This window comes from Tauraco erythrolophus, chromosome Z (assembly GCF_009769465.1).
Source record: "Tauraco erythrolophus isolate bTauEry1 chromosome Z, bTauEry1.pri, whole genome shotgun sequence".
Taxonomy (NCBI): Eukaryota; Metazoa; Chordata; class Aves; order Musophagiformes; family Musophagidae; genus Tauraco; species Tauraco erythrolophus.
The window spans coordinates 92088460-92208057 of NC_141496.1; the positions used below are offsets into that span (position 1 = coordinate 92088460).

General features: G+C 40.6%; 2 protein-coding genes across 3 annotated transcripts; one reads left to right on the forward strand and one right to left on the reverse strand.

Annotated features, from left to right (window-relative positions):
* Positions 1-17955: 17955 nt before the first annotated feature.
* Positions 17956-41556, reverse strand: LOC147526489 (uncharacterized). The gene is made up of 7 exons (XM_086629338.1): positions 41351-41556; positions 37819-37983; positions 35796-35918; positions 30443-30490; positions 28010-28098; positions 26417-26509; positions 17956-18352 (listed from the first exon to the last, which is right to left on the reverse strand). Exons 2-7 carry the CDS (start codon positions 37928-37930, stop codon positions 18173-18175), a joined length of 645 nt encoding a protein of 214 aa, XP_086485464.1. The 5' UTR covers positions 37931-37983; positions 41351-41556; the 3' UTR covers positions 17956-18172.
* Positions 41557-60719: 19163 nt separating this feature from the next.
* BRD10 (bromodomain containing 10) lies at positions 60720-112245 on the forward strand. Of its 2 annotated transcripts, XM_086629482.1 has the most exons (9): positions 60720-61246; positions 64412-64612; positions 71670-73105; positions 84599-84675; positions 89294-89399; positions 97923-97930; positions 101990-102105; positions 105136-105323; positions 107513-112245. In XM_086629482.1, the coding sequence occupies exons 1-9, from the start codon at positions 60732-60734 to the stop codon at positions 111139-111141; spliced, it is 6276 nt and encodes a 2091-aa protein (XP_086485608.1). In that variant the 5' UTR covers positions 60720-60731; the 3' UTR covers positions 111142-112245. The 2 variants fall into 2 exon arrangements, with proteins under 2 accessions (XP_086485608.1, XP_086485607.1); XM_086629481.1 differs by lacking the exon at positions 97923-97930 and having other exon boundaries at positions 60732-61246; positions 89294-89383.
* The last annotated feature ends 7353 nt before the right edge of the window (positions 112246-119598 follow it).

The following is a 119598-nucleotide window of genomic DNA, read 5'->3' on the forward strand; positions in this document are numbered from 1 at the left end:
CAGATCAGTAGTTCCCAGGGTTGTCCTTTCTACCCTTTTTGAAAATGTATATTGGGTTTGTGTGGTGAGGTAGTGGTAGTGAGGGAGGGGGTACAGGGCTGGCTCTTGTGAGAAGGTGCTAGAAGGTTCCTTAGCTCCAAGTTGGACCCACCTCTGGCTAAGGCAGAGCCAACCAGTGCCTCTGTGAATGACATATTTAAGCAGGACAAAGAAACCTGTGCCATGTAGGACCTTCAGCAGAGAGAAAAGGAAGGCATAGGCCCCCACCTCCTCTGGTGGGGGGGAAGGGCAGCAGCTGCACTCTGATACTTCCCATTCTTGGAGCACCTGCTGGGAAGAACTTGTCCTGCTGGGACTGCCGAGGTTTGTTGGGCCAGTGAGGCCCAGTGCAGCTGCAGCGGAGCAAGGAAGGGATGTGAGAGAAACAGCTCTGCAGACACCAAGGTCAGGAAAGATGGAGCAGGAGGAGGTGTGCCAGAACTGAGATTCCCCTGCAGCCCATGGAGGTTAATGGTGGAGCAGAGACCCACCTGCAGCCCGTGGAGGACCCCACACCAGAGCAGGTGGCTGTGCCTGCAGACAGTCATGACTCTGCAGGAAGCTCGCACTGGAGCAGTCTGTTGGTGAAGGACTGCGCCCCATGAGAGGGACCCAGGCTGGAGCAGTTCATGAAGAGCTGCAGCCCATGAGAAGGACTCACATCAGAGAAGTTTGTGGAGAACTGTTTCTTATGCGAAGGAACCCCACGCTGGAGCAGGGGAAGAGTGTAAAGAGTCCTCCCTGTAAGGAGGAAGGAGTGGCAGAAACAGTGTGTGATGAACCCTTGTGGCCTATTGCATGTAGGAAAGTAAAGGATTTTTCCTGTAAGAATCGAGTCTCACCGCTGTTGCTCCAGCTGTTCTGTACATGTGTAGATAAAGACATTGTCTGAATTTGTATTCGATATGCATTGACACAACTGTAGGCAAATAGACAAGGTTTTGCTTCTGTTTGTGTTACAACAACATCGTTTCTCTGTTTCCATCTTTAGTTATCCCATTTCACTCTATAAGCAATCTGCTCTGCTAAAGGTGGTATAAACTGGGCTCAGCCTAACTCGGTAGCTGAGCTGGCTATTCAGGGAGCTCTTCTCGGCTTTTGTGGAATCTGGCAGCTTGCAATGAATAGGTTAAAGTTTTCTTTAAATAAAATACCTGTCTAGGTACAATAAAGTATCACTTCCCAAAGGCAATGTTAAGACAGTTCTTCCAGCTGGTTAATGGACCTGGTATAAGTGATTGTGATTTTGGCTTGCAGTGATGACATTCTGAGCGTTTATATGTCCGGTGTGGTATAAAACTACCAACCTTCTGTACACCATGGCTGCCATCCTTAATTTATTAAAAAAAAAAGAAAAAAAAGCCTTTAAGTCCCCATGGTGCACACACTCACCTGTTCAGGACGTTCAGTGCGCACAGACTGACACATTCAGCACGTCAGATAGTACCTATAATGTACTAAAACAACTAAGGCTGAAAAAAACACAGTAAAGGTGGAATGCTATAGTGACATTACAAAAGTCAATAAAATAGTTCTTGGACATCATCAGTGGAGTTTTATACCAGCAAGGGATGCAAGACGGTTTCCCAAGAGAACGAATCTGTGACTGATGACAGAATCAGCCCATTATCTCCTTTAGTTTTATGATGCCTTTATTTTAAAATGTTGTTTAGTTGTCTGATGTTTGACAGAATTAGCTGAGACGAAAAGGGAGAATTAAGTCAGTTCATGCTGCTCTACGGGACATAGACTAGAAATCTAAGCCATTTTAGGCATTTTTTTTTTGAGACATTCAGGAATTTTGTAGCTCATGTAGATCATGGACTTGGTGATAAAATCTCTTTAAAAATACTGCTAAAAATGCAACGAAATGGAAAAACAGAAATAAAAGAGGCTTTAGCTTTTCAACACAGGATGTGGATTTGGTTTACACTTTACTCCCGATAACTTAAGACCCCACCTTGTGTTAGATTGTGGAGATCACACAATTACAGATTTTACCATCTGATCTACGACTAATACATCAGAAAAAAAACAGGTAATCAGCTCTTTGATCGGATACACTATTGCTAGATCCAACTGAGAAAAGCCTCAGCAGGGCTGCCTGGCTTAGGCTTCAACATACAGATAAAAGCCACGTGAATCCACAGCTGCAGATTCCAACTGCTGCCAGAACCAAAGCGTGCACTGCCCGACACCTCTTGTTTTTGTCATCCTCAGCTCCCACGACAGGCCTCTGTCGCTGGTTTTCCCCCGCCGTGCTGCCTGCACAAGGTTTCTAGGAGGGTGGGTTGCTTCGTGTTACGGTGACTGTCGCCTGCCGTAGGGCATTATAAGGGGGTGGAAGTGCCAGAATCGAACCCAATTCATTTGCCAGTATACTCCGTGGGTGTTGGTTGGTTGGTTGGTTGGTTTTTGTTGTTGTTGTGGTGGTGGTGGTTGTTGGACATAGAGCTCCTCCATTGTCTTTTACGCTCCCAGATGATCAGCCACACTTTTGTCCAAGTTCGTTCTTTTGGGAGGACACCTCGCGCTGGCAAACCCGCAGACCACAAACTGAGGCGCTTTTTCGTTTGTCCTGGGCAGCTTCCTGAGGCTGTGGGGCTCACCTCGTGCCGTTGCGGCATGGAAATTCGGAATGCAAAACCCGGGAGCGGCGAGGGAGCCATCCGGTGGGCTACTGCGGAACGCACAGCCACGGCAAGTCGGAATTAAATAACCTCGAGAGTTTTTTCTGCCTTTTGGGTTGCAAGATACTGGATGCTGTGCTTTTGTCCAACGCCTGCTTGTGCTATGAAATGCTAAATTCCTTTACTTTTTGTGTTGGGGGTAAAAAACTAATTTTCCCAAAACAGTGAAAGTTTTTGAAAGCCAGGATAGGGAGCGGCATTTTCATGAATACTCATTCAATTATGCTGTGAACACCGAGCTCCATTTTTTTTTAATTAGATCGAAATTCTGATATTCATTCATCCCTTTGATTTCTATTCTGAAATATAAATCCTAATGTTTTAAGTGTGTGATATTTTAACAGAATTTAAAGGATTTCCAAATTCTCGTTAGAGATTTATTTAAACACTTTTCCAAGATCCTTACAGATGATTTATGGATGATTTATATGTGATTTGTTCACTTGCCCAAGTAAACAGAAAAGCAATGGAAAGTATCACTTTTAATGCTCATAGCAGCAAACAATCTGCAGAAAATTTTAGATTATAGCTCAAGGAGTAAGGAGGAATTGCCTATCTTTCCTAAGCTTGAAGAAAATGTTAATTGAAAGGAAAATTAAGATTTATCTTTATTCTCAACAACCTAGCATGTAGTAGATTTTTCCTGTCATTTTTGCTAATCAAAACTTTATCCGAGATTGGTCTTCAGTAAAAACACTTGATTTTGTTTCTTGACAAAGAATAGCTTAAATAGTTGTTAGATATAATCACAAAGTCAATGAAACATGCAACTGAGCAACTGTTAGTACAAAAGGTAAGAAGAATTCACCACAGGACCAGAGATGGCTTTCAAATCTTTGTTCCTTCCTGTGCAGTATGCTCTTCTGAGACATGTTTCTCTTCTATCACCATTAAAAACTGTCAGTGTAAGATCTGAATCTTTTGCTGAAACTCACCTGGCTTGACAGCAAGTGTAGTGTATGAAGTAAGCCTGTGCTTAACTTTCTTACCTCAGCCAACTTCAAGTGCTTTGTCTTTTATTACTCACTTTTTACTAAAAGGAAGGCAAAGCAAATTTTGGATAATCTTCAAAAGTAGTATAGCTAAGTATATGAAAAAACTCTGAATTTAGCCAGGTTACAATATCAAATAATTGATGTAGTTCCACAATGAAAAAAAAAATCAAATATATCTAGATCATGCTCATAAAACTTAATTTTCTCTTATTATGAATACAATAAGAAATGTAGGTAGTATTATTTCTTACTTCACCATCTTTTTGATGTAAAAAGTTGAGAGCTTTAAGGACGTTTTAATCACTCTTTTAAACTTGACTGTTTATTTTACTACAGAATCTGGAAGCCCGGAAGTCTCTTGTGGGTCTAAAACAAATGCACATGCAAAGTTGAAAACTATATACGCAGTAGTTCAGGGTATCATTTCTGAATGCTGTGGTGGGTGAACTGTAGGTCTGGCTGACGTGGCGTGGCAAAGCCTTGCATCAGTTGGGTCAGCAATTTCCTCCTACAAATATTGCCGTACATGCCGACGCAAATTTGCCTGTTAGACAAATAGAAGTCTGGCTACAACTCATCTTCCTCTGTGTTGGCTGAAAGCTGTCCTCAGAATTCTATTGCATTGTTATAGTCACGTTTTTCTGCTGTTCCAGTTGATTCTTGGACTATTTTGGGAGCACTGCTTCAGTTCACGGAAATGTGTTTGCTGCTGTTGCATTCAAAATACTATTTTTTATTTCAGAGTGGAAGAAAGACTGGATTGGATAATACCTTTTATATTGATGCTAATAATAATAGTTGATTTTCATCAGGAATTTAAAGCACGTGAAAATCATGTATTCCAAGAGAAACACTCTTCTTTTTTCAGCTTTTTACTGCCCTGTGGTTTGGGCATGGCTGGCTGGTAACAGAGAACTGAGCAGCTGCTGTTCTTCAGCGCGGTTTGATCCCTATTCTCTACACGACCACCAAATGGTTTCCATGTCCAGCTGAGGTGGTTTGCTGGTATGCCACAAGTCTAAACTGGAAACCAAGTAACCATATTTCACATACTTATCTCACAGGAAGTCCAGTTCTCTATGCTGAATAAAACAGTGACGTTTTATTTTGTCCTCTCTTTCTGTCAGTCCGATAAAATCCAGTTCAGGCCATTTTAAAATCTGCAAAATAACAACTTTTAAAAGCAAACATTAAGGAACTGTAAATAACATACACTTTTGGCTTTGATAGCTTAATTTGTGCTGGCCAAACAATTTATGCTGCAATGAGATAACAAGGCTTTCAGACCTGATATAGTATGTAGTGCATGGCACGTTTTCTGCTGACTCAAAACAGATAGAAAATGGTGCTTTCTCTTTCTCATGGTAATTTTGTTCCGTAGTCTCCTTGCTTCTTGTTTTTCTATTTCTGTTCTTTTTTTTCTTTTTTTTTTTTTTTTCCCCCTAGTGTTGGCTAGAAGAACAGAGTTACTTGCCAATGCTAGCCCTTTTTTTACTTTGGGGGAGGAAAGATCAACAAATAGACCTTCTGTAGTGATTTCCAGCAGAACTGAGAGGAAGTAATCCAAAACATATCCTTCTTGCATCTGTTTGTAAAGGTCTGGGGGTCGTGAAGAAGTCTGACTTTAGAATATAGTAAGATTTTTTAAAAACGGTGATTTAAAAACATGATCATTTTCCTTGGTGAAGCTGATAAATAAAATACTCAAACTAAAATGACTGCTCTGGTATAGAATATATTTCATTGGCTTATTTTTACCATTAGAAATATATCAGAATGTTATAGGATTCATAGCTACTATAGGAGCAACAGCTTTATAGAAACTAAACTGCTAGACGAGAATGTGAAACAGTCCTTCTTATAATCTTACAGCACGTAAAGCAAAAAGAGACCTATCTTTCCATCTCTTCAGTTTTTATATCCTCTTCCCATACAGTTGTTAACAATGAAGCAGAATGGCTGATCTTTTCCTGGACTTTGATTATGGAGCAGCACCAAGCTATATTTGATTCATCCGTTTCCTGAACTTACCAGTTACTGGACAATACGAAGCATTTTCATAGTGCACCTTGAGAAAGGGGCACTGTATTTCTGAGATTAAATTTTGAGCCCATGAAATCGTATTCCAGTTAGGGACCTATTTTCAAAGCAAATTGATTTCAAAACATGGACTAAAATAATTTTCCTGTTTCACATCTGCCTCTGACCTTCTTCTGCCAAATACAAGGCTTTAGCACTGTATTTTCATGTTTTAAGCAAAGTTATTCTCTTGTTTCTGTGCTAAAGACCCAATTCAAACAGAAGAGGATTGAAATACAGCCTTCATTGTGCAGCTGAACCGGCAAGCGTTCAAGAAACAGAACAGTTACTAGGAGATCTGAGAAAACGTAATTCACAGTAGCCCTAAAGCCTTTGTAGAGTCTGCCTCTGCCAAAAATAACAGGTTCCAAACGAAAAACCTCAGAGCCACTGTTTTCTTCATGCCAACTCCTCAGTCCTGCCACCCCACCCCCACATCTAGCCCAGAAACTGATAGGCTTCTTTTTAAATTATCTCAGGCACTTGTGCATTACCAGTGTGCACCACTTTTTTAATAGTGTGGTTGGTGATTTGGCCTATTTTAGGCCAAAGTCAAAGTAGTGTGAAAAACATTTATTACAACATTTTTTATGTGTTCTAATGCAAGCTGAAGCATAACGTTCAAAGCCAAGGAAACGGATGGTGGTAGTACCACTGCATTCAGCACTATAGTTGTACTTCGTGTCTTTAAATGTTACTGAACTTGACAGTTCAGCAGCAGAACGTAGAAGACTCAGGGGCAGCTCTCCCGTTAGGGAAAATGGAGTTCATTACCACCACATCTTTACCACAAATCACCTTGGTAATATCTACATTTCCCTTGTGCTGAACGCAAGCAGAAGCAGTCCAAACACCAGCAACCAGGTGAGCATCATAACCACAGAAAAGGATGGTGCTGTAGCCCCCAGGGAGGTGGGGTCTGGCTAAAAAGTATCCCAAGTGCCACTGCTACATCTCAGATTATAGCTCACATTGCAGTCTCTCTGTCTTCACCCCCAAAAATACCTTCATCAGAATGCCTTCTGCCTTCATCTGCAGTTAAGTAATGCACAGAATAAACCTAATAAAATTATTTTAATATTAGCCATTTATAAATTAGCATTTATAAATTAGTTCAGCCAATAGTCTTTGTTTGCCAAATGCATATCCTGCTGTGATAAGGTGTATAATTCAGCTTAACAAAGGAATTACACTAGTATGTCTGTGGATTTTCTCATCAGCAATTTATTAGATAAACAATAGCTGCTCTGTTCGTTGCCACTAATAAAGTAGCTCCATGCTGGGAGTGGGAGAATCGCTTGTCAGCAGCCTACTTCATTGTCACGGTTTAGCCCAGCTGGCAACTAAACGCCGTGCAGCCACTTGCTCACTCCTCCCACCCCACTGGGATGGAGAGGAGAAAATATAACAAAAGGCTGGAGGATCAAGACAAGGACAGGGAGGGGTCACCCATCAGTTATGGTCACTGGCAAAAAAAACTCGACTTGGGGAAAAAATTAATTTAATTTGTTACCAATCACATCAGAGGTGATAATGAAAATCAAAGCCAGATCTTAAAAACACCTCCTCTGCACCCCTTCCCTTCTTCCAGGCTCTACCTCCTCCTCCCAGGGGTGCAGGGGCACGGGGAATGGGGGCTGCGGTCAGTTCAGCACATGCTGTTTCTGCTGCTCCTTCCTCCTTACAGGGAGGACTCTTTACACTCTTCCCCTGCTCCGGCATGGGGTTCCTTGCCCTAGGAAAGAGTTCTCCACAAACTTCTCCGACATGAGTCCTTCTCACAGGCTGCAGCTCTTCATGAACTGCTCCAGCCTGGGTCCTTCTCATGGGGCGCAGCCCTTCACCAACAGACTGCTCCAGTGCGAGCTTCCTGCAGAGTCATGACCGTCTGCAGGCACAGCCACCTGCTCCGGTGTGGGGTCCTCCACGGGCTGCAGGTGGGTCTCTGCTCCACTGTTAATCTCCACGGGCTGCAAGGGAACCTCAGCTCTGGCACACCTCGTTCTGCTCCATCTTCCCTGACCTTGGTGTCTGCAGAGCTGTTTCTCTCACATCACCTCCTCTCTCTGCTGCAGCCGTGCCAGGCTCAACCAGCCCGACGAACTCTGGCGGTCTTGGCAGGACGAGTTCTGCCCAGTGGGTGCCCTGGGAGCAGGGAGCTTCGGAGCGCTCCAAGCCAATCCAAGCCACAGCCACCACCCCCTGCCAGGTGAGGGATGGGGGGTGGCCCAGCGCAGACAGCCGCCTGCGCCTTCCCCTGCTCTGCAGCGCAGGTCCCACGTGGCGGAGGCTTTTTGTCCCTTCTTAAACATGTCATTCACGGAGGTGCTGCTGGACCCGGCCCTGGCCGGAGGTGGGTCTGACTTGGAGCCGAGGAAGCCTCCAGCAGCTTCTCACAGCAGCCACCCCTGCAGCCCCTCCCCTGCTACCAAAACCCTGGCACACAAACCCAACACATTCATCTTTACCGTTAAAAAAAGTTATTATTGAAGTTGTTAATATTTAAAACGTGTGGATTGTGTTTATTTAGTGGTTAAGGGTTTGTAGTCAGAACTGGGACCTCACTGAGATGTTATTCAAACACCGTTTGGATTTTTATTTAAATTAACGTGTGACAGGGGAATATAACGAATGGTAAAGAGAATAGGGTTACAGGCAAAAAGGATAAGAGTTCGGGTACATTTCTGTGCCTGGCCTGCTCTCTTCTGTTGAGGGTTATACTTCTTGTGGATTTTGATGCATTTTGTGATTTATGGGGAGCAGAGGGAGTGAAAGTCCTTCTGGGCTAAATAACTAGAAACTAAATGTCTGTTATGCCTCTAATTTCACCATCAGACTTGAAGACTCAGCTGATCCCTCCCATTTCCATTTTCTGTGTTCTGTATTTACACAGATAGTTCATAACTTTCAGCAATTGGTGGTAAATTCCTGACCCTGTGAAATCCAATTTGAGAGTCAACTTCAAGCCATGTTACTAGGTTTAGAGTATGACCAGATGGAAGCTGAAAAACTCTGACAAATATATTGAGATTAATCTTATGTTGTAACTTGGAAGATTAGTTCATCATCACGAGTTAAAATAGTGCTTTCAGGAACGGAACAGATGACTAACAGACGTTGTCATAACATCTGTTTGCCCATAAAAATACTGGATCCTGTTCTGCCGTAAAGGCTGCCGGACTGAAGCCCGAGGTGTGCTCGTTTCGTTGTGAAGCTACACGTACTGGCACTTAGGTTTGCAGATGGATTTCGGTGAAGATACGGCATGTCTGCATTCCTAAATTGTCAGTTCAAACCCATCAAAGCCTTAAACGTGTTTTGAGTGTTCAAGGGGAAAGCTGCACAAAGTTAGCTCATTTTTCCCGATCTTTGTCACCTATTAAAAAGTACACTGTCACAGACTTCAGACAGGTATATGAAGGTTAGATTTTATGGCTAAAACTAAAGCAAAAAAAAAAGATTAAAGAAAGAGAAATATGTGTAAAAAGGCAAAGCGCATTAAACATGCTTTGACTTAATGAGCTGTTTTATAATAAACCAAATATTTTTATATCTGTGTAAGGAAGATAGGGGCAGGGCCTTGAAGACATCACCAGGCTCTGTGACCGTCTTTCTCTGCCATCTCTTCCCCTCACTGAATGCATCACTGCTTTTATTTAAGGTCAGCTCTCTTTCCATTGCAGAGAGGCCAACTCTTGCTGCTCCCTGGCGGGTTATCTGCCATATCTTCCTCCAAATGTCTGTTATTAGTGCCTCAATATTGTATCTCCACTTTTTGATAAAAACGAATGCAAATTCCAGAAAGTTCTTCTGTAGGTCTCACAATTTAACCTAAATAAATTGATCAAAATCTTTTTGAGTGTAAGAGCTTAATAAAGACCCACAATACAGGTTTGCAATAAATTATTCTGCTCTGTCTCTCTGAAAAAAAAACAAACCTGCAGTTGGAAGGAGAGATCAGGTTTACTTCAAGTGGGTTTGCCAAAATACATTATAATTAGAACGCTGACAACTACTAATTTGATTGCAAATTTCAGTTGCCTTCTGAAAAGCATTTATAAGCTTTCTGTTAACCTTGCCAGTTCTCTGGTGTCTGAATTTATATATATATATTAATGCCTGCATTACAGTAAAGGCAAACAATTTCTCTGTTTTTAAACAGTTTCTAACAATTAGAATCATATATGAAACCTGGTAACACAATGCTGGCAAGTCTGTGTCCCCAGTTAAAACCTGTTAGATTTATTGAGGTTTATATAGTAGACATGCACTGTTGCAGACTGGGTTTGGTTAACTGAATTCTTTTAACTGTGTTCTTTTGCCTGAGTAGTATTGCTTAGGACTGTTAAGAACTGCTTGGATCAATAGCCTTGTTTAGCATGAGTAGCTAAATTTGCTGAAGCCTTGGGCTGCCAGTTGTGAACTATTGCCTAGGAAAGTCTTTAGTGGCATCTTTAACCGGTGCCTGGTTACATGAAAGGAGCCCCTGAGACCTGTGCAAGCTGGAAGACAAGGGGGCTACGGCTGTCAGCAGAAGCTGCAACTCGTTCAGATGAGAAACAGCCAACGGCCCACCCGGAGACAAGGAGAATACAATAAGGAACAAAGAAGACCCCAGACCAAAAACTACCGCTGGACCAAGAGGCGCGTGCAAGGCGCGTGAACAGTGCATGAGGAATGGGTGCATGGACTGTAAGGGTATAAAAGCCCAGGGGTTTCTTTGTTCAGGGTCCCTCTCCAGAGGCACTCAGCTTAAGCTGCTCCGATTGCGGTGCCACTCAATTAAATTATTTATTTTTTGAGCCTGGAATCTGATGTCTGAGACTCTGCTGCAGGAAACTGAGGACAAAGAATTTCTTTGACTATACCTAAACACTGTAGATCATCTCCTGTGTTCCAAAAGTTCCAAAAGATACTCAGGTTGAAGTCCTTCCTAGTTTCTGGTCAGTAACTTGTTACAGTTTATCAGGAGTAACGAAAGCTATATGAAATTACTTTCATTTCAGTTTTGAACAAAGCAATTCAACAGTAAAAGATCAAAATCGATTCTGATTGATATATTTGCAAGACACTTTGCTTTGCTTTGAAGTTCATACTCTGATAGTTATGGAAAATCTGTTAGAATCTTATTATTTAGCTGAGAGAATGTGTGTGGATGTCAGACATACCGCAAAGCTGCAATTCTGCGCTAGGACAATACCAGAGGAATGTATGTAGGACTGGGAATCACGAGTTAAAATTCTGGCTTTGCCATTTGCTATTGCCTGGTCTTGGCTAAGCAATTTTTCTGTCTTGTTTCCTCTACGTAAAACGTACACAATAAAATTTGTATTCACCTTTATTGCGTGTTCACATTTTAAAAATTTTTGCTCATAAAGTACTATAGGATTGTGAAGTGTTATTGCAGGCTGTACCAATACAGACTATGTCACTGTTTGCAATACCACAACTTCAACCGTTTTGCTTATTGACAGTTCTCAGATGTGGAATTAGTGGAAATAACACGGTGGGTTTCCACCCAATCAGTACATTTGGAGCATGATGCATATCCAGTAATACCTCAGGAAGGTACATGAATACAATGAGAGTCAGGGAGCTAAATTTATAGTTTTAGTACAATGGTACAACTATATTGTCAGGACGAATTTTTCATTTACCTCTAAAAAAATGTAGATAATGCAATACTGAAAACTCTGGACACAGTGTTAAGAAGACATTGTAGAACTCTTACAGTAATATAACCTACCAACAAAGAGATTACTTAGGGTTTATATCTGAGGATTTAGCTCAATGTCCTTCTGAACTGAAAATTTCATACAAACAAATGTTTTATTCTCACGCCGAGTATTTTTATCCTGTTTCCGTCTTCCTGATGCTCCTCCCAGAAGCAATTTTTCCTGGCATAAATTCCTCTTACAGAATAGAATCACCAGCAGCTATCACAGAGTAAGTGAGGTTGGAGGGGACCTCTAGAAATTGTGTAGTCAGCTCTGCTGCTCAAAGCAGGGTGAACTCAGACCTGTTACTCATGACTTGTGATGCACATCCTCACTTTTTGTCTAATTCATGGCTTATCTTGAGATCCATCTGATCATCAGGAAAAAGTCTTAGAGTTCTTGTTCTCATCTGCTGCAGAAACTAGGTTTTGCACGGCATCCAGATTACACCTTGCAAACTCCAGTTTTAAAAAACATTGAGCAATTACCTCTGTTAATTATTAGACTTATTTAAGTCATAGATAATTGAGAAGAATAAGTACTGTTCGGATGTTGAAATGCCTCTAGATGCTTTGTCTGATGGTCTTTAAAAGCACAGTTAGTTGTTACCATCTCAATAACATGGTTTTGGAAAAAAAGAGTTATAGCAAAAGTACCTCAGTGTGACATGGTGAAATATTAATTCTCTGCTCTTGAGTTAAACCCATAAAATAGTTATAAAATAGTTCTAAGGCTTATCTTAAGAGTGAAGGTTAATGGCCAGCAAAGGTTGCCTAGCTTTGTAAATATAGAACATATTTGTTTACAATGTTAGCTGTCAACATAAGGTAGTGGTTAATACTAGTTTTAATATGAAGGTATTATTATTGGTAATAGTTTAGTATTTAGCATTACATTATTCAAGAGAAATACATAATTGTGAAGAGAATATTAAATTAATTTCGGACAGAAAATGTGGAACTGGCAGTAAAGGAAGCAGCAAAGGTCAGAATGTACAAGTCTTCTAAAACTGTACTTTGAATAATATATCCCCGATTTCTAAATATCAGCTTTATATATAGAAGCTCGGACTGAAAACAAAGCAAACTCATAATTAATTACTAATTAACTACTTTCCATCTTTCTAAGCGATCAAAAAAAAGTAATCAAAGCTGAATTGAGAGATCCTGCAAATTCTGTAGTAAAGCTGCAGCAAATGATGAAGAGCATAACTTCCTAAATAGTCAAAATGTAAGCACCCCACAGCTGTGGACAGCTATATTTAACTCTGTATTATTTTTTTCCACGTTTCTTCTCATACAGGAAAAAAAGGTAATTTGATATGCCACCTAGACAGTTAGCATGGTGTCTGCTGAGGAGCTAAAGCTTCAAACAACAGGCAATATATGTAATTTCTGTTGTGTTTGAGTACATACATACCTGTTATCTTACAGATACACACCAGGGCACCATTTCAGTTAATCTATCTTATTCGCAGCTCCCTGCACAACTGTAGAATAACCCGGGACCAGAGGAGAGCATAGGTGTAGAAGAATTTGTTTAAACATACCTTTATGCTTCTTTTTCTACCTTATGCTTCTTCAACCGTGATTTGCACGCTTTTGGGAAATTACTGGTACTATGATAAAAGGGGTTTGGGACTGATAGAGAGATTTCAGTACATTGCCCTCTACCATGTGAGAACTTTATGCAGGGTTAGCATAGTTAACTCTTCTATTTGCTAGTTTTCTAAAGGGGGAATATTGGAAATCTAATTGCTTCCTCTTTGCAAATATTTTTATGAGAAAACAGTGTAAATGTCAGTTTTGCTGGTGTAATGCCTAACAGCACTGTCTTGATGTTACGGAAAATATCATGCCTGTCAGCCACCACTTCAATGTCTATGAAAGAAAAATCTATTTATTACAGGAATTAATTATTCTGGTAGTAATTAGTATAACTTGTGGAATTTAGATAACACTTTCATCTAGGTCTATTAGATCTTTTAGTTTTTAACATTATTAGAATACTTAACATATACTCTGATTTCTTTAACAAAATCTTCATTTATTCGTTATTTTTAATAGCTGAGGTGGAAGGTGGAGGGGATCCTTGCAGAACTGACCAGGCTTCAATACCAGATGTGCGTACACTATTCCTGAGATCGTTCAAATATTGTGCAGACTATTATTGCAAGAAAAATGATACCAGGAACAATTGGGTAAAGTGACAGCAGCTTTTAAATGCACCTGATAATCATATTGCAATTACTTATTATTTTCCAGATGAACCCCTGTCCTCTCTGTACAGTTTTCTGTTTTGAAACAGCCCATCTGTTTCAATTTGAGTTTTCTGGAGATCAATAGGAAAACTTTCACTTGTTATGGTATTTTTTTCTGACATTGAATGCGTTTTCCCTTGGGCTCAAGCCTGCACGTAGCCACGAAAACATTGTGCTTCAGGATGAAATCAATAGCATTTATTTTGTCTCCTTTTGTGTGGTTCTTCTGTGTGTCTGTGTCGGTTGTGTTGAATACTTTCGCTCTTTGGATTAAATATTCTGCAAGTTCTTAAGACACTGAAGCTGCTTTTGAATCGCAGAATCACAGCATGATTTGCGTTGGAAGGTACCCCTGGAAGTCATTTTGTCAAACCACCTGCTGAAAGCAGGCTTGCCTTCGTGAGGTGCTTAGATGAGGTTGCACAGGCCCTTGTCCATTAATTTTGAAAAACACCAAAAATGGACACTTTATAATCACAAAATTTGTTCCAATTCACACATATCCTTAGCAATTTTTTTTTTCTTCTTTATAGGCAGTCAGAATTTCCCTTGCTTTCCTTGACCTGCTTGGCTGCCCCCCCTTCAGTCATTCCAGACACAGGACACCTAGGCCCTATATCAGTTGGAAATAAATATCAGGATTTGGAAAAAAAGAAGGGTTTTTTTTGTTTCTTTTCGGCTGCCGAGAACATTTTTGTAGCTTTCTGGTGTGATGGAGGGTGGATACAAGTTCGCTACCGTTCAGCTGAAGCCCACGAGGTGGTGCCAGAGAAGGGCAGCATCAATGACACGAGTGTTGACGTCGGAGCTGTACGTTTGCAGCTGCTCTTTCCTCCTCCGTACCAGTTGTCCCATGTAATTTGCCAGAAGCAGCGAAGAGAGGAGCTGGTAGGGAACCTGCTCCTCTCCAGCTCTTCAAACACACCGGGGCTACGAGGAGTCGCGTTTAAAACGCACAAACGTCGGAGGAATTCAGCCCACCCGTGATCTGTCTGGTTAGACAAATTATGGATAAATACAAACGAAAACAAGATGACACTAAAAATACATACCTTCTACTTCAAAATTCATGCCATGTTTATCTAAAAGAGGAAAACTCAAGACAGAATACTGTTCTGTCCTAACCAGTGGGGAACTGCGACATACCTACATATACATTAGTATATCTGTTGTAATTGCAACATCATCACATCATCCTGTCTCAGAAAAAAAAAGGCCCTTGACTTCAGGCTGTGAGTGACTGGGTGGTGAGAACTTGACACCAGGGAAGAGGCAGAAACAAGTCTTTGCCCAGTGACGTGTTGGGTTACTAAAGGCTCTTAATAGAAACGGCGTGATCCGCATTACTTACAAGTGGTAGTGCTGTTGGCATTGCACTCGTGCGAGATCGTGATATTTTGTTTAGACTGTAAAAGCTTTCCTTAGACTAACAATTTCTAATTCTAACTTCTAGCTCTTCTGGCTACCCACAGTGAAGGTGGTATGTAACACAGTGTACACTAGGCGTGTATTCCAGGGCCAGCAGTGTCTTGCTTCAACATACGACAATTGCTCCTAAACTCACCCTTAAATGCAGATTCTTTTAACAGTCTTCAGTGTTTTTTACTGTATTTTTTTTTTTTTTTCAAGTGTAAACGACCATTCCATTTTCCATGATTGAAAGAATTCTGGTTTCCTGAAAAATCAGCGCATAGATCCTAAGAAGACATGGTCCCCTCTTTTACATACATTATTTTGTTTAGCTTTTGTCAGATTAACTGGCATAAGGATGACATTCTTTATAGTTATTGATGTTCTTCTCACAAGTTTTATTATAAAAGTCACAAATATGGTCAAAGCACTAGGAGTTACATATGAAGAATACTTGCACTAAATTGTTCTGCAGGAAAGAGAATGTGGTATTTTCTTTAAGGCACAGCATTTGAAGAGGAAAAAAATAAGAGCAAAATAGTATTTTAATGATTATCACACCTGCTAAGTAAAAGTAAAGGAATATCAGTACTGTTTGGAAAATAAACTGCAAAATAGCAATTATATTTAATATTCAACTGTTAGACACATTGGATAAATGTTTTTTGTACTGTAAAGTGTTAGAGACTATATTTTTCTAAAACACTCACTGCCTTGCATTTCCTATTTTTAAATAAAATTTCTACATGTTTTCCACCTCACAAAATAAAACCTTATCTGCCACTCATGAGACACTCAGATTAGTGGGAATTTTAAAATGTCAGTTTGAAGAGTTTGTATGAGCAAAATAAGAATCCAGGAATGACTAGCATGCAGAAATTGTTAACCTGTTTTTCTACATATATTTATAGTTATAAAGCTGGCTGAATTTATTGTGATTTCTGAGAAAAGTTGTCAAATGACATTTTTATCTTACAACTCAAATCTGAAACTTCACAAAATTAACACTGCTGTTTTCCATAAGGGCTTTCATCCCCTAAATTGTTAAAAAATATATTTATTTTATTTTTAGGTAGATCATAAAAGTACAAAATTCTGCATATAGCCATAACTTAAGTTTCAACTAAAGATAGGTTCAAAATGCACTGAAGTCAATGTTACCCTTTTGCTGACATCAGCAATGCTGATGTCATTAGTATGCTTTGCACAAGCTTTACGAGTTGTCACCGTTTCATCAACTTACCATCTAGAGAGCACATTCTGTAATTTAGAAGCTGATCACATCACCGATAATAAATGTATGACTATTAAGTGTTAGTGTATCAGTTAGTGAAATTATTGTACCAGATACACAATTGAATTTATTTCTTGTGCAATATAACAGATAGTTATGAAAGAATTTAATTGTAGTGTAATGTATGCCAAAGTCAATACCTAGGGTTTGGGTTTTTTTTCTTCCCACTGGCTTCACCGAACTCTTAACAAATCCAGGAGTTGCTAAGTATTATTTGGGGAATATTCAAAACCTCTATTCTATTTGATCAGCATTGGAAGCAACGGAATGATTTTCCCTATTTGAAGAATACAACGAGCCCAGGAGTGAAACTCCACACTGATAGTCGAGGGGATAAAATAATAAATTATTTTAAGGTCTCACAGATCTTTGGAGTTTGGTCTGCTACTGAGAATTGCTTTACTGCAACATGTGCTGGTGTGATTGGCGTTAGGATTGCAATTTCAGGTAGGCATTGTTTATTATATTTTCACAGAACAAGTCCTGCAACTGCTGTGCAGCTTGTAGGTTGTTCCACTCAACTAAGTGATAATTTCTTGGCATAGATGCATGATGTCTATCATTTATACACACGCACTCCCAACGACTCGTGTCAAAGAAAATTGCCACTAAATCACAGTGGGACTCTGTGCACAGCAGTGGAGAACCAAGATCTTTTAACTCCTAGTGATCCTGTGTACACTTTTGGTTTGTCTCCTCTTGTATTTCAAATGTTTTGTGCCATGCAGGTTATAGTCTATGGACTTTTGAGCGTCAGCATCTTCCATTTCACACTGACAGACCCTGTTGCTAAGGCAGGTACTCTTACTGCTCCTCTAGTGTATTCGACATAAGCACCTTGTGTTTACTTTATCCAGTTATTTTGAACATTGAATTATTTTTCAGATGTTGTTCTGCACTCTGCTTTGCAGCTGAACACGTGATTGCATTTCCCTCTATGATTCCGAAACGTCAGAGCAATTTTCTGCCAGTGTTCACAGGCACTTGTTATGCCCCGTCAGCTCAAGGTGCCTCCCTCCCTCTGCCTGCACGTCGTGAGTCTGGTGCTCCATGTACATTTTCATAGAGAGTTGCTGTGCTGGATAGATGCTGACGTTGCATGATGGACTATATGGGCTGACTGGGAGCTACAGGGGCAGAGATACCTTCAGCCTCTTCCTTTGCTCTCAGTTAGACCTGAGACACCTTTTCCACTCCTCTCCCAAAGTCAGTCAGTCAGTCAGGACATATTCATTTAATAACTTCTAAATGGTTTCTTCGCAAGCTCAGGTAAGCTCATAAGAGATATTTTTTAAAAAGTAAAATGTTTATCACATGGAGAACTAACTATGCTTTGTATTTCATATCCACGTATGCTTCCTTCTTCTTCCCCTGTCTTCGAAATATCCCCTTTGTGTTTTTCTCCTTCCAGAAGAATTCAGCACCTTAAAACCATAATGGTGCAGGTAAGACACAGAGACTGATCAGTTAGTATGTTTTTCAAACTTAGCCTTTCTCTTTTCCTATTGGAAGTGCAGGAATAAAGGATGTTACTTATGCAAAATGGTGACTCAAGAAATTACAAAAAAAAAAGTAAAAATTAAGCCAAAATGGAAATCAGTTGATCTCAATCTTTCTTCTCTTCTGTTAGCTTACTATAGGAGTTGTAGGGACGCTTAGGCCACTGAAAGGTAGACAAGTTACTTTTCCTATAAATATGACACCCTGAAGTAAAAATTTTTGTCCTCGTTGGGTTCTTTGTTTTCTGGCTTGCGAATATCGAGTGAGTCGTCATTCACATACAAGTAGTAACGTCTGTCTTCGTAGCATTGGAACTGCACGGAATCTCCTTGGTAATGCATGATGAAAAAGTGATTATCTTCACTCAGCTATGAAATACACAAAGTAAAGAACATATGTTATATTTTTAAAGTCTTTCTATAGGGTTTAATGGGACAAAAATTCGTGTATGTTGCTGGCTTGTTATTTTTTGAATGCTTTTCTCCAGTGACACATATTTATCAATTTTTATGATGATAGATCTTTGGCAACAAGTAATCACTTTGGGACAGATTCTGTGATAACTATACATAAAATAGTACCTGTGCCCCTCAAAAAACAGTATTTCCAGACCCATAGCTGCATTCTTTTGCTTCACAAAAGAACAGCCAAGTTTTCCTCTGCAGTACATCTGTTATTGGGATAATTTAGGATTTTCATCTGATATTTTCTTACCACAGACCTACCCTGTCAATTGCCACTAGCAATAAAATGTCAATCTACAGTTTTTCTTGCCTCTTTTGAAGTAAAATCAGAGTGTTACAGTACCAATTACTCTTAAAAACTGTTCTATCACCTATGATTTTTCCATACATGTCCAGTTTCCAAAACACTTTTTAAAAAATTCATCTTTGGAGGAATAACTATTGCCAAAAGAGCCACTCTGTGTGTGGATGTGTTAGAGCTCTCCAGACACCTCAGGATGAGGATGGAGAAACTGTTACCAAAAAACACCAGGCCAGAGAGAGGAGGAGTATGTGCTGAGAGGTAGCCTCTGAAACCATAAGCTTTGAAGACTAGTAGCCCTGTTAAATCTGGAAAAACTAACACACTCCAGAGTACCAAGGAGCTGCTGAACCCACCCAAGGCCTCCAGCACACACTGGCACCCATGACGAGTCACGTAACCCACACCACATGCAAGAAGGCAGGGGCTGCTATGGGTGGACGAAGACTACAGGGCAGTAGATGTAAGCACATCTGCTAAAATGAGGGAGCCCATGAGCGACTTTGTGCACAGCTGCATGGAAACCCCTGGGATGTGGCCACGAGCCCCCGCTCCTGAGTATATGCACTGAGTGAGGGAGTAACTGAGAAGACTGTGAATAGTTATCTGCTCCCAATAATAACAGCTTAAGTAACAAAAGGTTGAGATCTGTGTTTCCCCTAACTCAGCCTCTTGTCAGGGAGCAGGGAATTTATAATATCTTTTGGAGAAGACTGAAATGGTAAATGAATGCATCACAATCAAATTATTTCATCTTTCCTTTTGAATGATCTGTTTGAACGTTCTCGTCCTACCCACGAGACAGTTCTATACATCTAAGCAATATCTGGTGTATTATTATTGTGCACAACGCTTAAGAGGACCTTGAAAATGAAACTGAATGCTTGGAGAAAACCAGGAGGATATTAAAGGGTCCCGGCTACGCTGGAGATTACAGCATTGGCAATAACCACCTTTCCATGGAAGGAGGAACGTGTGCTTTTAGCCCATATGACAAGAGGAGATGGAAAGAAAATGCCCTGCAGTTATGGCAGAGTACCTGTAAGAAACTCGAGAATACACCTCCTGTATTGGCACAGCTATAATGGGAGGCAACTAAAACATTCTGTCCTCATCAAGCCAGCGTAACAGCAGAGTATCTGCAGCTTCAGTCCAAAAATTCTGCTTTAATAACACTATTAAGAAAGTTGAAGATAATTTGCCTTCAGGAAAGAAATACCTTCTAAGGACTCAAAAAGACAGTAAGGAAATACAGAAGGAATAAGAGAATCTGGTGACTTCAGGGGGGGAAAAAAAAAAAAAAGAAGCAAGGAGAAGGATTAATATGTTCAATGCAGAAATTCACCCTACAGCAAGGGAGACTCCAATGGGATCTGGTAAATACGAAGCCAAAATTAGGTGCTTGCAAAAGCAGATTGAGATGCAAAAATTAAAAATAGCTGCTGTATCTGCAAGAAGTGATGGAAAATCAGACGGAGAGCCATCACGGGAAGATGATTCGGGGAATGATATTGTGTGAATGGGAGAAGAAAGAGGAGCTGGGAGCAGAAGCATATCCAAACACTTCTAGGGCTGGGAGCTGCAGCAGGTCATTGAAGATCAAAGTGTTTTGCAAGAAATCATGACACACATAATGTTCTATTATGGGTTGTTAACAGGCTGATGAGAAAACTTGGAGAATATAGTGGACTACTGCCAGGTAAAGCTCATCTGAGGACAGCTCCTATGGCAGCAGGCCTACCTGTGAGATCATTTGCGAGCTACGAGAAAATAACACCTGGTTTTCAGCTATAGATCTGACTCTTTCTTTGCCATTGCATTAAATGAAGAACCAATGTGCAGGTCAGCTTTCACAGTTAGTGACAAAAAAAATAGACTTTTGCTCATGTCCCACAGGTAATTCACAGCGCATTTGTGGTAGTGTATGTATGCTCATGTCAGAAAAATGCTACAAATGTTGTCTCCACAGGTTAGAGAAGAAAACATTCTCTTATGGAATAATATGTCGGTGATGGGAGCTACAGAGAAAGATGTAAGAGAGTAGTATCCAAGTTTTGAAGTATTTAAAAATTATTTAAAGTCTGTTTGAATAAGGCACAATAAGTGTAACACCAGGCTAAGTTCAACTGCTGCACTATAAACCAGAAGGCAGCTAAAAGATAAGAAGGAATGGGTATGAAGGCCAGCTTCATGAACCTTGTCATAATATGTTACACAAAGGAGTATAGGGCACATTACAATCTACATTTTGCCCCAGATGAAAAAAGAAAATGAGTACATGATGAAAAAACTGCATGAATTTTACAATGATGATAAACAAACTGGTAAAACTGAGCTGCCACCTCAATTGCATCAAAGAAGCTGTGGACCTTGGAAAGTACTACAAATTATTTACATGATGCTTTGGATTTGTGACTACAACAGGGCTGATGACATGCCAGTGTTTTGGCTATTGCTGACCAGTGCATGCACAGCATCAACACCTTCTCTTTTGCCCACTCTGCCTCAGTGAGTAGGCTGGAGGTGGGCAAGGGGCTGTGAGGCGACACAGCTGGGACAGCTGTCCCAGACTGGCCAAAGGGATGCTCCGTGCCTTATGCTGCCATGGTCAGCCATAAAGGCTGGTGTGGAGGAAGAGGGTGAGGTTTTTTGGCTTCCAAGATGCCTGTTGCTCAGTGACTGGTTGGGTATTCATCTTCTTATGGGAGGAGAAGAGTAACTACTTTTGCATCGCTTGATTTTTTTTCTGACCTTCACATATTAGGCTGCCTTTATCTTAACTCACAAGTTTTCTCACTTTTGCTCTTGCTGTTCTCTCCCCTGTTCCACTGGTGGAGAGTGGGACTGAGAGAGTGGCTATGTGGGGGTTTGGCTGCTGGCTGGGGCCAGCAAACCTCAGTGATTTTTTTCTCGCAGCTGGTCCTGTCCTGACAAATGGTAGGGCTGTGCTCCCAGCCTGGGCACAGTCACTTCCAGTTGTATCTGACACCCACCATAGGAAACCAGACTGGGGCCTGCACTCTGCTGCCAAAGCGACCAAGAAAAGTGCTTCTGCAGTGTCAGTTGTAGCACACATTCTGACACATTTGGCTCCCATTCAGATTGGAGCTCTAGGACGTCTGACACAGCAGCACTCAGTGGTGAAATGACTTTGTTCAGGCCAGAATAGTCCACTGTTAACTTCTACCCTCCATCTGACTTTTACACTGGCCATATGGGACTGCTGAAGGGTGAGTGAGCCTTGCTGACCACTCCTTGGCTTTCCAATGGATGAATCAATTTATGGAGCCAAAAAAACCTCCTCAAGCTGCTTGTCAGGCACCAAAAAGGACTGCAGTGAGTTGACCCCAGCCAGCAGCCAAGCACAGTAAATACAGCATTGCTATTACTGGCAAGGTCAAAAGTTCTGAACCAAGGTAATTCTGTGGACCTCATTTGCCAGATTTTGCCTGTTTGAAGCTTCGTTTTCTTTGTTTTGGCCTATTTAACTGGAGTAAATAGTAAGTCTTACCATAAGACCTTTCATGACTGCATAGCTAACCTCTGACTTAATCTATCTCTGTCCTGATTAACTTCGTTTAACTTCCCAGCAAACCAAAGAGGACCTTAGAGTAAAAACTGACTTCAGTAATCTTTTAAGCAAACGTGTTAATTCATAAATTCATAGATTCATAGATTTCTAGGTTGGAAAAGACCTTAGAGATCATCGAGTCCAACCGTCCCTAATCCCCATTAAACCATATTCTCAAGTAGATCATCCACCCTTTTCTTAAACACATCCAGGGATGGGAACTCAACCACCTCCCTGGGCAGCCTATTCCAGTGGCTGACAACCCTTTCAGAGAAGAAATACTTCCTAACATCCAACCTGAACCTCCCCTGACTAAGCTTATGCTCGTTTCCCCTTGTTCTATCACCCATCACTAATGTAAAGAGCCCTTCCCCCACCTCCCCACCATCCCTTCTCAAGTATTTGAAGGCTGTAATCAGGTCTCCCCTCAGCCTCCTCTTCTCCAGGCTAAACAGCCCCAACTCCCTCAGCCGCTCCCCATAAGTTTTATTTTCCAGCCCCTTGACCAGTTTAGTCGCCCTTCTCTGGACCCGCTCCAGGAGCTCAATATCTCTCTTAAAGCGAGGGGCCCAAAACTGGGCACAATATTCCAGGTGCGGCCTCACCAGTGCCGAGTACAGGGGCAGGATCACTTCCCTGCTCCTGCTGGTCACACTATTCTTGATACACGCCAGTATCCCATTGGCCTTTTTGGCCACCTGGGCACACTGCTGGCTCATATCAAGCCGGTAGTCAACCAACACCCCCAGGTCCTTCTCCACCAGGCAGCTCTCCAGCCACTCTTCCCCGAGCCTATAGCGATGCTTGGGGTTTTTATACCCCAAGTGAAGGACTCTGCACTTGGCCTTATTAAAGCTCATGCCATTGGCCTCAGCCCAACGATCCCGTCTGTTCCAATCCCTCTGAAGGGCCTCCCTACCCTCCAGCAGATGGACACAGCCTCCCAGCTTGGTGTCGTCCGCAAACTTACTGAGGGTACATTCAATCCCCTCATCCAGGTCATTGATAAAGATGTTAAACAGAACTGGACCCAGCACTGAGCCCTGGGGAACCCCACTGGTGACCGGCCTCCAGCCGGATTTAGCCCCATTTCCCACCACTCTTTGGGCCCGGCCGTCCAGCCAGTTTTTAACCCAAAGGAGGGTGAGCCTATCCAGGCCAGCAGTTACCAGTTTCTCCACCAGAACATTATGAGAGACTGTATCAAAGGCTTTACTGAGGTCACTCCTACTCTCTGTTGAGCTGCCTGTGTCCCACGGACACACACCCAGCTCTCAGGCTACCTGGCTGTGTAACTTCGGTCCAGACTTCTAAGCAAACTTCTAGTTTGTGAGACAGCCTGCAAGAAGATAAGAAAGAGACAAAATGATAGCAGTCCAGTTGAGAATTCTGGGTTGAATCAAGCCATTAATGTCAACAGAGAATGCTAAATGAAACTCAGTTTGATGTCACAACCATGGGCTGTTTTTTCCAGAAATGACTGGTATTAACATTTTCCTGTGCATGGGCTACATCACGTGACAAAGTTTGTAAATGTAAACTTACTATTGCTAAAAGAGACCATATTGGCTAGTAGGATAATTATATATAAGGAGTGGGAAGCATCCAATCATTGTCGACATGTTGGGGGGGATAGTTGGGAAACCCTCTTCTGTGGTGGAGCTCAAGGGAAACACTACTCAGTACCTCTTAATTCATCCTGTTGTGTGGTTAACTGCATTTGCTTGTACGAAATGATGAACCACGATAAGCACACCCTAGTACAAAGCTAAAATAATTAGTCACAAGTAAATGCAAGCCTGCTCCTGAGTGAAGAGCTGGGCTTGGCCTCTCCGCTGCCGCTCCAGCTGCATGACCGCGAGCGCGTGCGTCGTGGGAGGCGGTAGCTGCGTGTTCCATGCAAACAGTTTTCCATTCTTACCAGCACAGCATTGCAATAAATATTGGTTGTGATCTCTGCTACCTTCCTGACTCAATCCCCTGTCAGAATAAGGTGTTACTATAAACTATCATTTGGTGTTGCAAGCTGTTGCTATTTTATTGTGATAATAACAGCCCAATTAATAAAAGATGTTTTGATAAATATTGACTGTGAACTGTGTCTCTAGAAGCCTTGGTTACAGAAATGGAAATTTACAACACTGTGTGCAACTCTTCCTGCTGGTATAACAGCAGGCTCCACAGATTCTCCTGTTTCTGGTAATTCTGCTGGCAGTCTTCCAATAAAAAAAAAGCAAAATGCCTGTCTTTAAGACTTACTCTTGAAAGCTAGCAGACTAAATATCACATTGCAGCACCACATAGGTTTGCTATTGGCTGTGAGAAGTGTTTTTCCATCTCAATCATCTACTCCTACACTCTTTCATCCTAAGGACGATGGGGGCTTCATTCATCACACCATGAAGTATTTCCTGACCAGTGCGCTCATTGCAGAAGGTGTACTGAGAATCTCGTGATTTGGACCTGACTATAATTTTGCCTCTTGGATGTTGTTCAAGTGCAAGTTGCTGATTTCTCCTCATACAAATGAGTAACTTTTTTTTTTTCTACTTGAAGGTATCAGCAAGAAACAATGATGAGTAGAGCACTATCTGTCTTGTTAGGTAATGAATGGGCTCCGAAATGGATTTTTCATTTTAATTATCTGTTTAGAAACTTGGAGTGATGAATAGGTCTCTACAGGCAGCTGTTACAGCCCTTCTTTCCAGCTGTCCCCCAAAACTTGCAGCCATCAAGATTCTAATTCTTTCCCTACAAACAGCTCCACAGAAAAAGGCCTATCTTTCTCTGTAAAAAAGCATATAAAATACATTTGAGAAGAATGCAATGTGACTGTCATAGTTTACAGCGCACAAGGAGGGGACCAGAAGTTGCCCTGTAAATTTCCTAAGCTTTGTTGCTTTCTGCTTTGTAGAGCCAGGGAATATTTGTGACAAGTAAGTACCTCAGCAGGAACTTAAACTGAAGGACTCAGATTTTCCAGGCCCAGTATGCAGGAGATTTGTTTCTTAATTATTTTTTAAAAAAAATAATTAATAGTACTGTAGCTCATACCTTTGAAAGACCATTTCGGAATTACTTCAACAAAAAAATTCTTACAATTTCAAATTACCAGAATTCTTTTCTGATTTAGGAGGAATGTTAGCAATGTTATAAATAACACAATTTAAGTTTTCAGTGTTTCACATTCCCTGTTACAAAGTTCTGAAAGCTATCTGATCCCAGATAGCTTTAATTTTGCTCACTGACATTGGAAATATTGTCTTTTCAGTCCTCCTGAATAGTAAATCCACTGGACCACCCTAACAAAAATTTTTATTAGCTACATTTCCTTAGGTTTTCTTTTTTTTTCCTCGGTTAGAATGTCTGTCTAAGATATCTTACAGAACAACTAAAGCAGTTTCTTTCCTGTGTTCACAATGTTTTTTCATTTTTATCTGGAGAAGAGCCAACAAAATCAAGCTTTGGTCACAAAAGCATGTTAAGAAACCCCCTGTCTACCTGTATTTCTATACACATTACTCCTGATTTATAATTAACTGCTGATACAGAGTTCAATCTGAAAGTACTTCAGGGACTAATTATTTTAATTTCTTACTCGTAGTTAATGATATATAAATCTTTCATGGTTTTGTTACTCCTCAGAAGTTTTTGGCTGATGGATTCACTATTTCTTAGAAACACCATTATTTCTGTAATCTGACCTTTCTGCATCTGCTAATACACTCATCCAGTTTTTCTAGATCTTGTCTAAGGATTTGTACCAGGTGAAAGCTACTTCCTATCTCCCTGCATTTTATGTAAGCATAATAAGACAGGAAACATCTCCATCTTTAATGTTTAAATGAAAGTCAGATATTTTGTCTGTAGATTGAAGGATGTACTCATACATACAAGTCAAGGCAAAAGCATGGAAAAGTGCTTATTTCCCTTTTTCCGAGGAAAATACTAAAAATCAGCTGAAACAGAAAACAGTCACTTGATGAGTAAGAGCAGGATGCGTTTAGCTGCACTTTTTTTATAGAATCATAGAATCATATGTTTGCATACGCACTCTCTCACACATGAGTTTTTGTTGGATCAGGATTACAGATACCTGTTTGAAGTCCGGATCTCCGTGCTTGCACATTTTCATGTCGCATCTGTCCACTGAAGGATAATCTGGCTCTGAACAGGGTGCTTTTATGACCTGCGTTTACAACCACCCAGATTGGTAATTTTGTCATTATATTTTGCTCTTTTAATCCATCAGATGTAGTATCACTTCTAAAGAAAATTCTCTTTTTTTTTTTTTTTTTTTTATAAAGTCCATTAATGATTACATTCAACTTATCCAAGATAAATAAACTGATAAGTTCTCGAAACACTTCCAGGAATATATTCCTCTTTTACCATTTGCAATGCAAAATGAATTGAGTTGAAAGCAGATACTGAAGACAGTCCCTCAAACTGTTTAATGCCCAGATTCTACTTTGTAATGCAGCCAAGACTGAACCATATTGTAACAGAATACCAAAACTTTGTCACAGATAAGAAGCTTTGTCATCTTCTACACAAGAATTCCTGTTGAGAATAAGAAAATCATTTGTATTCTGCTGGGAAAAAAAAAAAAAGGTCTACGGTCTTTCCAATGTCTTTACATATTTGGGAGACACTAAATATGTCTTACCTCATTTTCAAACAAGAACTGGTTTTAATCATGTCAAGAATATAATGTGGTATAACCTGGTAGTTTAAAATAGGTGATTGGGAAGTAGAATCTATTAGGGCTCAACACTCAGTTCTTTCTCCAATTTGGTGGAATACCTTTCAAACAATTAATTTATGAAAAAGTAATCTCTGACCCAGAGAAATCCTTTTAAAATAGTTGCTCTTTCAAGGACCCAGTGGGATAATAGGCTATAAGTATAACTAAGGTATCTTGCAACATACATTTCCTCAGATAATTTCAGGAAATAGACTTCCTAGAAAGTCATCTGTGAATTAAAAACAAATGAAAAACATCAAAGACTTCGTCTGAGGAAACATTTGGCAATTTAAACCATCATGCATGGCCAGTGTTTGATCGAGGGTCATTCTCTGTCTCAACATAATCTGTGTAAACATTGCTTCTTAGACTTTTGACCTGTTTTAAAGGGTAAATTGCAACATCATGTTCTTCCTTGGATTTTAGTAAAGGTTGTAGCCCTCCAACATGGAAAACGATCCTTGGCTGCTCTTCCTACCACAAGCAAGCCTTCACAATGCTGGAAAAGATGAAAGTTGCCCTGACAACAGATGGTAAATGTTTAAAACAGGATAATGTAGTTCAGCTGTATTTTCTTCTTATCACATTCTTTATCTTGTAATTCAGGTTGATTAGGAGAAAATAATTCTTCTCTTAAATTCCTGCTGCTTCCTCCTCTTTTATTTATGGTTAAGAAGCCCCCTCTCCCTCCATGGAGCCTGGAAACCAACATCCTCAACTGCCTTCTAGTGACAGTAGTCAACTACCTAACCCAATGATTTTTGCAATAATCCACTTTAAATATTTCCCCAGACAGAGGAGAGGGAAATAGTCAAAAGCTGTGAAATATGGAGTTAGTAAGTAAAGGAAAATGAATTTGAAAAGATCTGTGGGACAAACTGTCCTATAGTAAGAACGAGCACCCATAAGTTACAAAGGAAATAAAAATAAACAACAACTTACCTTCAGAGAGAGCTGCTGCTTCCCCTTGCACAATAGGACAAATTCATTAAGCTTTGATCTCTGCGTGAGGATCACCAAATTTTTAGAATCTGTTTTACATAGGGGACAATATTGTAATAAAATGTCTATCGCTTTGTAAAATAAAGCATAGGTAAAAATATTTTGTAAAAAGACAACATTCAGGTTCACTTTACACTGATAGGCATAGGAATAGAAACAAAAATAAAGACTCCTGATACTGTTCTCTTCTGTGAAGTACATAAAGTCTATGACTTTATCATGCTTTAAATTTGCCATATATATACTTTATTTCTCTATATTTATGTTAATGTGTAGAAAGTCAGTTGTACATTAATATATATAATATGGACTATGAATGCATACATATTAGTACTTAGTGCATACATGTAATATACATGTTTATGTAATATACCTGACTATGTCTATGTCTCTACTGAAAATGTAGGACTTTTTTCCCTTTCATTTTCTGCATGCTTTCTAGGTCAAAATCTTTCCACTATCATAATTGTGAGTTCATTGGATTTACTCCCTTTCGAGATAATACTGTTTTTTCAGCAGCAGGAGATAGCAGCATATTAATTATACAGGATACTCCTCAGCCTGACAAACTGACAATATTCATTACCTTTTGGTACTCCAAGGCCTCAGATCCAGATAAGCAAAAAGTAAATAAATTAAGGTACCCTTGGCCAACTGACACAGCGTGTAAGAGCATTGCCTAGCAAAGTCTGTGACATTAATAACTGTCTGACTGATAGTGATGCTGTAATTATCTGACTGCCTTACAGATTAACTTCAAATACCACTTGCTCTTTTAACAATATCTCAGGCGTTCTATTTAAGACAAAAAAATATAAAAGAAAGTAGCAGTCGATCTATATGTCCATCGTCGCAGCAACTGAATAAAAATTTCATAGAGGTTAGGTAGTTATGCATCAACAGTTGCAGATAAGGAGATTTTTTTTTTTCCTGTTACCAAAGGTGTTTTTTAGCCTTTGAAGGATGTTCAGGATCAGCAGAACATATTCATCCCACCTGACTGATTTTAGCTGCTCCAATTCTGACCCTGATTTTATTTACCCCAACTTATCCTAACTGTAGTGCTTCTGGGGAAGTCTCCTGAAGGAATTTTGTCTAAACCAACTACAGCATGAAAATAGCACAAAAAATCTTGTTAAAAATTGAGACACACTCCAGCCTAGAGTATTTTACTCAGTTAACATGTGTATTCAGATAAATGTAGTAGAATGCAGAAGGTCTAAAATTGTGCCATTTTCAGTATTTTTTTTGTGACATTACTTTGGATTGCCTCAGCTGCAGTTGTCCAACTTCAGCTGTAGCATGTAAGAGGCACATCAGCAGGCAAGAGAGATTTCATATCCAAGTCAAGAGTGTTCTGACATGGGGTAAGAGTGGTAACAGAAGAAGGATGCAGGAGCCCAAACACTTGACCCAGGACATATGTCAGTATGAGTTACATTCCAACTATCCTTGGCTTTCTCCACCTCTCTGAGTTTATTGTGACTTGCTTATACGTTGTCTAGCCTGAGTAAATCCGAAGGAGTCTGACTTTGTCACCTCTGAAAAACATCACAAGCGGTCTATCAGGCAGACAGTGAAGGGCAAGGAAAGTAAGGAACCTTCCCATGGTTTCAAACGTGATCCTTCTGTTCTCTGATGGCCTTTGGATGAATTACCTAGCCTCTCTGGTTATTGAAGCCTTACTAGGGTCTAAGGGGCAATTTTACAGCATCATGCAAAGGAAATGCTTTGAAATTAACTAAATACAAGAAATCACTTCTTGCTTGGAGTGTCCCTGAAATGCAAAGTGTTTGGGTTTGGGAGGATTCAGGATCAGATGGGTATTTACTCTCATGTATTTATTTCATTAGCTCTTTGTAGTTGAAAATGGAATGTATTTATCTTCTACTGGATACCTGGAATTTTTCCAATCATTTCTTATGCTTGCAATATGAATGTTCAAAAAATATGTGTCCTCTTTCTTCATAGCCTTTTCTTTTTAGTTTTCCTTTTCTATTTCAACAGGTCTCTGTTAGCTAAGACTCGCCAGCAACAGAGCAAACACACTTTTCTTTAAAAAATAATTGAATTTTCTAGCTCGTATGCATTCTATTTCCTCATATAAATTTATCTTCGTTCCAAGCCTTTACTCCTAACTTCCTAAGGCAAATTTTGTGACCTAAAAGTTTTCTTCTTACAAAACACAGAATGGCTCTTTCATTTTTAGAACTGTCCAGCAACCTGAGCTAAATGAAAATTTGGTATAATGTTACTCCCAATGTCAAGTGTCTCTATAAAACATTGCTAACTTCTTTTGCTACCCTCAAACACCTCTTCAAAACCAGACTCTAACAAAGAGAACGGTACCTTTTATCCCCACAGGAGTCTTACCTGTAACTGCTGGTTCATTCCTTGTGAACACGCTTAACCATGCAATATCTAAAATAGAAGTTATTTAACGAATATGTGGAAGTAGACAGTTACATTATTCAAATTTTAAAACATCACAAACAATTTAAAGATTTGTTTTTAAAGACATAATCCAAGAAAGAGTGTGTAATAACAATAGGCATCATGCTTCATTTCCTGGAGGTCGCTGAATTCGTATAACCTTGTAAGACTGTGCAGTTAGACTTGTGAACAGGTACCCTGACGTCTCAACTCTGCATCTAATAAACGTATTGATTGGTTATTTGTGTTCTGCAAAAGAGAATGGACCTGAGAAAGCAGAGGTCAGTAATGAGATGCAAGGTCTAGAACGCTGGCAAAGAGAAGTCCAAAAGTCTTTGGCAGCAGGAGTGAGGACCCTAATACAAAATGTACAAGACTGGATAGTAACGGGTAGCAATATTATGGGGTTTCTGACCTTTCTAAGATCAGCCTGAAACAGGTAGCCAGCCATCTGGGGAAGGCATCACCCACTTCAGGTCAAAGTCACAAACATCCAGGTTACAGCTGGTTCCTCATATGATGCTGTCTTAACTGTAGCATCATGAATATATGTTTGTGGTGCTCGTGTTTACATATAAAAGAATATCACATAGAATTTCTTTTTTTTTTTCTTTTTTTTTTTTTCCCCTAGGAACAGCAGTATCTTCTACATCAGACTATCACACTATGAATCTATTCATAAATTGCTTCTATTCTCTACCTATACAGGTTTTGGTTCTGTCCATAAATTAGCAACAATAATTGTACGAGTTACTTCAAAATTCTATGACGTTATCAAGTAAAAGATACTTCAAAAGATATAAAGCACACTTAAATTCCTCATCAGTGCAGCTGTCAATATTCACAACTTAATAGGAAAAAAACACATTAATTTAGTTCATAAATATATCAAACAAGACTTCTCTTGTCTTTATCTGAAGCATAAATGATGGACTTTTCATTCCTGTAAAAGCTGAGTTTTTGTAAGAAAGAAAGTTTCAGTACGTTACAGATTTCATCTTTTTTCCTGTATTTCAGTTAGAAACGCAGTTTATTGTTTTTTCTCTCTACTTTCACATCGCTAGAAAATGTACAATTCCAGAATAATTAATTGCATTTGTTGTTATTTGCCTCTTCTCTATGAAAGGAATACCCTCTAACATCTACTTCTATGAAGTTAGCTGTGATATCATTTTTGGTGTCAATTACAGAAGCCTCACCTGAGATGTAAGAAGAGTTCTATGAAAAATAAAATAATCCTGTGAATTCATAGATTTCATAGATTTCATAGATTTCTAGGTTGGAAAAGACCTTAGAGATCATCGAGTCCAACTGTCCCTAATCCCCATTAAACCATATCCTCAAGTAGATCATCCACCCTATTCTTAAACACATCCAGGGATGGGGACTCAACCATCTCCCTGGGCAGCCTATTCCAGTGGCTGACAACCCTTTCAGAGAAGAAATACTTCCTAACATCCAACCTGAATCTGCCCTGACTAAGCTTATGCCCATTTCCTCTTGTCCTGTCACCCATCACTAATGTAAAGAGCCCTTCCCCCACCTCCCCACCATCCCTTCTCAAGTATTTGTAGGCCGTAATCAGGTCTCCCCTCAGCCTCCTCTTCTCCAGGCTAAACAGCCCCAACTCCCTCAGCCGCTCCCCATAAGTTTTATTTTCCAGCCCCTTGACCAGTTTAGTCGCCCTTCTTTGGACTCGCTCCAGGAGCTCAATATCTCTCTTAAAGCGAGGGGCCCAAAACTGGGCACAATATTCCAGGTGCGGCCTCACCAGTGCCGAGTACAGGGGCAGGATCACTTCCCTGCTCCTGCTGGTCACACTATTCTTGATACACGCCAGTATCCCATTGGCCTTTTTGGCCACCTGGGCACACTGCTGGCTCATATCAAGCTGGCAGTCAACCAACACCCCCAGGTCCTTCTCCGCCAGGCAGCTCTCCAGCCACTCTTCCCCGAGCCTATAGCGATGCTTGGGGTTTTTATACCCCAAGTGAAGGACTCTGCACTTGGCCTTATTAAAGCTCATGCCATTGGCCTCAGCCCAACGATCCAGCCTGTTCAAATCCCTCTGAAGGGCCTCCCTACCCTCGAGCAGATGGACACAGCCTCCCAGCTTGGTGTCGTCCGCAAACTTACTGAGGGTACATTCAATCCCCTCATCCAGGTCATTGATAAAGATGTTAAACAGAACTGGACCCAGCACTGAGCCCTGGGGAACCCCACTGGTGACCGGCCTCCAGCCGGATTTAGCCCCATTTCCCACCACTCTTTGGGCCCGGCCATCCAGCCAGTTTTTAACCCAAAGGAGGGTGTGCCTATCCAGGCCAGCAGTTACCAGTTTCTCCACCAGAACACTATGAGAAACTGTATCAAAGGCTTTACTGAGGTCAGGGAAAACGACATCCACAGCCCTTCCCTCGTCAGCCAGGCAGGTCACCCTGTCATAGAAGGTGATCAGGTTTGATTGGCAAGACCTGCCTTTCATAAACCCACGTTGACTGGGCCTGATCACCCGGTTAACCTGTATGTGCTCATTAATAGCACTCAAGATAACCTGTTCCATGACTTTGCCCGTCACCGAGGTCAGACTGACCGGCCTGTAGTTCCCCGGATCCTCCTTCCGCCCTTTTTTGTAAATGGGGGTAACACCCGCCAGCCTCCAGTCCAGCGGAACTTCCCCAGTGAGCCAAGACTGCCCAAAGATCATGGACAGGGGTTTGGCAATGACATCCGCCAGCTCTCTCAGGACCCTCGGGTGGATACCATCAGGCCCCATAGACTTGTGGGCATCCAGCCGAAGGAGCAGTTCCTTGACCCTTTCCTCTTGGATCACAGGAGCTTCGATTTGCTCTCCCTCCCTGCTCTCAGACACCGAAGGCCAGCTCACCTGGGAACTGCTGACCTTATTATTAAAGACTGAGGCAAAGAAGGCATTAAGGACCTCAGCCTTGTCCTCATCCCTAGTGACTAACACACCCCCTGAGTCCAGTAGGGGCTGGAGGTGATCTTTAGCCCTCCTTTTGTTATTAATGTATTTATAGAAAGACTTTTTGTTGTCCCTTTTGGAGCTGGCTAGTCTAAGTTCCAATTGGGCTTTTGCCCCCCTGATTATCTCCCTACATGCCCTAACTTCCTCCCTGTATTGATTCCTGGATGCCTGCCCATTCTTCCAAGACTTATAGACATCCCTTTTTCTTTTGAGATGTTCCCAAATCTCCTTTGTCATCCAAGCTGGTTTTCTACCCCGGCGGCTCGACTTCCGGCGCACAGGGACAGCTCGCTCCTGTGCCTCCAGAATTTCCTTTTTGAATAGTAACCATCCCTCCTGCGCCCCCTTACCCTTGAGAGCTGTCTCCCATTGGACTTTGTTAACCAGACTTCTAAACAGCCCAAAGTCAGCTCTCCCAAAGTCCAGCTTGGCCGTTTTAGTGCTCCCCCTCCTAACTTCCCCTAGAATTGAGAATTCTATTATCTCGTGGTCACTATGCCCCAGGCGTCCTCCAACCTTCACATCTCCCACAAGACCCTCTCTGTTCACAAACAGCAGGTCTAGGGGAGCACCTTCTCTAGTCGGTTCACTAACCAGTTGTGATAGGAAGTTGTCCTCCACACTCTGCAGGAACCGCCTAGACTGTTTCCTGACTGCCATGTTATACTTCCAACAGACATCAGGCAGGTTAAAGTCACCCATAAGGACAAGGGCTAGTGAGCGAAAGACTTCCCCCAGTTGTTTAAAGAATAGCTCATCAGTCTCACTGTCCTGACAGGGTGGCCTGTAGCAGATTCCCACTACAATATCCGCCTTCATAGGCCCCCCTTTGATTTTCACCCACAGACATTCTACCAAGTCGTCCCCAACATTTAACTCTAAACAGTTTAGATTTTCCCTTACATACAGGGCAACCCCACCACCCCTTCTACCTCTCCTATCCCTCCTGAAGAGCTTGTAGCCATCCATTCCAAAATGTCCCTATTTTTCTCCATTTTGCCCTTGTCTCTGAGGATTATTCTTGCTTTTACTCTCTTAATAGCCAAGCATCTAGACTTCCCATTAACTCAATGGGAGTGAACAAAATAATCTTATCACTTAAGTACTTATCACCTGGAGTACTGCATTCCGCTCTGGGGCCCCCAACAGAAGAAAGACATGGAGCTGTTGGAGGAGGAGAGCCACAGAGAAGATCCAAGGGCTGGAGCACCTCTCCTATGAAAAGAAGCTGAGAGAGTTGAAGCTGTTCACCCTGGAGAAGGCTCTGGGGAGATCTTACAGCAGCCTTATAGTATCTAAAGGGGGCCTACAAAAAAGCTGGAAACGGACTTTTTGTAAGGGCATGGAGTGGTAGGACAAGTGGCAATCAATTTAAACTGAAAGAGAGTAGATTTCAATCAGATCTAAGGAAGAAATTTTTCCCTCTGAGGGTGGTGAGGCACTGGAATGAGTTGTCTGGAGAAGCTGTGGCTGCTCCGTTCCTGGAAGTGTTCAAGGCCAGGTTGGATGAGGCTTTGGGCAACCTGGTGTAGAGGAGGGTGTCCCTGTCCATGGCAGGGGGGTTGGAACTGGATGATTTTTAGGGTGCCTTCCAACCCAAACCATTCTATAGTTCTGTGATTCTATAAGTATATTACACATCTACTGAAAACTGGAATAAAAGTTTTCTTATATCACTGTCAATATTCATAAAGATCCAATATAACATTACATCTACAGAAAACATAGAATCATAGAATCATTTAGGTTAGAAGAGCCTTTCAAGATCATCAAGTCCAACTGTAAACCTAATACTGCCAAGTCCACCACTAAACTATGTCCCTAAGCACCACATCTACATGTCTTTTGAATACCTGCAGGGATGGTGAGTCCACCACTCCTCTGAGCAGCCTGTTCCAGTGCTTGATAACTCTTTCAGTGTAAAAATTTTTCCCAATATAAAATCTAAACCTCCCCTGGCGCAACTTGAGGTCATTTCCTCTTGTCCTATGTTCCTTGGGAGAAGATAACAACACCCACTTGCTATGACGTCCTTTCAGGTAGTTGTAGAGAGTGTAATGTCTCCCCTCAACCTGCTCTTCTCCAGGCTAAACAACCCCAGTTCCCTCAGCTGTTCCTTGTAAGACTTATGCTTTAGACCCTCCACCAGCTTTATTGCTCTTCTTTGGATGCACTCCACCACCTCAATGTTTTTCTTGTAGTGAGAGGCCCAAAACTGAACACGGTACACATAATAGCACATTCAAAAATGTCCTGTAGTACTATACATGTGGTTGGTGAGGTCTGGTATAAAACGCACGCTACCTTCATGGGACTGTGAATCCTTGGTTGATATTTCATGATGGCCATCTTCATCTATGTCAAAATGCACTGTTTTTGAATCTTCAGTCAGTATATAGCATTTCAGTGTTTCTCGCAGTATAAACACTAAAGAAAAATGAGTTGTAATTAATTTTACTAGCAACAGAAAAATGGTAACATTCTATAATAAAAAGATGAAGTGTATTTTTATAGCAATCTTTGTGTGATAATCGATGTATATTTGAACTATGAACGGTATAGCCAACACATAATAGAAATTACACAGTGGGCTGGTTTTGTGGCTTGATCACAGAATCATAGAATCATAGAATGGTTTGGGTTGGAAGGGACGGTGGTGCAAAGAAGGAAAGCAAAGATTTATTTGCATGGAAGGTTATGTCAGTGAGAAGAAGAGATGTATGCTGAACCTTTTGGAGAGTTATCATGTGCAAAAACTTGAGTTTGAAAATATGGCTTCCAACCCAAGAGCCTGAGGGACAACGTAAGAAGGGAGATCGTGGACAATCGGCAGATACCTGTGTTGAAAGACACTAATGGGGACAGGAGGAATTTGGACACGAGAGAGAGGGCCCAAATTAGCAGCTGGCTGGTGAATGAGTGGTCTTATGGTGGGGCAGAGAGCCCTGTGGGAAGCAAGATTGTGCACAGGAGCCTGCACGCAGAGAGAGGTGTGAAAAACATGGAGTTCAGTTACAAGTTTTCCTTCTGAAGAAGAGAAGAGGCGACGTAGGGGAAGTATCTCTGCAGCATACTGTTTCTAGACTAGTTTCCTTTATTTCATAGAGAAGTACTTGCCTGTTTCCCAATTTTGCACTTTGAAAATTGGATCCGTGTATAGGAGAGAGTTTTAGGTTAAAGTGCATATGGCCACCTAAAATAGCAGCATTTCTTTTTGGGACCTGACTTCTCTCACTGAAAAAAAACCCAAGTCTTTGTAGCTAAAAGTTATCAGAAGGGAAATTGTTGCCTATCACTACTAAACACAACTGTGCTGGTTTGGATGTCAGAAGGATGTATGTTCAGCCAGCTGGGTGTCAAAAACCTACAGAATAACACTATAAGGCACAATTTTGATTATGTTAGGCTGAACATTGTTCCACTGGAAAGAGTTTGCTACTTTCAAAGTCAGTTAAGACATTTCTGAGACCACACAGACGTCCAGGGTACTCTGTAAGATAAACAGTCCTCCCTTTGCCAGAACAATTGCGCAAGTAAAACAACAGGATAGTCAAAATGCGCCAGCAGTGACATCATGTTCTGGGGAGGCTTGACTTCACAAAATACTTAGTCACTCATTTTATATTGATGTACCTCCTCCGAAACACCTGCATTTAAGCAGGTGTTTTTTAAAAAACGAGAGTTGTTCCTGAGAAGCTTTCTTTCCACCCTGCTTGGGCTGAGCAGAAACCCTGCACGCACAGCCAGCACACGGGATGGACGACGCGCACCCGGGGAGCCTCCACCCGCCCTGCGTCGGACCTTGGGCACGTGCGCGGCTGATCTGTGCATGGGCAAGGGCCTTCTCCTCAAGGGCCGGGCAACTGGGGCTGTTAGGCTTCCAGAGAGAGAGACGTGTTCTAGAAAGCAGCAGGATAACAAGTACAGTAATCAATACAGCAAACATTTTAAAAATTGTTGTGTTACAACAGCTACAGTGTAAGAATTCTGCTTTTAGCTAGAATTACAATAACTAGTACAGTGCCCAAGATAAAAGAGATGGCATGCCTGCTGTGCCATTTACTCTTTTCCAGGGAGGTATAGATGTGCTTTAGGAATTACTGGTCTGAACTCGGTGGTATGAAAAATCTAATGTTGCTGTTTCGAGGAGTATTTCTGTGCTGGTTGTTTTAAAGGCAGCTTTCATTTTTTTTCTCCTCCAAGCGTTTTTCTGTTTGAACTTATTATAGACGAGCAGCTCCAGATACTTGATTTGGTAGGGTTCTGCCTTGGATCAGAATCATCCTTCCAAGATTAGAAACACACCAGTTACTCAGGAAAGAGTTACCTGACTTTTCAGGAGCGGCTTTCACGGCTGTGAGCAGAGATCGCCTCTTAACCGGCTGCCTTCTGCGGAGAGGCACTTCAGATGGCTTTCTGCGGCCGGAGCGGAGCAGCATTGCGGAAGCACTTGTCAGATCCCGATAACTTGACTTGCCTCTCTTTTCCAGCCCTGAAACGGGAGGTAGAATTTGTCACTGTACTTCATGTTTCGGTTGAGAAACGAGTTTGCGAAGAGCGTAATTTTGGTAAATGACAGTTAAAGGAAGTAGGTTAAGCTCAACAAATGTTTGGCTGCTTGCTTGAACTAAGCCTGTGTCTTTTTTTCCAGCCCTGGTTAATCAGTTTCTATCTACACTTCCACTAAGATGCAGGTTATCAAGGATACAGTTGTGTTGCAGGAATATATTTTAAAAGACTTCCCCCTAGATAAAATATAAGCAGTTTTTGTGACTTCAGCTTAATTTATTTATGCTTCTCAATCACAGGAAGCTACATGTTGCTAGCTGGATTGAAAAACCATATTAGTTTTGTCCTTCAGAATACACTCCAAGAGAATCTTCAAAGTATTCATAAGTGACTGAAAATGATGCTAACTTCAACACAGCATAATCTGACTTTCAGTAAAGACATGCAGCTATATTACAATCTTAAACCAAGGCTCAGGAAATGTTACCTCAGGAATGAGGACTGGAGTTCGGAAATTTCAGGCTATATTAGAATTATCACAAGTGACCAGAAAAAAAGAAAATCCACCTCCTACCATTAGCAAACATTCATATTTTCAAATGCTTAATGTTTCTTTTACAATGCAATAATTTGACTTCAATGTGCTCCGCATTTTTCAAATGACGTTGTATTTGTGACTGTACTTACAAATAATAATGCTCTTGAGTTTTTGAAGGCTAGATGGATAAAAGAATTTAAGCATTACATATGCTAGATATCCCAAGGAGAGTTTGGTGTCCAAGAATAGGAACTACACTGAGGAGCTACCTAGGCAGCTAGTAAGATATCCTGAGGACGAAGCTTAAATCGCTGCATTTCAGAAAAGCTAAGATCATACTTCGGTTCAAAGAAAAGGGAAACTGGAATTCTCAAGTCTAGACACTCTCCCAAAGTCAACTGTTTATGACAACTGTTTATGGCAACTGCAGATCAAAGAAAAAAAACAAGCTTCAATTTTATCTAGTAGCCTGGTGAATGAACCAAGTGAAGATGAATACAATTTTAGCTCCACACAGTTTTGCACATAATAACTAAATATCAGTTAGTCCAGAGAGATCCCAGTTCCAGCACTAGTGTAATGGTTTGTGAATTCACCAGGGGGAGGGGAGTTCCATCTTCTTGTTTGGTTCAGTTCACCAACGCAAAATTTCACATTAAATATTTATGTAAAATGGCAGAAATGGTGACTTCTGTCCCTGGCAATTCTCTTATTACTAGACTACGAAGGCAACTAAGGCTCTTTTTCATTCTCTTTGGCTCCTTATTTATAACTAAACATTAAGTTAGGCCACTGAAAAGTGAAACATTTGTTAGAAAGAATTAACTTATTCTTCCCAGTCAAAATGCTTCATTTTTCAAACGTCTGATAACTTGTGGTCAGAGGTAGAAAGTAAATGCTGGGTCTTCCTCATCCTGCTGAAATTGCTTTATCACTGAGCATGCTAAACAAAAGAGAAGACCTTCTGTGGTTTTGCACTAGAGTCCTAACTGGGATCAGACCTCTGCAAACACCTAGCTGAATGAGGCTCTGCAGAGTATGTGGGCAGTAATACCAGCTTGTGGATCCTGGGAGACGTCCGTGTGCTAGGTGTCCAGCATTAGCAAAGCATCAAGACTTCATTACATCCAGGATGCTCAAAACCAGACATTTAATCCCTTACGGAACATTTCTACTGAAAACATAAGTGCAGTTCTAGTTTGGCTGCACTTGATCAGAAGTTCTGAAGGTCCCAGTTCCTCATTTTTATACCCAGTGAAACAGGGAATTTTCTGTTGGATTTGCCCTTCGTACACTGCAGTTAATGCAAATTTTAAGTTGAGTTAGTCTTAAGCGCTTTATGGTGGTTTTTTTTTCTGAGAACCAATGTGATACCACGCAATCCATCTATATTCAGTTGTCTTGCATCTGTGTTATTTCCACCCACCAATGTAAGAAAAGCAGGAGGATGATTACAAGCCAGGACCCTGAAGAGCTCCTGAAGAGAGCAGGACAGTTCAAAGAAACTTTCAGAGGCATATTTAGGAAGGGCATAAATTCTTAGAAAACTTTATATTGAGAAAGATAGACAGATTGAAGTTCTGAAGGACTGTACTTCATTATCTTTGCTTGTTTGAACAAGTACAAAATAGAAAAATCTGTGGTAGAACTTCATCTCTGTTAGCTCTCCAGAACAAACAAAGCTTTCTACAATAAATAACAGAAGCTTCCAATTTCCTCACCAGTCCCTTAAGACTGAGTGGCATATAAATACTTCCATTTCAATAAGCCTTTCCTCTTATGCCATCTTCTTACACTGATGTCACTCCCACTTTTTTCATTCTTACTCATAGTTGTATATCTTGTGTCTCCCTATGTCTATTTCTTTGCTTTAATGTCTTTCGTGTCTGTTTCTCCAGTTCTTTTCTCTCTTCTGCAAGGTATACACTGCTTGAAGAGACCTAGGAAGAGATAGATACTGTTCTTGGCTGCAGACCTAGTCAAACACTGTTTGTTTTGGAAACTTAGGTCTATTAAGTTTTGTTTTGCATCTAAGCTAAGTACAAGACAAGCAGAAATCTTCAGCTATAGCTATTTAAACTGCTGAAATCAGATATTCTTAAGTATGTTGGTGGCCAATGGCATCGAGATCAACCTAAAAGCACAGGAAGTTTGAAATTTTTTCCTGCTACATGGACCATATACATTAATTTATATGAAGGCAGCAAAGAAAATCTGCAATACTGCTTCTCTTGCACCCTTAGTGATCTCGTTTGTCCTTAGCGACGATTGTCTCTTCCACTTGCCCCCAGACACATCTGATCATAAAATTAAATCAAATTCAGTACACAAGAACAGAATTTTATATTTTGGAGTTCATTCACATGATGGTACAATGAAAATATTATTTCATACTATATTGGTACATTCATAACAAAGTATGTCTAAGATCATTAAAGGATCAGATCTCTTTTTTTCGAATGTATTGGGTTGCAGCTGACAGTCCTGCTTCCAAAGAACAGAAGTAACTCCTCCAAGTTCATTATGTTTTAACAGTGGATTAAAAAAGAACTTTGGGCATCCTATAGCTAGTAAATAATGAGGTTATAGTCTCTTTCAAATCAGACAGACTTTAAGAAATCTATACTTTAAACTAGATAGAGGAATATGTAAAAACAGACATAAACTAGACTAAGCAAGAGATTTCAGAAGAAAACTTTAAAGTCAACTAAAAAAAATCACTGTTTGTTAAAATCTAAGCAAGCATCCTAACAAAGTAATCTTGAATTGAAGCCTATTTAAAACCCTGCTGTAATCTTCCACTCTTGCTTACCTTATTTTGCCTGCTATTGTCGTTACTGGGATACTTCTACTCGGCAGAATGCTAGAAGCAGCTCTGTTACAGCCAATTTATTGCCTGAACATATGGCAGGAAGCCAAACCTCTGAACAAAAGAAAAGTCTGACATGTTCCTAATCTTTTAGAACTGTACATTCAGTCATTTACACCAACATTCTCATGGCTCTAACTGCTGCGGGTATTCCAGGAGTGCTGGAAATAGTAAGAACAAACTTTTATCTCTAAGGTGCCACAGAAGCTGTCTTCCCTGGAACTGCATGCAAATTTTTAGCCACTAGTTCTGTGCTGCGTCTGAGTATATTCATAAATACTACTCTGATACTTTATGTCCCTGATACTGTTCTTGCTATCTGTCATCCCTTCCAAGGCTAATTTAAGGGTGGTGCTGGGTTTATGGTAATAGAGACATTGAAAGCAGGAATGTAGCCTCAGGTGCAAGGAGCTTGAAACAAGTAAACTGCTTAAACACTTACCCAGCTATTAAATGGGCTTTGCAGGCATTGCACCAACAGCAATAGCTGGACTGCTGGTGACACGAGTGAACTTGTTTAAAGAGGATGTGCTCTATTTCTTTGCCCATAAAGCCCAGATGATGTTTTTTTATCATACAACAGCTAGCTCTTTCATTATCGCATTTGGCATGTTCAGTTGGCTTTGTTTATCTACCTACGCACACTCCTAACCCTCCGCCCACCTATTGGTCTTCTCTATTCATACACTCTAAATCTGCTTTAAGAAGTAAGTCTTGCATTTTTAAAAGAATTAATCACACTTTAATATGCATCATTGAAACAATGACACTCCTCTAAAAACAATGACAACTTCATTTTTGCCAGTTTTCTTAAAATCAAGGAACTACAGCTTTTATCTAGAGTCTGTATACTATGTCGAGAAAGTTCTGTGTTTTACCTGCGTTTGGTTTAGGAAGCCTTTTTTATTCATCAAGCTCTCATTGGACACTGGTCTAGGTCAGTAGAAAGACTTTGTTAAAAGACATATTTAATGGCAAAGCAATGTGAAGCTTTGAAATCTCAAGTCTTTGGCTATTACTGAAGTGCACTGAAAAATGTGTCATTTCAATAGAGGAAAATGCAGTGAAAAATGTACGATGCAGCAAAAGCGCTTTTTTTTTTTTTAATATAGTTGTTTAGAGGCTACACTGGGTGCAGATCTGATCGTGCTGCAGCAGCTGCATTTTGTGGTGAGGAGATTGATCCAGGTTGCAAGACGTAGACTGCATGCCATGTGAACCATCCTACAGGACGTATCTCTTTCTGGGCCATGAGGTACCATTTCAGGTTTAATTGAAGTGTTTGTGGTCCCTACAGCCACAGCACAGAACAATTTTTTGCTTTAAATGACCACCTCTATGAACTAATGAACTAATTTTGATAAAATCTGGGTAGATTAAGTCATGTAAACACTGAGTATGCATCTACATTGCAGCCAAACTTCAATCATAGCCTCTACAGTTTATTTTAAACTTTATTGTTGTTTATCCTGTAATTGACTATGTCATTGAACATTTCTGGATCTGAAGAGTCTTTCTCAGTAGTGGTTTGCAACAACTAAGAGAGGTTTTAGTTTACTGTATCCCAATGTTTAGTGTTGGCAGAAAGCGCAGCGACGAAACAGCTGTGCAGCACCTTTCCTGACCAGTGTGTGCTCCCATCAGCACCAACAGCATCAAAGGCAGGAACTACCAATGGGGCATTTGTGCAGGTCCTGATGAAAAATACCAAGTCATTGTGGGAAAAGTGCTATTAGATGGTGTCATGGTTTAATTTCAGCTGGCAACTGTGCACCACACAGCTGCTCACTCACTCCCCGCCACTGGGATGAGGGAGAGAGAATCGGAAGAGCAAAAGTGAGAAAACTTGTGGGTTGAGATAAAGACAGTTCAATAGGTAAAGCAAAAGCCACATGTGCAAGCAAAGCAAAACAAGGAATTCCTTCACCACTTGCCATGGGCAGGCAGCTGTTCAGCCATCTCCAGGAGAGCCGGGCTCCATCGTGCTGAACAGCGACTTGGGACGACAAACACCGTCACTCCCAACGTGGCCCCCCTTTCTTCTTCTTCCCCCAGCTTTATATGCTGAGCATGACGTCATATGGTGTGGAATATCCCATTGGCCAATTTGGGTCAGTTGCTCTGACTGTGCTCCCTCCCAGTTTCTCATGCACCTGCACACTGGCAAAACACAGAAATCTGAGAAGTCCTTGATTTCTTAGCAACAACTATAAACATCAGTGTGTTATCAGCATTCTTCTCATACCAAATCCCATACTACATCCAAAACACAGTGCTACTCTAGCTGCTAAGAAGAAAAACTAACTGTCCCAGCTGAAACCAGGATGGGGCGACCACCTGCTCCACTGGACAGGGAACATGGGGAGGACACTCTTCTGGGCAGCCCCATGCACTTCTCTCACTGGCTGGCCACTGGGAAGCATTTTCTATTCTGTCTCTGTCTCTCTCCCCGTCACCACAGTCTCTCCTTCTCTCTCCTTCCTGGCACCTATGTCTCCCTTTCCCTTTCTGTCACTCTGTCTCTCCTTCTTCCTTTTTATTTTTTTCAAATTTTCCTGACTTCACTACTAGAGTAGACGCATTTCATCAGCAGCAGACCCTGCTAATAACTATTGCTGCAGTTACAATGTAGGTCCAGTCCATCACTGGACATATCTTCAAAGCTATCTTCTAATTCAAATTAGTATCTCATATTAGATTACCTTTAAAGGCAATAGTCTTTAGTAAACAGTCAAATTGAGAAAATGGTCAATAAAATTACTTTAAATTTAGTTTGAGTATAATTAGTAGAATCATAGAATCACAGAACGGTTTGGGTTGGAAGGGACCTCAAAGATCATCTAGTTCCAACCCCCTTGCCATGGGCAGGGACACCCTCCACTACACCAGGTTGCCCAAAGCCTCATCCAACCTGGCCTTGAACACTGCCAGGGATGGGGCAGCCACAACTTCTCTAGGCTAAATTGCTTTTATTGTAAAGGTTTTCAGCCAAAGTTCTTGTAAAACCCTGTTAAAACTTTTCATTATAATTTCTGTGCCAGGTACTGCTTAATTTTTTACTGTTGCAAAGAGAGTGATGAAAACAGCCTAGTACCCAAGCATTATCTACATTAATAAGCCATAGGGTTATGATGACATGGAAAGTACAAGGAAAAACACTGCCTAAAACTCTTTCTTGCTTCTTGGTTTTTTCTTTTTTAGGTAAAAGGATATTGATTTGCAAAAAGTCAGTATTTGCAGCAACGAGATAAAGGAAGAAGTTTCCAGGTACCACATACCATTGTGTGAATAATATTGAGCAAATACCAGTAACGACATTTTATTAGCCAGTTAATTTGCAAACAATTTGCAGGAAACCTAACTCAAAGTGTCTCAAGAGGGAACAAAACTGAAACATAGCCAACGGACTGTGCTGGAAAAAAGACCAGACTGAAAACTCGTTTCTAGCTCTGACTGCAGTGTATTGCTAGATTTACAATGGGGAGAAGCTCAGTCACAAACAGTACTATTCTGAAGAAAGCCTATCCAAAACAATTTTAGTGAAAGTGATTAAAAACATTAAAATCGATGTGAAAGATGGGATTTTCAGATTTTGGAGATGTCAGGTCAAAAATACTCTACTTTTGAGTCCCGAGTTCCTAGTTTAAAATCCAATGACTCATTATTAGAGAATACAGATAATATTTTCATTATAGCAGAACATATATTATTATTTGTATGAGAAGTTCCTCTTTTTCTTCATGTTGAGGTCTTTCTCCCCCAAAGGCATGAAGATACCAAACTGAATTTATTTAGCAGCATACTGAAACAAACTGACACAGCAATCTATCAATGCATTTTTTCTTGGAAACTGTGGAGTTTTTTAATATTCTAGGAACACTTTAACATGAACATGCAACAGACAACTTTATCTTACTTCACATCCTGTTTACATGGTACACCAAAGACATATATATAGGACTAAACTCAGTCTACTCTAGCCTATCTATTGCTCCCAGTACTTCCAAACTGTCCTTAAATAATTCTGTCCTATCGTACAGTGAAGCTTTCTACTACTCAAAACTGCAGGCACTTATTCAATCCTCCATGTGTTTCTGTTTACAACACAAGACTAAGAACTTACTAGTGCCTATGCTGACCTCTGTTGCAAAGTCTACCATTTTTGAGAAGTCTCTGTTCTTAAAAACACACACATACACGAGTAAAAAACAGCACTGTATAAACGGAAGCTACTTCTGCTCCAACTCCATTTTACTATTTTTTAACATTTCTTAAAGTCTAGAGTTCTTGCACTGAATGTTATAGCAGTTGTTTTTCACTCATTATGAGCTAAGTCATTTTTGGTGCTTCCAGGAGTAACAGAAGGGTGACATCTTCTTGAACTTGAGATCACAAAAGATGTGCTGTATTCACTCTCTCGGGGACACACGGATTCACAGAAGGGGTTCAGCAAAAGTGGTCCCCTGCACAGCAGTATGGTGTGATACCCAGTGGTGTTACAAGCCATGGGCTTTCCTTGCACATAGCAGAAAACCTGGAGGCGTGCTTGGACTACAGTAGCTTCTCCTTTTTACGTGCAAAATCGAGTCACATTAACTTTGATTTTAGCCTTTCTGTTCCAACGGAGAGTAGGGTTAACTTCAAAAGAGAGTGGGAGTGTGTCGCGAATGGAATGTTTTACACGACTATGATTTACCAACAATTCAAGATTTATTATGATCTATGAAGCAAATCAAAGGTTAAATTTTAGCAAGACTTGATTAACTAATTTAAAGATTAACAAGACAGTAGGACATGTTATAATTAAAATAGCACCTTAATTACGGATTCAAAATGACAAGATTCACACTAAATTACTACAAGGTATCCTAAATCAAAGTATATACACGTACATACGTATAAAACATAAAACGGGCAAACAGAAATATTTGGATCCAGTGAAATATAGACGTCTACACTCACGAAAGTGAATGTGTACATTCAAACACACAGGTAGGTAGAGAGATGGGTGGAAGAGGCTGGCCTATAGGTAAAACTCCCTCTTGAGTTAGAGTAAATACTCACAAGGCATCACCATTCCTCAACGGGTGATTATTGAGACTCAAGGGTATACTTGCCCTTCCATCAGCTTTGTCAGCAGAAGACCCATGGAGTTGGTATCTGAGAGGTGTCCCAGCTCAGTGGATGCTGGCCGCAGCCCGTTGCAATCCAGGAGAGCTCAAAGGGTGTCTCTTAGAATCCCTATTTATAGGGTAATTGATATCCTATATCCTAATCCTATTTATAGGATAATTGACTTTGTTCAGGCACTTTCCCATTTCGGCCACAGTTCATGTGAGGTAATCTTTGGCAACTTTCAGAGTAGTCTGAAGTCCAGGTGCGAGGGGTTTCAGGTATGTTGCCCAGGCTATAGGAGTGCCAGATGCAGTTAGGGAGTGTCCAACTGTCCCAACTCACTGTACCTGTACCTAGGACAAAAACGTACCGGACTATTTCGACTCATTGCTCCAGTAGATGAGATCAGAAAGTGCCAGATGGTCCCAGCCCACTGCACTTGCAATTGACACAAGAACAACATTGGCTGGTGCTAACATGGCAATGTGGCCTGGGGAGTGGGTTGCATGACCACAGAGTGACACAATATAAAGGGACATTCCACAAGTTTGCATTTTCATATTAAAAGTTACGCAAAGGAAGGCCATGATGTATCTCTAAAAAGAGATAATTTCTCCTTTTCTTTAGTTGCCTTGAATTCAATGGGGGTTTTCAATGAGACACAATCCTCAGTAGGGAAGGATCCAGTCAGAGAACTTTTAAACAAACTGATATAAACAAGTCCTTTGGACTTAACAGAGTGCACCCACAGCGCTGAGGGCACCGGCCAATGTCATTGCGACACCACTCTTGGTTATCTCTGGAAAGTCATGGCAACTGGGAGAGGTTCCTGCGAACTGGAAGAGCAAACGCCACTCCTATCTCCAAGCAGGGTGGGAAGAAAGATCATGGGAAGTACTGACCAGTCAGCTCCACCTTGATACCAGAGGCAAGACAAATAATACTAGAAACCATTTCTACACTATATGAAGGACAACAAGGTGACTGGGAGTGGTCAGCATGGATTCTTGAAGCATAAATCATGCCTGATGTATTTGATAGTGTTCTGCCATGAGATGACTGGCACAGTGGATCACAGCAGAGCAGTGGATGCTGTTCATCTTGACTTTACTGAGATGTTCGACAGTCTTCCATTGCATATCTACTGACAAACGGATGAAATATGGACTAGATAAGTAGTCAGTGAGGTGGGTTTAAGATTGCTGCCAGGCTTAGAGCATTGTAATCAGCGGCATGAAGTCCACCTTGGAGGTCAGTCACCTGTGGTGTACCCCAGGGCTGACACAGGGGCTAATACTGTTTAACATCTTCATTAATGATCTATATGATGAAACAGAGCTCTCCCTCAGGAATTTTGCAAACAACTCAGAATTGGAAGGAGCGGCTACCAGATGCAGCCACTCGAGAGACCTTGACAAACTGGAGAAACAGGCTGACAGGAACTTCATGAAGTTCAACAAAGGGAAATGCAAAGTCCTGCACTTAGGGAGGAATGACACCCCAAACCAGTCCAGCCTGGGGGCTGACTGACTGGAAAGCAGCTTGGTAGAACTGGAGTAGGTTGTCTGGAAAGGTTGTGGAGCCTGCATCCTTGAAGATACTCAAAACTCAACTGAGCAAGGCCCTGAGCAAGCTGTTCCAGTTGCCCCTGCTTTAAGCATGGAAGCATAGAGGCAACAGACCTCCAGAGGCTGTTTCAACCTCAACTATCCTGTGACTTTGTGAAATTAATAGTAAGAAAATTATTATTTATATTAATTCATTCATTTATTTGCTCTGACTTTTCTAAATTTTGTATTTGAAAATAATTGCGTTTTTTCTTTGAACGCAGAGTCAAAACGGATGTACAGAAGAGACAGGGTTGGATAAGACTGAAGACAGTTACATTTTAACCAAATTTTGCTGGTGGATTCCTACAACTTTAGTGAAAACACTCCAGAACGAGCATGAGTATTTGTAGTTTTACAGAAATACTGATCATCCTTTTAATTTATACTTTCCAAGTATTGCCCAGTCTTTCCACTGTTCCTCATTGATAGACTGATACAGCAGGGTACAAGTGTCATGTTGTGTGTGTGTTCAACGTGCAACATGACTAAGCACTGCCACCTCTTCTTTTGTTTGACAACAGCCACCAGGAACAGTGACATACAATGCACACTGTATAAATGCTGATAATGTGAACGCTCTCGGGGGAGTTCTCCTCTGCCCTGCCAGGAGCAGACATTCATACATGGGTGACTGCAGTTTCAGCCCAGGCGTGTGGTACATCTTCTCAGATACTGCAGAACATGGTCTTTACAGTTAATTCTTACAAAGGAAGTGAGTGGGCACTGAATGGAGCAAATGTTTAGTTATCTAAACATGGCCTCTCTGTGTACTTTTAATGTCCGTATCTAGCCTCTCTCAAAATCTCTCTTTGCTATTAAAATTATATCCTTGTATTTTTTGCCACTCTTCAGCAACAGGAAAGGGAAATTACTGCCATTTTTGTAATACCAGAACAATTAAAAACAAGTTTCAGCTTGTAAACAGATACATTAAAGTATAATTGCAAAACCTGCCACATAAATAAATGTTACATCTGCATGAAGCAATTTTGTGGTTCTCTTTCTTGTACCGCGCAATTACAGAGAGAAATGCAAAAATGCACGGTATTGCAGATTACTAAGTTTCTATCACTCTGATTTTCTAGGGAACTGAGACTTATACAGTTCTGCTGTCTGACTGCCTGTCCTCTCCAATAACTTTCGAACCTGCTGGATAATTTTGACCAAGATTGGCAAGGGCATGGAAGGAGGAAGCTTAGCCGAAAAAATACACATTTCAAGTTTTTGAAACATCAGCAGCTGAATAGCAGACAGACTGACATGCATTGCTGAATGAAAAACTTCAGCCTGATCTCAACATTTATCCTTTCTGTTTAGCTGAGGACCTTGTTATCAGCATGTAGACACGGGCTGTCCAGCTGGCCGGTTGTGTCCTGATTTCAGCTGGGATAGAGTTAATTTTCTTCTTAGTATTTAGAATATTGCTGGTTTTGGGTTGTCGTGGGTCAGGCCGCTCCGGCAACCAAACCCTGCACAGTCGCTCACTCACCCCCCCCCACCCCCAGGGATGAGGGAGAGAATCAAAGGAGAAAAAGAAAAGAGACCCGAGGGTTGAGATAAGAACAACTTACTCCGGCCGCTGCCAATGTCTCTATGTGCGGATATGTACAGGGGTAAATAGATACCAACGGGTGATGTACGGTGCGATTGCTCACCACCTCTGACCGAGGCCCGTCTCGTCCCGAAGCTGCAATCCCGAAACAGACACATCCCGATATCGCAATCCCGGGTGAACGGGAGGCCCGAAATGGAGAGCGGGACAGAGAGAGCACTCAGAGTCTGAGAGGGAGAGTCCCGGAAGGGCAAAGGCCCTTCTGTCCGGCTGGCCCTCACTTCTGTACTGGGCATGACGCTGCGTGATATGGAATGCTGATTGGCCAGTTTGGCCTCAATCCTGAGTCCAAGTCATGGACCCCCCGTCCCGGCCATGCTCCCCCCTGTCCTGTTGTGCTCCTGCACACTGGCAAGAACCCAGCAGCTAGAAAGTCCTTGAGACCCCAGTGCCAACTGCAAACATCAGCTTGCTATCAGCATCCTTCTCCTAACGAGTCCCAGACTCAAACCAAACCACGGAGCTCTTCTGGCTGCTAAAAAGAAGAGCTAACTCTGTCCCAGCTAAACCAGGACATGGATGTAGTATGGGATTTGGTATGAGAAGAATGCTGATAACACACTGATGTTTATAGTTGTTGCTAAGAAATCAAGGACTTCTCAGATTTCTGTGTTTTGCCAGTGTGCAGGTGCACGAGAAACTGGGAGGGAGCACAGTCAGAGCAACTGACCCAAATTGGCCAATGGGATATTCCACACCATATGACGTCATGCTCAGCATATAAAGCTGGGGGAAGAAGAAGAAAGGGGGGCCACGTTGGGAGTGACGGTGTTTGTCGTCCCAAGTCGCTGTTCAGCACGATGGAGCCTGGCTCTCCTGGAGATGGCTGAACAGCTGCCTGCCCATGGCAAGTGGTGAAGGAATTCCTTGTTTTGCTTTGCTTGCACATGTGGCTTTTGCTTTACCTATTGAACTGTCTTTATCTCAACCCATGAGTTTTCTCACTTTTGCTCTTCTGATTCTCTCCCCCGTCCCACCAGCAGGAAGTGAGCGAGCAGCTGGGTGGATCTTAGTTGCTGGTTGGGGTTAAACCACAACAGAGTGCAGCAGAGTAAACAACAATCCACAGTGGACCTGAACACTGGAGTTTATTTCAGAACCAAAGAGATTAGGGCTTTTATCCTTCTTGACTATCTGGCACAACCACTCACTTGCGTCACAGTTCTCGGTCTCAACTTGTCTTCTTCACAGGAAGGTCCCTGCTGGTCTGGGATAGTTGGGCAGAAAATCATGTTGGTTCCTGCTGTGCCACCTCCTGCAGCCTCCGGTTTCAGGCATTACCTTCCAAGGCCCCCAGGCATCCCGCAGCATTCATCTCCACACAGGTCTCAGATCTCCAGGATCATCCTCACTTCCAGGATCTTTCCTCCAATCAGGATTTCACCTTCCTCTTTTTGGGGCTCTTCTCACTTTCTGAGACCCCGCTATTCAGACACATCTCTTTTTGGAGCCAGGTCCTCTTTCCAGGGCCCAAAGACCTCAGTTTTCTAAACCCAGATAGTGTATGTGCAGAAGCACAACGCATGACCTGTCTCCTAACTGAAGGTTTTGTCTCTTTATTTATCAGAGGGTTCAGGACACGTCACTTTTATTTTGTCCAGATACTACCAAAACTTACAGCCAGCTTGTGTCAATTGTAGCTAGCTGGTAGCATGCTGTGCTTCAGAGTTTCAAAGACTGATTTCATATATTCATCACCATCTCAGTATGCAGACTCCATCTGCCACCTTTCAGCACTCACAGCTTAAGTGATGTTGTCATCTGTGGCACCAGTGAGCACGTATGTAGCTGCACCAGTCACAGCACTGGGCTGTGACACTCTTGCCTCGCTGTTGGTGGGAGGGAATGAGGGAAGGTTTAAGGAAGTGAAGACACTGCAGCAGAGTAACCTCATATCAGTACACATCACTTCACAAGGAACCAGCTGAGATTAGTTTTACTGTTCAGAAGTCAACGTCAGAGCTACACGTCTGTTCTGCCTGTCACATATTTAAGTGACAAAAAGCAATTTTGGTGCAATGTTATGGAGAAAAAGTAGCTGGCACTAGGAAAATTACTTAGAAAATATAGAAATGGGAAATAATACAAAATTTTAAACTTTTAGAATAGAATAAAGATGGCAAGTTCCATCACATTGCTCTTCAGGAGGAGCCTGGTTTAGCAGTCTAATCAGAAGAAACTAGGTTATGCAGTGGCCTTCAAAGGCAATCTGGAATCACAAAAAAACACTTGAATTTGTTCAATTGATTTATTCTTTCTCTAGTTCTAAAAAGACATCATAAGAGAATTTTGAACTATATCATATTAGTAAAAACTAAATATTATTCATAGTCTTTGTCACGACAAGGCACAATGTTGGGTCAATTGAGGGCAGAGAGGGGAACTAACTTGGCGGCTTTACAATTTGACCAGTCTGTCAGGCTCACGCTGACAGCGTCACCGGGATAAATCCCTCTGGACAGCCCGTGAGGTCAGAGGGCAGTCACCTAACCTTTTCAGGGACCCTCACGGGCAGTGACACTGGGACAAATCCCTTATATCTCCTGTATCAATTATCAGAGTTTCCAGAAACTCTTATTGATAGATAAACTAATTTTGGTTTATATGTGTCACAGCACACAGGCTCAAGGATAGCCGGTGGTAAGACACCAACTGTGCAAACAGATCTGGAACGATGTACAAACAGAACTGATCCGTGATAATCCTAACTAGCTGCAAGGTGGTAGCAACTAAGCGCGCGTAACACAGAGCTCTTACCCAACAGGTGTACCCATGGGGGTGAGAAGAGAGGCCCAGCCCGTCGACTGGTCTCAGACATTCCCACGGAGGTCTTCCCCAGCATCCTCTTCTCTTAAGCCATTTTTATACCTTTTTTCAACTTTCAGGTGGAGCTTGAGGGACTCCAGTCATACATACCTTTGTTAGGATTGGTGTAAATTTTCCTCGCTTTGGTTTAAAGGCATAGACTAGAGGAATTTCAGAGTGCCTGCTCAGTGAGGGGTGGTCACAGCCCGGAGGTGGGTAGCTTTTGAGGTGGAGGTGTGTTTTGGTATGATAATGACATTATAATGAACAAAGTTCAGCTACAAGACACAATTTCACCATCATTGCTGAGGCAGCAGTTGCGATTCATCTTCCTTGATGGTAACCATGCGGTTATCTTTACCCGATGTTCTTCAACCCTGACAACAGGGATGAGTCATGGTACCTCCATACCACTCTACTTCCCATTTCAAGGAAATTGTACATTCCATTCGGCCAGATGAAGGCCTTGTCCATTCCAATCGCATTCCGTTCCTGGGAGCAGCAACTGTGTCTCACCTCAAAGCTGCTCTCATACTACAGCTTAAGTTAAGATGTAAGCTGAACTTTGGGGGACAATGTTCTCCCATTCCCCCCAACTTCTCTTATTTTTCCACAGTCTTCACAAGAGAATGGGTTTTTTATGCACTCCAATACATTGTAAAATTTTACTTCTGCTTTACTTTAATGCTGAGAATGACTTATTTTGGGGAGAATTGTAGTTTTTTAGAATTATTTGGGTACAAAACAACTTACAGCTTTGAGAACTCAATAAAGAGGGAATGTCTCTAAAGCATAAAATTCAAGGATGCTTTCTCTGTTTTCTGTCAGCTTGTATAACTAATCAGCAATGAGGATAGCATCAGCAACAAAAAGTAGTACTGTATCCCTAAATGGGAGGAAGATCTAAGTAATGGTGGTGAGACGTGTTAGAACATGAAAAAGATCAGCAGAATAATTCATCTGGAACATTTCAAAGATTGATTATTTTATTCACAGGCCAGAGACTCTGTTCCTCAAGAATTTTTGTGCAGCTGATAAAAAGGATACTTCAGGTGACACGTGGTTATCTGGGCACATAGTTCAACCATTTCTGCTGGCAGTGCTAATTCAGTCACCTCACAGAAGACCTCCAAGCTTTGATGACAAGCTTTTTAGCAGGGCTTGTTGTGATAGGACAAGAGGTAATCGTTTTAAACTAAAGGAGGGTAGATTTAGACTAGACATATGGAAGAAAGTTTTTACAATGAGTGTGGTGGAACACTGGAACTGGTTGCCCAGAGAGGCGGTAGTTGCCTCATCCCTGGAAACACTCAAGGTCAGGTTGGATGGGGCTGTGAGCAACCTGATCTAGTGGAAGATGTCTCTGCTCCATGCAAGTGTGTTGGACTAGATGACCTTCAAAGGTCCCTTCCAACCCAAACTAATCTGTGATTCTACGATTCTCTGACCCTTAACGTGGGCTGTCTTGTATGTCACTGCGGGGATCATCAGTAGCAGAAAATTGAATTTTGGATCTCTGGGTTTCATGGACTAAAAGAACCAGAATGAAGGCAATAGTAAGTTGATCAGTCACTATGATACTGCCAGGAAAAGAAGAAAATGATACACTAAGTGGATGTGTGTTATATAAAGAACAGACATTTCCTGATATGTGAAGTATAACCTAAAGTTGAAGACGGAAGATACTTTTTGATCCCCCTTTACTGTTCCAGAAGCAAACAAATAACATTATTTCAAGGTTCAGGAAGACCAGGGCTTCAGAGTAAGAAACAGACAATTTCACTCTTCTTCCTAAACACCATTTCTGTACTGCTGCTGCAGAGATCATCCTTCTTTCTTCATCCCACACCCTGAAACAGGCAGCTTCTGACCTGCTAGGACACAACCTTCCAGTGTCCTAATACTCATATTCTAGTTCTGCCAGCCTAAGTGATTCTTCAAGGGTAGTGTAATGGTGACATCTTCCTTTACAAAAATGCTGTAGTCCTCTTGAAAAGGTTAGGATAGACAACAACTTGAGCTAGAGGGCCTTTGGATTTAAGAGGTTTAGCGTCGTTTTTGTAAAATATTTAATACATTTTCTGAGAACTATGTATAAACCTGTGAGAATGCATGTATAATCTGTTGTTAAACACAGACAATGGCAGCAAGTAACTCAGGGAGTTAAAACTTTTGTTTTCTGTCTAGTAGTTCATCTTTATATAATATTTATAGCCATTACCTGTTCTTCTGTGATCTAATAAAATTGATTTCACTTTGAGAGAAAATGTAAAGGCAAAGTATCAGGTTAGGGCACACAATCAAAACTTTACAACAAGAGACAAGTTACAGGAAGAAAACCCATTGTCAATAGGTGTCTGTAGAAATTGTGGATGCTTTCACGGTCAGCCTAAAACACTCCCTTAACTTTAGATCCCTGAATTTGACTTCCATGACCTGCTTAGGTTCCTTCACCAACAGTCATATCAGGGGTAGAGGATACTGGTCATGTCTGACAGTTGTGTTTATTCCTTTAAAAGATCATCCTGCCCTTTGTGAACTGTACATAGACGATTATGCTTTCCCAAGCATATCTCACATTTCTCTCTCACGGTACACCTTTATCCACTTGACACTTGAACTTCTCCTTAACTGACTCAGACACCGTGGATAACACAATAATTGCAAAATTTCTTGCCATCTTTGTGATAACATGAAGGCAGAGCAGCTCATTTAGTGTACCATTCTGTCTTAGACAAGATCATGCAGATCCACGTTTGCAATTATTTTTTATGGTTAAAATAGACGTAAATCTACATCATGACATTTTACAAAACCTGTATATTGAATTCAGATATATGGAGATAAACTAGAATAATCTTATTGAAGTGTTAAATTTATCAGCTCTGTTTATTCTGAACAATATTTTTTCTGATATGTGGGCCATAGCTCCTATTATTAGTACTGAATGTGGCAAAACATAACACCATTTTTTCACTGTTACACACTTTCTGAAGTGTGTTTGCTTTCGCTCCAGCAGTTACACCCTGGTTACACTGAAATGGAGTACCACCTCTAACTTAAAGCAGGAATGGGGTATGGTTTTTATTCAACAGTGCACTCATGTGGCAAGACTTAGAAAGTACATAGATAGTATATTACGGGATTGCTTAAACGTAATGTATTTTTTCTTTGCAGAAGCCAAAATAGCATATTAAAGTTGTTGTAGATAGACACAGTGATCTGTTCTCCAGTATAATCCATTTCTGATACTTTATTATTTTATTTCTTTTATCTTATTTTGATTGCATACTTAGAAAAAATAGCCTCTTTCAAATACTTTGGTGATACAAGTCACAGCTCCCAGTAAAGGATATTATCTTGTTTTGTTATATGTGGTCCCATTATTCAATGTGAATTTAATTTCAGAGTGTAATCTTGATATCTGTATTTCTTTCATCGCCATAGACTAAAAGATCTGTTTTCTAAGGAAAACCTGAATATAGCTGAGATGTTATCACACTGAAATCTATCTACATCAATTTTTGTGGCTTCTCAGGTACTAGCCTATGAATTGTATGCAGAATTCTGATTACAAGTTTTCATAGCCTCGAGGCAAGGCTAGACATATAGCTAGAAGTAACTACTTTTATTAAGCTACCTCATATTGTTGAAGAAAGTACAAATGAGCTTCCACGCAAACAAGCCCTTAAAAAAAAAAAAAAAAGAATTGAAAGCTAAACATGCATTGAAAATAACTGCCCTTATTTACTCAGATATGCAGCATACGATACAACCATCCATGTTATCTCAGTCCTGGTTCACAGGGGAGACCTACAAAACAAGGACAAGCGTTGAATACATTTCTAATTTTTTTGAATACAAAAATAGCTGAAAACAGATACTGACTGTAGTTCATCATAGTCTCTCTCCTCCTCACAAAGCTGCATATTCCGGAGACTATAAATTATTTTCTTTCATTAAGAAGACAGTCCCCTCAAAAAATCTTAATAGGCACCTGTACACTGAGAGATTTTGGGCAGCTGGAGAGATGATAACTGATTAGCTAACACAAGTCCATTCAACTTTACTGTTGCCATTTCTAGTCTTTGTGAAGTTGTATTTCAGGGAGAAAGAAGCCTTTTGGAGCACGTCGCCCATCATCTGGGCAATCACGGCAGGTGTAGATTGGTATAACGAGTCAGGGAGCAGAAGGTTAGCCAGGAGCAGAGACACAGCCAGGCACGCAGGGCAGAGCCCTCCCTAACGAGAGCCGCAGTACCTCGGTACCCAACCAAGGAGGACAGGATTTGTAATTCCCTCTCTCCTCCAATGTTACGTGTTTGATCGATTCGACACTGTTGGATTGCTTACAGTCTTGCTAAGCTTTCTTTCGCTCTGCCATTTCCCATGGCTAACAGATTTCTTGCAAAGTGTCTGGCCACCAGCAGGTCCCACAGCAGGGAGGCTGGAAGCAACACACGCCTCAACAGTGCTGTGTGCTGGTTTTGGCTGGGACGGAGTTAATTTTCTTTACAGTACCTAGTAGGGGGGCTATGTTTTGGATTTGTGCTGGACAAGTGTTGACAACATAGGGATGTTTCCATTACTGCTGAGCGGTGCTTACAGAGTGCCAAGGCCCTTTCTGCTTCTCACCCCACCCCACCAGCGAGGAGGCTGGGGGTGCACAAGACGTTGGGACAGCTGACCCCAACTCACCAGAGGGATATTCCCTACTGTATGATGTCATGCTCAGCATCTACAGCTGGGGGAAGAAGAAGGAAGGGGGGAACACTCACAGTGGTGGCGTTGTGTCTTCCCAAGTCACTGTTACACGTGATGGAGCCCAGCTTTCCTGGAGACAGCTGAACACCTGCCTGCCCGTGGGAAGCAGTGAATGGATTCCCTGTTTTGCTTCGCTTGTGTGAGCAGCTTTTGCTTTACCTATGAAACTGTCTTTATCTCGACCCACGAGTTTTCTCACTATTACTCTTCTGATTCTCTCTCCCATCCCCCTGGCATGGAGTGAGCAAGCGGCTGCATGGGGCTGAGTTGCCACCTGGGCTAAGCCATGACAGGCTGGAACACAAGAGAAGGACATCCACAGCCCTGAAGAAAGAAAAGCCTCATTTTGAAGATTACTGGAGAGCTGATCCTTGTTAATCCAAGGCAGGCCTGACCTCAAGACTTGTGAAGATCTGTGAAAGGACATGTTGTTACGCCAGGGATTGAAGGGAGGAGGGAAGCTGCTGCTCGAGTGTCTTGTGGGAAGAGGCTCAAGAGTCCTGCTTGGACAAATTTTCCCACCTGATTGACCCAGCAGAACCAGAAAGCGAGTGTTGCTGGCTGAACATCCAAAAGCCACAAAGCTGCTCAAAGAGCTGCCAGTCTAATCTACTTTTGTTTAATTTGTAGTAGAAATTCCCACTGTAACTTGGCTAGCTGCTTTCCATTATCTTCCATTACGCTTTTACTATAGTTGATTTAAGCTCCACATCTGTTGCAGGAAGTCCTCCACCACTTTGGTCCCCCTGACGACAACCCTCCACCTTCAGCTTGGGGTGGGAATTCGATAAACTGAACACTCTTCCTGAGGTAACTTATCAAAGAAAACACAAGAGAGCATTCCCTCTGTTTTGCCCCAGGACACGCTGGTCCATTATGGTCCCAGTAAGAAAAGCATTCAGACTCTGCAAAGTGTCATTTCAAACGCAATTTATTAGAGTTAACACAGTGAAGAAATTGTGAACTGCTATCTTACCGCTTTTCAGATGCTGCGAACCATGAGTAGTGCAGCATCAAATGGGTCTCTGATCAGGGCACACCGTCAAGACCCTGTCTGTGGAAGGGCTACCCCATCGTGGTCATTCAAGCTATTAGAGGATTCTCCTACAAGAAAACAACTCTACTCATTTCTACTGACAAACAGACAGGATATTCACATGATAACTTCTTGCTGTGCTTCAAGACGGAGGCTGGGCTGCAGAGGTGGTGTTATCACCAGCACAACACGGGAGCTGCCCACCAGCTCCTCTAACAGTGAGCTGCCCGAGTTTATCCTGAGAGCATGGGATGTGCACGGCACAACGCGGGCCTGAAGGTCACGCTGCACATGGCTACACTCAGGTTAGCTGTTGCATGGATCACTAAGGTCTCAACACACAATGGTCCTCCAGGCAGGATCGCCTCCCTCAATGTGGAGGCACACTGCAGCCTCTGCCCCAGTACCAGGCCCTGCACACCAAGGTGTCTAACCTTATTTCTTTGGAGTCTACCATTCAGAGGAGGTTTTGGAGCACAAAACCAGGTAGCTGTAATATCAGTAAGTGATCAAGCGAGGAGGCAGGACCTCGGGGATCAACCTTTGTCCATATGCCGTACCAGGGCTTTATAGACGGGTTGGAAAACAGGGCTAGAGGGGCTTTTGCCATCCTTGTGGGTCCCAAGCTTCTGTCCCTTAGGCACAGCCTGCAGAGGAAGCATAGCACCATGAGTGGGGTGCCACACCTGCAGCTTCTGCTCAGGCTCGTTCCACAAAAACAACTTGAGAGAAGCATTTACGAAAGCTGGCTGTGACCAAACAGGGATGAAGGGGATGCAAATGTCCTGGTGTCCTTAGAATGAGAAGATACAGTAACTACAGTGGAGTGGTTCTACCCTTCTCTATGTTGCAGTCTGATTTATTCCCATCAGGATGGTGTCGTGAGGAAGGAGTGATCTCTGCAGAAGTTACCGTGCAGAACAGAATCACAGAATGTTAGGGATTGGAAGGGACCTCAAAGGATTATCTAGTCCAATCCCCCAACAGACAGCAATGTCCGGCAGAAACAGGTCTTGATCAAAGAAAGCTTGATTTCCCCCCACTTTACAAAAATTGTCTCTCTTTTAGCAAGGTACCCTAAGCTTCCCAGGTACTTACGTATGTTGGAGGGGATATGCTGGAAACCGTGCACACCAGCACTCGTCTCCCAGGTGCCCAATACTGAGGAGTCACCTGGAGCCTGGGCAACGTCCCTCAGCATGTCCTCACGGCGGTGAGCAGGCCTGGGGAGCGCTGAAGGGACCGCCAGTGCCCCTGCAGGACGGCTCGGCGCGGCTTCCAGCAGCTCCCACTCACAGAGCCCCGACTCCTCCGGCCAGAACGAAAAGCTTCGCCAAACGGCTTCGCTTTGCCCGCCGAGTGCCTTTAATGGCACACCCTCGCCACCCGGGAAACCCGCCACCGGGGCGTCCCGAGGGGAGAGAAACCCCTGACCCGCCGTACACCAGCAAAGCTCCGCTCACGCTCTGGCGAGACTGGTCGTCACTGGGACGCGCCTGTATCACCACGGGCCGGCTGAAAACGGCGCGAAGGGCCGGGGGCACCACCCGCCCTGAGGGCAGCACGGCGCCCGCCCCCCCGCGCCTGCGCACTAACGGCCGCGCCCCACTCCGAGCCAGGCGCGCTCTGATGACGCCACCTCACCTGGCGGCCGCCGGACCCGGCGCGCCGCCGCCGCCGCTCGCGCGCATGCGCGCTAGGTGAGGCGCCGCGTCCCTCTCGCTCCTCTCCCGGGCCGCCGGGGGCCGCGCCCCCTCCCCGCCCCCCCCGCCCCGTCCCGTCCCGTCCCGCGCGCGCCGACCGTTACCCGGCGCCGCCGCCACCGGGCCGGCCCCGCCGCGCTGTGAGGCGAGGAGGGCGAGCGGTCGCCGCGCAGACACGGGCCGGCCCCGCGAGGGAGCGGCACCCGCCGCCCGCCCTCTTCGCCCTCCTGCAGGAGGGGGCCGCGGGCGAGCGGGGAGGGGGGAGGCCCTGACCGGCACGGGCCACGGGAGGGGGGCGAGGCCGGCGGGAGGAGGCATGTCCCGGTGCCCGCGGCCGGGGCCGGCCCCTGAGGGCGAGGGCGCGGTCCCCGGGCGGGCGGGGCCGAACGCGGGCCCGGGCGCGCCGCCCGGAGGCCGGGGAGGCCGGCGCCGGGGAGAGGCGGGCCGAGCTGCCGGCCGGCCGCGGCCGCCTCCTCGGCAGCGGGGCCTCCCCCCGCGGCTGGGGGCAGGGCTGGGGCCGCGGCGGGGGACTGAGTCGTGTCTCTGTGCGTAGGTGAGCCCGATGTGGATCCGCCGGCCGGCCGAGAGCGGCGGTCCCTAGCTGATGCCGAAGAGCCGGCCCGGGGCCGGCGGCGCCGCTGGAGCCGGCGAGGCCCTGTGCGTGCGCGGGCTGGGAGACATGGACTCGGCAGAGCCCGCGGGCGCCGCGGGCGGAGACCTTCCGGCGGATCGACCCGCAGCCAGCCGTGTTCGGTGCGAGGAGGAGGAGCCGGGCAAGGAGGGAGATGATGCGGGAGGGGAAAGCGTCGGCTGCTCCTGGGAGCAGAGGCTGAATCCCGAGCTGCAGCAGGGATACCGCATCTTGCGCGAGTTCCTCCTGGAGAAGTACCGACCTCTGACAGCACCGTTTCTACAGCCCCTCACGGATCAGGCATCCGTCAGGGAGGAAGGACCTGACTCCCTCTCGGACCATAACAGCAATCACTCCTTTCAGCAGTCGCCAGCTGGAATGTGGCTGTTGAAGATGGAAGAGAAGTTTTCCAGTGGGCAGTATGCAGGGATAGCAGATTTCGTGGGTGACTTCCGGCAGATGCTGGAGACATGCTACCGACTGCATGGTGTAGACCACTGGCTCTCCAAACAGGCGCAGAAGCTGGAGATGATGCTGGAACAGAAGCTGGCGCTGCTGTCCCGGTAGGTGTAGAAAACCCTATAGGGGCCCTGCCAGATGCCATTTACATAAAGTAGAACAGAAAGGCATGCTTCTTTCTGTAAAAAAAAAAAAAAACATTTGAATGGGTTTTTAAAAAACCACACTCAACCACTTAAACTCTAAATAATTCCACAGAGAGGAACGTTTCCGACTGGGAGCTGTTCAAATCTTAATTCAAAATGCTTTTGAGATTCCAGACCCAAAAATACCAAAATGCAAAACAGGGCACAACATTTCCTGGCTCAGATTTTCCTTCTGAAAGAAGCCTTTTATGAACATGGAGGCACACTTGTTTAGACAAGATGTCAAATGCTCCTTTGTTTTATCCTGTCAAAAGCAAGTGAAAATACCCAAATTCTGTATGCACAACTTGCTCTTTAGAGTTGTGGTTTTACAGTCTGTGAAATTTTTGGTGCCTTTAAAATTTTAAAGTAGGAATAATTTCTTGAGCCACAGTACCCGTTTTGAAATGGCCAATTTAATGTTGGAATACTTTTTAACAATCAGAAAATGAAAGGTAACACTGGGCATATTACAGTCTTCAGTGGCAAAATGGAAATTGTGGTATGTTTAAATACAAGTCCCCGGCGGAAACTTACCAGCGAAAGCAGCTGAAGCGTAGAAATCTGTCGAGCTGTATAGTAGAAAGCCCAGTTTAAATCACGACCGAAATGCATGCTTTCTCATGAGTTTGACAAAGGCTTAGTCATATTCAGAAAACCGTGGAGGCTTCTTACAACCGAAAGGTCCACCAGTCTTCTGAGGAACATACTGTTTTGCATGTAAAAACCAAGCAGATTTTTTGTTGAAAGGTGAAGAAGGAACAGTGTTAGGAAGTACGTAAATCTGTGCGTGTCCATCAGCCTCAGACTTGCTAGTGACACAGAGCATTGGCTGCCAGCTGGTCAGAAGAACCTTGCTGGTGCAGTGCGACCCCTTGGTGTGGTGCAGAATTCATCTGAATGAGCCAGAAAGAATGTGTTCTGTGTTGGAGTAGCAACACTGTATTTGAAACTGGTTGTGTGTAATCGCAGTTTCAGGGCAGGCTGGGAGCAGAAGGGAAGGAGCTGAACCTAGTGGAACATCAATGTTGGTAATTTGCTTGAGTAAAACTTGATTTAAAAAAAAAAAAAAATCAGAATTCCTGGCTTAAAAGAGTTACTGCTGGCAAGTAAACAGTAACCAAATGCTGCTTGTAAGATTTGTGCCAGGTTCATTTCTGTGTGTTCTGTGACTGTAGCAGCAGCTCAGCTGTGGTGATCTGAAGGGCGTTTTGTCGAAGGCTCTTTGTTGATACAACTGCTTATGGATTCAATAGGACCTGCAAGTGCTCGATGCCTTTTTATGAGGAACCCCATTACAAAGTGCAGTAAATTTATGTACTGTGTCATCACATAGCAGTATCTGTATTGACTAAAGAAATTCAATTGCTGTTGTCGTTCTTTCACAAATGCACAGTCTTTGTTCAAATAAATATGAAGAAATATTAAACTGGCTAAAAATTATCCTACCTCAGTATATAGTGGATTTCTCTTATACAAACTCTTCCAAAATTTGTCCAGATTTTTTCAATACGTCTACGTACGGTAGCTTGGTAAAATATTCTAAGGACTGTATGTGGAAAGGATTACGGAACCTGGAAATCTCAAAGTGCTTTTACAATTTTTGATCAGACAGATTTGCTTTAAGCGTTTAACAGAACTGATTTTATTAGTGTCCTGGTTTCAGCGGGCTTTGAGTTAGTTGGCTTTTTAGTAACTACAGTAGTGCTGTGTTTTGGATTTAGTGTGGGATTTGGTATGGGAAGCATGTCGATAACATACCGATGCTTATAGTTGGTGCTGAGACGTCAAGGGGTTCTGCAGCTTCCCACGCCTCGCCAGTGTGCAGGTGCACCAGAAGCTGGGAGGGAGCACAGCTGGAGCGAAGGGCTCGCAACTCCTGGTGTAGGATTTGAGTTTTGCTTTACGATTGAGGCCCAAAGTGGCCAGTGGAGTGTTCCATATCGTGCAGCCTCATGCTCAGTGTATAGGTGAGGGTTGGCCAGGAAGCTCTCTCTTGTTCTCTGTCTTCTGGGATTGCAGTTTCAGGATCTCTCTTTGAGATCGCTAGCTGGGGACAGGATGGGCCTTGAGCAGCAGGTGGTGAAAAATTGCACTGTGCATCACTCATGTGTACATATATGGGGTATCATATATTATTATTATAATTATTAATTTTAATTTTATTTTATTTCAATTATTAAGTTGTTCTTCTCTCAACCCATGAGTCTCCTTCCCTTTTCCCCTTAGATTCTCTCCCCTGTTCCCTTGAGGTGGGGGAGGGTGAGTGAGCGGCTGTGTGGTGTTCAGTTGTCGACCAGGTTAGTAAAATGAAATTCAGGAACTACTTCTGGGAATAATCATTCTTGCTTCGTTACGGAGCAGTATTTAGCTCAATGACCCCCATCCAGTGATTCAAGGGAATGCTCAGCGTTGGTTACATGGTTCTAAGATGCTCCAAACCACACAAAGTGACATTGCGATGGAGGTTGGGTTTTTCCCGCTTCCCTCAAATGTTTTCACAGGTTGCATGATAGAGTGTTACTTCTCATACTGGTTTTGCTGGAGTGTTTTGAAACAGTGGGAGATGAAATGTAATGTTACAGCCAAATTCGTACTGCCTTGCATTTAATCTCTGTCCTGGTTTAGTTGCTGGCCAGATTAAACCGCAACAATCTGTTTTTATTTTTAGCAAAACTAAACTGCTGTTTAAGACCTGGCCCCCACCCCTCCCAAATCAACAGGTGCACTCCCCCTGTATTTTGACGTATTTTCTAAAAACTACAGTTTCTTATCTCACGTCTTGTGGAAGTATTTTCTTTACAGATATTTATGGATTAATATAGGAAGTTCAGTCTCCAAATTATATTTGGTTACTTGACATAAATACATCCACCATTTTTAACAGGTGTGAAAATACAACTTATGTTAGCATGTTGGTTTTAAGTTGAAAATTTTGAAAAGGAACTTTCAAGGTTGAAAAAATGATTGGTGAAAAATAACTTTTTTTCTGAGTCTGCAGAATCTATGGTTGGTAGTGTAGGCACTGAAGTGCCGTTGTTAAGAGAAATTGTGGTTGTGAATTGGCTTGCGTTTTTCTTCTAGGCATTTAAGAGAGAAAACATCTATAGCTGTAACATCTAGAGGATGCTATGGGTCGGAAGATGAGAAAGGAACAACATGCATTTCAACAAGACGTCGTTCCACACCTCGCAATTTAGTAGGCTTGTCGACAGGCATGTTCGAATCCGTAATGGTTCAGGTTCTAAGACAAGAGGAAAACCTAAGAGCCAAAGAGGAAAAGAGGTAATAGGAAAAACTGTTGTGTTTTGGTTTTAAATGATCGTATCTTCCTTGTTCTCTACAGGGACTGCCTCCTTAAGGCTTATTTAGGTAAATAAATATGGTGCTCTTTGTCTTAAGTTCACAGATGAACATAGGACGTCAATACAGTGCATCCACAAAGTGAGAAATCAGTTTCGCATTTACCACCCTCTTGAAAAATTGCTGAAGTCGTATATACTTTAAAATAAATTAAGGCTGCTATTATTTAGGATTCTGAAACTTTTAATCTGCAAGTATCCACAGCGATTTCCTGTTAGCTCAGTCACAGTTTACCTCTCCTTGGCCTGTTTTCCATGCAACAGTTGGATTAAGAACTACCAGAATGCTTAACTAGAGTCTAATTCTGTGGTCTTGTCACTGCTTCCCTCACTGATAGCCAGAAGCAGGTTCTCTCTGCTGATGCTACTCCTGTTATCTCATGGTGTGGCATTTCAGCTTGCCAGCTAGGTAACAAATTTACAATGTGTGTGGGATTTGGTTGTTTTCATAAATACAAGAGGTACATAATTCTAGGAAGTGTTTGATGTTGACGATGGTATCACAGAATGTTAGGGATTGGAAGGGACCTCAAAGGATCATCTAGTCCAATCCCCCTGCCTGAGCAGGACCACCTAGATCAGATCACACAAGAACGCGTCCAGGCGGGTTTGGAACATCTCCAGAGAAGGAGACTCCACAATCTCTCTGGGCAGCCTGTTCCCAAGTTTCACTTTGAGGAACAATAATAAGATGATAAGCTTACATAGTTCAACAGTAACTTGACAAACTGTGTCTGAACATGGAACATGATGATAAGACAGCATTAGCTTTACGAGACAAAATATTTCCAGCTTTTTCAAAGTTTACAGGTTTTGAGATTTTTTTTTTTTCCTTATATATAAACAGTTCACTCTCATTTGCAGGTAGTATTAATTTTCAAGAGACTTGACACCGTACAGTTTTGGCTGACTTGAGTGTTAGCCAGTGCTTTTTCCCTAGAAATGAGTGAATCTTTCTTCTAATCCACCTCATACTTTGCAAAAAAGCAAAGGTCACTAGGGTTATTGTTTCTCTGGTAAAATTCTCTTGATTTGTGTTCAACTCTGTGTTCTAGATCTCAGAACTTGATAACACTGTTACGAAAAAGGACATTTTGACTGGATTTTAATTCATCCATAGAGTCAGTAGAACATATAACCCGATCAAATAAGAATTTTGCTTTCATTCACCTGTTTTAGGCATATTCTTGCAAAACTGTAGTAATTAGCAGTTAAAGCCATGTATCTGGATATACTCCAAAGTCTTAGATCCTGTGCAAAGGATACTCCATGGTGGTTGATTCTACAGAATGTTCTATAGTAACAGAAGATCACAACTAGCTTGCCTCTTTATGCCCTAAAATTTTGAACTATGTCACTTGCTAGGAGGCAGTAAAAATGTGTCAGTAGATAGGTGGTTGAATATTTTGTTGACTCTGTTGATCTCCTCAAATAATCATGCTTCAGATATATTCTTAACTTTTTGCATTTCCTAGTGGGTCTGCCGTGTTTTCAAAGTAACTTGGACCTCCCTATACCAATTGTTTCCCAACTCAGCAAAATGCAAGTGTTCTGAAAGTAGGTAGAGCTGCTTGGAAATTGGAAGGAAGGCCTATAAAATTAGTAATACATTATCAGTGAAGATCATATGATACAGCATGTATAAATTTTCAAAATGTTTTCTATATCAATACACATACTTACTTACAACACTAAGATGAGACACTATTTTTAATCAAAATGTATTATAACTTCCTAAAGTTACTTTGGATTATTGCTAAAATATAGATTATATTGAGTATATTGTTGTCTGTTAAGAAGAGAAAATTGTTATTCAGCTTCTTTTTGTTAGAAATCTGAAGCACTGAGGTTGGCACAGAACAGATACTTTCAAAACCGTATTCAAGATTGCAGATCGTTAGTTTAATTGGAGGGCACAGTGCCATCCTTTTGGTACCCCCATTGCAGCAGTCCTTAGAGGTGCAGTCTTGGTCCATGAGGAGGTGTGTGTTTTCATTACTGAATTTGGCTTTCACTCACTCTTTGTTTTTTTTTGTAATAAAAATGAAGTTTGGTGAACTGAATTTGCATTTATACCTGCTTAAAGCTTAAGCTTTCCTTAAACCTGCAAGGAAAATTCAAGCAAAAATACGTGATTCTGAACAATTCTGCACATCTTTTTCAGGCCACAAAATGTTAATGTAGAATTGGTATTTATTTCAATGTATCCCAGTGGAATTAATAGTATAAACTGCGTTCTTAGAACCGAAGCACCACTTTAGTGGATAAGGATTATTTTATTGATCGTCGCACTTAGTCTTTTATCACAGTTTCAAAAGAACGAGTGCCCAAATCTCTTGCTATGATATAGGCTGTCCTGTGTCAGAGTGGGATTATGAATGACTGTGGTGGTCAGCTCAAACGAGTGGGTGTGCTGTTTTGGATTTTAGTTTCTACTGTACTGAGCTGTGCCTTCCTCCTGGTCTTGCTCTGCTGCCGTTTTTCCCCATGGAGGTGTGGGTAGCAGGGTAGTGTAATTGCTTCTGTGCTGGCCAATCAGTTGTGTTTGGATAGGCAGCACCTGCTGCTCACCAACTTGCAGGTGAGTTATCAGGAACATAAAAAAGCACTCACCTTCTGGCCATGCAGCTGGCTACTCAGCATACGTGTGCTTTCTAGCTAGTAATTATCTCCAGTTAGGCTGTTTATCTGCCTCACTAAGCGTTCCATACTTTCAGCCTCAGATGAGTAAGTTTGCAAATGCAAGTGCCTTTCTACAAAACTGAGCCTTATACCTAAAGAAATTGCCTGCTGAAGTCCAAGTTAATATCTAATCCTTTGCTTCAGATTTTTAGATACTCTTGTAAGGCACAGGCATCTTATAATGAGCAGAAAGAACTGCAGTAAATGAAATCTTTAAAATATTAGGTTTTGACTTTTTTTTTCCCCCAAATCCTTGACATTTATTTTCCGAGCATTTTTCAACTGCATATTTTGGAAGAATATCCTGAAGCATGGTTTTTACCTTCTTTTCTGTAGTTAACTTCATGGAAACGCTACTGCAGGTCCTTTTGTTATTTTTGTTACATAGGTATCCTTTGTAGAGCATTCTCTTTTCCTTGTAGTTTATCCATTTCTTACACAATCTATTTCATTTTTCCTTTATTTAATGTTTTATAACCTTCCCCAAGTGATACATTCATCGTGATAGACTCAACGTGTGAAAACCAAGAAGGTGTTTTTGCAAACCTTGTTTCACTGTTTTGCAGCTGATAGTTTCCGTGCAGCAGCAAAAGCACACCCTCCCCAAGTACATGTACAACAACATCTGATTTACTTTTCTTGTCAGTACTGTTTATAAGCTTTCCTTTTGTTCAAGTGTTCTGATTATCAGACTATTTAGTATTTTCTTCGGATTATTAGTTACTTTTCTGTGATGTTCCACTCAGCTGCTTGGTTACCTGCTAAGTAACATATCAATATACACATTAACTTATATGTTAGTTAGCAATAAATAATTGTGGAATTATTGCGTAATTGGAAATGCTTGCCTTTTTAGAGGCATTGAGATACCTAAACATAGAGGTAGATTCCTACTGAAATTTTTAAAACCACCAGTGAATAACAAGCAATTGACTGTCTGATTTTGATGGGAATTAAATGCCTGTATGGCTTCGGTTTGTTGAAAATTGTGCTAGACAGCTTTGTGTCTTTACTGTCTCTGAAAACGTGATGCTGGGATAAGTTTCATACATGTTCAGTTGCAAGTTAGTAATTTAAATTAGGAAATTGTGAAATGAGGTGTGCTTATACAGTCCATTTTGCCTCCTCTGCCCCCCAAGTGAAATCTCTCATTGCAAGTGAGAAGGAGTTAGCTGGTGAGATCTGTCTGCTGTCTTCAGGGAGAAGGTGATAAGAAAAGCAGGGAGTTATGTATGGACTCTGTTTTAGGTGGTATCTCTGCTTGGGGATCATGTCCACTAAGTTTTAAGGTCAGGTGCCGTGGTTTTATCTACTCAAGAGCTGCGAAACAACTGCTGCAGACATGCTCTAGGAATATGTTTGGCCTTTGTTAGTCTGGAAATGTCAGCTTGACCTTAGAATAGTTTTATGTTATTATTGTAAACACAATACATGTCGGCAAACATGTTCCTGACAAATGTAAACAAAAGTATGAAACAAGGTGGTTTTTACAGGTGCCAAATATGCTTGTCCAGAGATTTTTTCAGTGTAAGGATATTTATCCTCCTAAATATAAAATGTTTCTCTCTCTTCTTCCCACAACCCTACTCCCCCACCCCTGCTTCCTCACCCTGCCTCCTCTCCCCTCTTCATCCACTTCCTCCCTCTCAAAAAAACACCCCAGGAAAGAGCTATGCCCTCCAATAGATGGGCAGCTAGTGGGAAGACCCCAGTAATGAAGATATGAAAGTGTGCAATTACTTACATTTTCTCTCAAATGTCTACTGAGAATGGAATGAGTACAGATGCTGTGATGAAACGATAGCTTTAAGAAAAAAAGGCAGACATTTGCAAGTGAAACAGCATATGTTTTTCTTTTAAAAATATCTTTAAAATAGTATAATGATTGTCATTTTATGAAGCGCGAGACAGAAGTGAATCTAGGGTATTGTATTTATTTTGAGAATTCTACTTTAAATTATTAATTGATAAGTTGAAACTGTTTTTAAGGTGATGGTTTTAGATCATCTACTGCCTATGTTTTTATTAAATGATACTGAAATGTGATTGTTCCTACAAACATTCTATCTCACTGTCTCTCTAATCATATTTAAGATTATTTCGTTACTATTTTAGTGGATTTCACACCTTTTGGAGGCAGCAGGTCATTTGGAAGTATGTTCTACAGTTAGGAGAGAGGAGGGAGCGGCTTACAAGAGTGCTGTGAAATCTATTTTTGAGAATGCTTTTTATTTAATATCGTTTCTTCCTCTGCCCAACTTTTAAGTTATTTATTTTTATTTATTATTTTTGGTTAATTTTATTTATTGTATTAATGCAATAGTAAAACATGGAAATAGAACAAAATAATTTTTAAAATGCTCACTTTATGTATGCAAGTAGTATTTTTGAATTTACTGGTTTATTCACAATGGCAAATGGGATTTTGTCATTAGACGACATTCATTGAATGTTTAAACTAGTGCTGCAAAGTGGGATTTTATCTTCAGACCCCATCCGTTAAATGTTTAAATTAATGCTACATTGAGAGAGTGAAATTGAGAATTTACTGACCTGTTTGCTTTTACATTTTAGTTTTATGTTTTACATTAATCTGTCTTTCTGCATTTGATAGGTGCACAAATAACAAGGATGCATGTATGTGGTATTTAAAATGTCTGTTCAAATTACGGTAACAAATCATTTGAAGTTTGATTTAATTATATAAGATAAAACATTCAGTGGAATCTTGCTGTTTTATGTGTTACTTTGCATATTCAGAGGATGCAAATTTTACGTTTGTGGTCATGGCACATTTCTCCTGCATTGATAGTAAAACGTGGGCTAAGCTAGGTTTGTCACATTTTTTACATTACTGAGATATCTAGTAATACTTAATGCTTCAAGTACACATTCTTCATGCTAGAAGCTTCATGTTATCAAAAGAAAGATTTTAATCTACCGCTATTCTTTGGCCGATTTTAGAAAACATTGGTGCTTGGAATGAATACATGGTGTTTATTTGCTACTTGTATACAAAGAAATCTAACTGGAGGTTAGCAATCTGGAAATAAGGACATGTCAATTCCAGTAGCAGGTCAATGTTAGTGATATACACAGGTGATTGTTTCTGACGGGTGAGTGATAGGAATGAGAAGCTTTGAATGGGCTCTAGAAAAATTTTCCCATAAGTTCAACTATATCCTAATCCTGTCTTTTGGAATCTGGTCGTGCCTCGAGGCAAAAATGTTAGTTTACTATTGCAATATTAAAGAAAAATCCCTTCTGTTACTGATAACCCTTGATATTCTTGTAATTCATGCAGATGTCCTGTTTGTCACTTTAGAACTAAGTTAACATATCCTGAGTTCTAGTAAGTTAGATGGTGAGCTGTGGGTGATTTACATTCTGAAGTGGAAGCATGTCTTCCTCTTAAACTTGTTGCCTTTAAATTTCACGATGAATTTACAAATAAAAGTAAATAGAAGTTCCCAGTCTATTGTATTAGTTTTGTATCTTGCTGTCATGTTTCCTTTTGCTAGTGTTTTGTGTCGAGTCCCAGATTTCTCAGAAGTTTTTACAGGCCTCTGATTACTGATAACCTCTTTCTCTGAATACCCACTATTTCTGCTCTATCCTTTTTTTAGATAGGGGGACCAGAACTGAATACAGTTTTTCAGGTGAGGGCAAACCATTTATTAATGTAATGACATTTTATTTGTCGTGTTATTTTCCATCACATTCTTCATACATCCTGACATTTGTTTTCTTTTTGACCACCGTTGCAAACCAACTAGTAAGATGACTATGGGTGGGAGGGAAAATGGCTGTTGTATGTAAGTGAAGCACTTGAGTTAGGCATGTATACTTGTGTACTGAGGAAGGGAGTTACAAGGTCAGTGACATAAGCCACAGGACAGCCATTTGAATGGAAGACTTATCTGGAATTTGTTTTCAGAGATTTCAGAGATAGTTTGTTGAGAATACTTAATCCTGCCAGAAGGGAATAACGGATGGGAAACACGTTTTAAAAAAAAAAAAAATTAAACCACCCAAACTATTGATATCTGCCAGTTTTTTTACTTACCGTTTCCCCTTTTTTAAACTAATGCTGATAGAAATACAAGACTATAATTTCCCATTTTGGTGCAATGATGCTTTGCGTAATCCAAAGTAAGACAAACTGAATTAAAACTTTATGTATTGTCTTCTTTACTACTTCAAAATAAGTATGTCATGCTGTAGTTCTGATTTCCCCCCCCCGCCAGTTTCTTTTCATTCACCTGATATCTGAGTTTTTGTGAACTTTCTTTTAATAGGCTGAAAGAGCAAGGAAGAAAAGAAGCAGAAGAAGCTAGTCAGAAAGAAATAGAAGAATGGGAAAAGTCACTTTTAGCTCAAGCAGCACCTACAAGGATGGAGACAATGTGGGAGATTCCAGCTATTGGTCATTTTCTTTGTTTAGCACAACAGATTTTAAATTTACCTGAAATAGTATTCTATGAATTGGAACGTTGTCTTCTGATGCCTCAGTGTAATGCTTTTTTATCTAAAATAATGACTTCTTTGTTAAGTCCTCCTCATCGCCGATCTACGTTACATCGCAGGCCTACACTTTCTTACAGGACTTGGGAAGCAGCACTCAGACAGAAAGTACAACACTGGTACACTGTTGTAGGGCAGACTGACAATCCTAATAGCTCTGCAGAAAAACTTGGATTGTGTCCCCAGTTTTTCAAGGTCCTTGGAGAAGTTAATCCCTTGGAGGAAAAAGCGTTCCATGAGCTACCATTCTATCAGAAAGTGTGGCTGCTAAAAGGTCTCTGTGATTTCGTGTATGAAACACAAAAGGACGTTCAGGATGCAGTGCTAGGTCAGCCTATCCACGAATGCAGAGAAGTAATTCTTGGTTATGACTACTTGGAGAATGCATACGTTCATTTTCCACAGTTCTGTGGTGCAGACGTTCGGATTTACAAACAAAGACCTTTCCAGGCTCCTGAATTCCCATCTCCTCCCATTAAAGTTAAAAAAGTGTCACGTATTAAGTTGGAGAAAGTAAAACATGAATATGTTAGCAAAAGCAACGGGGAGGTCAGTTCTGGTGGTAGAGAAGAGCTGCTACATCATTCCAAGACAGAAGTACATAAAATTATGGACTCCAGTGTTGTCTGTCCAGAAAAAAAAACACATTTAGACCACTTTAGAGTCACTACAGAGGAGAATAAAATTAACTGTGAAAGCAAGACCTCGGGAGTCTGCAACACCAAAAAAACTGGTTGCTGTAAAGAGAACTTGAGGAATTTGATTAGTTCGGGAGAGATGGTTGGTATGGGTGTTGATCCTAGCTCAGGAGAGATAAGGGCTGTGGAGAATGGACAAGGTTGTGCTGAAATGGCCAAAGTAAAAGCTGAGATCAGTCCATTCAAGGAGAACACGCCGAAAGCTTGCCAGACGCATGTCAATGGCACTCATAATGACAACCAAGACGTCAATTACCATGAATCTGCCAAAGAAACGATACTAGAGAACTCGCTGCGAAATAATAAGAAACTAAATAAGTTGCGGGCAAAAAAGAAGAAAAAGAAAAAAAAGAAGTTGAAGGATATTCTGAATGAAAATCTACAGAGAAAACTTGATGACTTGCAAAGAAAGCGTGAGATTCATCTTCATCCATTCAAATCGTATAAATCTGAGATCCAGAACAAGTTGTTTATAATTAAAAAGAAAGCGAAACACAAGAAGCACAAGTCGGGTAAGCTGACATTTTTACCTATAGTAACAATTAAGAGGATACTGATTTTTTTTTTTTTAGTTGTTTTCTTGGCTGATGAGACTATGTCTTATTTTGTGAAACAAGAGGGCCTTATTGCATTAGACTTTTCTGATGTTAATTTTAGTGTGAAGTTTCCCATTCAGTAACACAAACATATAAAAGAGGCTCGTCAACTGATTAAACCATGATTCATTTGCAGAGTGTGTTTTTAGAGAACATAATTCCTCGAAAGATTTTGTTTGTTACAAAAAATATTGAGGAGAATGAATCTGATTGGTTAGCATCAGAGCGTAGCTCGAAGTTGTTTTATGCTCTTTAATGCCGTAGCAATTGTGGAAATATTTCTTGCCTTTTTGATACCACTACCTTTTCCAAATTACAAAGAAACGCAGAATAATTGCATGAGATAGTGGACGTAAAATCGCTCCTCGTGGAACTGTGCAGTCTCAGGTCCTCAAATGGTGGTCACACTTCTGCGTAGTCCAATAATGGAGATACAGAAGTTACACAGGTGGCATTTTTATTACAGATGTGGGCAGCATCTGGTTAAGTGTTTCAGGTAGGTGATATGCCATCCAGGTTTCAGTTAACCCACTGGAAAATTTAAGACAGGCTTTAAAACTGCAGTGAAGTTACACTTAACTGGCGTCAGTGAAGTTGTCGGGCAGTTGTAGTACTTGTGGTGTCTGGTGATCCTGTGCTGTCCTCTGGAGTCACGGGCTAAGCTAACTGTGCTAGATTTTAGCAGACCGCTTCAAACATTACATTTTTTGAAGTGACAGCCTTATGTTCAGAACATTGTAGGTTGACAGGTAAATGCTGGGTTTCAGCTGAAAAGCAGAGAGCCAAAACCAAAAATCTTTGTAACAAAATGTCTTCTAAAGGGTCAGAAAATTCAGAGACCTGATGCTGATGCATTTTAGCTAGAAGTTGAGTGGAAATTTAAAGCTAAGAAAACAAGTAATATTTAGATCCCAATTATTTGTGCAGAATACCCGAAGGACTGTCTTGCCATATAAATTCTCCCCCCAAAAAATTTTGGTGCCTACGTTTAAGCATAATTTAAGAGTTACAGTTGAAGTTTCTGTATGTAGTATTCAGCAAAAGTAGTGTATTTTACATTCACTTTTGTGACTGTTAGCTCTCAAAATGTATCACTGTTTTCATTCTTCTTAAAACTAAACAACAAAATTAATAGTTACCCAAATTGCAAATTACTGCTCTTTCATTTAGAGGACTATTAGAAAAAAAGATTGAGGACCAACTGTCCTTTGTTTTCCTCCAAAAGTATTTAAAGTAGGTCACCATCTTCATTGTAACCCTGATTTTACAACACAAGCTTAAAAATCTACTTTCTATGAATTAAGCAGTGTGCATAGAACAGCATCTGTCATTTTTTTTAATAGATTACTGTTTTGAAAGAAACAGTAGCAAAACAGACTGGTGATACTTGGAAGTAGCTTTTTAAGTTAATTGATAGAGATAATGTTTACTGTGATAACTGCTTTTCTTATATGTGTCATAAAAATAACAAAAGTTAAAAAAAGCTTCTCATTGCCCCCACCTTGATACTTGATATGCTTAAGAGCATGTTAGCAGATTTTTTTTTATAGTTACAAATTATGTTTTCTTTTTAAAGATAAAAAGAGACAAATTTTGAAGTGCTGTTAGAAAAAGTGTAAATACTGGTATATGAGTTTAGACTTTTTTTTAAAGAAACGCAACATCAACAGCTATCACAGAATGATTGTATTTATAATAAAAATATATTCTGTAATATAATATCTGTGAAAATTCTCATGTTTTTAATTTCTAACTTTTAGTCAGTAACGTTAAAGGATTTTTGGTCTTGAGTAGATCCCTGACTAAATCCTGCGCTGCTAGTGGAAACTGTAGTGCTTCCTGTAATATGCGATTTACGCTTTTTCTAACAGCACTTCAAAATTTGTCTCTTTTTATCTGTAAAAAGAAAACATAATTTGTAACTTAAGCAATGCTTAAATGCAGGTAGTTCTTTTGGTTTGAAATTCCTGTCTTTTAATTGACACAGTGGAAATTAAGCTGACTAATAAAACTGAAATCAAGAGAGAACTCTCCTTCAGGCAGTTTCCTTTTCGTATCTTGTGTATGGTACATGGATGCTAAAGTGAAAACAGAAATCCCTGGCTTTCCATTGTCGCGGTTACTTCACATATATTGACCTGTATAGCTGTTATGTGATCTTAGTTTCTTGTGATAAATTCGTTTTGTTTTCTGCAGTGCTAAAAAAGGTTGGGGTTTTTGTAATATCTTAATACTGAGGCTCATCTGATGCTGATCTGATGCAGGATTATATTGGAGATTATTTATCCAATTATTGTTCTTTATGCTGAGCTTTATTAGATTGTATTTTAGGATCCAAGTATGTTTCAGAAGGTTGTTATAAAACAATCTAGTGTTCCATGTCACTAAAACAATAATAAATAATTATAAAACAAGCTAGTGTTTCATACCAGTCTTGTTCCATAAAAACATGGCAGTTAAAACAGTTGTTCTTTTAGTTTTAATTTTTAAATTCAGCGGTAGCATGCCATGTACCTCTGCTTTTCCAGTTTGTTAAGCTGTGTCATTAACAATAGCTTAACATTATCAGAGGTAATTTAATACAGGAAATGATCAGTCTATGGTTTTGTTAAGAGTATGTATCTGTCCCTGTACACCAGTACCAGATGCCATTAATCATCTGAACCTGGGTTTTAATTATACGTATTTACATCATGAGAGTGCACTGCAGGTGTAGTATTACTCCCTTTCCCTGCCAGTTTCAGACAGGAAGGGGACGTGTCAGTGCAGATGGAAATCCAGGAGTAACACAGTTTTCTGTGACGCATTCTGTTGGTGTCTGCACAGTTTGCAGCCCTGGCTGCACGTGTCTCGTGTGTCTGTTCAGTGAGAAGTGATGGAAATTCCTCTTCTCCGCCTTCGCTTTTCCTGTGTCTCTAAGGAGGTGATGGGCTGGATCTGACAGTGTAAGTTACACTTGGATCACGTGTTCGTTTCCGTTCGCACAGAGGGCATAAAATCTGCAGGTGGCAGGCGTTGTCCTGGGCATGATATGAAGGGTCTTGTTTCTTTTGATGCTCTCTTGTCCTTTATCTCTTAATACGTTGAGGCATTTCCTTTCCTGTTCTGCCTACTTCCTCGTTACAAATTTTGACCTCACCGGAGAAAATTTTCGTAAGGCGTTACAGTATTATGAGAAAGAGCTTTTTCTTCCTGCACTTGTTAAGTGCCTGTTAGTCCTGTAGCTATTAGGCTGAAATGGACAGGATTTTGTTGCATTTGTGCGAAGGCCTTACTGTTTGTAATGTTTCATGATGTTTAAGGCTAAACAGTATTTCTCAAAGCTCTTTTGAAATTTTAGCTTCTGTTTAAAGATACCCTTTCAATGTAGAACAGAGAAGGAGATTTGGTTAAACTTCTTCTGAATTCACAGAAACACTTGATTTAATCTGATCAGAGCCATAATCACTCTTTATAATGTTCTTTAGAAGTACAGGAGATAGAAAAGCGCGTCAAGAATGTGAAAGTGAATACCTTCCCTTATTTTGTAACAAGGTGATTTTTATTATTCCTGCTATTGGTTCTCTAAGGCCACTAAATGTACCTTTGAGTCACAGTTCATGTTTCTGTTGAGATGATTTACACGTTCCTGACTTGCTGTAGCAGTGGTACCCAAAACACACTGTTCGTGAATATAGACTGTTTATGCAGCTTTTTTAGCTGAAAGCTTCCCATAACTATTGTGAGCAGAACTTACTGGAGAACACAGCCGTGTCTTGAGCACTGCCATAGTTAGGAGGTTTTCTTACCAGTTATGAAAAGGAAGATGTAATCGCTTAATTGAGTCTGTGTCTTTCAAACAAGGTGATGGTAATTACTGTGGCAGTGTTCCATGTCCATATTACTGACATAGTACCGAACATGATGGAAAGACAGAATCAGAGTAGTTCTGTAATTAACTTGGATGCTACGTATTAATTTTAAGCGTATTTTATTACTGGAGTTAGATAAGTTAGGCTATGAATCCTTGAGTCTGACTGTGACAATAGTGACAGGCTTGTTGGATCTGGACTAAGACACCTATGCTGAAGTAAATTGTGGGGTACAAGGAAGATTGCAGTGCAAGGCACAGTACAAAAGCGTGAGAATTCTGTGACTGCGTGCTTGAAACAGGGATTGGATGAAGTTCAGAATACCTGTAGGGTTGAGAAATAGCAGGGACCACAGGCTGCTTGAAATAGAAATAACTGCTGTGCCTGAGGCAGAGGTTGAAGTAAGTGTAAGCTGAATCTCTTTTATTCCAGTTGGTGTAGAAAACACCAATGTAACACACACCTTTAGAAGAACTTGGCTGTAAATCCTATACCCTATACTTGTGCTCTGAAAGATTCATAGCAGTCCACCTGCTTAAAGTCTATTTCACAGTTATGTTTTATTTCTTTAGATTACTATTACTTTTTATGTAGGAAATCAACCATTGCTTGAATATGAAGAAATTTAATTTAACAGCCTGGCAGCCGTTTTGTAGTGCCTGGTGTACTGTCCTTGGGAGTAACTTCACTTTTGTCCTCAGAGTTATAGATACCTTGTTGTAAAGCTGTCTGGCCTCTACATCTGGAACAGCCTGTTAACAGCTTTGAAAACATTGAGTGAGGTGATCTACCAAGTTGTAACCATGTACTCAGTACACTAAGCTGCAGCGTCAGTGTTTTCAGAGACAGGTTCCACTGAGGTTTCCTTTGGTTTACTTAGTTGTTCGGTAAATCAGCGTTATTAATGCCCTCATTCAGACCTGCTTTGCTGTGCCAGTGTGTCAGGAAGCTTCAAAAGTCTATAGAAATGCTTCATTTTGCGGATTATTGCACATTATATTTTCTAAAAGAGGAGCCATTGGAAGCAAGATAGAGGACTAGGAGAGGAAAGAGAAAACAGGACATGCTCAGTGGTTGCCAAGTCTTTGAAAGGCAGGAAATGTCTTACCAATCTGTGAACAGGAAAATTCAGGCCAGTTTTTCAATTTGAGAACAGTGGAGTTGCTGCTAGAGTTCAGTGAGAACACAGGAATTGTTGCAGTTGGAGGGGGCTAACTTGACTTTATTTTACCATGGCAAACACTGCTGAGTTAGTGTTTGATGTCAAAAACATCCATTTCCCCATCTGGGGGATCGAAGCTTTGCTGCATATGCAGCAAAACATGCATTTTTATCAAAAATTATTATTAAAATAAGTTTTTACTAAAAATTGCTCTATGTTATCACTTTGTAATTTGAAGCATAGATTGACATTACTTTTGTTCTTCAAGGAGGAGCCACGAAGACTCAGATGTCATAGTTGAAAGCAAAAAGTTTTGCTAGATGTGTAAAAATGTTCCTGTTTTCAAGTCAAAATGGTTCATGTTATGATAACTTATAAATGGATTGTGTTTTCCTTGCTGAGGTAATTCATAAACATCAAGAGCGTTTCTGTGGCTGTTTTATTTGTCTGCGTTTCTGTGCCTCTAAAATAGGACTGGAAGAGATCTGAAATATAATTTATTTATTTATGCCCCCTTCTTCACCTTCAGATGTCAACTTCAGTTTTAGTTGCTTCTGAACTCCCTAGTGAGTTTTTTGAATGCTTGTAACTAGTGTCCAGGCCTTCGGTTTAGGTTTGTTAGTTGCCTGCATGTCTATTCAGTGATAACATCTGTGGAGTTTGCTTTGGCTTGAAAGGAAAACCTGTGGCAACCAGACATCTTCTGCACCTACTCAAATAACATCTGAGAATTTTCTCGGAGCTGGCTAAGGGGCTGTTGGCGTAAAATGTTGATTTCCAGTGAATCTTAGAACAGAAGTATTCCAACAGTGGTGTTATTTGAAAGGAATAAATGGAAAGATCTGTAGATTGGATTTGGTTTTCATTGTAAGGAATGAATTTGTTTAACAAATTTCTTGATGACAATTATAAATACGTGGAACGAAAGTCAGTAAAAAACAGCTCGTAACTTTATCAGTTGAAAGTATAAAGTAATCCAATCTCTTGGAGTTGAAGTTAGAACAGATGATAACTCGAAACAGTATTAATTCAAATAAGAGATATTTCTTCCACTTGATTTATTGTGTTCACTGTTAATTTATCGTTAGAAATTAAAAAGCAGTAGTGTAAAAATTGTTCACCTTTGAATCATTTTGCTCAGTTATTTTGGTTAGTTTTGGTTTGTTATATGAAGTGCTGTCTTTGCTTTCAGACTGAGGCATACGTGAAACCTGGAATACACTGTTCCAAACAGTACAAATCTCTCAGTGTTTTCCAGTTTGTTGTTCATTGACTTTGAAATCAGCTTTTCGCAGAACAGCGTTTGTTGCACGTTCGCGCTAGTACTTCCACTAACCTCACTGACTGGCACCGATACCCTACAGGTTTCCATCCTCATCATCCTTTAAGCACCACACGCTGTCTGGGTGGACAGGGGTGTATCTCAACTAATGTTGCTTGTGTCTGCTGAATACAGTTTCCAGCTTTTTTGGTACATGAGTAAGGACTTAATGAAGTAAGTTTACTGTGGGGAACCTGTATTTTGCTGCATTCTTGCTGCAGGATGGAGTTTGTTTTCATTCAGAAAAACAATGTCCTGAGACCTAAAATGTTGCACAACTGCACTGTCCTTTACTGCAGACTGTATGCATTTTGACAGTGTTCTTGTTTCAATTTAGCATCCAAGTGGTCTATTTCAGCAGGTGAAGTCAGGAAATGTGCCAGTAGAGCTTTTGGGATCTGATGCTACCAGCTCCAGGTATAGGTTGGTGGTTTTTGGAGAGAAATATTGCCTCAAATCAATAGTTTTGTTTTATATCCACAGATGACTGAATTATAGTTTAATTTAGGATAAGATTTGTTGTAGTTTTCTTGAAGAATAAAGTGATGGTGTATTTTCCCCTTTATTCTCTGATAGACAATGGAGAGGACCCTGTTTGTTGAACAGTCCTGATTCACCCACTGAGCATGGAGTGTTCTTGCCTTAGGTTTCTGTAGTTGTCCCTTCCCTACACTCAGGAACAGCTTAGCTCTCTGTCAACATTGGAGGTGGTGTAAAAAGAGCTGATCCTCTCCTGCAGCATAGCAGGGGAAAAGAGATGATCGTTGACAACTTTTATCCAGGGTGAGATGTCTCATGGTCTCTTCTGCCCTGACCTGAAACCTGAATGTGGAGCCTGTTGGAAAACGTAGTGTGGAGACATAGTAATTGTGGCATAGTAAAATCCTGTTAGTAGATGAAAGTAAGGCTACACAGGAATAGTGTAGGCTGACATTTCCTAGCTTTAGAAGAGTTCCATTTTGCAGCAAAGTAGATTTTTTTAAAATGTACTTTTGATGTGTATATGTTTGAATACAACCAAGCTTTTTTTCATTCAGTAATGTTATTTTATAGTTCTGGCAAGGGAGCATAAAGTGATTTGTGGGGGTTGGTTGGTTTGTTTGTTTGTTGTTTTCCCAAAGAAGGGTTTGCTATATTTGCAGTTGAACTTTATATCAAAAAGAATTAAAACTTTAATCTTTATTACAAGTATTGCCCCATAGTGGAAACAGGAATAAGAATACATTAATATTTATTTATCAGTATTTATAAAGCATTTATCAAATACTTGTCTAAGTAAATATTTCTCTTCTCTGCAAAAAAATAATTTATCCCTGTAGCTGTTGCCGGATAAGGAGGCCACTGTTAGTGCCTCAAGATGGTGCCTAGCAATAGCTTTTATGTAGTTGCCACTACTGAAGGAGAAAGCCTCTTCAGCTGCATGAAGATCATGATTTTCTTAGGACTTGTTGTTTGAGAACCTTTTAATTTGTTTTAATGCAGAGTGTTTTTCTCATTTCCTTCTGACATGATTAGAGAGAAGTGTGAAGAAATTGAATGGACAAAAACATTACCTGGTTTATCTTCCTTCTGTGTGGTCCTGAGTTATTGACTCTTACATGTTTGTTACTCATACATGTGTACTGTGCAAGACAGTCTTTTGAAGAGTCGTAGAGCCATAGAAAACCTGTTTGGAAGGAACATCCAGAGGTCATCTGGACTGATTCCTTGTTTGAAGCAGGACTGTCAAAAATACCAGATGAGGTCAGATGTGACTTGAAGACCTCTAAAGATGGAAATCTATTTATTGGGCCACTGCTCTGCCTTGCCCCCCAAGAATTTTTGTACTGAAATGACTTTATTTTTTTGTCTATGTGTAGAATTGTTAAGTGGCTTATGAATTACGGCTAGTTAAAGCTGGGGGCTGAGAGGTGGGAAGCAAGCAGGGTGTGTTGAATTGAAACGGGTGACCTGAAGAGACAATGCATATGAGCTTCCTTACTAGAATTTTTTTTTCATTGTTTCTTAAGTATGTTTTTCTAAGTCTGATTGCTTTCAGTCAGTGATTAAATGTATTTGTACATTGAGTATGCTCTGAAAGGTACAGTGTACCCTGATTCCAAATGCATCTAGCTGCTGTCAGAAACATTACTTCATCTGCTGACGTAATTTAAACCATTTTGAACAGTCTTTTTACCTAGGATGATGGGCAAAGGAGCTCTAGCAGACCTTAGCAGAGTGGTCTGAAAAGTTGCCACTCACACTTCATGCCTGTTCAGCCCCCTAGTGATTTTACGCTCCGTGCAGAACCTGTGCCCACCGCAGCCTGGCAGCTGAAGCTAGGTGACTGCTCTGCGGTGGCATGGCGGAGGAGTTAGCGTGGTTAGCTACAGGTGACATGGCCAGCAGCAGGTAGCTGGTAGAGGCTGACATCCCTTACCATTGCTGCGGTTTTTGCTGAACATGTCAGCTGGTGGTCTGAGAATCTAAACTAGCAGATCTTGATAGTTTTTTATTGTGGAAATCTGATCCTTGGTTAATTTTATCCAACGATTTTTCCACTTAAAGGTAAGTGAATTGCAATATTTTTAGGTGCTAAAGTCAGTTTGGAAACTCAACACACATGCAGCTGCATTGTCTCAAGAATACTAAATGTAAGTCTTCCTTTATCATCTTTGTGGTTTTTTTTTCCTAAAAGCTATTAAAGAAAATTTTTCTTTTTAAAAATTGGCAAATGAGAAATACTCTTTTTTAAAAACCAGAGATAACTTTTTTTTTAGGTAAGAGATTATCAGTACTATTGCTGTAACGTCTTTTGAATTTCAGTTTGGTATTATATGAGGATGTTATTAAGGCAGAAGATGAGTTAGCCAAAGTTAGTTTGCTGTGTATATTAATTCTCTTCCATGTGCAAATATCTGCAGTGTTGTCTTATTTTTTCGGTATATGATATATGCCTGCACCGTAGGACATCTGATGTGTGTAGTCACAAAGTGGGAAAGAGACTGGGTGCTGCTCTGTACAGATATATTCGTAGTTCATGGCAGATGTCAGCCTGGGAATTGTGTAAGTTTTATGGTACGTATATTATAGTAGGCATTCTTTATGATTGCGCGTATGTCGTACTCTGTTGTCAAGGGTTTTTTTTCTTTGATTCTGTTTACATGGAAGGTAAGGCTCATTTTCCTTGTGCTTTTAGTCAGTTTTTTTTTAATTCTTGTTCTGTCTTTTACTCTATATCTTCCCTAGTACATGCTTTTCAGATGCTGCTGCGAAGGAAGAAATATTTACTTTCTTTTTTTGGTAATCAATTATAATTCTTCTTAACAATTTTTTCACCCTTTTTCAGAAGGAAGTATTGGGGAAAAGAGAGTGTATTTCTGTTGACTCTGTTATTTTTTGAAGTAGGCTGTGTCATACAGCATCTGATGCTGAAAATATACAAGTAAATATTTGCTGAAAAGTTTGTTGAAAATATTCAAATAAAATAAAAATTTTCATTTTAGTCGTATTCAAATATTTATTTTTATAAGAAGCAAGACAGTCTGCCTGCCCCGTATTTTCATCCCTTCATGTGCTTGCCAGGTAACATTCTTTTGCAGGGCTGTAAAAACAAGGAAGTGCCATATCACCAGACTTCCTTTTGAGTCAGTTTGTCAAGAAAGCTTATATTAGATGTCTGCTTTAGTTCATTAAATGGACAGCATTGTTCTCAGTAGTAGCAATTATGTTTTTGACGCAGCTGGATTCATAAAATATATAACAAAAACGCTGACTTTTTGCCCACTATCAAAACGTCTGGATCATTATTATCACAATAGGATAGTGTAATAAACTGAAAACGTAGATGCCTAGGCATCTGCGAGTAGATGTGCATATGTGTACGTACACATCTGCACACACAAGCAAGCATCTATTAGGAAAAAATAAATGCAATTCCTGCCAACATTTTCATTAATATAAATATCAAATCTGCATATGTTTATGTTATCCCTGGAAGTGTTCCAGGCCAGGTTGGATGAGGCTTTGGGCAACCTGGTGTAGTGGAGGGTGTCCCTGCCCGTGGCAGGGGGGTTGGAACTGGATGATCTTTGAGGTCCCTTCCAACCCAAACCGTTGTGTTATTCTGTTACCGGGTGCCTGTAATGATTCTATTTGACAATGAATTCCACATTCTTTGTATGATTTTTTTTTTTAATGTTTTTTAATTCTTGTTTAGCACTCCTTGAATGTAAGCACTGTGGTAATCTGAAGAGTGATGGGTTTGGTCTTGATGAACAGGTCAAAAGCGGGCTTGTTTCAATTTACCATGTGAATATAGAAAAAAGCATCTAAGAAACTCCATTGTCTTACATATATGGCTTGGTGACATAACTACTTGATTTGAGAAATGTATGTGACTTGTGAGTCCTGATACTATGGGCAGTAAAGCACTTGCCTTACCTTCAAGGAGGTTTTTAGTTACATCCATGTTCATGTATAGCATAGATGAGTGTAAAAGGTGTTACAGGAAGGTGTTTGCTTTCTTCTAAAATGTTAGATTTTGCTACAGCCAGGAAAAAATAAATTAGTAGTCTGATTTCATTGGTAACTTCAGTTCATTTGGGGATTCCTAGATATTGCTGATGCTTTGAGGGTATTTTTTACTCTAAGATACAGAGGTCTCAGACCCTAATGTGTGGTTCACTTTACAGTGTCAGAGAACAAATCTTGCAGGTAAGATGCTGTATTTCTTAAGTTTGTGGCATAAGTTCTGGATTTCACTCCTTTCAGACCAGTGATGTGAATGTTTCTTTTATGACTTAAATTTTTAGGTGTTATATTATGGGCATTTTAGTGGGTTTGTTTTTTTTTTTTAATTTGTTTTCCTTTTTTTTTTTTAATTTCTTTTTCCCCTCTAAAAAGACCTACCTACATAGATACTTGTAGTTTAATGTTTGCTTTTGCCGAGTCTGGTTCTGATTCATCATGTTTACGTGACTTACTGTCAGCCATCTGTTAGTTACAGTTTAACTTTCTAGTCTGTATGTAATTTGGTTTTATTAATTAAGTACAACAAACAGTATTATGAAGCTTTTCTCTTTTAATCTTACAAGGGAAAAAATCGGTATCTAAAAAAGCAATCACAAAGAAGAGGAAAGGTGTCACAAAGTCTACCATACCAGAATTTCAGGTAAATTATTTTATTTTTGTTTTAAGAACTTGAAATCTGAATGTCTGTAAAATCAGTCCTTTAGTTTCTGATAGAGACCTTGGAAATCCTAATCAAAGATGAATTTCCTTCTTCTAGTTTGAAACGTTTAATCTGATAGTGGTTTTTTTAAAAGTGCATTTCACCTTTTCTTGGTAGAGAATGTTTTAGCATTTTTTGTTATGTGCGGCTTACATAGTATTTCACAGTATTGTTTAAGGTCCCAGATAAATCTGTTACAGAGCAAAACCTGTGAAAACTGGGAGCTGTTCATGGAATTTTTAAGGTAGATACAGTTTTTTGGAATAAAATTACTTGGGTTTTGTATGAGGTGTGACACTGCTCCTTGAATAGAAATCTAGCTTGATTTACTGAAGGACTTGCAAAATTTGTAGGCTCCTGTGCTCATCTTGTTTGCAACTTTTACCCCGTATCTGCACATGACCTTTGGACCAGAGAGCACTAAGAAAAGAGCGCTCATCACGATAATGTGGTTTTATGGTCATAGAAGTGTTACAGCACTGAAGTTCTAAGTCACAATTTGTGTGTGCATGCCTGCTTGGATTGAAGTTCTTCTTTGGCTATAATTTTGGTTTTTTTCAGAAAGCAATCTGTGCTATTCTGAGCACATTAAATCATGACTGTTTTGTTAAACCCTCACACAGAACCACTTTATTCCATGATGATGATGTGTTTCAGGTGGAGCTAGTAGAATTTCTGGCGATAAAATTGGTTAGTAACGTTCAATATTGAGATTTAAGTATACACTGACTTTCGGCTATATTCTAATGGTAGTCACTGAAAGGTTGCCTAGGAGCTCCAGAAAACAGGGACAGTGTCTAAAAATTTTATTTTTCCCAGCACATTACCTGCGTGCCATGGATGTACACTATTAGGTTAGAAGGAACTTTTTTACAGTATTAAACTACTGCAAATAAGTAGGCTGTCTAAAACATTACCTAAAATCTTAGCCCAACTTTTTATCTAACAGGTAAACTACTGTACATTTAAATATCTGTCTAAGTGTAAAATTATCATTATGTCATTTACCAATGTACAATGTTAATTAAAATATAGCGAAGTAATTCTGACTCTTTTGGTCAAAGTTAGGCTTTGTACCTGTTTTAGGTAAAGCTAAGATCCATTAGTATGAGCAGTTTAATCTTATTAGGGAACTTTTTAATAATTTAACCTGCCTTTTCAGGAGGACAGGCAGGACTGATTTGACTGTTACAAGTATTTGCAAGTATTAAAACATCATCTGTATTTGGAAAACTACTAAGACTTCTAAAGTCTAGTAAAGTATGCTTCAGCATGCTTTGCTCCACATAAATGGGTGGTCAAACTTAATGAAATTAAGTAACTGTTGGAAGGTGAGAGTACATTTTTTTAAAATATTTGGTAGGGCAGCTTGAGCGTAGATAGGCTCTGTGAGGTATGCCAGGGAGGGTATAATCATAAGAATATTGCCATCCATAAGCACTAGACCCCGTTGCAGTGAGTAAAAATTATGCTACAAGATTGGCTGAAGTTTAGGAGGACAAGGAGGAAGCACCAGTGATCTGGGGGAGTACACTAGGTTTGTATTTATCCACAGATCAGATTTGTTTTTATAATGATAGTAAATTTATAGATTTTGAGAAATGGATCATGGGGGAGTCCTAAGTTGGCATAGAGCTTGGTCCCCCTGTCTTTCCTTATAAAAATCAGGGGAGGCTTCCTGTCTTTCCTCTGTGAAGTTCTGGGAGTCAGTGAGGGTCTTTGAGAGATTACTGAGATTTGAGATTGTGTCTTAACAGGGAAGTTGAACACCAAATTTGAAAATTTACTGGAATATTGAAAACCTGAAGCTTCCATTGTATTCAGCTGAAAAACAGGATGCTTATTTCCTATGAAATTTAAGCCCCTATGTAGTAAGCACTGTGCCTGGTGTGAAGCTGGCTGTGTTGTAGTTAACATGTACACAATTATATGACTTGTACATTAGTGGAAATATTTCTACCTGAATCTTTAGGCCACCATGTAGTGTTCTAGAGAATAGGGACTAATTGTTCACTACCTTTGATAAGTCAAAAAGGAAACATTTTTTTCTCTTCAGATTCTTTTTGTCATGGTAGGTGATTAGAAGGCATGGTCATCAAGAGCAGTGTGTGAAACTACCAGTGAGCTATCAGAATGTGACAGAATGATTAGATTGCAACATTAATACCTTTATTTTTGCCTTCATGTTAACTGACCTGTTAAAACATACAAAACAATTTAGCAGGGCGGTGTTGTTTGCAGAAAATCGAACTGCTAAGTTCAGCCAATTAGCAAGCATGAGCAAAGCACACTGAAACATACATTAGAGTCTCATTATGAGAAATAGCAGCTAGATCCCATATCAAAATGGTCACAAAAAATACACTGCACTTTTTTATTACTGTTCTTTTCTTATTTCCTTCAAAATACTGGCTTCATTCTGTAAGATGGAAAGTGTTAACCAAGTGAGAGAAGTTCCAGCAGTAGCTCCTTCTTAATCAGTGTGCGCCTTTAGTATCTCGTCTCAAATCCCGCTGTGAATGAAGAAATACAGATTTCTTCTTGAAACTTTTCAGTACAGCATTGGAGTATTTAACATATTAAACTTATTTTGACAGTAGGTCCTCTAAACTGAGCTGCTGTTACCTCCCGTTTTTCACCTGTAACTGGCACGCAGATATTAGCCTCAAATGTATACCTCTTCTGAGGAAAACTGGGACTTAGCGATGTGATTACTCTCCCTGTCACCCCAGCCCCAGCACAGTTGACCTTGATGTATTTGCACTGTTTTTCCCATTGATGTAGTTTGGACTGATACACACTAACAATTTTGCAAATCAGATCCTTATGTCTCAAGTGGCTATTACTAAAATAGGGGCTGGGACCTGTGAAAAGTTGGCTGCTAGAATGGTTTGATGACACGTAGGAGCTTTCTATGATAGAGTCAAAGATAGAGTTGGTGTTTCCAGGACAACGTTCAACTAACAATAGTGAAATCATCCTTCTTGCAAACTCTTGCCTTTCTGGGAGTGAGTTCTAGAGAGAAATTCGCCCACTTCTAGCAAAGACAGTATTTTTCTTTGGTTCATAGTTCTGCTTTATCTTTGATCCGTGGTACACTGAATTAAACATGTCTCATAAGAGAAAATACAACCACAGATAAAATTTAAAAACTGAATTTCAGGTGTAGAGTTGAAGGAGTAGATTGTAATTGCGTGAGGAAAATCTTTATCCATGCTTTTATTGACTTTTGTCAAGGGCGTGATGTGACAAACTTACACCTTTTGGTGTAATAATACACTGTGCAGGAAAAGAGACGCTAGTATTTGACTTCCAGTTTTCGGCTTCTGCATTTGGAACTTCTTTAAGTGCTGGACAGACGTGCATGTGGAACCTGATAGAGTTACTCATAGTAATACTATTTTCTGGGTTAAGAGAGAAACCTTCTGCAAGTTAATTTTACATATTGTCTGCAGCAAGACAGTGCCAGTTTCCTTGTTCATTTACTATTTTAAACTTGATGAATGTGAACACTTCAAACTTAAGTTTGAGTCACTTCAATTCACCAATGTTCTCAAATGTACACAAGTGTTATGAAAATAATGGCATGTATGCATTAGAGGTTTCTGAAATTTATGTATTTTGCTAAAAGTGTCAGTTCTGTGTTTTAATAGTGAAACAAACTTGGGTTTTTTTAATATACATTTGGTTCAAATATAGAACTTCACATGTAACTTCACATGAAGTAAAAATATATTGTTATGAATTACTGTTTTGAGAAAAAATTCAAAAAAATTGCAGTTGTACAATAAAAGCACTTTTGTGGGTTTTCTTCTGTTTGAACTTGATTTTCATAAATTATTTCAACATGTTTTCAGTAGTAATGAAAGCATTTCCACCTAAGGGTGTTCCGAAAGAAGCAAGTCTTAACATGCTATAGCCTGGAAGAGCCTAACAGCTTAGTAATTTCCAGCTTTTTAAGTCTTTTGGCTTACTTAAATGACTGTAAGCCAAAACATACAAATTATTTTTGTTTGTTGATTTTTTTAAGAAAATAGCATTCATATTCTGAAAGGAAAAATGTAAAAAGCTGTTTTCTAAAGAAAGCAATAAGAAGAATGTACAACTTTTTCAAAATATAGCTAGGTAAGTAGATTTGATAGACATGGTTAGGTTATCTTTCAGAAATACTCTGTGTAAACCTATAAAGTCACATTCAGGAAGAAGCTGTGACAAGTGTAATTATGTTATAACCACAGTGTAGTCCAAAGCTAGTACGCTTTAATTCACCAGGGAGTTGTTAACTGTACTTGAGAAAACTTGGTAGTTGTCATTCACAGATGTTTTAAGAAAATACCTGCATTTTGAAATGGAAGCTTACAGGCAGAGGTATGGTTCATGTCTGAAGAGTGAAGTATTTTCTTTCTAGATTTTCTTCCTTTCATTAAAAAATGCTGTAAGAAAATAAGAATCAAGTGGTGGCACTAAGTAATAACATGTGCTGTTGGATTTTATTTAACTTCATTGTACGTTTTCCAAGTCCCACGTTACCAAGTGTTTGTGTTCATTTGTTTTTTAGCTTATTTGCACTAATCTTGATGAACTCAGGGAGTTAATCACAAAGATTGAGAATGAACTCAAAGATCTGGAGGACATTAAAAAGAAATCGGTATGTGACATTAAAAGCTTTCTCTTGTATGGGTATAAAAGGGTGTCAGTTATTTGCTGAGGCCTGTGATCTGAAGATTCTGTGCCTGTTCATAACTGTGTGAAGCCTCGTAGGGTTGATACCTGGAGACTGTAATAAATAGTGCTCTCTTCACAATGTTATCGTAAGTAAATTCAGTAACTGTGTTAACAAATTTCACTGCCAAAATAAAATGTGGGTAGTAGTAATACCTCAGAAGGAGTAGTTCGTTTCTGTTAAACATGTGACTGTTCTTCCCTGAGGACAAACTCTTACCCAACAAGCAATCACAGGATAGAGTTCTCACGTCTGCCCATGAAGTGCTGATCAAATCTTCTTCTGAGTGGATTCTTATGTTGCTTATTAGGATTCCTAATTCCTTTTGTTTGCAAGTAAGTTGTTAAAATTGGCTTTGTTTAATTTTTGTTCTGGTAGTTTGTACAGGAAGGTATGCTCTCTGGTTTTTGATACCAGACTGAGATACAAATTTTACTGATGTGCCCTGGGTTGCTCAGTGCATGCAGCTGAAAACCACAAAAGAATAACAGCTGGACAAGAGCACCCAACACGATTGGGGTTCTGTAGGAAGCAGCGATTCTCAAGATGGTGGATGTACTCCTTTAGTACTCATAAATAGTATTCTTTCAAATGGCCTTCTACAGCCAACTCTTCATATTGCTTTTCTCATTGCAGTGTCATTTATTAAACCTTTGGTAGGCATTTCTGTGGAATTTGTATGAACGATAGTAGTTAAAAATGTTCCTTTTTTTGTACCTTAGAAATTAGGCTGCTAATTTCTGCGAATGTCTTTAGTCTCGTGCAGAAACAATTTATACTTACATTATTTAAATAGAAGAGAGAGAGATGATAGTTGAGAGGCAATATAAATTAGGACTCTGAAAGACAAATTTCCGACACTTAGCGTAAGAGTTGTTAAAATATCCAAAGCGATAAAAACAGGCTTAACTTGAAATTATTTTGTAGTTGCTAAATTGCAAATTGGCTTTATGATAAGATTGTCAAGAGGTTATCAGAAAGGTTATGTCAACAATAGAAGAGAAAGCCAAAAATGAGAGTACACTTCAGCATTATCAGTAATCTTAGTATAGGTGAGACTTTTAGTCTACCAACAAGACTTCTTCAAGGGTAGACAAATGCTAAATATGTCATAATTGCTCCTTGAACTGAAATCTGATAATGTCATTATGTAAATAAGTTGCATGACTTCAGCAGGAATACTATGTTTAGTTGTAATTGCACCGTCTTAAAAAAAAAAAAAAAAGAGTAGAGGGGAGTTAAGATACAATTTATACAGCATTCAGCAGTTGTGAGGTAAGGACAATCTTTCTGTGTGCTTGTGTAGATCTATCACATTGTGATTCTGGGTCTCTAAACACTTGTGTTGGTAGAAATTTTATGTAATGAAAAAAGACTAGGATTAATTGCTGAACAAATGATTATAAGGAAACAGTGAAGTGTGATTTTTAAAAAATAATTATCAGGCAAATTTCATATTCACTTTAAAAAAATACAAATAGAAAGATGTTAAATTAAATGAATAGTCAATAAACTTGACTTGCTAAAATGAGGTTTCACTTTGCAAGGAAAGTCATTAGAATTTCATTTTTGATGTCTAACACCATGTGTAATTAGGTTAGATATCTTAAAAACTGGAGGAAATGCAGATTTTTCATTCTTCAGCTCTGACGCAAATGACAGTGACAGCTTCAGAAGCATCCAGCATAGTTTGTTTCAGATTTTTCGAAGTGCTTGGTCTATTAAGTAAAACATTGTTCTAATTTGATGATGGAAATTTGACCTAGCGTGCAAGCTTATTTTAGTACGATGGTATTCATTTTGATGCCATTCATGGACTTCTTTTGACCCAAAGGTGGTGGTGTTCTTACTACTTCGTGGTAACTTTATTGATTTTTTGTTTGTTTGTTTTCAGTAGTGACCTAGGTGAAGCAATAGGAATCCTTCTTCTTCCTGACTAACCTGCTTGGTGATTCAATTTTTAGTTTTTTGCCAGCAACTTGTCCAAAACCAGGACAAGTTGTTAGCACGTGCTACTGAGAGAAACCCTCAAGGCAGGCTTTCAAGCTTATTCGAAATACTAGCACGTATTAGAAATACAGCTTTTCTAATTTATATTAAGACTTTAAGCTACAACCTTTTTCTTAGTCCTAACTGCCCTTTGTTTCCTAGGAGACCATTCTAGAGTACTAAAAGGAATTCCTTCTCCAGAACTCGGAAGTGCTAGAGGCTGTAATGAAAGAGCTGAGCTGGAAGACTTCTTTAACATGAGTAAACTCACTGTTTTCCTGCATTTTTTGTAGGTAGTTGGACTGGTTCTATCTGACACTTTTCAGACCATCAGATTGAGCCAACGGATGACATGAGAGATTTTTATCCCAGAGAAGTGTTGTTTGGCAAGTTAAAAGCAAATTAGAGCAGGGTTATGTAATGGAAAGTCATGGGTAACTTTAAGTGTAGGCATTCCTACCAGTTTCTCCTGCAACAAATTAATAATAGACCTGTTGGAGAGGATTTTCACTGTTTAGTTTATTGAAGTAGTTTGTTTCAGGCATCTTTTGTACACTCGTATTGTCTTTTGAATTAGTGATGATTAATACTTTTTCCATTTAAAAATTCTTGCACTTCTGCTTGATTACTGGTGAGTTTGTTGTAGCGATGATGAGATTTGCCTGAGCACCAGTTTGCCGTAACCGTTTAGAGCGGAAGATGAAATTTGACTGCAGTTCTTTAATTTTAAACAGCAGTGCAACTCAGCCTTAGGAGTATCTCTTCCCAGACTGCTTCACTCTTGAACTCTAGCCACAGCTCTGAAGCGAGCTGCAATTTCACATGTGCTTTCAAATGACACAAGCCAAAACTGCTGCCAAATAAATAGTTCCCACTCTCTGTGTCTCTGATGGTTTCTGTTTTCTGTGCCACCCCATAAGAGAGGGTAGAAAAATTCTTTGTTCAGCTGCATGGGGAGAGAGTTGATCTGTGATAAACCTAACTACTTTTTGCTGCTGCTGAGGTGTTTGTAGCCCAGAGGAGTTTCACAAATACCCGTGCTTGTGTTCCGCCACAGTTTGAGGGGCCATTGTAAGGGCAGGAATGAGCATCTGTGGGCAAAAGAAAGCAGGACTGCTTTTGACAGGAAAGGTGCTGGTTTGTGGCAGGTGGAGTTGTACGTCATATTACAGTCAGGGGTGCTCTGAAGAGCTTATCCCTTCAGCTGCTGAACCTCTCCTTACCACCTGCTACATTTCAAGAGGAAGAGGAGAGAAGCTGTTAGTCAGATTTGCTATTTATTCAAGTGCCTGACTGGAAATCAGCAAGCGGGAGGTGCAGAAAGGGGGCTTGGAGAACTTGAGTCTAATGCTCTGTGCACTGTCTGGTGAAAGGATGAAGGCTGGCTTCCTGAGGAATGTCTGAGCTAGCACGTTATCTAGCTTTGGTACGTTTCTTAGGACACGTGAAGTGACATCCTTTCACTTTAAAGAAGTGTGACTAAAAAAGTAGAGTAAGACTGGAATTTATAGAAAAAAAGCACAAAATTTACAGAAGCAAGGATTAGATTCCAGTACAAATTATGTCTACTTTAATGCTAATAAGATGGGGAAGTTATGAGCAGTCAGTAGCCAATTATAAATCTGAAGAAGAAAATGTTGGCTAAAAATTCTGTTGAGATTTTATTGCATTTTTACTCCATGTTTGCTGAAAATTTAGACATATATAAGCATGGCAGTTCAGTTGAATCTGATGTCTTAGAAATGTGCTATAACTAGCAAATTGATCAAGATATACAAAGTAGCCTAATTCCACTTAAAAATCTACTTGCAGTGATATTGATAAAAAAATAGTTTTGACAAACGTGATAGTGAAGCATTTTGCCAGTATATCTAGGATAACATAATGGCTTCTGTCTAATACATGAAATTTCTTTTGTGAGGAGCGATGATAAAGTAGCACCCTCTATCCTGATAAGTAAGAAAAGTATCAACTGTCAGTTTCTGACATTCTGGGTCTCATTTTTCCCTGGTGTCTTCTGAGCCAGGTATAGTCAGTGGGAGTTGCAGAGTGAATGGAAATCTCTTTACTGCCTCTCAGATAATCAGCTTCTCTTGTGATTGTGTCATTGTTTTTTTGTGTGTGAAACGTTTAATTAAGCTATTCCGTAGGTCAGTTGTTTGTATTTCACTGTTGCATATCATAGCAGAACTTGATTTTTTATTATTTTTTTTTTAATTCCTTCCTGCCACTGTGTAGTATGAATCCAACAGGTTTGGAGATCCTTGAATCAAATAGTGAACTTGAGGCTTTTTTGCAGATGTCATTTTGCAAACTGACTTTGTAGTAAACATGTTTATTGTAAAATGTACTGGGTTTTGACAAGGACAGTTAATTCTAGACCCTGTCCTGATTATAGTAAAGCATAGATTGTCTTGGAGAGAACATAAATATTGAAAGATTCCTTGTTTACTGAAATGCAAGACTTTATTTTGGTAGTGCCATTGGATTTTAATCATTCTCTGCAAGTCTGCTTGCTAAGTGCATAGCTGTCTGGGGAGTGAGAAGGGAGGCTGGAGCCCAGGATTCCCGCAGTTAAGTTGACAAGGTTAAAACAGATAAAGGGCAGTACATTCCTAAGAAGGAGACCAAAATGTCCCTACAGGGAGAAAAAAGTCAAACAAAGGGGAGGGGAGGGAGAATTACTTAGTGAAAGGACACCAGCCAAGTTCATGACTAACTATGGTTTGGAGAAAATGCATTGAAGATTTTAGTGTTTTGCAGAGGTCTGTAATGCACTGATGTTCTTGACGTAGTAGTAGAAAAGGTAAAAACCTCCTATATAAAGATTTTGGGTTCTGTTATCTTCTAATGTTGTTCCTGAAGGTTTTAATTAGACAGTTGTGCTTCCCAAGACAGGTGGATGTCTTTGTCTGTCTTTGACGGTGGGTATATCTTTTAAACAGATGAATCAGAAGGGCTGAAAGCAAACTGAGGTTTTCTGCAGCTCTAAGTGCGTTTCACGTGCAGAAATCTGTATTTCAGAGTGAACCTGAAAAGTCAGAGTAAAACCCACCGGTTCAGGTCAGAAATATTTAGAACCTTAGACATAAACTTATTTATAGGATACAGGAATACGTTGGGCCAGGATGGCACATAATATTTTCTGTATCTACTTTTTCTGAAATTCCAAACAGGCTGCTGTTAAATTTGTTCATAGTGAGCAGAAGTATCTGAACTAAGAGAAGAGCCTGTTTTCTGGGTTTTTCAATTGGTTTGCTACACTTTACTTAAAAAAAACCCAAAACAACAACAACAAAAAAAACCTTAATGCAAAATGCCTCATTTACTAAGTGAAAATTAAAGTATTCCCTCTGTGTACAGTAAAGAAATGGGAAATATTACCATATGTTTGAAAATGTTTGGTAGGGAAACTGTGTTTAGACAAGATTGTACAGGGACTTCCCAAGAATGCTCAGCAGGAGATTAGGGCTCTTACTAATATTTTAGTGAATCAGACCTCAACTTCACAAACAATAAACTTGCCGTGTCTTTCTCGTTTGGGCCCCGTGTAACTTCATTATTACTGGGTTAAATCTTCTTCAGCTTTTAGCAAGAGGTGGAATTCCTTCTTCCCATTCCTCCCTCCTCTTCTCCTTTCCTCTTTACTCCCCTGCCCAGTGAAATATGTACCATGCTTGAGACTTTTGCATGAAAGGAGTTTTCGGTTATAGTTGTTTTCATCTGTGTTACTATATTTACATAAAGTTACATGCAAACAAATAATATTATAGTCTGAGAAATCCGTATTTACATACACGTTTGCAGGTTTTAGATGCAGAGGAAGAGATCATTACGCCCATAAATATTTAGGGTAACAGAATTTTAGTAGATCTCCTTGAAGTCTTGCAGCTGAAACGTTTTAATTTCAGCTTAGGTTCTGTGTTACTATGCATCTTTGTCTGTAATGTATCTAACATATTCTCTTTTTCCATTTTTTTGTCCCAAAAAACTTGATTCGTACTTTAGTCACTTCCAAATAGTCTGTTATTCCTTCGCCCTGGCTTGCCTGCATCTTTTAAAAACAGATACAAGCCAAAAATGTTGAATTTTAGGTTTGAAATTTACACGTTTACATCCATGCAATTTCCTGTACTTACGAGGCACGATTGAGCATGTGGAGCTTTTGGAAATCCAACTGGCTATTTAGTTGTCAGCCAGTGGTTTAGTTGTAAAATATGAATGATAAAGCCAATTTTAGGCTTCAAATTTTGAAATCTTCTCCACAATAATTACTTTTTCTTCTCTGATATTTGTCTTCTGCTTATCTCACTAGCTTTCAGTATTTTTTCCCCAGTCTTCAGTGTTTCTTAGCTGCTCCAGTATCTCTTTTTCTGCCTATATTGTCTAGTTTTTTCACAACTATTTTCTCTTCGCTTCCCATGATCTTTCATGCCTTTCCTCGTGTGGCTAAGCCTCCAATAACTGTTTGCTAAGAAGCTTTCATAAGCCACTTTTGTCTTGTATCTTTCTACAGTTCCAAATGTGAAAGCATGCATTCTGCATCAAAGATATGAGTGTGTACTTGTACATTTAATCTGGAACATTTTTGTCATAGAGATACTATTGTATATTCAGAGCATTTCACAGTGCTTGGGATTCTGCTCAGTTAGTACATTATTTTGAAAAAAATTATTCAAGGCATCCCTGTCAGCACACAGTTGTAACAAACCAGCTGATTTTAAGATATTCAGCTGAAGAACAGAGAAGTACTTGGCTATCCAGAGTTAAGAAGATGCAAAATTCAGCTGTATGAAAGGCAGTTAAGTAAGATCCATAATACCTTAAAAGACACAGATTTTTTTTTTTTTGTAAATAGTTCGAGATACTGCAGACATTCAGTTTCTTCATGAGATATGGAAGTTATTATCTTGAAGATCTTCTGATGAAGAGTAACATGTGACAGTTCAGTGCAGAATAATTTCACTGTTCTGAGTTAAGGTCAAAAAGGTAGTAAGGTCATGCTGATGCTAAACTTTCTCCTGTGTTTTTGTCTTTTATATCTTTAAAATAAATGTGATAGGTTAGTCAATGCAATGATGATCATGTAGTAATTTTGCCTAAAGAAAATCAGAACATGTGGCTAAATGTCTGGATGGAAAGTCATTTCATAGTAATGAACTAAATCACAAGATAAAGACATTCTCATTAGCAAGAAATTTATTGTTTGTTTGTTTGGGTTTTTTTACTTCAGTCTTTAATAAGAGAGTATGAGATACCGTTTTAGGATGTGGCTTGGTGTGATCAGATATCTAGGTCATGGAAGTGCAAGCTGAACTCTTTTTTTTAAAAAAACAGAAAGTTTGAGGGCTGATAATATATCTTTTCATTAGCTGCCAGTAAATGCTCAAAGATAAAATTGATTAAGAGATGTCATGAGTGAATTTGTTTTATAAGTTACTACGAGTCATTCTTCCTGACAATCTTCAGTCCCAGTCTTCAAAAAACATCAGAGGTTAGCTGTTGATGGATGTTTGTAATATTCAGAGTGACGTTGCTGAAGGTATAAAATACAAGATATTAACTTTCAGAAACTTTTGCTGTAGAGGATAACTAAGCATTTTCAAAATGAAAACACTTTCAATTATAGATGAGTTTGTGTAGTGTGAACACATAATCTCATCATGCATTCTTATTCAGTCAAAACTACCATTGAAGTAAGCATCTGAAAGGCTAGTATTTGGCTGTTAAATTGGTTAATAAGAACATTCAATATCAATCCATATCTGAAATGAAAAAGTTATCAATCTCTCTTCTTTAGGTATCTGATGTCCAAAGCAGCTGCAGACCACCAACTCCCTCTCTGTGTGACATCACTAGAAAACGCTAGACTGGTGATGTCACACATACCACAGAACCCCGCTGCAGAATGGAGCAGGCGTATTGAGGGTAAGGTAAGTTTTCTCCCTCCACCACCACCCTTTTTCAACAATATTGCATTGTTTCATAAGATTTCTAATTTTCTTTATTTTATGTCCCTGAGATATAAAGTAAAGATTAAAGAAAATCTTATAAAACTGCATAATATTGTGGTTGTGTGTGTGTGTATTTATTTGAAAACAAAACAAAAACTCCCCTACAAAGTTCAGTCCTTACCCCACATATCCATATCCTGGCTCCAGTCTGCTTTGGGGTTCCATGATGAGTATGCCAGAATAGTGTACGTTGCGGCATCACGGAGAGTGGAGTCAGCATTTCCTGGCTGCTCTGGATGTCAGAAACCTTATTTTAAAAGGTAAGTTTTCACTTGAGAATGTGTTAAATGTCTCTCTGTTTATACAGAAACATTGAGCACATTTCTAAAATGTGTTTTTATTGTGTTTGCATTTTTCAAATATAACTTAACACAGTTAAAAGTCACATTTTATACTTGTCTCCTGTCGAGGCACTTTCTCTTTTGTTCTGTTGTTAATACCTTATATTGTGTTTCCAGAAGAAAATAGTGTTTTCTTTGTCACTCCCTGGAACAAGATGGTAACTAGAAGTCAGATCCAAGGTACAGAAGCAGTGGTACTGGGAATGTGAATTACATACCACATAAGAATATAACTTAGTACACACCCAAGCTGAGTACGGGATATTTCTGTTTAAATAATCAGTTAGGAATGCAGGCTCTTATCAAACTTAGAATTAGCTCAAGTCAATTGAAGGGGAACAGTTTCTTCACACATCTACTAAAAGCAAGCTTTTCAGTGATGCAGAAAGACTGTTTTTACCTCTAAAGTATTGTCTTGTGTTGATGTAGTTGGATAATTTTAGTTCATATCTGCTAATAAAATCATGCTGAATTTCATAGACACCAAAAGGCAATGCATCCAGATCTCTGTTTCTACAGACCCCTTGTCGACGAGAGGGCTGAACTATGGGTCTGTAGTAGCTATTCCTTTGTACTAACCCTGCGATTCCACTAAACCACTCCTTATGGAATTTTTTTATTACTTTGAGTGGAACAGTCATGGCTACCTTGCTGTGGTCAGTTCCTTCTGTGCCATTAGATGTTGCAGTCCGTTTATTTGTTAATCCCATAGCGCATCAGGTCATACGCAGAGGTTTTATCTTTCATCATAAGGAGCTGCAGTCAGTGATTGAAAGGGACTTTTGAAGATCTCCCCACCTTGAAGCAGGACTGCTGTCAGTGCTGCATTACGTCATCCGTGACCTGAGAGGCCGAGTTACGAAAACGAGAAAGAAAGAATGGAGATTCAACGGCTGCTCTGAGCAACCTGTTCGAGTGCTGTGTGTTTCTGATGAGAATGCAACTTCTAAGGTCCAGGCCAAACCTCCTCAGCTTCAGTTCATAGCTGCTCTCCTGCATCGTGTCATTTGGTATTACTGAGAAGAGTTTGCAACACAAACATTTGTAAAGAAGTTTATGATCTGAGCAACCTGATCTAGTTGGAGATACCCCTGTTCCTTGCAGGGGGGTTGGACTAGATGACCTTTGAAGGTCCCTTCCAGCCCTAACCATTCTATGATTCTATGATCTGTGGAAATTAGTAGGCAGCTATATAATGCTGAAGTAGGGTGTTAAATCATAGCTTTATCAATTATTGATTGGCTTTATTTTTTTTTCCTGAAAAAAAACTAACGCTATGTTAGAGAATGAAATTGCATAGAAAAGTAATGCTAGATTTTGTAATGATTTGTCTCAAGGTTACAGACTCTTTTTTTTTATGCCCCTTTCTACTGTTTTAATATTTAAGAAATAATAGCAGATCATCTGTGTAACATCTGGGCTTTGCAGAAATCTTATGTTTGCACAGAAAACCAACTCAGCCACAATAACTTAGAAGATAAGGATCTCCGCCACACACTATGAAGTCTTTTTTGGCCCACATTTGTTCCGTGTCCTGACTATTTCTGAGGAAGGAAAATTCTTCCCGCAGCTTAAATTTGTGGATGTTGCCACTAACAGGTTTTTTATCAGCTCCTAAACCCCAGTGAGAGAAATGAGTAATTGGAATATGGGAAAATAATTAATTTACATTTTTAAATTTTATGTTAGTATAATCTTTGCATTAAAATTATTTGGAAGCAAATGTGGAGTTTTCTAGAGATTATATCCAGAGGACACTAACTAGCTCTAGAGTTCAGGAGGCAGGGGATTGGGGGTTTTTTTTGTTCATTTTTGTAAGCAAGAAGAAGAGTGACTTATATTTGTTCTTCTTTGAAGTGTTAATGAAGGCAGTGAAGTCACAGAATCATAGTATGGAAGAGACCTCTAAGACTGTCTAGTTCCACGGGCAGGGACACCCTCCACTACACCAGGCTGCTCAAAGCCTCATCCAACCTGGCCTTGAACACTGCCAGGGATGGGGCAGCCCCAGCTTCTCTGGGCAACCTGTTCCAGTGCCTTCACCACCCTCATTGTAAAAAATTCTTCCTTAGACCTGATCAAAATCTGCCCTCTTTCAGTTTAAAGCCATTGCCCCTTGTCCTGTCACTACATGCCCTTGCAAAAAGTCCCTCTCCAGCTTTCTTGAAGTCTGCTCTTGACTATGCCTTCTACTTGTGTCTGGCTAATCAATGCATGATACAGTTAGCATTTCAAAGTTTACTCAGTGGTCAGCTGATATTTATCTGGCTCATAAATACTCTTTTTTTTTGCCACTTAAGCCAAGATCTTAGCCTTATTTAAAGATAAATAAGTCTCAGAAATTAATTTCCTCTTGTTCTTACTCTGTAGTAATTTTTCATATATTTTTAATGCTACATTTTCACACATCCTATTATTTCCTATGTCGAATGCATGTACAGCTTTTCTGTATCCTGACAGTAGCGGTGTTGTTTATTTTTGCCGTTTTGATTTTTGTTTGGTACAACTCAGTAATACTGTATAGTATATAAATTCATCCTTTTAAAACTCTGTGAAATGTTATGTCTTACAAGAAAGATAAACCTGTGCACATAATATTCTTCTATATGTTAGCAATTAGTTCTGTTGACTGCTGACATCAGGAGGTGGTACCCAATGCCTCAATAGGCTACACTATCCACAAAGGCTGTTTTCTATTGCAGCATTCAGTGGCAGGTTTTATGCTGCGCTGCGTTGCACGTGCAGATATGACTGGCCACTAGAATACAGTTTGCTCACTGGTCTGCGTGCTCAACACTTACCATTATGTGGTCATGTGGCATAATTTCCTACTTAAAATCTTTTGTAGTTTCAATTGACACATGAAGGAGTAGCTATTAATTTCGTTGTGTAACATGTGAATGAGCATCCATAAAAAATAGATACCTGGTCTTCAAACAAGCATTCAGCCTGACTGATCTTACTGTACATTGGAGAGATCTGCTAGAATGTGTAGAAAGGAATTATTCCAAAGCCCATAGAAAAAACGTTGTCTGCTGAAAGGCAGCGGTGTCAAGCTTTATCCAGCTTTTCCTCCCCTGCATTCCTTGGTGTGCTGGACCCTGGGAAGCCGTGAAGGATATGAGCTCTATCAAAAGCTTCATACGTATATGGAATAAATAAGCTCCCAAGTCTTGCTGCTTTTTCTTGCAGAACCATAGTCTCTTTACTGTCTTACATCCTCTCTGACAAGTCAAGAGATAAAATCCTAATTTACATAAAATGCATGTAATTATTAGAGTGGCAGTAGTAGAGTGCACTGTCTCTTTTTGTAGCTGTTACATGTGTATGCATTGTTCAGTCCCTCATATAATAAACTAGAGAATGAAGTTTGGGAAGACGTAAGGCGTGCCGAAGAGTGTTAAAAGATGTGTTTTGCAGCGTTGTGGCCGCCATGGTTTTGCTGTGTATATGTATATGCATGCTAATTGTCTTTTACCAGTGTCTTTTATCCTCTTACAGCCTTTCCAGAGTTACTAAAACATGAATTCTTCATGGGAGATCATAAGACTACATATATCAGTTTGCGAAAGAAAACCATTTTTAAATTATACATTTGAGTTAAAAGTTTAAAGCTTTTATGTTGGAAAACTGGTGTCTGCTGCATAGTTGCTTACTTCATAAACGACCAATTTGCAGAACTTTTCTTTTAAAAAAACTTTTTCTAGAACTTTTTTTTATCCCTAAAATTGTAGTAAATTGTTTTTACAAATAATAATACTACAAATTATATCACTTACATTAAATGAGATTGTGGTAACATTTTCTGTAGAAATTTTATCTCTAACTATTAGAAGTGTACGTACGTGGTTGGTTTCCCTGACCTGAATAGATTACTACTGACGTTAGTTACTCATTTAAGTGATTTTAAACACATGGTGTGCTCATAGGATTCTGCTTCAGCAAAAAGTGAACATCCTTGCAATATTGCTTTTTTGATTAGGACATTATCTCTCTCTGTAGTATGAAAAAATAAAAGTAGAAGTATTAGTAGGTTAAGAGTTGATGTAACTGAAACTTCCTAATGTTTTCTTCCAGTTATTTTCCTCATCAGTTGCATTAGTGTGCCAGGATCATTGTAGTGCCAATACAATATTGCAAGATTTAGGTCTGATGCAATGATAAATAAATGGTATTTACGTTTGCAGGGAAGATGGTACCACCGGAAGCAAGCGGTAAAGGAATTGCATGGTACATTGATACGACTGCTGAATGAACTGTTACCGTGGGAACCAAAGCTAATGAAAGCATTTCAAAGGAACAGGTAATTAGCTGCTCTTTTTTTCTTTTTAACAGTAGTGTATGGGATAGGAAACAGAACAAAATTCACCTCTTAAAAACTAATCAATAAGTTGGCTTCTCAAATAAATTAAATTAAAAAACTTTGAGGAGCGAGTCACTGCCACCACTTTGGTCGGAAGAATTATTTTATGTTCCAGACTTGGAACTGGCTTGTTTCCATTCAAGTTTCTGATTTTCCTTAGGTGTTCATTTCTTCCTGTCTGTAGGAATTCAGACTACTTTTGGAAATGTGGCAGGTACTAATACTGTTAGAAAAGATTTCAGTTTCCAGCATACAGGGTTTCCGGTTTTATCCTTTATGTAAATTCTGCTGTGGAATGGTTTGGTGCCCAGTATTAGTTGCTGTTTGTTTAGTGTGGTTGTAGAATACAGAAGTAGGACTGCTGTGTAAAGTGTGCAGAAGTACTAGTTGTGAGGTGTGCCTAACATAAGTAACTCTTAGTCTGGAACTGGGTGGCTGAGGTCTTGCCTGTATACGTGCTGGTAGCTAGAGAAGCATGCATTTAGAGCAGAGACTTATTTCTGAGATTAACTTAATTCATGTTTCTTAAGATCTATGTTTTAGGCTGTAAGCCTAGTTTATTCAGCAATGTTAGCCTGGATATTTCCATGACATAACTCTTTAGACAAACACACGGTATACCAGGGAACAGCTCCAGCTGAAAAACAAATCTTTACAAATCTTGGGTAGGAAAGAGAGATCAGTGGGGACTGCTGGGTCGATGTCTTGGCCTGGTTCATTATGCAGCTGCGAGGCAGCTGTCTAGCACCAATGTCAATGGTGAAGAAAGGTGTCATGTGAAAGGGAAAAAGCAACTGCGTAAAGATTGCTCATGCTGGTGTAGACCACAAGTCTAGCTGCAGTTGCAGTGTCTATAGGATGTCTCAGCTAGCTACTAACATCTACTAACTGAATGACAGTGTTAGCCTTCTAGCTTGTCAAGGGCTGGGCAGACCTCCTTCCTTCTGTGCAAGACCTCAGTATGCAATAAGAGTCTGGAATTTTCCTTCCTTCCTTTTTATTGTCTTTAATTAGTAGGAGCACTCTTTGTGATCAAAATCCCTTTTTTTTTTTCCCCCCTCTAATCTTTTCAAAATTAAGAGAGAGTATAATGTTGAATGGTATTTGAATAGCAGCAAGGTTTAAAAGGAAAGGTTACTTGTGACCACTGATCACACTTTCTCACTGGCCCCACAGCAGAAGTTCCTCAAAAGAAAAAAGGAAATTCCCATCCTGAAGCTTTAGTACAGTAGTGGTTCCGTAGTGTCATCCTACAGCTCCCTAATGTCCTTCTGTAGTTCTTCCACATCTAGACTTCAAGCTCAAAATCCTAATAACAGAGTTGAAGTATTGTCCACACTATGTCTTCACACAGACTTCAAGGTTGTGTTCTCTCAGTGAGAGTGTCAAAGCTGTGAGTAAACTGTTAGGTCCTACTGACCCTGACTAGCCTTACCTCAGCCTCCATCCACATCACCTGCCCATGGTCTCAACAACCCCATCTCAGGTCATTCTGCAGCCTTCAGTTTCTGCCATAGGAATGCCGGTTTGCAGCTCAACTACAGTAGCTACCCTGCCTGGCCATGGGTCTTGCTGATCTGGACCGACCCTCAGACTGACCTTGAACCTGCATCATCACTGTGGACCTGCTCAGAGAGCAGTCGACTGGGTCCTGACCCTGGCAGCCATCAGTGGACCTGATCCTGATATGAACGTGTGAATTGACTTCCCAGCTTGACCTCAGACCTGCCTCAGCACCAGGAGCTTGCCTGTTGATCTGCCCTCTCGGTTGAACCCAGCTACCACCCCTAGGCCTGCCCTGCTCCCTCAGTCAGGGGTGGTGGGATGGTATCCTGGCTGGTGGTGCTCATGCCCCGTCAGCTGTGACATCCGGCCTGGCTCCTCTCTCTACATCCCTTAGGGAGCTGCTGGCCATTGCTGCCCTCAGTGCAAACAACTGTTACTTTAACGCATAAGAATAGGCAAATTTAAGGTCTTATTCTTACTGTCCTCAGGGTTAGATCCAGAGTAGAGTCTAGATTGTTCTGCGCACAAGGTGCTAATTACTGTAATTGACTTACTCCTTTGCTAAATAGTCCTCCTGGATATTGTGTTGGTTACTACCAGCTGAATCCTGTAGTTCACTGTATTTATACACTAAAATACCCCCTAGATCTTATCTAAACAATGTTTTAGAAGAGGGGACAATGGAATATGTTGCAGTTCAGGAGCACCAAGGTAACTGGATGTGTTTCTGAGCAGTGTTCAAATGGGCAAAGCAGCTATGTACTTCCATCATATACACATATTTTATTGGAGTGTGAGCCTATGGAAATGACAGTGGTAGCTGTTCGAATCACCCAGAGATAAGAAAGTTTTATTAAAGGAGAAAGTTATGTTACGGTCCATAGCTGGGCCAAAAGCATGATACGTTTAAGAAAACAAGATTTACTTAATTCTCTAATCGGGGCTGCCTTCAGAAGAAAGAGTAGGCTTGTTGCAGCTAATACTCAAGTCTGTAATACAAAGGTACATTTGTCACAATGCAAGAGGAAGGAAGAAACAGAAGATGGGTTCAGGAAAACAGTGATGGTCATATGTGACTCAGTCTTTTTGCCTGTTGTTAGAGGACTTAATGACATAAAATTCAGTCATAGAACCATAGAATGATTTGGGTTGGAAGGGACCTCAAAGATCATCTAGTTCCAACCCCCCTGCCATGGGCAGGGACACCCCCCACTACACCAGGTTGCCCAAAGCCTCATCCAACCTGGCCTTGAACCAACCAGTCTTGGTGAGGGAAGGAACCTTAACTGTCACTTCCCATTTTCTGCATTTAAGAGACTTGCAGACAGAGCTACTCTGATTTATTTTTTTTTTAAGGGCACAGGCAATTAATTCTACACCAACTCTTGTGTGGCAGCAAGTACAAATAAAAAAGTGTTAAAAACAGTGTGGTTCTTTAGTAAAATTAGGTTTGTTATTTTCAAGGTCTAGGTTGAAGAAGGACTATGATGACTTTAAAAGACATCCAGACCATGATAAATTTACCAGAGAATTGTGGAGTAATGATGAAAGTGAAGCTGATTCTGGCAAAGATTCTTCTCCCGTAGTATGTGGAAAATCTTCAGAGTCTTCAGAACATGGGGCAATTCCCAAAAAAGACCACCCAGACAATGGTAAGTGCTTATTTGATGATAATTTGATAGCTTGAAATTGATTCAGGAGCTTAATTTTTCCATGTGAGCTTGTGTCCTACTTTTTACCTTAAATACTACTGTGATAGGATTGAAATAGCTTGTGATGCATGTCTGATGGTTGTAGACTAGAAGGTGGCAGACATGACCAAGATGGAAATTCTGATTAATGCAGGTTTTTTCCTTTTTTGCGCTTAACTATTTCTGTGATAACATAGTAGGCATGCTCAGAATTTACGTTTATGGTGGGTTGACCTTGACTGGCTGCCAGACACTCAGCCACTGTGTCACTCCCCTTCCTTAACAGGACAAGGAGAGAAAATAAGATGGGAGAGCTCATGGGTCAAGGTACAGACAGAGAGATCATTCACCAGTTATTGTCACAGGCAAGCCAGGCTCACTTGGGGAAAATTAATTTGATTTATTGCCAATTACAAGTAAAGTAGGATGGTGAGAAAGACAAAACCTGAAACACCTCCCCACCACCCACCCCATCTCCACCTTATTACCAGGCTCAACTTCATTCCCAATTCTACTGCCTCCCCTGTCAAGTGGCACAAGGAGGATGGGGACTGGGGGTTGAGGTCAGTTCATAACACTTCCTCTCTGCTGTTCCTTGCTCACACTTTTGCCCTGTTCTAGTGTGGAGTCCCTCCCATGGGATACAGTCCTTCACAATCTGTTCCAGCCTGCGTGTTCTCCGCAGACTAGAGTCCTTCAAGATGAGACTGCTCCAGTGTGGGTCCCTCATAAGCCACAGTTCTGTCTGGGGCCTGCTCCAGTGTGGGCTCTCCATGGGCTGCAGCTTCCTTCAGGGCATATTCATGTGCTGTGGAATGGAGTCCTCAACAGGCTGCAGTGTTGATACCTGCTTCAGCGTGGTGCTCCATGGGAGAGGATCAACCTGCTTCACCATGGTCTTCATGGGTTGCAAGGGAATCCTTTCCAGTGCCTGGAGCACCTCTTAACCCTCCTCCACTGACGCTGGCGTCTACAGGGTTGTTTCTCCTCCATTTTTTTGTCACTCCTCTCTGTCACGCTCTTCTGCGCAACATTTTCCATGAGGCATCACCAGCTTGGCCGACGGTCTCAGCAGTGTCTTGCAGTGGATCTGCTTTGGAGCAGGCTGTGTCTGGCACAGGACAGCTCCTTGCCTCTCCCCATTGCAGCCCCTCACTGCCAAAACCTTGCCAAAAACCTTGCCAAAAACCTCGGTGCACGGCCCCTCTGCCCACCTGGCACCCCTGCCTGCATCCTGAACCCTCCTGTCCACTTCACGTGTACCCTGCTTGCTGGCTGGTCCAGCTCAGTGCTCAGTATGAAATGTGTGGCACTCAGACCCTTGCCCACAGGCACCCCACGCTCACAAGTCCCCCTGACAGGCCAGCCCAGACCTCAGGGCTCCCTGCTCATCAGCTAGTCCGGCTTGAGGTTTGCCAGGGAATGCACACTGCCTCCACGTGCACAGGGTTTGGAGAAAATGCAAACAAACACCCCTCGGCAGCCAGCAGCAGGCACATGGGCTGTGTCCTTGCAGCTCCTCCTTCCTCTACACATCCCTTCATGGGTTTGTAGAGCTCTACTGATTCCCTCACCCCTCCCAGCCCAATGTCCAGGATCTTCCCTGGTTTACAGTCGTATCAGTTGCTAAGTTGAGGTTGATCTTACTGGAAGGAGCACCTGCAATTTCATGATAGCCCGTCAGTTGTTGTGACTGCTGAGGTTGTTTCTTGTCATTGTTTCTATGTTTGTTTTGTTAGATCTGTGACTCTGTATAATTTTTTTTTCCTAGCTTCTCATTTCTCCCCTTATTTTCCCGATTAACCAAGTCGTTGATGAGATGACCTTGCTGGAATAAACATTCTCATGCTCTCACGTGCCTTTGCCAATTACTGTGAATGGCCAGGCTTGATGTTCCTCACTGTCTCCCTTGCCAGTTAGGTTTCTGTCCCTGTATGTTCTTGTTTATGTTTTCCTCCTCTCCTTATTTTACCCCTTTTTGCATTGAAAAACGTCCTTGACCAGATGCACTTAAAGAAGCAGAGCTTCTCCCACGTGTCCTTACACTTGCAAACTAGCATTTTGCCTTTGGCTAGATACTGTAAAATTGTTATATAGTGGTATCAGTTGCAAACATGTAAAATGCAGTTTCTGTTTTAATATTCTTGCAGATGAAATGAAACTATTAGAGATGAATTTGCCTGCAGGAAAAAACAAAATTCTGAAAAAAGAATCGACTTCTAAAGAAATACAGAAGACACTGCCCAAATGTGTTAAACGTCAGGCCAAGCAAAATAGTTGTCTGGATCAAAGCACTAATGAGCTTTCACCAAGAAAGAAACCTAAGTTGAGCACTAATGAGGCTGTGGTCCAGAGTTCAGAAGGTAGCCTGCAGCCAGACAGATGTTTGACTGAGCTGAAACAATTTGAAGGGTCAGCTCTGGAATTGTTTTCCTTAATAGATCCTGCAACATCAGTATCAAACTTTCCAAAAGGGACCAAACCCATCCAGGCCTTGCTTGCCAAGAATACTGGGAACAAAGTGACCTTAACAAATCACCTGTCACCTCCCCCAGCCATAAATGTATCTACTTCTGAAAAGCCAGTTTTAGCGCCGTCGGAATCATCACTGTTAAAACCAGCATTGCCCTGCCAGACCAGTTCAAAGACTCCTTTACAAATGGTATACAAAATGCCAAATGGCCACTGTGTACCAATAGACCTTAACAACAGCTCTATGAAAATTCAGATGCAACCTGTGATTGACCCTAAAACTCGAGAAAAAGTAATGCAACAAGTTCTTATTTTACCTAAGAATTTTCTTATTCAGCAGAAGGAGGGAAAAATTGTGTCCAAGGACGTTCAGTCACTACAACAAAAGTCGTCTGAGCTGCGCTGTACAAATTTACCAGAAATGTCACATGTCAGCGTTTCTTTAACACCTGTTGTGGTAACAGGCCCTGCAAATGCCACCAGTCAGTCACCTAGTACAATTTTTAACAGCAGTATTACCCACTTGTCACAAGCGACTGGTCTCTTGAACTCTACACAGCCATTGCCTGCTGTAACTTCAGCAGGCAGCTTGTTATCATCAATGATTATGGTGAGCCAAACTGAAACTGACAAAACCAAGACTACAGTTTCAACTGCAGCGTTCCCTGTGTCTTCAGCTTCACCTAGTCTTTCCACAGCTAGCCAGTCTTTGATAGCAGCAATAAGTGGGTCTACCAACACTGCTTCTGCATGTCATAGTCTTGCATCACAGCAGACAGCCGACTCCTTTGAAGCTAGGCAAGAGCTGAAGACGATGTGTATAAGAGAATCACAATCTATCCTGGTCACAACACGGGGTGGAAACACAGGAATTGTTAAAGTGCAAACAAACCCAGACCAGATTTCACCTAGTAGTTTATCTTCTAGTTCAGTTTTCACTTACGCGCCTCAACTTCAGGCCTTTCTTGTGCCCAAAACCACAGGATTATCATGCTCTACTCTTCCATCTGTAGCAACAGCCACGTCTGGTCTCCCACATATTGGACAATCGTCTCGTTCTGGATTTGCCCCTTCAACGGCTGCTTCTGTTAACGTTCCAGCTTTCCCAGCTGATTCTACCCAGGCAATGGAGAAGAATATCAAATTCGCATTACAGCAGCCTGCTGTTGGGGGTACTCTGGGTCAAGTAATAGAGAACTCCTGCTACGTGTCTGCTTCTTTATCCTCCATTTCATTAGCTAGCAATTTGATGTCAGCAACTCCGAGCAGTTCTGCTAGCATGACTAGCACTGGACAAAATAACACTGTCATAACTCCTAATTCTTCTATGCAGCAACAAGGTGATACTACAGCTAAAACAAATCCTGCTATACAATCTGAGTATAATTCAGCAACAGATGGAGATTTGATCGGTAGTGCTCCAGTCCAGAAACTTACATTTGTCACAAATCCACCTATTTTATCTCCCTGTGGGTCATCAGGGGTCAGTATTATACCCTCTCCAGCATCCGCTGGTGTTAATGCTCAGAAGTTGGTTTTCATTAACACACAAATTGCCAGCGGCCCATCAACCACCAGTCTCGTTTCAGAGTCATTGAAACATAACATTCCTTCTTCCCTGAGCAAAGCCCTTGTTAGTGCCACAGAGCAACCGCAGTTGGTTCTGATCGCATCTACAGTAGCAGCACCAATAAAAATAAACTCATCACCAACTATCGCTCAAGTGAAAGATGTGAAAATTGGACTAAATATAGGTCAAACCATTGTAAATAGTAAAGGCAGTGCACAACAGGCCCCACCAGTTAACATATTGCACTCTGCCATTTCTAAGGGAGAAGAGAAAAAGAGCATGGGCTTGGCGCTGTCTTTGACAAGCAGTAGTGCTGTGGTTCCTGTTCCAGGTTTTGTGAGTCAAAGTGCTGTGTCAGTTAATGAATCTGGGTGCGTTGCAACAAAAGCTGAAAATGCCTTTGCAGTGACAACAGCAAATGCATGTGTAGAATCTGTTTCAGTAACATCAAGTGGGACGTCTGGGACACAGCCCACTGTTTTGATTGGTGGGAATGATCCCGCAAGAATAAGGCCAGTTCTGGGTAACCGACTGTGTACATCAAATGTTGGAAATGCTGTGGGTATATCAACTGTGAAAACAGGACATCTTGCTTCATCTGTGCTCATTTCAACAACACAACCGACAGTATCTCCTCTAAACGTAGCTTCTGCGTTGCAGTTTCCAGTCATTAGCTTGCCTGGGTCTGTAGCTACCCCCCACAAAGTGTCACATACAGTTCCTCAGTTGGCAGCAGCTCCAGCTCCTCTGCCGGTACCAAAAAGCCAGTTTCCCACCCTGCTTCAGTTTCAATCGGGAATTTCAGCTGCTGTGCCAAATAATGCAGCTGTTCACAAACCTCAGAATGCATTGCCCCCTTCATCACCGAATACAGGTAAAGTCATTAGTTTTCCCAGTTTTTCTTCCCTGCAGTGCCAGCAGGTGCCTCCCGGTACAGAGAAACAAAGTCATACTTATGCTAGTTCTACCGTTCAGATGTCTGCAGCTTCGCCAACTGTACCAAGCAAGGCGGGAGGTCAGTTGAATGAACCTTGCATTCAACAGAAAATAGTCATTAACACCTGTATGCCTTTGGCACCTGGAACTCAAATAGTGATTAATGGTACTTGTTTTGTTGTTCCACCACAAGGCCTTAGAGCTGGCAGCCATGTTCTTCTTCTCTCTTGTAATACAAAAGAGACTCTTCCTTTAACTGTTAACCATGGTCAAGAGACTCAAGGTGTACCAACTGTTAACCCAATAACCTCGAAAATCATGCTAGCACCAAGTAGCTCATTAAGTTGGCAAATATCAAAACATCCTTTGAAAAGCTCTACAAAGATTGTGAACTCTTTTGGGTCTGCAGATGCTTTACCCATCGTACATGCAACACCCCAGATATTTAGTACTCCTGCTAGCTCGTGTACTCCACTGTCTACTGCAACACTAACTGTGTCTTCAGTGGTAAAATCTCCTGTTAATGTTGCAGCCACGTCTTCTGTGGTTTCTGCCATTCGTCCTCCAAACTCTCATTTAGCAAGCAACAGTTCAGTGTTTCACTTAGACACCTCTATCAAAAAACTGTTGGTGAGTCCAGAGGGAGCCATTTTAAATGCTATAAATACTCCAGCATCAACAGTTTCTTCACTGTCTTCATCACTGCCTCCTGTTGTTGTGTCCACAAGCAGGAATTCTACCACTGTCTTCCCTGCATCTCAGTCATCTCGCCTTCATAAACTTGACAAAGCTGCATCCTGAATTTACTGCAAATGAGCCACTTCAAGATTTTGGGGCATTCTTCTGACTTTGGAAGTTGTAACTATTGAATAATTTCTTACATCGTTTGAAACAGTTGATTTACTCAAAATTACCTAAGATGACAGTTCTTTCCTGTTTACCTGTTGGGCACAGGAGGAAGAAAAATTTATTTAGAGAAGACATGTTTTCAGAGAGTTCTTTAGAAGAAAGGTCAGAAATGACCAATGAGTTCGTTAAACATTTTATGTTAGAGAAATGTAGCCCTTTGCACATGTTCCATCTTACAGTATGGACTGTTTGCCAGTGTGTTTATGACAGTACACATCTCCTTTTTATTTGTCAATTTTATTTTTGATTTGTTTCTGTAAAAAAAAATATATTTATGCATTGTAAAAATGCAGTCTATGGTATAGAATTGTACATATTCATGACTTCCTAACAATCTGTACTAAACTATATGTACAAAGAACTATGCTGTCTTATTTATGTTTTGTTTACATAATGTATAGTTTTTTAAGTATTTTAGTAACTTTGGACCAGTGTACTGTTTAGCAACGATGCAGAAGAATCTGCATATAATAAATCGAGTTGCTGTACTGCTTTGTGTTGGCAATAGTTTAAAAATGTGTGTATCTGTTACACCATGGCAGAATACATATATTTACATCTTCCTACGTAATGCAGCTGCATCTCAGCTTTTGGAATATAGTAGAATGAAATTATTTAATCTCTTCTGCTCTTCTTTGTGGTTTAGATTTCACGTGATTTGATAGGAGTTAGAAGGAGTGCCATCTTGTTGATCGTACTGATAGAGAGCAGGATAACCCGTGCTTCATCCATTCTTAATAAATGTTTAGTTCTGTTGGCTAAAATCTCCAGTGATGTGGTAAGGCTAGAAACGGTTTCCCGGACATCGGTCTAAGTCACACTGGTTGCTGTTCAGGATTACCATGTTTTGTCATAAAGCTCACAGATCTACTGAACAGTTCATTATCTCTTTTTTTACAGCCTTGTATGTATTTCCACATATCTGGTAACTAACAAGGTCACTCTTTAATCTTCTGTCTAGCCGTGACAAGCTATCCAAATTTTTCACCAGTTACGCTTTCTAGATCTGTATTTTTTTCTTTAGCTTTTAATTGGTCTATCTGGAAGGATAGAGCTAAAACATTTCACAGTATTAAAGGAGGCCTTATTAGTGCTTTGGGTGGGAATAATGCACGTGTTACTTAAACCTTCCCTTTTTATGCAGTGTATTCAATATTTGTTGGCCTAGGCTCAGCTTTCGATCTGATAAAACCCTTGGGTTGTTTCCTGCAGATCAGCTGAGTTCACAGGTGCCCATTGCAGTGTTCACGGAAATAGAGAATTTTTTATGTGTGTTTTGAGACTTAGCATATAAAGAAAGGGTGCCTGTCTAGCTAGCAGCTCTTATTTTATGGAAGATGATGATTTCAGGAGTGCTATTTCAAAATCTGAAGTTGTAGTCTCTTTTAGTTGCTTGGAAGATCCAGTCTTACGCTGAACATCTTCGTATGCGTGGGATTTTTTTGTTGCTTTTTTTTTTTTTTTTAATTTTTAGATATTAGAAGGGAAGAGATCAGGTTAGGAAAGCTAAAGCCCTGATAGAATTAAATCTGGCCAGGGACATCAAGGGCGACAAGAAGAGCTTCTATAGGTATGTTGGATAAAAAGCAAGCGAGGGAAAACATGGGCCCTCTCTGGAAGGAAACAGGAGACCTGGCTACCCGGGATATGGAGAAGGCTGAGGTTCTCAGTGACTTTTTTGCCACAGTCTTTGCTGGCAAGTGCTCTAGCCACACTGCCCAAGTCACAGAAGGCAAAGGCAGGGACTGGGAGAATGAAGAACTGCCCACTGTAGGAGAAGATCAGGTTCAAGACCATCCAAGGAACCTAATGATACACAAGCACATGGGACCTGATGAGATACATCCACAAGTCCTGAGGGAACAGGCAGATGAAGTTGTTAAACCGTTGTCCATCATGTTTGAGAAGCCGTGGCAGTCTGATGAAGTTCCCACGAACTGGAAAAGGGAAAATATAACCCCTATCTTTAAAAAGCTAAAAGAAGAAGACCCAGGGAACTACAGGCCAGTCAGTCTCACCTCTGTGCCCGGCAAGATCATGGAGCAGATCCTCCTGGCGACTATGCTAAGGCACATAGAAAATAAGGAGGTGATTGGTGACAGCCAACATGGCTTTACTAAGGGCAAATCCTGCCTGACTAATTTGGTGGCCTTCTATGATGAGGTTACAGCACTGATGGATAGGGGAAGAGCACCTGACATCGTCTGCCTGGACTTATCCAAAGCATTTGATACTGTCCCACATGACATCCTTGTCTCTAAACTGGAGAGACATGGATTTGACGGATGGACCACTCGGTGGATAAGGAATTAGCTGGATGGTCGCACTCAAAGAGTTGTGGTCAACGGTTCAATGTCCACGTGGAGGCCAGTGACGAGTGGTGTTCCTCAGGGGTCAGCACTGGGACCAGTGCTATTTAACATCTTTGTTGGTGACATGGACAGTGGGGTCGAGTGCACCCTCAGCAAGTTTGCAGATGACACCAAGCTGTGTGGTGTGGTGGACACGCTGGAGGGAAGGGATGCCATCCAGAGGGACCTGGACAGGCTGGAGAGGTGGGCCTGTGAGAACCTCATGAAGTTCAACAAGGCCAAGTGCAAGGTCCTGCATGTCCAAGCACAAGTACAGGCTGGGTGGAGAATGGATTGAGAGCAGCCCTGAGGAGAAGGACTTGGGAGTGCTGGTGGATGAGAAGCTCAACATGAGCCGGCACCGTGTGCTGGCAGCCCAGAAAGCCAACCGTGTCCTGGGCAGCATCCAAAGCAGCGTGGGCAGCAGGTCGAGGGAGGGGATTCTGCCCCTCTGCTCTGGTCTCCTGAGACCCCATCTGGAATACTGTTTTCAGCTCTGGAGTCCCCAACACAAGAAGGACATGGAGCTGCTGGAACGAGTCCAGAGGAGGCCACGAAGGGCACCTCTGCCATCTGGAGCACCTCTGCTAAGAAGACAGGCTGAGAGAGTTGGGGCTGTTCAGCCTGGAGAAGAGAAGGCTCCAGGGTGATCTTATAGCAGCTTTCCAGTACCTAAAGGGGCTACAGGAAAGCTGGAGAGGGGCTTTCTCCAAGGGTGTGTAGTGATAGGACAAGGGGCAATGGCTTTAAACTGAAAGGGGATAGATTTCAATTAGATGAAAAAATTTTTTACTCTGAGGGTGGTGAGGCACTGGCACAGGTTGCCCAGAGAAGCTGTGGCTGCCCCATCCCTGGCAGTGTTCAAGGCCAGGTTGGATGGGGCTTTGGGCAAGCTGGTGTAGTGGAGGGTGTCCCTGCCCATGGCAGGGGGTTGGAACTAGATGATCTTTGAGGTCCCTTCCAACCCAAACCATTCTATGATTTTATGATTTCAAAGAACTCAGGAATGTTAGTTGCCTTTTTAATAGCTATGACTTCAAAGGGGGATAAAAGCTTACGTATCTGTAAGCAGATGCATATTTAGCACTATTCTTAGACTGATTTTCTTCAGGATGAAGCTTAAGCTTTTGCTCCTCATCCTGTCGAGTTTCGTCCTTCCCCTCCCCATTTGCTACACACAGTTTAACAGTTTGGATCTTGAGTTGAAGAATAAACCCATAGCTTACTCCCTCAGTGTTGGCTGCCCTTCGTATTGTTCTGAAAAGTAGTCTGGTAACTAGTTAACTAGAGTTCTGGGAGAGAAGAAAGGCTTTCTTCTGGGGAAGAAAGGCTTGTGCCTTCCATAGGTACCTTCCTGCACTAGCTAAAAAATTTGAATTGGGAAATTACTTGTTTCTGGATCAGCAATCTCCGTCTTATCTCAGGGTTGGGAAAGATGGAAGCTGTGAGTTTTGTGGTGAGAGAAGGTTTGTTTTTATTTTTGAAGAAGCTACTTGGTACACTTTTCGTACTTTTCATTCAAGGTGTTGTGCCATTGATTTTGAAGACACCTAGTAGTAAGTGGTGTCTGCCTGCCAGAGTTCACAATATTAAGGCTTTTTAATCTGACTGCACTTTGCAATTGAATGCTGCAGGTGGCTTTTCCAGCAGTGGAGTATGGCAGAGAGTGGCAGTTTCTTCACTGATGTTTTACATACTCTAAAACCATTTGTACCAGCCACACGTTTTGTTTCCATTTCACTGATGGAACCTTGGGACTGTCTGTCTTGGATTTTTCTTTCTTCTAACAATGGCTGGTTTTCCTTTTTTATTTATGCTTGTTGTAGAGGGAGTATCTATGTTGTTTGGAAAGCTTAAGACTAGGTTCTACTCTTGCAGGTGGCCTAGATGGAGAAGAAATCTTGCATGACATTTTTCTGTGTGCTGATGTAGTAAAAAGATTTATGCTGTAATTAATTCTAATAAAGAGAAAAGTCAGAAAAGCTTTATTGGAGGACTCAGAACTCAAGCTACTTACCTGAATTATTTCTGAGACATTTTCTGAATTAATATGATAATATTTTATAATTGTTCTGCAAATATTGGCAGGCATAAACCTTGCAACATGCAAAGTTCGATTCAGTTTGATTAAAATTTTCATGGACTTTTATTCTCTACTGCACATATGTTCAGATTCCAAATCCTATTGGAGAAAGGCTTGAGACTGCTATATGATGCGTTTGCATGACTCGTTGTTTTGTAAAAACAAATTTTTGTCATTTTTGTGAATAAAATTCCTCTTCCCATCAGTGTTCTCCGATCATGTAAATGTTGGTCAGAGTACGACTTTCTTTCAAATGAAAGTAAATAGCCATTAACAATTGCTACATATCTTTTGTTCTTTGTACCAAACATATAGTGCTACCTATAGCACAAAAAACTGTTAAAAAGTAGGTTGCATTCACAGACGCAATGAAAAAGCAGAAGTACCTGCCTCTTTACCTGAAGTTCAAAAGAGGGTTAATTGCACATATAAACAAATATATATATAAACCAATCTTTGAATAAAACATTGAGCTTGTGAAATACCTTGCTTTTAGGCCGCTGCAGATACTACATGTAGATATTCAGACCCTATATTATGTACAAAACCTTGGGTTTATTTGTCACTTTCACCATTTTGGAGAGTATGTTTGATATTTACCTAAATGGTCATATTCTGCACAATAATTTTGCTTTGCACAATAGTTTTTGCTGCACAATAATTTTCATTTTGCCTCACTGTTCTGTTCAAACTCGTGAGTGTTTGTGCTGCCATTTTCTTCCAGGGGTACTGCCTCTACCATACGAGAAGCAATCACGTTTCACAAATGTTGGGAGTCATAGAGGTGTCTGTTCAAACCGAGCGTGTTCCTGTCAAGACGTTCAAATCCACTCTGATTTCACTCTGTGACATAGCAAAGAGTACAATGCAAAAAGTGAAGCAAAAATTCTCCTGATAAGTAAGTGAAGAGAAATTATTTGTCTCATGCAAGTAGGTCAGAAAATTACCGAAAGCTGGCATTTGAAAGGCATCCATAGCCTTATCACAGAGCTTTTTTCATAGCTGGCTTTGCTTATATTTTGTGGTAGTGCAGAATGTTAGTAGCCCAAATTGATTTTAAAGTAAATTAATCATTTTTATTACAGCATGAGTGTTTGTCATGATGAGGCCGTTTACTTTAAAAAGAACAGCAGGAGGTGCTCAAAAAGGCTTGAATTCATGTAGCCTGTTCCCTGCAAGCTGCACCTGAAGTGAGTTTGCTGGCTCAAGACTAGTAGTGCTGGATCAGACTAAAGGTCCGTCTGTCCCAGCATCACGTCTCTTGGAGCAGTCCGTAGTAGCAGTCCAAAGGAGCGTACCAGCAGGTCTGAATGCTCTTCTTCATATCCACTAATCTGTGAGCCAGAGTCTTCCTCAGGCAGCTGTGATTTTTTTTCAATGTAATAGGAGCCCTCAGTGTATTTTTCTTGATGAAATTGACTAATCCTTTCTAGAAACGTTCTTGAATACGTGTAAGCTGTTACCATCCACAAGGTCCTGTGGTAAAGAGTTTCTCACGCAGCGTGTAAGTAAATCTGCTTGTTTCTGAACCTGGCACCTGCCAGTTTAATTAGGCACAAATAATGTTTATGTTGTAAGATAGAATAAGCTTTTGCTCTTTGTTTGTTTTTCCATGTTTATTTGTGTTTCCATGTAGACCTTTGCCATGTTGGTTGCCTCTTTTCTCGGATACAGAGACGCAGTCAATTCCATTATTTCTTACACGGAAGTAGCAAATTACTGTCATTGCTGTGTGTGCCTTCTTCAGTTATACTATGTCTTTGGGATGTGGGATCAGAATAGTGCACGTTCTAGAAGTGCTACAAATGTATTCAGCAGTGTGACGATGAATTTTCTCTCATAATAATTATTTCAGATTTTTGGAGTGGGTTTCTAACCAGTGTTTAGCCTTGTGCTGGCATTTTTGTAGAAGTATCAGCTGTAAACCAAATACACAGCAGTGTCAAAATAAATGCAATTAATCCTGTAAGACTGTACCACTTGCAGAGTATCGTGGCTGTAAAGACCTGATCTTTAAACCAGATTATTGAAACCACTGCAAGTCTGGCACTCTTTTCTCTCCGTACAGTTCCTACTTTTGTTTGTTCTCTCTCTCTTGAAAATGTAGAAGGACAAACTGCTGTAACGATTTTGAACATGATGATTTTTTAACTCTCCTTTTTTTTGTGCATAGGATACGCGTTTAAGTCTGTACATGAGGTGCACAATCATTTTGTATACATTGGCACCTAAAAAATTTTCGGTTGTTGAAGAGGCCACTTTTGCAAATGCGACACAGATTATTTTAAATTTTAATCTTTCCCTTGAAACTACTCTGACATAAACTTTAAGATCTTGAGGAACACAAGTTTTCTTATTTTCTCAAAGTACTGAATTTGCTGATTAATAATCATACCTGGATATCTGATGTAAATTTGGAAACCGGAATACTTTGGTGTTTCATATATGATTGGTCCAAAAGTTCTGCAAGAAATTGGTTTTCTCACAGTATCTTTTATTGCACTCTCAACTGAACTGAACACATTAAATGGAAATGGTATGTAAAAGCAAAGTAAAGGAAACATAATTAATTGCTTATAATATTTCTTGAAATTAAGTTTATTACACAGAAAGTGTATTCAAATGTCCCTAAATGTGGTTTTCTACCTTTTGCAGATGAAGACAATCAAGTACAGAGTTCTCATAGCAACGTGGAAGAACCAGGAACAGGAACCTTGGTCCCCTGACTCCTCTTCCAGTCTCCCATCCATAACTAAAGGTTAGACAACTAGATTATTGCTCTATTTTCCCCTATTCTTGCTTTTTGCAAAGAAGAAAAATTAATTAGAAAATGAAATTTTTTCAGGAATGTGAGTGACACTGACAGGTAGCGTTTATTAGAACTAAATAGGGTAGGAAAACAGGACAGGAAAAGAACCACTATAACTGTGGTTTTTGTGATTGTCTTCAGGCTTTAGAGCTTTGCTTGTCAATATTGACGTCATAAAAAGAGACAATATGCTTCTTTAATGAGTTGTTCATATTGATTCCTTCTAGGAAGTGTACAAGTATAAGATCAGACTATTTTGGCTATCTATGGGTCATGGACACCTAACAGCAGCACATGCATTGAGATCCTGCCCATATAACGTGCTGGTATTTGTGGAATCATTCCTCACTCCCTTTTTTTTTAATCACATGCAGCAGTAAAATAGAATATCAAAGAGAGATTAGTGATTGGGTATTACTATGTAGTCACAGAGTGTCTTGGTTATAATAAGGAAGGAGTGGAATTATGATGGAATCAATTTGCATAGTATAAAAAGCAGGTATTTTTAGCATTATATTCAATTTTAGCTACTGGGGATGAGGAGTTGCTTGCGTCTTTTTATGAAAAGCCTTGTCAATTCATATTAGCAGCATGCCAATACTAAAATTACAATAGTCTGTCTGAGGTTTGTCTGGCCAGCATTCCACAGCTCAGCTACATGTGATGCCTTCTAAAATATTGTTCTTGCCTGCAGAGTGCTTTTCTGCAAGGTGGTCTTAGAAGAACCTTGGATAGACAACACAAAAATTGAGAGAGGCCTGTCATAAAGTGTTTTTCTTCCATGGCCTAAGAAATTGATGCAAAAACATAACCTTTTGTTGAAAAACAGCCTGTATTTGAAAGTGAGTTTCTCACTCTGGCACATGGAATGGAAGTGATACGGCTGGTACAGCAGTCCCACCCTGGCATGAGCTGCACCTTAGACTGGGCATTTATCTCACTGCAGTTGTCAGTAGAGAATGCTGAGCAGAGAGAACAAGAAATAAATCAAGTATGAGTTAATTTTCCCCAGTAGGTATACACAGCCTCCAACAGTAATTCCAGGAGAATTGTGTGAACTCAGCCTGGACTTGTCCGTGGCGTGAAAAGAACAGATTTTGCAGCCA

Bases quoted from the DNA above. Each gene is read 5' to 3' on its own strand.
- LOC147526489 (XM_086629338.1), bottom strand. From the start codon at position 37,930: ATGCTGCTCCGCTCCGGCCGCAGAAAGCCATCTGAAGTGCCTCTCCGC. The intron at 26,510-28,009 runs GTAAGTTGTTGT...TTGTAAACGCAG, and splicing joins AGCAGCAGCTCTCTCTGAAG to GTCATAAAAGCACCCTGTTC. The intron at 18,353-26,416 runs GTATCTGTAATC...TGTATTTCATAG, and splicing joins GAGATCCGGACTTCAAACAG to CTGAGTGAAGATAATCACTT.
- BRD10 (XM_086629482.1), top strand. From the start codon at position 60,732: ATGGACTCGGCAGAGCCCGCGGGCGCCGCGGGCGGAGACCTTCCGGCG. The intron at 73,106-84,598 runs GTAAGCTGACAT...TAATCTTACAAG, and splicing joins ACACAAGAAGCACAAGTCGG to GGAAAAAATCGGTATCTAAA. The intron at 102,106-105,135 runs GTAATTAGCTGC...GTTATTTTCAAG, and splicing joins AAAGCATTTCAAAGGAACAG to GTCTAGGTTGAAGAAGGACT.